Source organism: Peromyscus californicus, unplaced genomic scaffold (genome assembly GCF_007827085.1).
Source record: "Peromyscus californicus insignis strain IS unplaced genomic scaffold, ASM782708v3 Scaffold_5__1_contigs__length_169319896, whole genome shotgun sequence".
Lineage (NCBI taxonomy): Eukaryota > Metazoa > Chordata > Mammalia > Rodentia > Cricetidae > Peromyscus > Peromyscus californicus.
Window position 1 is genome coordinate 34,889,732 of NW_026294573.1, and position 142,788 is coordinate 35,032,519.

At 48.3% G+C, this 142,788-nt stretch overlaps 4 protein-coding genes and 1 long non-coding RNA gene across 7 annotated transcripts; 2 read left to right on the forward strand and 3 right to left on the reverse strand.

Moving 5' to 3' along the window:
• Nucleotides 1-8,878: 8,878 nt before the first annotated feature.
• Ebna1bp2 (EBNA1 binding protein 2) lies at nt 8,879-15,648 on the reverse strand. Its single transcript, XM_052718675.1, has 9 exons — nt 15,472-15,648; nt 15,308-15,391; nt 14,949-15,121; nt 14,281-14,404; nt 13,063-13,152; nt 12,711-12,786; nt 12,384-12,477; nt 9,243-9,405; nt 8,879-9,111 (listed from the first exon to the last, which is right to left on the reverse strand). The coding sequence occupies exons 1-9, from the start codon at nt 15,529-15,531 to the stop codon at nt 9,061-9,063; spliced, it is 915 nt and encodes a 304-aa protein (XP_052574635.1). The 5' UTR covers nt 15,532-15,648; the 3' UTR covers nt 8,879-9,060.
• A 52-nt stretch (nt 15,649-15,700) lies between these two features.
• Cfap57 (cilia and flagella associated protein 57) lies at nt 15,701-90,254 on the forward strand. 3 transcript variants are annotated; one of them, XM_052718670.1, is made up of 23 exons: nt 15,701-15,787; nt 16,141-16,302; nt 23,450-23,766; nt 25,343-25,626; nt 28,559-28,766; nt 34,781-34,933; nt 38,058-38,197; nt 38,916-39,081; nt 39,641-39,754; nt 46,348-46,560; nt 49,645-49,818; nt 53,106-53,267; nt 58,118-58,273; nt 59,566-59,659; nt 60,282-60,472; nt 61,179-61,352; nt 63,012-63,170; nt 65,508-65,651; nt 70,665-70,781; nt 72,824-72,958; nt 73,054-73,197; nt 82,112-82,244; nt 89,903-90,254. In XM_052718670.1, the coding sequence occupies exons 2-23, from the start codon at nt 16,146-16,148 to the stop codon at nt 90,115-90,117; spliced, it is 3,750 nt and encodes a 1,249-aa protein (XP_052574630.1). In that variant the 5' UTR covers nt 15,701-15,787; nt 16,141-16,145; the 3' UTR covers nt 90,118-90,254. The 3 variants fall into 3 exon arrangements, with proteins under 3 accessions (XP_052574630.1, XP_052574631.1, XP_052574632.1); XM_052718671.1 differs by lacking the exons at nt 82,112-82,244; nt 89,903-90,254 and having other exon boundaries at nt 72,824-72,936; nt 73,054-73,191; XM_052718672.1 differs by lacking the exons at nt 58,118-58,273; nt 59,566-59,659; nt 60,282-60,472; ... (6 more) ...; nt 82,112-82,244; nt 89,903-90,254 and adding an exon at nt 53,390-55,689.
• LOC128097861 (uncharacterized) lies at nt 49,652-62,230 on the reverse strand. Its single transcript, XR_008214010.1, has 4 exons — nt 61,639-62,230; nt 55,684-55,876; nt 51,656-52,031; nt 49,652-49,765 (listed from the first exon to the last, which is right to left on the reverse strand). It is a non-coding gene; the product is annotated as an uncharacterized LOC128097861 (long non-coding RNA).
• Nucleotides 90,255-100,854: 10,600 nt separating the features above from the next.
• On the forward strand, nt 100,855-102,612 carry Tmem125 (transmembrane protein 125). Its single transcript, XM_052717963.1, has 2 exons — nt 100,855-100,984; nt 101,223-102,612. The coding sequence occupies exon 2, from the start codon at nt 101,362-101,364 to the stop codon at nt 102,010-102,012; it is 651 nt and encodes a 216-aa protein (XP_052573923.1). The 5' UTR covers nt 100,855-100,984; nt 101,223-101,361; the 3' UTR covers nt 102,013-102,612.
• An 11,041-nt stretch (nt 102,613-113,653) lies between these two features.
• Nucleotides 113,654-116,729, reverse strand: CUNH1orf210 (chromosome unknown C1orf210 homolog). The gene is made up of 3 exons (XM_052717827.1): nt 116,631-116,729; nt 114,561-114,668; nt 113,654-114,454 (listed from the first exon to the last, which is right to left on the reverse strand). Exons 2-3 carry the CDS (start codon nt 114,595-114,597, stop codon nt 114,138-114,140), a joined length of 354 nt encoding a protein of 117 aa, XP_052573787.1. The 5' UTR covers nt 114,598-114,668; nt 116,631-116,729; the 3' UTR covers nt 113,654-114,137.
• Nucleotides 116,730-142,788: the final 26,059 nt, after the last annotated feature.

Consider the following 142,788-nt stretch of genomic DNA (forward strand, 5'->3'; position numbering starts at 1 on the left):
GCCATGAGGCTAAGTTTCTCCAGTTCTCACAACTGCCAGAAAGCCCAGGATCTGGCCCTCTCATCTGTTACACAGCTCATCCTGGTAACAGGCTCTGAGATAAGGCTACTGCATGGAGATATGATGATAAAAGGCTGAGTAAGTCCAGGTTTTACAATAAGCAGGAAGTAAGTGACTTAATGGGATTTTTGCCAGTATTAGACATGGCAGAGATGAACACTAAAATCCAAAGTATGGCCTAGTTGAAAGAGTTCAGGATAGCCTGAGTGGAGTTTGGTCAATGATCAAATCTCCATGACTAACAAGAAGGGCTGTGAAGGAAGGAAGATTGTATGTGGGATGAGGGTGGATAGAAGTCTAAGTTAAGCAATCAGGCAACTTAGAAAAATAGTAGAGAGCACAAGTAATTTAACACAGCATTTCTCCTTTCTCTTCAAGAGTAAAGCCCTGGGTGGAAAGAATACACATGGACGTGTCACATCCTTCACCTTCCTAGACAACTGTGGCAAGCTCATCTCACATGACAGGAAGGACCACTGTGGCTGGCTGCTGGGCCAGCCTTGCTTGAGACCCTTTTGGATTCTGCAGATAATAGACTGTTTGTCCAAGTTGAAAAAGGTCTGAAGTAGTCCGTGCCTGCTCATTATAAACCTGGGGACAATGTCATCAAGGGACACTGGAGACAATCTAAGAAATTATACTCCCCAAAACATTAGATCCAGGTGCTGTGGACATGTAAGATGTGTCTTAGCTGGTTTCAGAATGATGGTTGGGGACAGAAGAAGCTTGAGGAGCCTCGACTTGGGTGGGAACCCTTCACCCTATTCAGGAAGAATATTCCCAACTTCAATATGGGGACATGGGAAGCCATGCTGAGTGGGCATCTCAGCACGTTTCCTTATATTCGCTTAAAATATATTGATTGTGTTTATTGTCACAGTATCATTTCTGTAATATTTGTGTCATTTCTGTGTGACTCCTTCAACAATTCCATTCACCAAACATGTCAAATATCAAGTGTGTGTTGGATGTTATCCTAGGATCCAGATGCAGCTCCTCATCTCCTGGAGCTTGCTTTCTAGTAGACACCAGAAGGAGGAGGGTATCAACAGGTGTGACTTTCAATGTAGGCAATTGGAAGGAGAGTAGGACAGGGTGATCCTAATGTTTGGAAATGCCTTGGTTCCATGAAATGCTGAGCAACGAAGTTCTGCTGCTCTGATGAACCTAGAAGAAATTGCTGTGGGATAATGCTGTTGTACACTGTTTTAATAAAGCACTGATTGGCTAGTAGCCAGGCAGGAAGGATAGGTGGGGCGAGCAGACTAAAGGAATGTTGGGAAGAGAAAGGCTGAGTCAGGAGACGCCAGTCCGCCATCCAGGGAGCAGCTTGCAACAGGCATACAGGTAAAGCCACGGAAAACATGGTGACATATAGATTAACAGAAATGGGCTGGGTTTAAATGTAAGGGCTAGTCAGTGGTAGGCCTGAGCTAATGGCTGAGCAGTTTTAATTCATATAAGCCTCTGTGTGTTTATGTGGGTCTGAGCGGCTATGGAACTGCAGGAGCCCAGGCAGGACCAGAGAAACTTCAACTACAAGAAATAGTGACCTTTTAGGATGGAGACATTAGATTTTTCAGAGCACCAAAAGGCTATTGATTTTTTTTTTTTTTAATTATCAGCAAACAAATTTGTATGGAAAATATGATGCCCTTTTGCCTGTCTGTTTGCTTCTCTAAGAGAAAAAGACTCAGATCATCAATGGGACAGCACAGTAATTCAAACCAAATAACTTTGTCCTCACTGTAAATATATATATATATATATATATATATATATATATATATATATAATTCTGATGATACTCCCACCCCCATAACAAATGCATCCAAAAGTAGAGTAAAACACCATCAATATTTTCAGATTCTTCCTATGTGATATTATAAATCTGAATTATAAAACAAATAGTTTTACATTTTTAACTACAGAACTACATGCAAAGCTTAGAGAAAGGTGAAAATTACTGAACTTTGGATTATACTTGTCCTCGTCACTTTCCTTTGACTTGCCTAAAAAGAAGAAACAGTCAATGATCTCTTCCAGAACCTCAAAACATGCTTCTGAAAACTTTTCTCACCTTGCTGTGAATACTGTCTGCTCAACAGGCTCTGGAATCATTTGGCATGCCTGTGGGGGTTATCTAGATTAGGCTAGCCTCTGCACGTGCCTGTGCGGGACTGTCTAGTTAGCTTCTAGGCATGTCTGTGAATAGTATCTTAACTTGATAGTAATGGGAAGACGCACGCTGATGTGGGCAGCACCCTTCCCAGAAGGAGAAACCAGCTGCACACCAGCATCCATCACTCTGCTTCCTAACTGTGTTTGCAATGTGACCATCTGCCTCGGGCTCCTGGTGCTATGATTTCCCTGCCATGACAAACTGTATCCTTCAACTATCAGCCAAAATTAAACTCTTAAGTTGCTTCTGTCAAGGCTTTTAATTTTTTTTCTTTTTTTTTTTTTATCACAGCAATGAGACAAGTAACTAACACACTAATAGGCAGATCTCATCCTTGGATCTTAATTGTTCTGAGAATACAGGACATGGACTCGCGTACATATATGGTTTGATTAAGGGTCAGCCTTATTCTGTATCACAGAGGCCCCTGTGTGAACAACTGCAGACTGGTACACACCATGGAATCCAGCATGGTGTCCAAGATCCTTATAGCTGCTACACAGAGCCACGCTTCTGTCACCTGAATCACACAGGAAATACTGTACATTGTCCCCAGGTTGGGAAGGAAGAGGCTCATCTTCCTTTTGTTTGCAGTTTCAGCAGACACAAAATCCAAGCATCCACTCTACTTGTTTTCTGTGTCCTTTTTTTGTTGGGCCAACAGAGCCTTTACCCTCCTGGTATCATCAAAGCCACCATCATCCAGAGCAACACCATACTCATATGTCAACATGTCAACAGCATGTCAACAGCAACATGGACAGCAGCAAGGCAGGCCATGGCCAGGTATAATTTGATTTGGAAAGTCAGTTCACATGTACACATTTCATTTTACACGTCAATCAGAGATCCCGCTCTTCCCTCTCCTGCCCCCTCCCCCAGCCTTCCTCCCCAACCGACACCCCCCTTCCCTCCCACAAAAAGGCAAAGCCTCCCAGGGGAGGCACACCCAGTAGAGGCAAGTCCAAGCCCTTCCCCCAGCTTCAAGGCTGCACGAGGTATTCCATCATAGGTAGTGGGATACAAAAAGCCCCCTCATGCACCAGGGATGGATTCTGATTCTACCACCAGGGGTCCCCCCAAGCAAATCAAGCTGCACAATTGTCTCACCATGTAGAGGGCCTAGTCCAGTCCCATGCAGGCTCCACAGCCATTTCATGAGCTCCCACTAGTTTGGTTTGGTCGTCTCTGCAGGTTTCCCCATCATGATCCTGATGCACTTGCTCATAGAATCCCTCTTCTCTCTCCGACTGGACCCCTGGAGCTCTCGGCCTGGTGTTTGGCTGTGGATCTCTGCATCTTGAAATTTGCAGGCACATGGATGGAACTAGAAAGTATCATCCTGAGTGAGGTAACCCAGACTCAGAAGGACAAACATAGTATGTACCCACTCTTAAGTGGATACTAGAAGTAAAGCAAAGGTCAATCAGACTACAACCCACAAATCCAGAGAGGCTAGCTAGCTAACAAGACCCAAAGAGAGATGCATGGATTGCCCTGGGAAGGGGAAATAGATGAGATCTCCATGAGCAAAATGGGGGTGAGGGGTGGGCAATGGAGGGTAGGGGATAGGGGATAAGAACGTAAGAGAAGGGGATGGCCAAGCTGGAACAGGAATGGAGTGGGAAAGCAATGAGAAAGATACCATGATTGAGGGAGATATCATGGGGATAGAGAGAAACCCGGTGCTAGGGAAGTTGCCAGGAATCCCCAAGGATGACCCCAGCTTAGACTACTAGAAATAGTGGAGATGGTGCCTGAACTAAACTGTTTTGCCCCAGTGATCAGATTGGTGAATATCCTGTCATCACAGAGCTTTTCTCCAATGACTGATGGAGGGAGATGCAGAGATCCACATCAATGACTTCTACTTAATATCTTGAATTAAAAACACTGCAAGATGCCGGGCGGTTGTGGCACACGCCTTTAATCCCAGCACTCGGGAGGCAGAGCCAGGCGGATCTCTCTGAGTTCGAGGCCAGCCTGGGCTACCAAGTGAGTTCCAGGAAAAGGCGCAAAGCTACACAGAGAAACCCTGTCTTGAAAAACCAAAAAAAAAAAAAAAAACACTGCAAGGTCCTGTTGGGCATTCAGTCAATTTGCAAAGCATTGCAATCACTTCAGTGCCTAAATAGTGGAGTTGAGGTGTGGTGGTGAATCTTAATTTATGATATAAACTGAGTCTGACTTTTTAGATTATGTGTTTTGATTTCATGTATGTTATGTGCACCATGTGTGTGTGCCTGGTACCTGCAGAGGCCAGAAGGCATCAGATGCCTGGAACTAAAGTTGTGAGCCTCCATGTGGGTGCTGGGTATCGAACCCGGGTCCTCTGGAAGAGCAGCCAGGGCTCTTAACTGCTAAGTATCTCTCCAGCCCACTGAGAATTTTTGTCCTAAGGTTAACCTCTGAATGTGATCATTGTGTTCCTGTAGATCTGTTCCTTTCCACAGAGTCACCATATTTCTATTTTTATCTTTCCCCAAATCACCCAAAATATAGTTTTCATTTTGTACAGTAGTGGCTGAAATAATGAAGTGATTGTAATCCTTGGGAAAGTAATTACAATTATTCTGTGACCCGTTACAAAAATCAGCTAAGGTATTTTTTTTTAACATTGACTGTTAGATACAGGAAAAAATTTGTAAAAACAATATTTAGTAGGCTGTAATGTAAAACAGCACACTATGATCCAAATGTTCATCTTTATAAAGAGAAAAGGTATCTGTCTTACTACAGTTTGTGACACTGAATAAGCTTTTCGGTTTGAACTGAACTCAGGACCCAGCAGGTGATAACCATGAAGCATCTCTTTTCGAAATTACATTTTGTATTGTGTATGTGTGTCCACACATATGGAGGTCAGAGGACAGCCTGAAGGAGTTAGTTCTACCCTTCTGCCATGTGGGTCCCTGGGAATGAATCCAAGACAGCAGGCTTGGCAGCAAGCACCTTTAACCACTGAGCCATCTCATGGCCCAACGCTGCTTTTCTCTGCCTTGGCAAATTGTCTTTCTCCCTCCCATTCTGGATTCCCTTCTGACATCTTAACCATGCTTTCAACATCGTGAATTCTCGGAGGGTCTTAAGTCTGTTGCCACTGTTACTTTCTTTGGAGCATCATCATGCTTGTGTCACGAAGTTCTCTACCACGTGTCTCTGGGTGGATGTCTCCCATCTAGAGCGTCTAGCAATGACATCCCACATCAGTTATTTCTACTGTGACACTGCTGCTTTCTGAGCGGTATACCAGTCTTGGTATTTCATTTCTGTGTGCACATTTGTCTTTGCAGGTCAGTTCTCCTAAAAACTCAAATTACATGTGAGTTTATGACCAGGGACCAGAAGGCAACAGAACCACACAGTGCTGTTCATGTGCCTTTTTAAAATGAGTAACAGACACAAGATCACCAAGCTATGAGTCTTTTAGGCAGTGACCCTGTGGACTGAAGAAATGACAAGCGATTTCTACTTTACAAAACCACTCCCAGCAACACTTAAGTGATGAAAATGTGAAGCATTATCAACCAGCTGCTACTTAACATGTTGATAAGTGAAATTCATCCACACTGCAATTGTGCAGAGCACAAAGTACAACTACTCTGCACTGGGAACTACTTCACTTTCAATGCATATGACAATATTTACACTTCAAGCGATATGGATACTACTGTGCACACTGATCACTTTATTCTGAGGGCTGGGATGAGAGAGGAAATGATAGAAGTCCTATAGAAGATACTGAACTAGTACAATGGACTCTGCTGCCTTTGCTCAACAAAAATAGGGGATAAATCATTTCTAAACCTTTTAAAAGGGTGCAGCATCCATAAATCATCACTGCAAACTTTTTTCCTAAATTTCAGTATGCTCCACACAGAACTCTAAGCTTCTGCTTCTGAGGCTCCCACTGGAATAACTAGGTGATAAACTACTACTAGGCTTCATCAGTATTGTCAACTGTTAATCTCGGGTCTTCTGACAACACACCTGTGTGATGAGAATTTTTAGCTGAAATGAGCTCACCAAAACTACTTACTTGGTTCTAGAAATTCACTAGCCTGTAAAACCAGAACTATCCCACATGCGCACCACTACGCCATAAGAAAACATGAAAAGTTTCTGCTTAATAATACATGTGGTTCTAGTTTTCAGTTTCCTTAAAAACAAATCAGTTTCAGAACCAGAGAGAGGGAAGACAAGCTGGTTACTCCCCTCTTAACACAGAGTGAGGGCCAGCATCCAAAGGGGCCCAAGCACCCACACGCCACAACTGTAGAGCTTCTCAGGAGCATCTCAGCATCTCCAACTCAGATCAGCTCATCAGATATTAGGAAAAGCTGCCTGCTGTGTCTGGACACCATCTGCCCCCAAGGGCTCATGTGCTGAAGGCATATGGTCCTCTCCATGGTGGAATGATGGGGTGACAAGTCCTTTAAGAGTCCTGGAGTAAGGTATCAGGTCCTAGGGGCATTGACATTGGTGGAATTGGTACACATTGTTGTTGTTTTGCTCATTGGGAGGCCCGCCACCTAGCTACCAAATAAATACACACACAGAGGCTTATACTTAATTACAAATGCTCAGCCTTAGCTTGGCTTGTTTCTTATCAGCTTTCCTTAACTTATTCCATCTACCTTTGCCTCTGGGCTTTTCCTGTTCTCTTACTTCTGTAAATCTTACTTTGTGGCTTGCTGTGTAGCTGGGTGGCTGGCCCCTTCAGACTTCCTCCTTCTCTGGCTACTTCTCTTTCTCCTCCCTTTATTTTTTTCTTAAAGCTTTCTCAGGCACTATGGAAATTTGAGCCCCTCATTGGGTGCCAAAATGTTATTGTTTCTGCTCTTTTGGAGGGGCCCATGACTCAGTTCCCAAATAAATCACACACGGAGGCTTATTCTTAATTATAAATGCCCAGCCTCAGCTTGGCTTGTTTCTAGCCAGCTTTAACTTTAATTATCCTGTCTATCTTTTGCCTCTGGGCTTTCCCCTTATTTCTGTAAATCTTACTCTTACTCTGTGGCTTGCTGTGTAGCTGGATGGTTGGCCCCTGGAGTCCTCCTCCTTCTTGTTGTCACATAGTTCTTACAAAAGCCAGTTAAAGAACAATAATGCTGGCCCCAATACCTGTCTTCCTGTAAAATCTCCCGTCATCACGATACCATCAGGCCATGTGGCCCTCATCAGTTTGAGCAGATGTAACTGTCTCCAAAGCTGAGCTAAATAAACTTCTTCTTTATGAAGTACTTGAACTCAGATATTCTGATCAAGGTAGATTACTACACAACCCCAGCAGAGTAATACTAAACAAGGGACTACTTAAGGACTATTGGATATAGAATGGACTGTATTAGGATTCTAACTTGAGAGGTGGGCAATGTTTTGCATGTGAAAGAGAGACAGGATGGAGAGGGCTATAAAAATAGTAAATTCAAGTATCTGCAGCACAGTGGGGCTAACTAATCCACAGTCATGTTATTTTAGGAGCTAGTAGGAATCTCTGGACACAAAGCAGTAAGAATGAGACAAAAACATTAATTACCTTGACTTCATCAACACACTGTACACACATACACTACAGCCATAAATATTAAAGTAACAAATTTGAGCGGGGGAATGATGGTACATGCCTGTGATCCTATCATTTGGGAGGTAAAGGAAGGATCAGTTTGAGGCCAGCTTGGGCTACATGAGACCGTCTCAAAACAAAAAATTGGGAGGCAAATGTACAAGGAAGGAGACAGTTCAGACAGACAGGATAAAGAACTGTAGAAAATATTCTCAAACTTACCATTCCCATCCCGGAAGCTTATGGACACTGCAACTGTGGAAAAGCAGAAGTTCCAAGGATAAGATGGTGGGGAGAAAAGCCTGAATCTGCCAAGCATGGTGGCATATGCCTTTAATCTCAGCACTCGGGAGGCAGCGGCAGGAGGATCTCTGTGAGTTCGAGGCTAGTCTGGTCTATAGAGCAAGTTCCAGGACATCCAGAGCTATGTAGAGAGACCCTTCCTCAAAAATAAATAAATAAATAAATAAATAAATAAATAAATAAATAAATAAATAAATAAAAGCAAAAAAGCAAAGCCCGAATCTTTCCAAGAAGCCTAATCAAAGAATAAACATGGGCTTCCCATATCAGAGGAGCTCTAAGAGGGAAGGATGAGAGAGAATGGAAGAAGCCCCTCACTCCTCATGGCAACAGGAGGCTCCAGGACAAAGGGGTGGGGTCCTCACCGTCTTAAGCAACAATTCACATCAGTCAAACTAAAGGCAGTTTTAGAAATGGGAGATATAAATTTACCTATTTTCTTAAAAAAGAAACTGAAAAAATGGAACACAATAAAAGGCAGAAGACAGGGAACACCAGGCCCAGGAAATAATGTGATGTTCGAAAACAGACCAAGTGATGGTTTATGGCCGACCTCTGCTGCCACAAAGGACAAAAGAAGGTAAGTGGAGAAGGCAAGGTGAGGAAAAGCCAGGGGCTATGCCAGAGGCCATCTGACCCAACAGACCTTCCTCTCCAGGGACTGGCTCTGCCCGCTCGGGGACTGGCTGTGCCAGGACCACGTGGGAGAGAGGAAAAAGTGAGAAGTGTAGGTTCAACGTGCAGCTACCAAAGAAAGGCATTACCAATAATCAGCAATATTCTTTAATATGCAAACTTCTCAATCTTTTAGTCTCTGCTTTTGATCCAAGAGTATCTTTCATAATTTTAATTTAGTAAAAAACTTCTTCAAAAAGAAAGACAAAAGCTCTGAGTGTTCTGTAGTCTGGACATTCCCCTTTTCCTTGGTTCTTTATAAAAACAATGCTGTTCAGCGGGTTTTACTCTTCATTTTCTGTCTTGTTCGTTTTCCTGGCCGCTTCTGCAGACAAAACAAAAATCGTATGTAGTCGCACAGTACTTGGCCTTCTGTGTCAGGGTGAGAAGGAACCAAGAGAACAGATTTGGAGTTGAAAACAGACTGAACTGGCGCCCCCTGGACCCCTCACTTACATTTGCCCCTTTCTTCCCAGGCTTCCTGGGGCCCTTGCCGTGAGCCACCTTGGCTCGGAAGCTGGAGACGTCGTCGTAGCTCTCACGGGTGTTCCACTTGGAGCCTTTCTTCTTTCCACCAAAACCAAACTTCTGGTTTTTGTACCGTCGTTTGGCATTGGGCCTGAAAAAGGTGGGCCCACAGATAACTGCACCGTAAACCTGATGAGCCGTGTGGCCTGGTGACAGGCGCAGGCTCATTTCTGCAAAGTTCTTAGGCACCACTCGCTGTTCCAGGTCTCTTCTTGACCTTACATTTTCACTCTACAGACCACCTGGGTGAACTCATCTATTAAGAAGTAACTCCAGAGGAGGAGAACCCAGAAAAGGCTCCATCAGCACCATCCAGCTTCCTGCTTCCACTGCTGGCATCCATTTGAACTCAATCCTGCTAGTTCAGCCCTAGCTGTCTCTACTTCTCAAGCACAAATCCACAGTTAGTACTCAGATGTAATAAACTTTAAAACTTGTCAAATTCAGCCTAGCCAAACCACCACACCTCCCCTCCTGGGCTTGTTCCAGCTCCCGTGGAAATGCCAGCTTGGGATTGGGGTCTCTACTATCTGCCCAGCACCCTGCTCTTCTGACATCTTCATCAGCCCTCACCCCTTTTCTTCCCTGCACATGGCACTTTTGAGCCATTACCCTTGCCCAGCGGGGCTGCTGTACTGTCCCCTAGTCAAGTCTCCACTTCCCTGACTGCCGTTTATTTATACACACACACACACACACACACACCTGTCACCTTCTCAAAATGGGCGCATGACCTGCTCATAAATAACTGAGCCAAGCCGGTGTCTGTCCCCCTAATGCCACCAGGATGAAGGCTCCCTAACTAACTGCTGGCCTCACAGTGTTCCCAGTGAGGGCAAACACAGGCTGCTCCTCACATGCAGCCCACTGGCTCCCTATGCCTCTCTATGGCTCTGCTGATTCTTTCTTCCTCCAACACTTCTCTCCCACTTTCCTGCTCAGATGTTCACGGCCTTCACATCAGACTCAGGTGGGATGGTCCTCCATCAGGAAGCCATCCCCAGACTGTGCTAAGACTTCAAAATGTGCGCCCACCTGTGCAGAAAGTGAGACTGAAAAGGGGCACAGAGAGCCCCCAACCCCCTTTCAATCTTCATAGCACTGAGGCACACACCACTGCCTCACAGTAAATAAAGCAACAACGAAGGAGGTACTCGAAGCCTCCCTCCTAATGAGTGGCTGGACCTGGACCTGAGTCCTCAGGCTGGACTGCCCACCATCACTCTGAGAGTCAGGGAGTAAAACAGTCATTTGATGCTCTTTTCAAATGATCCAGTGTAAGGAACACATGTAAGGCCTAGGGTGAACAACCCTGGTCAGGAGTGATAAGCAATAGAATGATGTAAGTAAACCACAAATGGAGTAGTGATAAGCTATAAGCTATGTGTAGAAGTAGGGATAAGACTAGAAACCTAGCCAGGAAAGAATATAAAAGATGAAGCCTCAGACCCGACCAACAGAGCTCGTCAGGCCCTCGCGCGAGACGACTCTCCTCTGCCAGAGACGTGAGATCCTGCCCCCAGTGCAGACGTGGCTGACCTGAGGAAGGCTGACCCAAGATCCAGAGGAACAGACGTGGCGAGTCCGGACCTGTATACCCGGAGAGGTACTCCTGCTTCCATTTGGAAGACAGGATGAATATTGCTTGTAATCTTACTGTGTGAATAAATGAGTGTTATACCAAGTCTGAATCAAGAGTGATTATTCCTCCCCCGTAACTGGGGTATGTGCTCGCTACAGTTGGCGTAGTCGGCAGGATTTTGGGCTTAAAGCCTCCTTGACCACTGAGCACTGAGGAATGTAAAATAAGTAATACAAAAGAATTGGCTATTACTCTGGTGGAGTAACAAATTACAGGAAACCAAATAAACTAGCAAGTGACCTCAAAGCCGCTCTGAGAAATCAACTCCTCGAAGTCAACTCTGAGGACCTAAAGAAAATCTGAAGGTCCAAGGAGGAAGAACTGGTAGGAGAGAGAGTATCAGAAGCAGACGGGAAACACCACCCTCCCTAAGGGTGCGGAGTACCGAAAGAATACCGGACACCTTGATGCCAACCCAGACCCCTGGGGAAGAGCGGAAGGTGCTGGGAAAGAGCTAAATGAGGCGCTGGCTGGCCAAAAGGATAGAAAGGATTGCGGATTTGAAATTTGAAAAATTGATAACTGATTCTTTGAATCAGTCTAAACGAATTAGTGACTGGGAGTGGTACCGTAGGAAAAAATTAATTAAATTTTTGTACGGCTTGGTATACCACTTACAATGAATAGATTAATTAAGAAATTTAAGAAGACTAACATCTCCCCAGTGACAGGTAGAGAATACCAAGATGAGGTTGAAGAACAGTGGGGAAAAGTAGCCTCCAAGGTTAAAAATAAGGCCGGCATGAAATCAGTAAATGTAACTAACACATTAACAAATCCGGATGTGGTAGAACAAGAATTAGAGGGATGTAGCAAGGCACAAACTATCGCACTGCTTATGAAAACGGTGCAGGATATTGATAAGGACAGATTAATGGGCAAAAGGCTAGCCTTAAACATAGTGAGGAAGGAACAGGAGCGTAGCGCTACTCCTGGATGGAATGGATGTAACACCGTACCATCATTTCCTGTCTCTACCCAAAGTAAGAGAACTCCTATTAGAAGTACTATATCAGCTCTGAACCCCTTCAGCACTGGAGGAGGTAGTAATCGTCCCAAATTTGAAATGGGAACGAAGTTTGAGGAAATCAGGCCATATACTCCTCAGGAGATCTCAGAATTACGGAAAGATTATGCCCAAAATGGACAGAAAGACGCAGAATATATGTGCCGACTGTGGGAAAAGGGAGCTGACACAGTCATGTTAACTGATCTATTATTCCTCCCCCGTAACTGGGGTATGTGCTCGCTACATCCAGGTACCAACTTCCCCCTTCACACATTCCTGGGGCCACAGGTCCATCCCATAGCATCAAAGTCTCTACCCCTTGAGCAATGGTACTCTCTACTGGAGGCCTTCCCTGGGGAGCTCCCTCACCGGACTGACTGTTAGCCATCACAAGACAAACCAAACTTGAAACCCTTACCCTTTACTCATCTGCTGGCCCTTAGCTCTTGCCTTTGCACCACGTTCAGCAGGCTTCTGATCCCCATCGAGGAAATCCAGCTTATCAGAGAAGCCTGTGAAGGAAGAAGCATTTCCATCAGCACCACTGTGTTTCTAGGATCGTTCAAGACATGGCTGTTATTCCCTAAATGCATCTTAAGAAGCACACCTCATTCCCTACACCATTCCCCAAACTTAAGCCCAGCAGATTAAAAGCAAGATGACCGCAAAGCACTAAATGGCACTATATTCCTTTAGCTCTAAAGTACCCAATACCCGGGCTCCCCTACCTTTAACAGACACTGACCTTTCTGGTATTTCTTGATGGCATTCATCATATGTGCCTTCTCCCGCTGCCTCTTCTGAAGGACCTCAGTCTGCACCTGTGAGACAGACACCTTGTGGTCAGGCATGCATCCCAAACCACGACTCCAAAGACTACCAATCAGAGCACCAGCTGCTGCCTACTATGTTGGGTGGGCCATGGTGTCCCATGGTGCTGAGTGAACCTGTGCTCAGGGAAACCGCCAGACCCACTTCACCAGTAAGACCCAAACCAGTAAGGACCAAACTCACAGGGGGCCAGAACCAGATCACACCACAGCCACCTGCCCTGGCATTCCTGCCTTGTCCTATTGTGTGCAGGTGTTCTTTCTCACCTTCTTCCCATACTTCCGAAGCGCTCGAAGTTGCTTGGCCTTTTCAGATTTCTCCATGGCAGCCTGTTTAGTCTGCAGCTTCTGTCGGATCTAAAAGACAGGATGTTGTCAGCTACTATACGGAGCACACTAGACCAAGGCTCCAGTAGTCCATTAACTCTGAAAGCCGTGGAGCGTGTGTACTTCCCTAGTTTTCCACATGTGGATAATACAGCCCCAAAGTTCAGCCTTTATTCCGGCACCAAAAGTGTCAGTGTGCAGCCAGAGCTTAAAAGTGGCCCTGCCTCTTCAAGTATGCTTGTTCTATTACACAAAGCTGCCTGCTTGTCAGACAAGACCTGTTTCTCCCAAGCCCTGTTTACAGATTAAGGCTAAACTTCAGTGCCCTCTTCTAACGGGCCACCACACATGTCATCACACTCCTGCACACTGATACCTCGCCTCTGCCATCAAGCACACACGTTTTACTGAAAGCGTAGGTAGTCATCAGCATGACTGTCAGGTGTATCTGGGCTTGTCTCTGGGTTAGCTTCTTGGGGTACCACCTGGAATTCTTTAAGATGAAGACTGAGACCAAATGAACCATTTAAATACACCCTGGATTCCATGTCAAAGTCTTTTCCTCCCAAAACTAAATGAAGATCAAGTCCTCCAACCCTAAATTACACTCTATCTGAGCCATACATCAACCTCTTACTTTCTAGAAAGCAGAAGCCCAGAGAAGAAAACCCTGTCTATAAGCAATAATGTTCTTGTTGGCAATGCTGAGCCCAGAACTACAAGACTATTGTGTCTATATACCATGCCACTAACCCTGCCAGGAAGGAAATACACAAGCCTTCTTTACTGCAAGGACACTTCTTCCAGCTCTTCTCTCCCTATTTTATCTAAGTGACTGGCGTGCCTCTGAAGCAAAGACTCTCCTTTAGAAATACTGATTACAGGGGCTGAAAAGTTGGCTCAGCAGTTAAGAGCACGGGCTGTTCTTCCAGAAGACCTGGGTTCAATTCCCAGCCTCCACCTGGCAGGACAACTCCAGTTACAGAGAAGCTGACACTCTGACACCACTGCACATAAAAAAAATAAATTACATATATAAAATACTGATTACAGCCAGCACAAATCCTTTTTAAAGACCACAGGAAATGAGCCAGCTGAATGGACATACTTCAGGGTGAAGCCTTGGCTTTCCAGAGGGAAAACTTGCCTGTCTCTTACCTTTTGCATCTGCTGATCTGACTTGGCCATTTCTGCAAAATAATCAGTGGGTCGCTTGGTGGGGACTTGGAGCTGATGGAGCCGGGGTAGCACAGCCAGCACTGCGGCCTGGGCCTGGCGGTAGCTGAAATTGCAGGACAGAGTGAAATGAGGGGTGGAGAAAGGCCTCCATTTCTTATTGCCTCTCAGGAGTTAACCAGTCTCGGGACTATGGACATCCCACCGGCACTAGCAAGACAAAACAAACAAAAGCTTCGATAAAACTCCACTAATTTCATATGTAACAGAAATCTCACTTCACACTCATTTTTAAGGGGGAAATATTTCTAAAAGCCAATCAGGTGTTTAAAACGATGAGCTTACTAAAGGTACCATTAACACCCAAACTATGAACTCTTTCCCAATCATTACAGAAAGTCCATTCACAACCGTCCCTAGGCAGTCTGTTCTAATGACTGGATGCACCCACACAAACTTTAAATGAGTTATTTGGAATAGCCCTCAAGCAGGGCTCTGGTTAAATATGACCAAGGAGCTAGTCTTTCAAGCAGGAGGAACCCTAGCTCCACTCTGAGGTTCAGGCTAACTCCTCAGAGCCTCTGCGGGTGCAGGCATACTACGTTCCCCTTCCGGTGATTCTCTATCACAGGACCCATAACACAACATACAAACTCATTTCCCTCTGGAAGTCGTCTTCTGGATTAACACCTTTCTTCTGGTCCTTGTTCTGGGGTGTAGGCTGAGGTTCACTGACATCCGGCACTGGACCCAGGGTCACATCGAGCCTTTCAACCCACTCCAGATCCCGTTTGAATTCAGCCAAACACTGCTTCAGACCGTTCTAGGTAAGTCAGACAGGATGCTCATGAGAACCCAGAGTTTGTCTCTCTCAAACCCAAAGTGCTAAGCTCAAATACCAGCACATGAAGCCGACCGCCTGGTCAAGGCGCAGGGTACATCTGTCTCCCAAGTAGCACGGCTCTGTGCACACCCCATTCCAAGGACCCCGACCCCCAAGTGAGCTCACCACATCATTCACCGCCTTCTTCGGCCTCTCTAGGACAACATTGAGGCCTGGCTTCAGGAGTCCGTGGGAAAACGCATCCTGCAACTACAGACCCGGGCGCGTCAGGACCAAAGAGCTAGAGTTCCCGTCCCACGCTTTGCCCCGCGAGCCCCGCTGCCGCCTACCTCCCGGTCTGAGACCAGGGACTCTTCCGATTCCGCGTCTGAGAGCGGAGGGGTATCCATCTCGCGGTCTCCCACTCCCGCGGGGTGAGCCCGTCACTCCACGTGCCCTGAAGACACACCAGCACCAACAACTTCTCCACTCGCTTCAGGCTTTTCGACCCGGGCTTCCGCTTCCGGTTGCAGAGCCGCACTTCCGGTTTCTCGTTGCTATAGGAACTGCTGTGGCGTTTGGGCGTGCCTGAGTTACTCCGGATCTTTAGAAGGAGTACCTGCGGATCCCTGCGTGGTCTGGTAACCCAGAGTCGTGAAGAGAGAGGTGAGAGGTTTCTCTGGGGTCCTTTGAAGAGCCTGGGGTCGTTGAGAAAGCAAGAGAGAAAGGCAAAGCGTGGAAGGAGCCGCGGGGGCGGGGCGACAAGGAGAGGAGCCTGGGGGCGGGGCGACGAGGAGAGGAGTCTGGGGGCGGGGCGATAGAGGGGTGAGGTGAACTCAGAGAGGGGCGGGCCAAAGGCGGAGTTCAGGACTGGGGCGGGGGCGGGGCCGTGGGCGGGGCGGGGCCGTGGGCGGGGCGGGGCCGTGGGCGGGGCCGTGGACGGGGCGGGGCGGGGAGATGCGATGTGCTTCTCCACTCTCACCTGCTTGCTGATCATCTTCAGCAGCATTCTTTGACAGGTACCATGTCCACCGTGGTAGCTCAGGCGCTGCATGTTTTTGGTCTTCGTGCCCACGTGGCCAACAATATCTTCTTCTTCGATGAACAGATCATTATATTTCCTTCAGGAAATCACTGTGTGAAGTACAATCTGGATCAGAAATGGCAAAAATTCATTCCAGGTAAAAAGAAAAAGAAACCCTTCCCATCTTGTCACAAATATTAAAGGCATGTGCTACACAGAACCACACAGTCTTGACGATTAGGGAGGTCTATTTTTGACAGCTGGGATATACATGTAGTTTTTATAAATGTAGACGAAATAAATGTCAATTTGCACTGTTTAATAATAGGTTAACCTGACACAGGTAGTCAAAATGACATGCAAAATAACACTGATTTTAAAAGTATTTCTTCACTGTGACTTCACAGAAGTTACTTTGAAGAGTGTTTTTCTTGTAGTCTCCTGCAGTTGGGTTTGTCCTCACCAGAACCCCTTTTGAGTCTAACAGTTTCAAGAGCGCAGCACCTTCATTGAATCCCTGTACGGTGGACACACTGGAAATCTTATCCTAAGTCACAAATTATCTTCCTTAGAACCTGACCCCTGTTTTTATTTACATTGGTCCAGCCAGCCAGTGATATTCATGACGTTTCCCCCACTTGTTTATTCATTCATAAGCAAATATGAAAGACCACAATCCATATATGTAATCACTAATGAATTACTATTACATAAAGATCTGTGCATGCAGACACCCAGGATCAGCCATTTCCAGTATCTCTCCATTGCTTTCCTCTCAGTACACCCCACCACCACCCCACCACCACCCCACCACCCCGGCCAGCCCATCTTGGGTCATGCATGTACTACATTGGGTCTTGCATTTACCACACTGTGTATACAAAGTATACTTTCGTTTTCACGATTTTCCTATTTTATACAAATGGAATCATAGTCTGTGTGTTCTGTTACTAGCGTCTTTTGTTCAGCTTCTGTGAGTCATGCATTTTGACACATAGAACTGAGTCCATTTTGTTGCATTATAGCATTCCATTCTGGGATTACACACACACACACACACACACACACACACACACACACACACACTTACTCTATAGCCATTCTAGATTTGAGGGGCATGTGGGAAATAACAATTATTTGCTATTAGAAACATACCACCGGGCTGGAGAGATGGCTCAGAGGTTAAGAGCACTGCTTGCTCTTCCAAAGGTCCTGAGTTCAATTCCCAGCAACCACATGGTGGCTCACAACCATCTGTAGTGAGATCTGGTGCCCTCTTCTGGCCTGAAGGGATACATGCAGACAGAACACTGTATACATAATAAATAAATAAATCTAAAAAAAAAAAAAAAAAAAAAAAAAAGAAACATACCACCAAGCCGGGCGGTGGTGGCGCACGCCTTTAATCCCAGCACTCGGGAGGCAGAGGCAGGCGGATCTCTGTGAGTTCGAGGCCAGCCTGGTCTACAGAGCGAGATCCAGGAAAGGCGCAAAGCTACAAAGAGAAACCCTGTCTCGAAAAAACCAAAAAAAAAAAAAAAAAAAAAAAAAAAAAAAAAAAAAAAGAAACATACCACCATTAACTATTCTTGCATTCACACAAGTCTGCAAAGATGTTCCAGGACACACGGCCAGAACTAAAATTACTGAGAAATGTGATCATATTGGTTTATGTTGCTACTAGCAATGCATAAGTGTCCCTATTACCCATCCTCACCAGCTCTTGCTGTTGTTCAACTTCCTAATTTGTGTGTGTGTGAGAGAGAGAGATTCTAGTTATCAAAAAAGGGATCTGTTGTTTTAGCTTGCATGTCTGTATTGCTAATTAAGATGGGTATCTTTTCACATGTTTATGGAATATCCCTGCTTCAATTTATGTTAAATGGCTTTTATCAACTTTTCTATTATTTTTGTGAGTTTCGTTTTGAGGGGTAGCTCTCTTGAGTTATGGACACACTTGTATACTCTGTATGCTAATCATTTGTCAGATGCATGTGTTAGAAATAATTCTCTTCTGCAGTCTGTGCTTTTTCCTCCTCGTGGTATCTTGGGATGGAGAATAATTCTTAGTTTGTTTGTTTGGTTGGTTGGTTGGTTGGTTGGGTTTTTTTTTCAAGACAGAGTTTCTCTGTGTAACAGCCCTGGCTGTGCTGGAACTCACTATGTAGACCAGGCTGGCCTCAAACTCACAGAAATCCACCTGCCTCTGCCTCCCAAGTGCTGGGATTAAAGGCGTGTGCCACCACTGCCCAACAATAATTCTTAGTTTTAATGAAGTAAAAGTTATCAAATGTCTGACAGGGGTGGCGCACACCTTTAATCCCAGCACTCAGGAGACAGAAGCAGAAGAAACTCTGAGTTCAAGACCAGCCTGGTCTACAAGTGAGTTCCAGGACACCCAGAGCTGTTACACAAGGAAACTCTGTCTCAACTCCCCTCCAAAAAAGTTATCAAACACCATGTAAACATTATGGAAGAATAAACCATATTAAGTATAGTTGAGGGGCTGGGGACATAACGAAGTGGGTAAAGCACTTGCCGGGCATGTGTGAGGACCTAAACTTGAACCCACATAAAGCCAGGGGTGATAGCACACATCTGACATCCCATTGCTTCTATGGAAAGATGGGAAATAGACATAGGAGATGCCACAGAAGCCTGTGGGCCAGCTAGCCTGGCATGCACAGCAGTGAACAGCAAAGAGACCCTGCCTCAAACAGGGTGGAAGACCCACACCCCAGGGTGTCCTCTGACCTCCACAAATGTGCCATGGCAAGTGCACGAGCACACACACACACACACACACACACACACACACACACACACACAGGGAGAGGGAGAGAGAGAGAGAGAGAGAGAGAGAGAGAGAGAGAGAGAGAGAGAGAGAGTTGAATTTATTATCTTTTATGTCCAGCATATTTGCTGGACTATCACTAACTCTAGTAACTTTTCTATAGACACATCTACAATAATAATGGTTTCTTTACCTTGTGTCACTATCCTGGGAAGCATCTTGAGAGAGTTGAGTAGAAGCAATGAAAATGCTCCTAGTCGTTATGTTTCTGGTCATAAAGAAATTCTATTCATATCTCCTTATAAAGAAAGATATTTGCTGTGAACAAATGTCAGTGTCCTATATCAGGTTAAATAAATTCTTTTTTCCCAGTTTTCTGGGCTTTTGCCCTCAGTGAACAGATTATGGATTTCCTAGCATGTATTTTCTGTATCTAATATAGAACTTTGTATATGACTTACTAACACTAAAACAACCATCATTTTATATATACAGACAATATTTGAGTATATTTTCTCTCATATTCACTAGGTTCTGCCACTGTTGCTTTGTATAATTCATATAGTCCAGCTGGGATCCTTTCCCATCGACATTTAGTGATGAGACATAGTGCTCAATTCTCCAAGTTTTTGTTAGTTTGAGAATGTTTTATTTCATCTTCATTTAAGAAGCTAGTTTGATGGGGTATAGAATTTTGGGGGTATGGGTTTTATTCCATTGTCTTTTGGCCTCTGCTTTATTATAGTAGCTAAGGAATTAGCCACTGGGATCTTATTTCTGTGGTACACAGTCTTTCCCTAGATGTTTGTAATGTCTTCTTTGTCTATGTGTGAGTGTGTGCACATGCGTGTATGTGTGTGTGTGTGTGTGTGTGTGTGTCCCCGTGTGTGTGTGTGTGTGTGTGTGTGTGTGTGTGTGTGTGTGTGTGTGTCCCACTTCCTGTTTTCCTTTCTCATTCACCTAAGAGTTCTCTGGGATCTCAAACATCTTGAGAGGGGACTGATAACATCAGGTAAGGGGATGCATAAGGCAGGGTGGGGGCAGTCCGGGGTCTGTTTTGGAGTAGGCGAGACTGGTTTCCCCTAAACAGACACAGAAGCACAGTTGTTATACTTGAGCAGCCAGAGTGAGAAAGGGTTGAGAGAAGAGACATGTCTGCTTGACACACAGAGAAGCAACTAAATGGAATGTAAAGGGGCAGTTTGGACTCCCAGGCTTCCGTTAACTCAGAGACCCTACTCCAGTTACAGGGAGGAGCCGTGGAAGAACTAGCAGAAGAAGAACCAAGAAAAGGGGAGAAGAGATGGAGGTATTTCAAGGATAAGTGAATTAACTGGACTGAGCGCAGTATGTCTGACAAACTAAAATCAGTCAAGAAGTCTGGTCATGGGCCACATGGAAGTATTGCCATCAGTGACCATGTCACAACAGTGGTCCTAGAGGACTGTGTTACCTAGTGATGCTGTAGACATCTTGCTTTAGTCCACACTATGATCTTCACCAAACTCACTTAAGGACACCGTTCTCAACATACCTGTTCTTGCACAAGGCATGGCTATGCCAAGCACCTGCTGGTATTCAGTCCCTGGTAAATGAACAAATGAATGAATGAGCAAGAAAGCCATGTTCCCTGCCCTCCACAAGCTCCGTGCTGTAGCAGAGATAAGCGTGTGCTTTCCAGTACTCAGACTTGTATCAATGAGGGGGACAAACGCTTCCCACAGTGCATCCGGGTAGAAAGCACATGTGTAAACACGTTCCCCTTGCCTCCTCCAGACACGAACATGCCCCTAGCTTTAAGCCATTTCCCTCCCATTCTTGCCTCAGTCCCAACCTCTGCCCTCAGCTTCAAAATCTTACTCAGCTTCTACATCCTTTTACCCCAAAATATTCACACTATGGAGTTTATAGTATACATCCAAAATCCATTTTTATTATTTCCTCTTTCCTCCTGTTCTTTCCTTGCTGGATATCCAAACTCATGTTAAAGACATTATTACCAAAGCAATGAGACCCAGGCATAAATATCCCAGAAGCCCAGTAAATATGTATATAAATGTGTAACTTTAATATACAAGTACTATTAGGATTCAGTGCTAAGCTAGCCAGTTATGTCTTTGAGAAATGGGAAGCCATTAAGAGTCATACTTCTTTTTTTTAACGTGTATGTATGTGTGTCTGCATGAGTGTGCATGTGCCTGCAGGCTAGAAGAGTATATCAGATCCCCTGGAGCTGAAGTTACCTGCAGTTTGAGCCTCCCAACTCAGGTACAGGGAATCGAACCCAGTTCTTCTGAAAGAGCAGGACACACTCTCAACAGAGTCTCACTAATTATCCTTTCTCATCATGGGCCCAGGAAAGATTGAAGATTTAAATGTAAATCAATCAAATTATTAAAAACTAGAAACAAATACACATAGTTAAAGTTCAGTGACTCAGAGGGGCCATTTTAAGGAAAAATCAGCAGAGTCTAGCTTGTCCAGCCTGTACTCCACCCCTGGTGTCCCACTTCTCCACAGGGCCCAGAAACCTCAATGTCATTCACTGGATTCTATCGGTTCTACCTGTTAACATTTCCCCAGTCGCCCCTTTTGACGTGTGTACTGTTCCTGCTGCCTTCATATAGCACATTGCCACCATCACCTCTAGCTCTTCGCTTCCCCTCTGACCAGTTTCCCTGCCTCAGGACTGCCATCCACACAGCTGCTGGGGAGATTTTCCTACAGCGCACATCTGACCCTTCCTAAAGGTTCCCAGTGGCTCCTGTTGCCTCCCAACTGCAATCTAAGCCTTGTGCAAGGCTCTCAGTAACCGAGAGCCATGCTCCTCTCCCACACAGCTGTCCCTCCAGGCTCCCTGCAGAAGTTCGGTGTGCGGGGCAATTGTGCTGCAGGACAATACACTCACTCATCCCTCCTTAGCTTGCTGGAAAGTAGCAGCGTGGAGCCCATCACAGAGGGACTCCCATAATCTGCTAGTGCATCTTCCTCTACCCCACTCAACCGCCCTGTCTGGGACCCACATTCACAGTGATTCACCCCTCTGCACAGTGCCGACGGCCCACAATACTTTGAGGCCTCTGAAAAGATTTACTTTGTATTAATAGGAGAAGAAAATGAATACAGCAATAGTGATTATATGATTGCAAATCCAGCCTGGATTCTATTCCTGTCTATGTAAGTGCAACCACCAAATATATGAATATATATGTACATAATATACATATCTATTCAATTCTGTTACACTTATTTATTCATTGTGTGTGTGTGTGTGTGTGTGTGTGTGTGTGTATGTGTGTGTGTGTGTGTGTGTGTTCATGCTTGTACACCTGCTTGCCATGGCATGCATGTGATGGTCAGAAGACAACTTGTAGGAATTTGTTCCTTCCTTCTACCATGTGGGTTCTGGGCATCAAATTTCTGGGCAGGTGCTTGGCATAGCCATGCCTTGTGCAAGAACAGGTATGTTGAGAACGGTGTCCTTAAGTGAGTTTTGTGAAGATCATAGTGTGGACTAAAGCAGCAAGCACTCTTACCCACTGAGCCAGCTTGCTAGCCCTATTTTTAATTTTTTTATTTATAATTATGTGTACATGTATGCACAGGAGGCATGTGCATGTCGGGGGGCGGGGGTGTGTGCCTGTGGAGGCCAGAGGCTTTGGATCCCCCTGGAGCTGGAGTTACAGGTGATTGTGAGCCACCTGATGTGGGTGCTGGGAACCTAACTCCGGTCCTGTAGAAAAGTCACCAGCCCTATTTTTATCATTTTTAATGAAGGAAGAGACCCGTGAAAGCAAAATGCCCAAGGCCCACATAGTAGGGCCTGCTGTGGCCCTATTCTGTCTTCTGGATGAAGTGTCACACTTTAATCCTCACCACAGCTTTCATTTCATCTGTGTGACTGCAAGATGCTGGCAGGGTTTCTGGCTATCGTCTCTAAATTCTAGGAAAAGGGAAGAGAGTATGCATGTCTTCCTGCTTATCAAGGAAGCACAAAGCTTCATCATAGACTTCCGTGTCTGCCTAGCTGCCAGACTGAGCAATTGAGTAGCTAGCATTCAGCCTCTGCGGTAGAGTACCCAATGCTGGATTCTCAAGGTGTGAAGGCCTGCAGGATTGGAGCCTACCCCACCCTTGTCGGCCCATCCCTGGTCACTCCTGACTCCCACACAGTGCTCCAGCAATCCATCTCCTTGGGATTTCCCCCACCATATGCACCCTCTATTACAGCCATTCACTGCTTGAGCTTCTCCTGCCATGTGCAACTTCCTCCATCCTATCTGGTCCTGACTCAGAAAAGACTCCTTGGCATCCTCGCTCACCTAGTGAGGTGCCCATCCCTGTCATTTTCACAATTGCCTGCATACAGTTGAACCAAGAGGTGGCCCAGGACTGATCTTTGCACATCATACACCTTTCTCCTCTGTCGGTGGTGCCCCTTGCTAAGCCTGGTTGGACCTTGATGGAAACTTTGTCTGCCCTCAGTCCCCCCTTTTACCTCCTTTTGCAGGCTCAGACAAGAGTCAGGGCATGCTGGCCTTGTCCATCAGTCCCAATCGGCGATACCTCGCTATCTCCGAGACTGTGCTGGAAAAACCTACCATCACTATTTATGAGCTGTCATCCATCCCTTGCCGGAAGCGCAAAGTCCTGAATAATTTTGACTTCCAAGTTCAAAAGTTTATCAGCATGGCTTTTTCTCCAGACTCTAAATACCTGCTGACCCAGACGTCGCCTCCAGAGTCAAACCTCGTCTATTGGCTATGGGAAAAGCAGAAAGTAATGGCCATTGTTAGATCTGATGTTCAGAACAACCCCATCTACCAGGTACCTCCTGGCATGGCACATGCCTTCCCCATTGTAAAGCAGTAAGCGCCGACTTCTACTTGGCACTTTATACTCATTTCTACCGTGTGTTTTAACACCCGGCTTCACGAGAAGCACATAGGAATATGTGATTATTATTCCATCTTAGAGATGAGGGACTTGAGGCCCTAAGAGGCCAAGTAACTCAGCCAAGACTGCAGAGGTGGTGAGAGGCAGAACCAGCTGTTTTCCAGCTGTCTTCTGTCTTCCTTCGTCTGGCCCAGAACTACTGCCTGGCACAGGCTAGACCCAGCTGCGGTATCTAGAACTTACTCTCCTAGGTTCTGGCCCCTTTGGGCAGCAGGAGGATTTCAGGAACGGCATATAAATTGGTAGATTTGGGTTTTTAATTTTGTTTAGGAGGGGTGTTATGTGGGTTTTAAAACAGGTTATGACTACACAGCTCAGGCTAGCCATGAATTTACGATCTCCCCTGCCTCTGCCTCCCAAGTGCTGGGATTAGAGGTGGATGGGACCATGCTCAGAAAAAAAGGTAGATGTGTAAGGAAGTTACAGTTGTGTGCAGAACAGAATTTTCTATGTGGTTTCAGAACAAAATGAGCCACTCGGAAACAGGTTAGCTGACTGCTTAGGCAGGGAGTCCCAAGATTTTATATTTCTGTCCAGTATCATGTATTCATTTTCATAAGTTCGAGAAGTCTGTACTGTCCATGGTCAGAGATACCAGCTCATCAGAGCTTTAAGCATGCATCATTCGTTTCTCAAAGGTTGATGTGTGAGCCAGGGCACCACCAGCAAAACACTCACATCCCTTCTTAATACAGAGAAGAGTGTTGATTGCCGAATCGCAGAGGCAGGGAGAACCAAAAGGTTGTTTCATCCGGGACATAGTATCCCAGTGATGAGCCCTCCTCAGAGCAGAGAGCACCTCCTCTGTAGTAGATCCAATGAGCACCTACTAGGTGCCCCTCGGCACCTACGCAGAGACTCGGCACAATGTACCACAAGTTGCTCTTTGTCTAGTGAGGACAGCAGGTTAACTGCCCTTAGTGTGTGTTGGATAAGGGCTCCAGCTGCAGGAAATCCATCTGGTGGAAGACCACATCATCCCTCCAGATGTGTGCTTTCCTCCCCCTGGACAGGCCTCCATACACCGGCTCAACCCCATGTCTCTGTTTCCAAATGAACTGCATTCCCTCATGCTGGCACAGAATATAGCTCTGCTCAGACGAGAGAACATGTTAGTGCATGCCTGTAATCACACCACTCGGGAAGTTGAGGTAGGAGGAGTATCTGTTTAAGACCAGCCTGGGCTACATAGTGAGTTCAAGGCCAGCCTGGGCTACAAAAATAAAAAAAAGATTGTTTATTCTACTTTCTTTTTAAAGTGTGTTGACTGATAGTCCATCCAGTAGCTATAGATGTGTATCTTTATCAAATATAAAATTCCATGATTCTATGATACGTAGGAGACATTCTGAACTACCTAAAGTGAGTATTAACTGGTAAAGTGGGAATAATTGCATCAAGAGTCAGCCTGTCTTTTTTTTTTCTTCTGTCCCCTGACATTTTGCAGGTCAGCATCAACCCCCAGGACAATACTCAAGTGTGTGTCACTGGAAATGGGCTATTTAAGCTGCTCCGTTTTTCTGAAGGAACCCTAAAGCAAACCAATTTCCAGAGGGGGGAGTCCCCCAACTACCTGGCCCATGCCTGGGTGTCTGATGACAGGGTCATCGCCGGCACTGACACCGGCAGGCTCTGTCTCTTTGAATCGGGAGATCAGCGCTGGGAGACGAACATAATGGTCAAGGAGCCCACTAGCTCTAAGAGCCTGGATGTCATCCACAAGTCAGAGAGGTAACAGTGCCCTCTGCTGGGCTAGTGCCCACCCTCCTGGTTCTGCCCAAGCTACTTAAAACGAGCTTCTTCCGAAGCCTCTCACAGATTTGGTTCCTAGCACCCACATGGCAGCTCACAATCGTTCCAGGACATCTGGCGCCATCTTCTGGCCTCTGAGGGCACTGTTAGGGTCCATGAGAAGTCCCACAAAAAGCCCATCAGACACATAAGTAATCAATAAGAGCATTTAATTTCTTGAGAATAAAAATTCCAGCATGCTGGGGTAAAGCCGTCTGACAAAATGGCAAAGCGGTGACCCCGAGAGAAGCCCGCAGGCTCCTTTTATGCAGGATTAGGGGAATTCCAGCTGTGGTTAAGTTGACTTTGAAGTGATTGGGTATAGACTCTTACTGGTACAGGAGTCATTTTATGATTGGCTCATGACATCTGGCCAGCAACTGTGGCTACAGTGTCAGGGGTCTGTCTGCTGTGTCCGGGGTCTGTCTGCAGTGTCCGGGGTCTGTCTGCAGTGTCAGGGGTCTGTCTGCAGTGTCATGGGTCTGTCTGCAGTGTCAGGGGTCTGTCTGCTGTGTCAGGGGTCTGTCTACTGTGTCAGGGGTCTGTCTGCAGTGTCCGGGGTCTGTCTGCTGTGTCAGGGGTCTGTCTGCAGTGTCCGGGGTCTGTCTGCAGTGTCAGGGGTCTGTCTGCAGTGTCAGGGGTCTGTCTGCAGTGTCAGGGGTCTGTCTGCAGTGTCAGGGGTCTGTCTGCAGTGTCCGGGGTCTGTCTGCAGTGTTAGGGGTCTGTCTGCTGTGTCAGGGGTCTGTCTTCTGTGTCAGGGGTCTGTTTGACTAAAAATAGCAAGAACAGTTCCTGCTTGTGACTAGGTAGAACCCTAATTGGCTACTAGACTGGACGTACTTCCTGAGGGTCTGATTGAAGCCAGACATGAGTCAGCATAGGATGGTGGGGTGATATGGGGCAGAGGTTTTAGCAAACTAGCCCCTGGGGGAAAAAAACAACTGGTCCTGTTAGAGTGGGTCCTGTTATAAGAGGGGACAGCCACTTCAAGCACCATGTACCCATGCAGCACACTTACATACATACGAGCTAGACCCAAAGACATAAGCTAACAATAGTCTTGTTTAAGCCTCTTTCCACCCTTCCCCTTGAAAACCAGCTACACCCATTTCTTCCTTCTCTTTCAGCATCCATCTCTATTCAAGCACAAACCTGGCCATGATGACCATGGCCTACATACAACTCTTTTTATTTTTATGCCTAGTCTCATTTTATACACAGTTCAGTATGACAAGTCTTCAAAATTTTGTTTTTTTTTTTCAAAAGCATGTTTTCTATGGCTGGCTGCCTAATTTACCAAATTCATGACATAAAGGCCCTCAGAGCCCTTGCGGTGTGCAAGGCGACTTGACAGGCCCTCAGGCGGTGACAGTCGAATGGGAGGTAACCATGAGCAAAGAGGGCTAAGGAAGTGGATTCAGTAGATCTGACAGAAGACTGTCTGGTGGGGGGTACTGGGGAGGGGTGGTTCCATCTGCATTGTGACAGGAGTGTCACCTCTCACACATAGTGGAATTGCTGTGGGATGTGTCAGACACTGTTGACAAAGCCATGGGAGTCCTGTCCTTCACAGTGTCTGTCATCATCACGCCAGCTTTACAGACCAGGGGACGGAGACCTAAGATCTCAGCACTGCTCTCTGACAGGGACCAGAATTCCATTTCCTTCTCTCTGAGCCAAGAGCCCAATCTCCCCGCCACCTGGCACCCTGTGGATTCTTCCTCCTCAGTAACTTCTGGTCCCCCAATTCCCACAACCCCTCCCCATGCCGGTTGGTATGTCTTTATTTTGTGGCTTGAGAATGGCTTCCTAAGGAAGTCTTGATGGAATTATTTCCCCCTTTTGTAATGACTACTTCCATTAGGTAGTTCAGATCATCCCTTATGTGCCGCTACATCTTGAAACTTTGTAACAACATTTTATGAAGACACGTGTCTATGTCCGCTATATGCACAGTATTTTGGTGGGTCCAGGACTCCCAGCACAAAGGCCCCTTAGCCCAGCCCAGCAGCGCTTCCTCTCTCCCCTCCTGAAAAGGAACATCAGCTCTCATCTCTGGGTTCCTTGCATGACCGATGTATTTTCTTGCTTGTGGGCTCAACCGTGCAGTTCTCTCTGTCCGCTTGCTACCCCAACACACAGACGCATGCTCACCGGTTCCCGTTTGCCCTGGAGTGCCTGACCAAGAGCACTTGGCCTCTGCTCGCCTAAGGCAGGTGCACCTCCTCAGTTCCTGCCCTCAGAAAGCCTGTATTGCCTGTAGCTAGGTCTTTGTGGCATGCCTAGCTGCCCCTTAGCAGTCCTTAGCACATGAGCCTGAGACTTGAAGCTTCTGGGGCCAAGGACTGTGCTGATCTTATATACTGTGGTTTCACGGAGCCCTTATAACTCTAAATTAACATTTATGAGCAGGTATAAATATTTATTGTATGACTAAAGAAATAGGAAAAGAGACCTGGGTTCAAATCTCAGCTCTGCCAGGCAGTTATATTATCTTACTATACCCAGTCCCCTGAACCACTTATTTCTAAACTAAGTTGGTAATCCCCATCCTCTGTCTAGCAGACATACTCACTGTGCCGTGTAGAGTTCCCAAGCCAGACAGCAGCATTTGGCTATGGGAAAGGAGATCCGTGGGTGGCATTGTTCACAACCAAAGATATCTCTCAGAAGACAGGGTCTCCTTATGTGGCCTACATACTGAAACTCACTGTATAGACCAGGCTGGCCTTGGACTCACAGAGATCCACCTGCCTGTGTCCTGGAATTAAATTTGTGTGCCGGCCATCTCCCCGCCCCCACCCCCCAGAGCTTAATGCTTCTCCTTAGGATTGTCTCCAAAACAACATCATGTGCTCTCTTCCTTTTCCAGCCTGATCGAATTTCCACCACCAAGCTCCCCAGTCCCCTCCTTCGAACAGATGGTGGCAACCAGTTACCCCCACCACATGTCCATGCCCCAAGTATTTGCCATCGCTGCCTATTCAAAGGGGTTCGCCTGCTCGGCCGGGCCGGGCAGGGTGCTACTCTTTGAGAAGGTGGAAGAGAAGGACTTCTACCGAGAGAGCAGGGAGATCCGGGTAAGGAGGAAGCAAACGGGGTCCTGGAGGGCATTGTTCTGCAGCAGCCATGTTCTGACAGAGCATTTCACCAGGAAGGACTGCAGAGAAGTCCTTCAGTCAGCGAGCCCCGTCCTGAGAAACTCAGGAGCTGGGAAACTGGATTGGGATTTAGAAGTAGCAAGATCTGGATTTAAGTCCTTTGGGGAAATGTGTCAAATTAATGCAGAGAGACTTCCTCCCTGAACTCTGATATCCCATAACCCTTCCATTATTATATCCACGATATTAAGCACACTGGCCAGCACACACATTTATGGAATAAATGATACAGAAATGACCTGAACCAGCAGGTTGTTCTTCAATGACAGAGTCCTGCGGGGGAGGACCAGGAGATGAGAAAATAAAGAGGATAGGAAAGTTGGGATCAGGGGGTCCTTACGCTGATGACTCGTGCAAGCAAGTTTGTTAACAAGAGCGGCATCTTTTATGCAGCTTGCAGGGGGACGTGGGACAGAGTCAACAGAAAACTATTGTACAGTGGGATGAAGTCAGCAGGAAGCTAGTCAAGCAAGAGGGAGATACCATGATAGATGAGGACATCATGGATATCTCAAGTGCATCAAAGATCAAGCACTCAACAGCCTTGGGACTGATGACCACAACCCTTCAAAGGCGGAAGGGTCAAGTTCTCAGGACCCAGAAAACTGGTTTCCCCAAGGCCTGGCCCTAGGTCATTACTGGCCTTGGCTGGCATGTACCTGGTTTTAGACAAATAACTGAGTTATTTTTCCATACATCAGGGTCCCAGGGAAAGTCTCAGACTGTCCTGGTCCTCAACCTAGAAAGCTGTGGAGACAGGCATAGTAAAGCAGGTTGGGGAGGAGCCCAGAAGGCTCCTTGGTGTTTGATGCTACTCTTGAGGGATCTTAGAACATGGAGGACACTTGACAAGAGTACATAACCAGGAACTCCAGGTGGAGACAGCAGCTTCAGCAGGGACACCCTGGCAGCCTCGGGGAGACAATGGTGCATTTAGGCATGCCCTGCTGCCCTGTACAAAGGGGCTCATGACACTTGAAAGGAAAAGAGGGCCACCGTGGCCAGTGAAAGGTAGCAAATGCCGGTCTGGAACATACTTCAGCAGCCCACAAGGATTTGGGGTGGAAAGGACTATGTTTAAGAAAAATTTGATCTGCCCATGATACATGGTGTCAGAAATAACTCTGTGATTTATTGGCTGAAATGAGCTCTTGAACCTCCAAAGCTGTGTTTCTCTGTTTCGAGCATGATATGATAACCCCCATGAGAGGCAGAGGTAAAAGGCATGAGACGGGAGGCTGTGTAGATCCCCACATGCACTGCTGGGTACTCAGTGTTCAAAGAATGGCAGTGGCCACATGGCTGTAGCCAGGAATCAGTGGAGAGCTTTTTGGTTAGTGTAACCCAAAGCTAGTGAGGCCTAAGATCATAGCCGTGGGTAGCAGGGGCAAGGGGAAGAAAGAATGCCCTTGTGAAGACTAATTCTGGGTAGAGGCAGGAGGAGTGTTCTCAATGAGCACCCAGAAATGATGTCCAGGCTTTGAAGTGGGAAGCCTGGGAAAGAGGCCAGAAATAGGGAAACTGGAGAGAGAAGTCACAAGCTGACGCAGTGAGAGTTTACTTAGCCCATAAAGAACTGTCACAGGTATTTATCAAATGTTTACTGAGCCTGGCAGGCTCAGTGTTGGGGGCTGGACACACAGTGTGGTGCACGGGCAGAGGAGGAGGCTGGGGGGGGTGTCAGCACATGAAAAGCCCCAGCTCAGGACTCAACAAGCAGAGAAGCAAAAATGAACAGTGTGTCAGATGAGAACAACACAGGGCAGAAACTCCAGCCAGGAAGACCCAGAAGCTGGAGGGGCTCTGTTCCAGAACCATCTGGGCACTGTCTCTCCAAGGAAGGTGGCATTTGATCCAAAACCAGAGCAAAGTAAAGCAGCTGGGAATGTGAGCTTAGAGACTGGTGGGAAAACCACTGTGCATACAGAGAAAGAATGCTCAGCATGTCCTGACATACACAGCCTACTACCTAGTCCCTAGGACCTTGCTCCTACTGTCTTAAATATCTGGCATTACAATTAGAGACACTATCACTGTGTTCAGTGAAACCCCCCATGTTAGGATAGAATCCCTAAAAGATAAAAATATAGAAAAAATAGGGGCTTGATGGATGGCTCAGTAGACAAAGCTTTTGCTATTTAAGAATAGGACCTGAGTTCAGATCCCCAGCACCCATACAAAAGGCAGGTGCAGTAGTATGCACCTATAACCCCAAAGCAGAGGGAGGAGGCCATATCAGTTGAATCCTGAGAGCTAGCCAATCCAGACAGCCTAGCCAATCAGTGAGCTCTGGGTTCAGTGAGAGACTCTGCCTCCAAAACTACAGTGGAGAGCAATAGAGGAGTGCTGCTTTGAGGACCAGCCTTCTGTGGCTCAGGGATTGAGGGGGAGCCATGGAGTTGGCAGACTGAGGGAGTAAAACTTAACTCTCTGGGGCTGGTAAAAAAAAGGGACACACACACACACACACACACACACACACACACACCCCTTGAGGGTCTTTCTATCATCTCTCTCTCTCATCTCTTTATTTCTTTTCTTACCTCTATCTAGATTTATCCTTTATCATTAATTTTTCTCTTACAGCTATGTATCCCAGCAAAATCTCCCAGGCAATATAAAAATTACAATGTGGTTTACATTCTATTTTTCAAGTGAATGACTATAATGAATACAGGTGAAAAATAACATGCTTTTCATTTCCCTTACATGATCAAACATTTTGTGTATCACAAGTGAAAAACAAATTATTCCCAAGAACCCACATACATTCATGTCCAAGCAATTTGTTATAGAATAACAGAGTGTAAGCAAGCAAGGTGTTTTTCTTAGCCAGTTCTTTTACTGGCAGGCTGCATTTTATGGTTACAAGGAAAGGATCAATCACTTTATTATTTATTTTAAATTGTAATCTTATAAAAATCTTAAAAGAATCACATCTAAACTTTTATGTAGGCAGAAGTTTTCTGTCCCACCAGAAACTCCCAAATACCCAGCAGCTGCTTCCCAAATTACCACACAGAGACTTATATTAATTATAAATGTTCAGCCAGTAGCTTAGGCTTATTACTATTACACTTAAATTAACCCATAATTCTTATCTATGTTTAGCCATGTGGCTTGGTACCTTTCTTCAGTACAACATTCTCATCTTGCTTCCTCTCTGTCTGGCTGACAACCCCTGACTCTGCCTCCTCCTTCCCATCATCCTTAGTTTGGTCACCCCACCTATCATTCCTGCCTGGCTACTGGCCAATCAGTGTTTTATTAAACCAATTTGAGTGACAAATCTTTACAGTGTACAAGATTATTCCACAGCACTTTTATATATGAAAAACAACCAGTCAGCTCTACTTTCAATCCTTAGGGTACATACCCACTCATCAACAATTTTTTTATATCAGGAAGCTGAGGGCAGAAATGGGTACAAGAAATTAGTCATCACTTTTGATCACCAACCCATCCTAGCAAGAAAGGCACATCAGCTAATAATAACCAGGCTGTCCTTGTTCTTGTTTCTAGACTTCAAGGAGTTCCTCACTCAACTATGTGCCTTTCTAAATTTTAAATTGTTCCCTAAGATTTGCTATCTCAAAGCCATTAACAAAAACATCTTAACTTAACCTTAAGTCATTATTTAAAGCTTTGTTTTAGCTGTTATGCACACTGAAAGCTGTGAACACATCTCTCAACATTAAGATGAGAAGAACTTGAGCTAGCCTGGCTTCTAGGACACAGTTGTTTTCCTTAACCATTAACCTAAGCCACAGTCTATATGGCTCCTCAAGAGAAACTCATAAGTCCTAGCTGTGTGACACTTCCTTGTTCTTATTTTCTGTCCTCTGCAGCTCCTGCTTTATTGGGGTGAGGGGAACACCATATCCTGCCTTTACCTTTATTAATTTTCCCACTAAACTAACCTCTGTCACAATCATTTCAATCATCAAAATTCTGTTTACACTGACACTATTACTGTATAAAGTCTTTGTTTCAGTTAAACAGTACAGCTTAGGAGGAAATCATCTTCATAGTAATCCACAGATAAAAATGTCAGTAGAACGGGATATTTCCATGAGATAATCACACTACATTAAAGGCAGTGGGGGGTTCCCCACACACACCCATTCACACCATGTCAGATACCAGAAAAACAAAAAAAAAAAACAAAAAAAAAAACCAGCAGTGGCAAACATGCGAAGACACAGCAGTAGCAAGAGACGTTCCTGAGCCAGAGCCCTCGGGCCTTGCCTAGCCGAGATTCACCCATTGGTGCTTTGCTTTCTGGTGGGCCAATCTCCTGAAATCAGTTGCCATCTACTGCTCCTCTGACGTGGCCACCAGCAGAAGAGGAGAGCCGGTGTCAACTTCTGGCCATCATATCCATGAACACACATTGGTGCACACACATACACAAACACACACACACACACACACACACACACACACACACACACACACCTCACAAGCACACAAAGGAAGAAGGAGAGAGAGAGAGAGAGAGAGAGAGAGAGAGAGAGAGAGAGAGAGAAAAAGGGAGGGAGGGGAAATGATTAAGGAGAATAAAGAAAGCGAAAGAGGTCATTGCTCATTTAACACATATCTATTGTGCACCTACCATGGGGACAGATCCCATGCTTGGTGGCCAAGATGGTGGAGTCAGGTGTGACCCCTTCTCTACAGGAACTTACTGTGTTTGAGAACAGGGCCACACCCATGCATTCACTGTATCCATCCATGTTTGCTTCCACCCATTTATTGCATCCATCATTCCACTGCGTGCCTGCTGCACTCCAGGACCTTATGCACACCCTGGGACACAGTAGTGAAGCAGCTGGGACAGGGTCCTCAGCCCAGAGCTCCCATTCTACTTTGCATGGTGTGATTAAATGTGACAAGATGGGGCCCCAGGTGCTACTGGTACATTTTGGAGATATCTGTCTCCATATCCCAGGGGCTCAGGGAAGGCTTGTTGGTGGAGTGAGCGGTGTGGGACATGTGAAGAAGGGCCAGGCTACATCCAAGCATAGGAAGCCATGCACAAGAACCCAGTGTCCCATGCCCCAGAGACCCACAGAGTATAGAAACACCAAGGAGGTGTGACTGGGCAGAGGCTTCAGTGTTGAGCAGACCCCCCCATTTGTCAGGGAACGACACAGGCTCTAACCCAGTGGTTCTCAACCTTCCTAATGCTGGGACCCTTTACTACAGTCCCTCATGTTGTGGTGACCCCCCAGCCATAAAATTATTTCATTGCTATTTCATAACTATAATTTTGCTACTGTTATGAATTGTTATGTAAATAGCTGAGATTCTATCCCAAGGGGGTCACGACTCACAGTTGAGAACCACTTCTCTAAGAAACTAAGACCTGAGTAGGCTGGCCAGTCAGCACATCTTGTCACTAACAGAAGCTAATATAGAGGGGGAAAGTAAATCTAATTTTATTATGTCTCATTGAGAACAACAGCTCCCCTCCAAGCCTACTGCTGGAGGCAGCAGTGACCCCTTCTTCTCCTGAACCCTTTTACCCACCCCGTATTATAGAGGGGCCACCACATCCCTCCAATGCCCTGAAGTACACACAGATGTGCTGGGTGCCAAGTGAGCCCATGCACTGGGCATCCCACAGGTGAGCAGCTGGAGTGGGTTTAAACAAATGTGCATATCTTAGGGATCTCACATTGGGATGCCTGGCCCACTCATTCCCACGTGTGCGGCTCTCTTACTGTTCAGATGCTAGTTGCTGCAAAATGAATACGTGGTGCTCTTTAAAACTGATGGAAGCAGAGACATGCCAGTCCTCCCTTCTCCAGACCCGAGTAAGATCAGGGAGGTAGCTGGGTCAGGAGTCTGGAACCCTTGTAGCCAGGGACACGCTGACGATTTGGGACCGTGACTGAGAATGGCTGATGGCTGTTTTGTGCCTTGAGCAGATCCCTACGGACCCACAAAGCAATGACCCAAGTCAGTCAGACAAACAGGATGTTCTGTGCCTGTGCTTCAGCCCATCAGAAGAAACCCTGATCGCCAGCACCAGCAAGAACCAACTCTACACCATCACCATGTCTCTGACAGAGATCAGCAAGGTGAGCTTCTTCCAAGGGCATCAGTCCCCATCCAGTCCACACTGGGATGCCCATCAGGGGATGCTCACCATGTGGATAGGGTTTCATGCAAAGCTGTGTGGTTTATGCGCGCTGTTCATACAAGCAAACAGAAAAGCTGAGTGTGCAGAAGCGCTGTGATATCGGGGGATGGGAGTGCAGCCTTGATGTTGCCTATCAAATTCAAACCCCACATACCTGCTGGCAGTAGCACTTTCAAGGAATTTAATCTACTACCATACTTACTCATGGCCCAAAGATTTCTATATAATCTTCGTGGTTGTTTTTTCAATTGTTTTGGAGCTGCAAAGGAAACTACCATAGAACACTCCAGACATCATAACAAAAAAGCACTGTGGAAGATGACGCTCACCCTGTTCGCTGCACACTTCATCTGTAAAGTATCAGTTTAGACCTGTGTTCCCTAGCAGCATGGACTCAAATATACAAAGGGAAGAAAATAGACCACCTATAACCTCAGCTGAGGATTTTAACATATCCTTTTCAGTCATATTTTGGGGGATGTTTTTATTGCTGTTTTTGCTTTTTCTGAGACAGGGACTCAAACAGCCCTGGTAGCTAAGAATGGCCTTGGGTTTCTGGTTTTCCTGCCTCTACCTCTATTGTGCAGGCATCACCTCTCCCGTTCATACCGTGCTGGGGATCGAACTCAGGATTCCATGTATATGCCAGGCAAGCACTCTACCCTCTGAGCTACATCTCTAGCCCAGTGGTGGTTTATAGTAGCCTCATTTTTCAGAGCTGAACAACCAGTAACAACCAATTAGTTATAGTTATAGTTATTCATCACCTCCTAAAGAGAGAGAACAGCCCATACCCTTAGCTGCCATCCTCCACTCTCCCTCCCACCTCAACCCTAAGCAAGTGCTAATCTATTTTATACATCATAGATTTGCTTTTTCTGGATACTTTATATAAACAAAATCAAACAGATATGGACACAGTTGCAAGAGGACCAAGTAGTCAAACCCATGAGCCTATGAGGGACATGTCACATTCAAACCATGAGGTTTGAAAAGAGAAAATATGGGGCTGGAGAGGTGGCTCAGCAGTTAAGAACACTGGCGTTCTTCCAGAGGACCTCGGTTCGATTCCCAGCACCCACATGGCAGCTCGTAACTGCCTGTAACTCCAGTTTGAGGGGATCCAACACCTTCACACAGACATACATACAGACAAAACACAAATGCACATGGAATAAATAAATTAAAAAAAAGAAAAGAGAAAATAGTATGAAATAGTTATCATGGAAATTCAGAACGTAAACACATTGCAGAGCGTAAGCAGACCATACTAAATCCCCACTGGAGGATCCTGGCCGTGGATTCTGAGGGAGACCATGAGCTTGCTGGGCTGGTTCCCTGTCATTCCACGGTTCCTGGGCCGAAAGGGAGAAAAGAATTGCTCCCCTTGTGGGAAAAAAAAAAAAGGTGTGAGTATGTTTAAAAGCTACTAAGAATTAGCTGGTAGAAGAAACACTGTTGCCAAACATACCAAGGGCAGAAGGAGTGGAGAGGCACAGCGCCTCTGTCTCAGACAGGGACGCAGGAGGAAGTGGGTGTGGAGAAAATAAGAGTGGGAGAGTACAAGAGTGGGTGGGAATTGTCATCTCAGCCTTTCTTTGTCTTGGCGTGGGAACAGACCTAGCGTGTGTTCACCTCATTCAGTTTTCCACCCATCACTTCCGTCTATCCTTAGAGAAAATGCCTCTGATGACAGACATTTGTAACACAAATGATCACGTGCTACAGTCTCCTCGGGGAGAAACTGGGCGTTGCTTATTAAGATGCTTAAAAACATTCACAGCATTTAACCAGAATTCCACCCCCAGAAATGTATCCTAAGGTAGTAATACAAAGACTTATGTAAGGACATTCAGTCTATAGTGTACTCTCAAGTAACAAAGTTAGAAGCCACACAAATGTTCCCACAGAATCAGATGGTTAAAGCTACAACACTATACATGTGTTGTCATTAAAATAATAAAATTTTAATGTTTTACTTATTTATATGGGTGTTTTGCCTGAATGTATGTCTTTATACCGTGTGTGTGTGTGTGTGTGTGTGTGTGTGTGTGTGTGTGTGTGTGTGTGTTGCTATAGGAGAACAGAAGAGGGCATCAGATCCCATGGAACTGGAGTTACAGACCATTGCAAGCTACCATGTGGGTGCTGGGCCTCAAACCTAGGCCCTCTGGGAGAACAGCCTGTGATCTTAACCACTGAGCCATCTCTCCAGCCCCTAAAATTATATATACATATATAGATATATGTATATATATGTAATATTTTAGTAACTATTCGAAGATTTCAGAAAGATTTCAACAAATCTTGATCATATTCACACCCCATTTCTCCCCCCAGCTCCTCCCAGATCCCTCCCCTACATCCCCCTTCCTGTCAGTTTTTGTTTGTCTGTCTGTTTTGTTTTGTTTTTCAAGACAGGGTTTCTCTGTGTAGCCCTAGATGGCCCTGGAACTTACTCTGTAGACCAGGCTGGCCTCTAACTCACAGAGATCTGCCTGCCTCTGCCTAGGAGGTGTGAGCCACCACACCCAGACTGTCCCTTTTTTTATTTTAAGAAGAGACTGTCTCGAAGCACACATCATGGTCCTCTGGCTCTTACAGTCTTTTCGCCTCCTTTTCTGTGCTATTCCCTGGACCTTAGGTGTGGAGGTTGTGTTGTAGATGTATAGTTGGAGGTGGGCACACCATGGTCGGTTGTTCTCTGCATTTTGACCATTGTGGGTTTCTGTAATGTTCTCCATTGTCTGCAAAAAGAAGGTTCTTTGACGGCAGGTGAGAGCCACACTTACCTGTGGGTATAAGGGTCAGTATTTAGAATACAGTTAGAGATTATACTGATTCAGAAAAAAAAAGGGGGGGGCAGTAATAGGCTCTCCTCTAGGTTCCATGGCCTCGCCAATATTTTAAAATAACAGTATCTTAGGAAAACCTCATGGAACATTGAAACCATTTGCCTTAGCATGATTTCTGTGTGCACAGGCCGGATACTAATTCACGCTGAAGGACACAGGCAGCCTTCGGCTCACCCTGCTGGATCTCATTTTGTGTGGTTTCTCCAGGGAGAGCCTGCCCACTTCGAGTACCTGCTGTACCCATTGCACTCTGCGTCCATCACTGGCCTAGCTACCTGCATCCGCAAACCCCTCATTGCCACCTGTTCCCTGGATCGCTCCATCCGCGTCTGGAATTATGAGTCAAAGTAAGGAGGGCAAGGCTCTGCTACTACCGTGTGTACAGAATGCCAATCATTAATCCTGTTTATGCAGTGTTTTCATTAGAGAGGTTTCCAATCCAATGACCTAGAAGCTTTCAGCTAGAAAAGCCTTGTTCTAAAAACCAAATTAGTCAGCTGTCTCCCAATCCCACATGGGCTAGAAAATTACTTTCTGGTTTATTAAATGTTTACTATACTCTACTAGACCCTAGGAACACAGAGGTAAGCACTCCACACTAGCTCACCCTCATCCGTTAATGCCTCTGTCCCTCCTGCTCTCCCGTCCCATCCCTTTCTCAGTTCCTCTTGCTGCAGTGATCTCTCCAGACCTTTGACTCCTCCTCTTTTTCCTCTTCACTGTCCCAACCACCTCCAGCCCCTACAATGATAGGATCTCCAAACCCAGACTGCACCCAAAATTCTTCTTTACTCTTGTGTACAAGGGACCGCTGGGAGAAATTACTTAATACTCTTTGTAATTCTTGGACTTGCCACTGGGCTTGTGTGTTCAGTACTAGATGGTAATTTGACCAGTTTTCCTGTTGGCTGTACTCAGTGCTCAGCATTATCTTCAAGCAACCAGAATCCTGAAAACAGTCATTGCAAGCAATAAAATAACTCAGATACACAAAAACAAATAAAATGGGGGGGCTTGAGAGTATTAGAGATTCAGCTCATAACTCAGTAATGTCCTTTCTCACAGCACGCTGGAGCTGTTTAAGGAATACCAAGAAGAGGCCTACACCATCAGCCTTCACCCCTCTGGACACTTCATCGTGGTGGGGTTTGCTGACAAACTCCGTCTTATGAATCTGCTCATTGATGACATCCGTCCTTTCAAAGAATATTCTGTCAGAGGGTGCAGGGAGGTAAAGACCATGGTACCAAAGTCTGTCTTAGGAGGTTTGGAGACATAAAACAGTAGCCAGTGCTCTCTCAACAGACTCATGAGGTGCTCAGTTCTGTCCATGCTTTTCTACACCCACCCAAACAATATGCTGGACCTAAAGCCTTGTGGGATTCCATCTGTGATAGGGCTGGGCATCTTGGTTAAGATTAGAGAAGAAAAGCAATCTCAAGATGAGCATCCCAGCTGGGAGGGTAAAAGTGAAGATGTGAGGGAGCTGGGGAAGCAGTGCCAACAGTGAGATGCAGTTACAGCCCATCAGCTTTCCCTCAGGTGGCTTGAAGAAGCAAGACAGCGATGGTAGAGCATCCAGTCCCCCAGCCTGAAACGGTGCCACTGCAGACACCGTGGGGCCAGTTCTGGGACAGAGCAGTGTAATGACCAGCAGACGAGGCAGCATCAGGGTATTGGCGCCATGAGCTACAGGAGTGTTAATGGTGTCTGGAAGCAGCACTTCCCCACCCAGAGTCCCGGGCTCCACTCAGATGCCCCCCTCTTTCTTGCTCCCTCCCTCCCTGTAGTGTGCCTTTAGCAACGGAGGTCACCTCTTTGCTTCGGTCAACGGAAATGTGATTCACATTTTCACCACCACGAGCCTGGAGAACATCATCAACCTGAAAGGCCACACAGGGAAGGTAAGTCAGTGGCCAGTGGCCAGGGTGACAAGGGCCACTGAGACATGTACTGTGCTAGCCAAAGGGGTCTCCTTTCCTGACAGGGCTCACAAAATACCTGCAAGCTAGCACAGTGGAGACCCTGGCAGCAAAAGTAGCTACCACAGTTAGTTAATCTTTCATTCTATTGGGCATGATAAATTTAATTCAATAGTTATATACATTTCAATTGGCTTTGAAAATTATAAATTTATAAACTCAAGTTCCATTTGCTTTTGGGATACTATCTTACAAGGACTCCAACTTGCAGTAAGGCTCATTAAGGAAGGGAATGGCTCAGTTGCCTCTAACCTACTGGCTATGGGTAGGATAGGACCTCTGTTGGTCTTTTCTGTGTCGAACACACAAGATTGCAAGCCCAGTACCACTTTGAGATGTTTGGCAGCAGTTAATTCACAGCTCACACATGATTGAGCCTGTATGATAATGTGTATTCAGAGACGGGTAATTCCTGGAGGGGCGCTCACCAACCTAAGACAGAGCACCTGTGTGGTAAGGTGACCTGCTGTGGTCCCACGTAACCTAAGTCAGAAGCTCATTTTTTAGTAAAAGGGGGACCTGTAGGGTCCTGGCCCCTGTTTTGGGTAACTGTTGCCTTGCTTGCTGACCTTAACCTTGATATCCCCCTATGCTAATTCCCTGCTGGGTTCCACCCTCCTGAATGCTTAAGGGAAGTTCCTTGTCTGTATATCCTGCATAATGGGCGTTAACAGCTTAGATGCAAGATTGTAAAACATCAGTATCGAATTTCTGCCCTCTGGGGTTCTCCCATTGTGCTGTAAGACCTTTTCCCTCCTTCAATAAACAGCATTCGGCATTAAATAAAAAAATTTAAAAAAAAGACAAATTGCAACTGGTTCGATGAAAGAAAAGTATGTGGGTGTTGAAGAGGTGGGCTCAATATAGGCTGTGATGTTTGCAAAGGCTTGGTCCTGGGGGCAGTGAGTAGGGGTTACCCAGACAGGGCTGGTGGTGATAGCCATTGCATATGAGAATACAATCGCAGCTGGGCGGTGGTAGCTCATGCTTTTAATTCCAGCACTTGGGAGGCAGGGGCAGCTAGATCTCTGTGAGTTCAAGGCCAGCCTGAGCTACAGGGAGAGTTCCAGGATAGGCTCCAAAGCTATCCCTGTCTCAAACAAAACAAAACAAAATAAGAGAATATAAACCCACAGACAGATGGAGTATTAGAGGCACTGAAGAGTTTGTGGGTCCAGGCGGTGGTGGCACACACCTTTAATCCCAGCACTCAGGAGGTAGAGCCAAGCGGATCTCTGTGAGTTCAAGGCCAGCCTGGGCTACAGAGTGAGATCCAAGATAGGCACCAAAACTACACAGAGAAACCCTGTCTTGAAAAAGAAAAAAGAAAAAAAAGTTTGTGGGGATGGAACATGGGTATCAGGTGTCATGACACACAGGTGAACTGAAATTGGAGAGGTTTACAGGGCCCCCGATGCATAGAACCTTTAGATCTTCTAACATTTATCTTTTAGAGATGAGGACAGGATTAAGATGCCAAAAGACAGCTGGGCAGTGGTGGTGCATGCCTTTAATCCCAGCACTTGGGAGGCAGAGCCAGGCAGATCTCTGTGAGTTCGAGGTCAGCCTGGTCTACAGAGTGAGATCCAGGACAGGCACCAAACTACACAGTGAAACCCTGTCTCGAAGGAAAAAAAAAAGATGCTAGAAGACTTAAATGGGACTAGCCATTTTCACCAACAGGAGCCATTGGGTCAGGAGACTGACTACTTACAGGAAAAGCACATGTTAAAGACAGTAGCAGCCAGTCTACAAATGTGGAGAGAGGGGAAGCCAGGGATGAGTCTGTGTTCAACCGAAGTTAGACGTAATGCTGTGAGTTTACAGCTTTTGATGCAGGAAGAGGTAGGCAGATCCAGAAGGAGAGGTGCGAGCAGGTGTTCTATGCATTGAAAGGGAACTTAAGGCCAATTCTATACAGTTTCTTCCCCACAACACATTAAATCATTTTCAAGGCCAGTCTTACCCTTACCAAAGAGCAGACAGTTGGAAAGAAGAAAGGACACTGCAGATCCTTGGTGAACACAGACTGAGAAATCTCAAGACGGCAGAACACGAAAACCTACCAGCATACAGTTGTTACAGATTGTGACCCACGGGCTTTTTCCTGGGAATGCAAGGCTGGTTTGACATGGAAAACCAACCAGTGTGACCCACTGTATTAACAGGAAAACAGCTTCAAAACAAACGCTTTAACCTTAAATGTTGTTAGGCTTAGCTCCAGTGAAATGTTACACCTAGGTCCATTCAGTTCTACCCTTTATTGTAGTGTATGTATTTTATTTATTTTTGTTTAACTTTTTATTGGGTGTGTGGATGTGGGTGTGGCATGAGTGTGGAAATCTGAAGAGGGTCAATTCTCTCCTTCTATCTTGTGAGTCCCTGGGATCAAATTCAAGTTGTCAGAGTTGACTGACAGCACACTTACCCCCTAAGCCATCTACTGGTCCTGTATTTTATTTTTAAAGGTCAATCTCACTGGCCTGTATTTTATTTTTGTTACACATCCTATAATACATTGTGGTGGCTGGGTGGTTGTGTGGTTTTGAGACAGGGTCTCACCATGTAGCCCTGGCTAGCCCGGAACTTGTAGACCAGGCTGGCCCCAGACTCACAGAGATCCACCTCCCTCTGTCTCTGGAGTGCTAGGATTAAAGGTGTGTGCTGCCACACCTGGCTTATAATACACTGTTTGGATCGCTACTCTATGTGACTTTATTGTGTCTTTTCAAATAGCTGAAAGAAACAGATGAGTTTGTAAAAATTTTGTAAATTTTTGTAAAATTTGTAAAAATTTTAATATGAACTTAACATATGTTAGAGAGTAAAGAAAATGTACTCTGCAATCATGCTGTCAATCGGTGGCTTATGAAATTATCACTGTGTTTTCTTTGGTGTGATGTCATGTTGTCGTCAGAGATCAACTACCTCTGGTCTAAAGAACTTCCTTTGGCATTTCTTGAAAGGCAGGTCTTCAGGCAGTCAGTTCTCCAGTTTTGTGTTTATCTGGGGATTCGTTAATGTGTCCTTCATAATTAAAATAGACATTTAGTTTTGCTAGACATAAAGCGATGGTTCTTGTTGTTACTATCAGTGCTTTAAACAGCCTCCCACTGCCTCTGGGTCTCCCTCCGGATTTTCTGACAGAAGCCAAATGGTAATCTTGGGCTGTCGCTAGCGTAGACCAGTTGGCTTTCTCTCAGGTTTTCATGTTGTTGGCTTGCAGGGTTTTGACTGTGGTGTGTCTGGATGTCAATCTCTTTGTGCTTCTCCTACTTGAAATGTACTATAGTCCTTGGATGCGTGCATTCATGTTTTTCAGCAAGTTTTGACTGCTTTCAGAATTACACACTTATTTGTAACTTTTTCCCGATGCTCTTCTCTCTCCTCCTGGTACTCTCGACCCACATTTGCTGGTGTACGTGATGGTTGTCCATGGCTCTCTTGGTCTCTGTTAGATTTTCTTAAACATCTCTGTTTTTTCAGATTGCGTGATGGCTTTTGATCTGCCTTCACGGTCCCCTGCTCAGATCTTCCGTGGAGCCCCTCTAGTGACATTTTCACTTTGGCAGTTACACTTTTCAACCCTGGGGTATCCATTAGAGTTTCTAAAAATGCTCTCTCTCCCTTTTGTATTGCTAACTTGATGAGACGCATCATCGCTTCTTTTAATTCCGCAAGTGTGGCTTCTGTACTCCTATGGATGTGTTTACATCATCTTTGTCTGCTGGTCCGGGCACCTTCCAGGACACTTCCTTTGCCTCCGTGCTCACTCCTGTCATCTTCTTTTTGGGGCACAGTATTTTTGAGGGCTTTGTTGGTTTGCTTCTTGTGTGTTTCCTAGATTCTTATTGGCTGGCTATTTTAGGCACCATACTGCAGCAATTCTGGATATATATTCCCGAGAGCTGGTGGTAGGCGGGTAAGTTGGTAGGATGATTGACTGCTTATTTGCTCAGTGGAGGAACTAATTTTGTAAAGCCTTTTTCCTATGCAGTGGGCAGCCTTTAGTGTCCATACTTAGATTTTTTTTCTTATCTTTTTTCTTCTTTTTCGATTTTAGCCTTCAGTTTTCCAGTGGATGGCCTAAGGTACTTACTAATTATAGATTTCCCATAAGTCCACTTAGATTCCCCATAAGCCCATGTAGATTTCCGACTTAGCTGCTTGGATTTTGAGCCTTTACTCCTAGGTTTGTGTGGGGCTTGGAAGCTGCTTTAGGCCATTAGGGTTTTTGCTCCATGGTCTGCAAAGATGGGCAGTTTGGATGTGCCCTCTCTGGTTTTGCCTGACAAGGCACAGCCTTAGTCAGGAACATAGTCTTCCATGCTGCCCAAGAGTGAGTACCATTTTACATGTTAAGCCTGGGTTCTTGGAAGGCTTGAGTCAAAGGTACTCACTATTGAGTGTGTGGCCAGATGTTGTATGGAAGCCTATTGTACCAAAGAGACTTCTCCCTGAGTCAGTGGGTCTTCAGGTAGCTTAGAAAATGCTTTTCTAGCCAGGCGGTGGTGGCGCACGCCTTTAATCCCAGCACTCGGGAGGTAGAGCCAGGCGGATCTCTGTGAGTTCGAGGCCAGCCTGGGCTACCAAGTGAGTTCCAGGAAAGGCGCAAAGCTACACAGAGAAACCCCGTCTCGAAAAACCAAAAAAAAAAAAAAAAAAAAAAAAAAAAAAGAAAATGCTTTTCTGCCAGGCCATTGTGGCGCATGCCTTTAATCCCAGCACTTGGGAGGCAGAGCCAGGCAGATCTCTGTGAGTTCGAGGCCAGCCTTGGCTACCAAGTGAGTTCCAGGAAAGGTGAAAAGCTACACAGAGAAACCCTGTCTTGAAAAAAAAAAAAATGCTTTTGTGTTTCCCACATCCTGCTCCCATCGCTGCCTAATGGATACACCCTGCCACAGGCACACAGCCTTGTAGCCCCCGGTGACCATCGCTTTCCCACGATCTCTCTACTGAAATTCAGCCGCTCTGCTGGTTTTTTTCTTATGTCATAGTTACCAGCCTCCTCTTTGATCTCTCACCAAGATCTCCACTGTTTCAGATGCTCCCGTAAGCACAGAGGTCTCCAGATGCTGTTGTAAAGTCAGTCAGTCCCTGGCTGCCACAGAGTCCTCTGTCTTAGTGACTGCATTTCCCTGATGCAAAGCCCTTACACCACCATGCGCTGAACCTGCTTTCCCAGCAATGGCACCCCTACTTTGAGTGGAAGCTGCAGGGTAGGGGCAGGGTGACAGGAACCCCTGATCTTCACCTCGCCCTCATAGTGAGGAATCTCCACCAATAAGCGCACTGGGGCGTCGGCAGTCAGGTACCGTTACTCTTGGCCTGTCTGCACGTGGAGTGGAGCTGCTCCCTGTGAGACTGGCTGAGGGAAGGGAACCAGCTATCATGGCCATGCCTGCCTCAAGCCTCTGCATCCTGGGGTAACAAATGTCAGCCATCTTTCCTTCCCAGAGTGAAACCGTACTGAAGAGCAGAGGTGGCACGTCACCTCGGCAGCTGCTGCCCGGAGTCCACAGCAGTGGCTTTTCAGGTGGTACAGACACCACAGGGTCCTCTTACAGAGACTGGGGAGATGCTCTTGGATGAATGTTTCCCCATTGTCCCATGCCCTTCAAACAAGTTTCCGGGGACTTTGGTGCTCATGTGCATGTATGGTTGGTTGGTTGGTTTTGAAATGGGTTCTCTGACTAGCCTGTAACTCACCTAGTAGGTTAGGCTAGCCGGCGAGCACCAAGGATCCATCTGTCTCTGTCTCCTGGTCGCTGAGGTCAAAGAGTGGACCATTATGCCTGGCTTTTTTTTTCCAATGTAGGTCCTGGGAGTCAAACTCAGGTGCTCATGCTAGCCAGGTGAGCCCTTCACCAACTGACTTGTGCCTCCAGCCCTAAGTGGTTGTTCTGATTATTTTTACCAGTTAACTTAGGTCACTGGGGAAACTGGCTGATACCCTTACTCTAGAAGTCTCTCCTAGAAGTCTCAGGGCTATTGGTTGCAGTTTCCTGTGAATATTTCAAAACTTAGCGGGTTCTCAAAGGGGGCCAGAGAGATAGCTTAGCAGTTATGAGCACTTGTTGCTCTTACAGAAGACCCAGGTTCATTTCCCAACACCCATGTGGTGGCTCACAACCATCCATAACTCCAGCTAGTTCCAGGGGATCTGACATCCTCTTCTGACCTCTGCAGATACTTGTAACCACACCAAACCATGCATTCACAAAAGATAAAGTTACATTAGAAAACTAATACAAGTCAGTCTTCATTCATAAAGTGAAAAGGGAGTGAGAGTATATTGTGTCAGCATTTTACAACATTTACATCTTAGAAAACAGAATGTTAATGTGGCTAAGAAGCCATTTTTGTGCTTACAGACAGACCTCTACCAGGCACAGACATTCTGCCTTAGTGTAGTGGAGCCCCCAGGTTTATCTCCTCCGAGTGTGCATGTGAATGTGTGTGTACACGCGTATGTGTACACTCTTCTCACCCAGTTGTGTCTGTATCCCTTGCAGATTCGTTCACTTGTGTGGAACTTAGACGACAGCAAACTGATTTCTGCCGGGACAGATGGCGCTGTGTATGAATGGAACCTGTCCACAGGGAAGAGAGAGACGGAATGTGTGCTCAAGTCCTGTAGCTACAACTCCATCACTGTCTCCCCTGACGGCAAAGTTATCTTTGCTGTTGGATCAGACCAGACTCTCAAGGAGATCTCGGATTCTTTGGTGAGTCCACCCTCCCCATCTCTGGCTGCTCCACAGTGTTGCCAAAGACAGGCTCCATGGTAGAAGGAGTTGAGAGAGGACCCTCCTGCATGGAGCAGTGCCCTCTGTGGGGTCAGCTCAGTTTGTCACCCCTTGATCCTCCTGAATGGCTCAGCTGTGGGTCCCCTTGCCCTTTCTGTTTTGCTTGCTCCTGTAACTTCCCATTTACCCACACCACAGAAATCGGCAGCATCTCTAAAACACGCTGAGGTCACCAAGATGGCTCACCTGGTAAAGGCACATGCCACATGTGCCACCAAGCCTGACAACCTGAAGGGACCCTTGGGATCCCCATGGTGGAAAAGGGAGAGCCGATTCCCACAGGTTGTCCTCTGGTCTACACAGGCCACCACCACCATCACACACACCACTACCATTACCACTACACAGACCACCACCACACACACACACACCACTACACAGACCACCACCACACACACACACACCACCACCACCACACACACCATGACCACCACCACCACACACACCATGACCACCACCATTACACACACCATGACCACCACCATTACACAGACCACCACCACACACACACACACACCACTACACAGACCACCACCACACACACACACACACCACTACACAGACCACCACCACCACACACACCACCACACACCACTACTATCACCACACACACCACTACACAGACCACCACCACCACACACACACACACCACTACACAGACCACCACCACACACACACACAACACCACCACCACACACACCATGACCACCACCACCACACACACCATGACCACCACCATTACACACACCATGACCACCACCACCACACACACCATGACCACCACCATTACACACACCACTACCATCACTACCACACACACCACCGCCATCATACACACACACAACTACACAGACTACCACCACTACCACACACACCACACACACACACACACACACACACACACACACACCACTACACACACCACCACCACACATACCACCACCACCACACACACACACCACTACACAGACCACCACCACACACACACACACACACCACTACACAGACCACCACCACCACCACACACACCACCACACACCACTACTATCACCACACACACCACTACACAGACCACCACCACCACACACACACACACCACTACACAGACCACCACCACACACACACACAACACCACCACCACACACACCATGACCACCACCACCACACACACACCACCACCACCACCACACACATCATGACCACCACCACCACCACGACACACACCACCACCATTACACACACCACCACCACACACACCACTACACAGACCACCACCCTTGAGCTCTTGCCCTTGTTCTGCACTTAACTAAGTCACTGCTGTGGTTAGCTGCCATCACCCAGGCTTGTCCCTGTGCTCTTTCAAAATCTCTAACCTGCATGTTTTTATATTACCACCTTTGGCTCCTGGACATATGGGCGGAAAGAAGAGCTCAATGTGGACCCTTTACAGATGTGGCTTGTGTCCTTCTCTGGCCCAGTGACAGCTGATCTCTGGCTTCTTAGGTTTTCTGCAGCTTCTTTCATGGGCTGGCACCTTGGGTGTGGGAGGAAGCTCATGGCTACCACAGCAGCAAATGAATCTGAGACAGGTTTGGAATATGGCTTAGTTAACACAGAGTGACTCTCCTTTGTACTGCCAGGTACCTGATCCTAGTATTTAAGCAGCTTGTACAAAGCTGGACCAGAATAATGTTTCCCCAGGGCAAGGCTATGGCCCCTCCCCTCAACATCCCTAGTAGCTGGCACACTGCCTGACCCCGCCCCCCCACACACACACATACACACACACATAATCATTAAAAATGTGTGGATAGGTGAGCAGGTGGGTGAATAAGCAGCCATGAGTGGAGGAATAAATGGGTTCCCTGAGAGCATAGTTTGGACATTAATAAATGCCTCCTGGATAAATGTATGACTGCCATCGTATTCACACTCTGAGGTGTGTGGACAACATTGCAGTCAAGAGCTAAAAGTGGAGTCGGGCTGCCACTGACCACACTTAGGAGTTGAGGCAAGTTACTTCCAGCCTCCATGACTCATCTTCTGTTGACTTAAATGTAAGGGTAACATCCTCAGGGGTTTGGGGAGACCAGATGAGTTACGGCAGAGAAAGGGTATAAGACAGTGTTTGTACATGGCGCCGTGGGAAGATTTCTGGCCGTTCCGTTTGTATTGTTTCTAACGCCCACAACTGGTTATTAGTCAAGAAACCAAAGCTACAGAGACAGCTCCGTGGGTAAGGGCACCTTTTGTACAAGCGTGAAGACTTGAGTTGAGGTCCCAGCACCCAGGTGGGGCTATGTGTACCCGTACCCCCAGGGCTGGGCAGGGGGGGCAAGACAGAGAGAAAAGGGTCATCGGGGCTTGCTGGCCATCTGTCCAGCTCCAGGGTCAGCGAAGAGACCCTGTCTCAAAGGAATATACAACAGAGAGTGATAGACCAGGATCCTGATGTCATGTTGGCCTCCATGTACTCACACTAGTGTGAACACACACACACACACACACACACACACACACACACACACACACATACACACACACCACATAAGACTTGGGAACTCCAAGTGGACACAGTTGCACATGCCTTTAATCCCAGCACTTGGGAGGCAGAAGCGGATGGGTCTCTGTGAAGCCAGCCTGGTCTACCTAAAAGTTTCAGGCTACCTAAGGCTACACAGTGAGATCCTGTCTCAAAAACATAAAATGATAATAAAAATTAGGAACTCTGAACTGGGGAGGTAGCTCAGTGGTGGAGAGCCTGCCTCCCCTGTGTGAGGCCTGGGTTTCAATCCCAGTACCACAGTGATGACAATGAGAAGGGACAGGAGGAGAAGGAACCAAGAAGTAGTTGGTTTGGGCCTTTTATGTGCTGAACATTATATCAAATACATAAGGAATAGGAAAAAAAAAGTTAGTAGAATTCCCACCCCAAAGATGACACTGAGACACTGGGGGACATAGCTCAGCCCCTCCCACTGAACAGACCTGCCTGTGTTCCAGATCCTTCGAGAGATATCAGCATTTGACGTCATCTATACGGCCCTCACCCTCTCACATTCCGGGCGCATGATGTTTGTGGGCACTTCAGTGGGAACGATCCGTGCCATGAAGTACCCCCTGCCTTTGCAGAAAGAATTCAATGAGTATCAGGCTCATGCTGGTCCCATCACCAAGGTGAGAGGTGCCTCCCCACCAAGTCCCAGCCCAGGCTCTGCCTCATAGACTTTCCTACCCTGTCAATTTCTCAGTGTTGCTTGTTTCTCCTCTCTCTCTCTCTCTCTCTCTCTCTCTCTGTGTGTGTGTGTGTGTGTGTGTGTGTGTGTGTGTGTGTGTATTTATTCGTCTGTCGCCCATTCACTAGGCACCCGTCAGCTGGATATTAGTAACCATGTTGAAACTACTAGGAATTTATCCTAGGAAGTAATGGGTCACACCTAAAGATCATTTGACACGAAATTACACCCAATAATAGACCCTTGGATGGGTGCTGTAGGTCGCCATCATATTTCCCAGCTGCAGTGAGTTTTACCTACTAATGACCCTCAGGTGCCCACTGCTCCCAGACAAAAGGGAGTCATACCCCGCCAAGAGATTAGAACCAACTCTGAGAACATGAAGACTACTCCTAGGAAAAATAACATAGGCATGCTTTGTAAATAGTCCTATTCCCTTTTCTTTAAAATAGTCCTATTCCCTTTTCTTGTGAAGTAATATCTATGTTTAATAGCTAAATGGTTCAAATCATAATGGAGGAAAAGAAAAAGGTGCTAAAATAAGAAAGCAGCCTGTGTCTAGTGGCAGATGAGTGGCTAAGCAAATGTGTTCCACGCATACAATGGAGTAATAGTCTTGAAAGGGAAGGGAACTCAGCACTATGCTACAACATGCATGAGTTTTAAGAAAACTGAACTACATAAAACATGCTAATTCCAAATAGGCAAATACAGCATCATTCCACCCACTGTGGGAACAGGACTCTGGCCCCTCCAGGGTGTTTTCAGTTTTTCTGGACTATGGTCTTTATGACACATGGTTGTAGGACCCCAAGCTAGAGCTAGAGAAGACAGTGATCTGGCATCTGCAGGATATCCACTGCTGCGTGAAGACTATTCCATTAGGATTTAGTCCTAGGGCATTGGTTCTGCTGCCCATAGCGTTTGTCAGTTCTGAGGCCTTTGGGTTCTTTCCACAGTACACTATTGCTCACTGACAAGGGGTTCGAGCGTGTGGAATGGTGAATTGGGGTTATGTCCATCTGTGACTCACCCAAACTGACCAATAAAACCTTGATTCATACTTTTAAAGAGAAGATATCAAAAGTGATAGAAAGTAGAATGATGCTTGTCATTCTATACCCCTCTGGGCTGGAAGCAAAAAGGGGAATTACTGTTTAATTTGTGCAGTCTTAGGTTTGTTTGGGTTTTTGTTTGTTTATTTTATTTTGTTTTAGAGACAGGGTTTCTCTGTGTGGCCCTGGCTGTCCTGGAAGTCATTCTGTAGACTAGGCTGGCCTCAGACTCACAGAGATCCACCTGCCTCTGCCTCCCAAGTGCTGGGAGTAAAGGCATGAGCCATCAACGCCCAGCTGCAGACCATAGTTTTAGTTTTAAAGAACAAAAAATTATGGTTAGATGGTGGTGATAACTCCACAGCTTCACAAATGTGTCATCATAAACTATACACCAAAAAATGGCTAGGGTGCTAAATTTTATAGTGTATATATTTTGCCATAACAAAAAGTGAATGAAAAAGAGCTCTCTGGCATGAAAAAATGGGTGCCAATAAATCAGAGCTAATAGAAAAGTAAAAGTCACTCACAGGGGGGAGGGGGGGGTGATTACACAGGCCCCTGAAAACCAGGTCCTGAGAAAATTTATGCCTCCTTTATCTGAAATTGGATGACATGAAAGATTTTTAATTATGTCCTGATTCAGTGTCTTGCTTTTCTATTGCTGTGATAAAATCCCATGACCAAGGCAACTTCTAAACAAAAGTATTTAATGTGACTTACGGTTTTAAAGAGTTGGAGTCCATGATGGCAGCATGAAGGAGCAACCGAGACTCACGCCGTGATCCATAACCACGAGGCAGAGAACAGTGATGGGAAATGCATGAGCCTTCTGAAACCTCAAAACCTGTTCCCAGTAACACACCTCCTCTACTAAAATCACACCTCCTCATCCTTCCCAAATAGGTCCACCAACTGGGACCATTCTCATTCAATCGAGCACACTTACCTGTAGGTACTGTACACATTAGAGAAGGATTTTTCATTATAAAATGACACATGTCTGTACTGAGCCTGGGCATTGTGTCCAAAGTGAAGTGTGATGATATAGTCCATCTTCCCTTCAGATCCACTGAATTTTGTGGTAAAATCATTTTTACTGTAGAAGCAATACATGTTTATGAAAGTCAGGCCTTAATAGTAGCATCATCGTTCATACTCTGACACCATCTCCCCTCATGTATATTATACATGTATCTGGAATAAAGATCATGCTATATGGTCACTTTTTCACAACCTGCCTCTTAAAACTTGAACATCATTGTAAGAATTTTTCTATATGATTGAATGTTCCTCAAAAGCAATGCTTTTTAGAGGCTGGAGAGATGGCTCAGTGGTAAAGAGCATGTGTTGCTCTTATAGAATCCAGATGAACATTGACATAGCTCCCCTCTTGTAGACCTTTGACCTTCCTTACTTTATGGCTGTGCCTGAAAGAGGCTAGCCCTCAGTCAAACACAGCAGAAAATTGGGAATTAAAAAAAAAAAAAAAAAAAGAAATCAGTCTTCTCCAGGGGAGTCAAGAAACCAGCTCAGCTTTCAAAGACTCTTGTAGGCAGCAACAATACCAGAAACCCAAAGCCCAGGAAAATAAGATCACTAAAATCAAATTCACTGAGGTAGGAGAACGATTGCTCTGTTCCCAAACTCAATTAGGGACTACCTCAGATAAGGGACAAATTACAGGTAGGACGAGACAAAAGCAACCTATAGTCACAATGATAGATCCATGGTTGCCCATGGTTACTTCTGCTCCATTAGCATAGTGAGAACCATACTGAAGCAGAGACTGAAAACGATAGTGTGACATGTGACATCCAGAAGCACGATGAAGAAGAGCAAAGGCTCAACTGAGTCCCCCCCTCTACACACAGTGGCCCCCGAATCCATCCCTGGCTACATATGATAGATGCCATAAGAGCTTCACATTTTGATTCTTTGCCTTTGAGTGAGCTGGGGATTTTCTCTCCCCAGACACTGACTCCTTCATATTCCCTCATCAACGAAGAAATCTGTTCATGCACCAAGGTGCTTCTGTCTAATTCTCCTGGTAAAGAGCACGCATGCCCAGGGGAGTGGGCAGGGCTGCGTGGCCCAAAGCCTGTGCGGTAGCCAGCTCCATCCCGGGCATCCACGACCCCAGAAAACTTCTCCATGCTCTTTTCCTCCACAGATGCTGCTCACCTTTGATGACCAGTTCCTACTGACTGTTGCTGAGGACGGCTGCCTATTCACCTGGAGGGTCTTTGATAAGGAAGGCCGGGGAATCAAAAGAGAGAGGGAGGTGGGCTTTGCTGAAGAGGTGCTCGTGACTAAAACAGACATGGAAGAGAAGGTAAGAACCAGGTCTAATTGGGGGTGGGGAGGACAAAGAATTCCTTAGCAGACTACATTCAGAGGGCTCGGGCCAGCATCTGATGTCCTCTGAAGGACTGGCTCCACCCATGTCTGGTGCAGACAGTCGCAGCTCCCTTCTTGGCTCCATCCATGCTGGCAAGTCAACCTGCTTGCAACTGCCCTGACACTGCCTGTCTTTCTACGCCGTGATCACCCTGACTTATACTGTGCTCAAGGCCCGTGACCCTGCTTTCTTCCGGCTGTGGTGTAAGAATGGGAACCGTGGCGAGGGACTTTAAAGATAACCAGTACACATTCATAAGATTAAACTACCACATGCCCAAGTTGGAGCTTGTGGTGATATTGTGTTTGTGCTCAAACAAATAAAGCTTGCCTGGAAGACCAGAGTGCAGAGCTAGCCACTAGAGACCAGGCAGTGGTGGCTCACACCTTTAATCCCAGCACTTGGGAGGAGGAACAGGAAGTGACACGGCTGGGTGGAAAGAGGAAGTGATAAGGTGGGGTGGAGACAGGAGCTCGGCCCTTTCAGGCTGAGGATTCCTAGAGGCAAGAAGTCTTTCCAGTGGCTGGCTACTCTGCTTCTCTTATCTTTCAGCTTTCACCCTGATTTCTGACTCCGGGTTTTTATTATTAAGACCAATTAGAAATTGTGCTACAGTAGCTGTGAACTGTAATGATTTCCAGTGCATTGAACCTTCATTTTAAAACACGTGACCTGGGAGAAGATGGCTCAGTCAGGCAAGCTAAAGACCTGAGGTTGGATCCCCAGCACAGAGCTGGGCACAGAGGCAGGCCTGCATATATAACCCCAGAGCTAGGGTGGAAGAGACCAGAGGACCCAAAGCTCATTGGCAGGACAACCTGACTGAACTGATGAGCCCCAGGTCCAACGAGAGACCTTGTCTCAGAACACAAACTCAAGAGCAACTGATGAAGACACCTAGTGTCAGCCTCTGGACTACACACACACACACACACACACACACACACACACACACACACACACACCATGAGCATGCATGAACATTCATAAGTGTATGCACACAAATGGGCACAGTAGCTTACATCTGTAATCCAATCACAAAGGTGGCTAAGACAGGAGGATTATGAGCTTGAGGACAGCCTGGGCTACATAGGAAGGAAGGAGGGAAGGAAGGAAGGAAGGAAGGAAGGAAGGAAGGAAGGAAGGAAGGAAGGGACGGAGGGAGGGAGGGAGGGAGGGAAGGATGGACAGAAGGAAGGAGCATTTGCCATGGAGCAGGTACCATGCTGGTGGCATATGTCTCATAGAAACCTCTGAGGGCTGGAAAGATGGCTCAGAGGTTAAGAACACTGGCTGTTCTTCCAGAGGTCCTGAGTTCAATTCCCAGCAACCACATGGTGGCTCACAATCATCTGTAGTGAGATCTGGCGCCCTCTTCTGGCCTGCAGTCATACATGCTGTATACATAATAAATAAATGAATCTTGAAAAAAAAAGAAAGAAACCTCTGAATACCTCTGTGAAAAAGACACTGTTCTCCCCCATGACTCAAGGGTTATGGATCAACCTCATTCAAAGAGGTTTAGTGCTGGATCCAAACTCACTGTACTAGTAAATAGTAGGACCAGAATTTATCTGATGATGGCTCTCAGTCACTATACCAAGGGAACCTCCCTCCTGTTGGTACAGTAAGTTCAACACAGTAAATGTTTTGCTGAAATCTGAGTGTATAGCCCTGGGCACAGCTCATGAATGAAGCTGAATGTCTGGCTCTCAGAGAATCCCAGAGCTACACAGCCATTACCGCTCAAAAAAAAAAAAAAAAAATCTGAGTAGCTGAGTGCACTCCCTGTGGTTGGCTAGGCCCTGGGCATGAGTGTTTGGTTGTGAGCCTAGCCTTTAATGGCTGAGCCATCTCTCCAGCCCAGCATGAGTGTTTGGAAAAGTCAGACAGGGATGCTGTGATCAGGGGGCTCACAGTCAGGGGAGAAGAGACAACAGGCTGCCAGAACAGTGCGGCAGAGGCCCGGCAGGATGGAGGGCCCTGCTGTTTCTTGGACAGCCCTTCCAGAACACCCTGGAACCTTCTCTATGTAAAGCAAAGGAGAAGGAAGGAGGGAGGGAGAGCCTAGCCTCCCTGTAGCAGACAAACATATCTGCTCTGTCTTCGTTTCTTCTCATTCTTCCCAGAGGGCAGAGAAGGCAGACAGGAGGTGCAGGGACAGTCTCCAAGTCTGACAGTGTCTGGGCTGACTCTGACCCTGCCCCCTGACCACAGTGGAAACATCGTGTGTGTGTGTGTGTGTGTGTGTGTGCGCGCGCGCGCGCATGTGTCCCACTTCCTGAGCCTCCCTCCCCCCTCACGCCCATCAGGATGAATCTCTGCAAACCTCTTCCTGGCCCTCTCCTACCTGTCTCTCTATGTCCCTGAAATGACATTCCACATTCTCCCCGGTTCCAGCTCCCTGTCGTTCTGTTCGGTGACATTCCAAGTAACTGTCTCTCAACCAGGGATTTCCTCACTCACTCGGTCATTTAGATGCACATGAATATCCATGTGCTGGCCACAGAAGCAACTGCCGTGTGCCTGAAAGGCCACTGTCGCTGAAACGACAGAGATAAAAGACACAGAGGGGTCCCTCGGCCTGCAGCCTGGGAGGAAAGCCAGGGAACAGGGAAAGGAATGCTGCCATGGGAACGCAGGGAAAGGACCCCAGCCCAGCCCAGGTTGTGTCAGAGGAAGCAAGCCCCGTACAGCACCTTCCAGAACAAAAGAGGTAGCCCTCTGGGAAGATGTGTCTAACAGCTGTGAGTAGCATGTGTTGCTGAGAAAGCTGGAAAGAATGAGAGAGACCACAGAGGCCTTTTGCACGTCTTAGACTGGAAACTGCTGGGAAAAACCACAGGTAGACCTTACGTCAGGAAGTATCATGACAAGATTCCCACCCTGGAAAGATACTCTGTAGCATGGTAGGAACAGAATATGGAAGGCCAGTGAACAAGCACCTGAAACATCCCACATCAAAAACTGGACCATTTGCAACAATGTCTCACTAGTTCAACACAGGCCTTGGGGCCACTGATTCATCTGCTGAGCATTTACCCATGTTGACAGTATTGTTGCTAGGCTCTGGCGAGAGGATCATGAAGCCAGACAGGCCAAACCCAAGGCTTTGGTACAGCCAGTCACCTGGGGGTCTTCCAGCATGACCCTCTCTCACCACCACAGAGCCAGACAGGCACCACATTTTCTAGAATCTCTTTCTATAGTCTTTCCATTCCTCCATGCTTCCCTCGCCCACCTCAGCTCAAGGCCCTTCCACCTCTCATCGGAACTCTGCAGTCACATTCCAGCTAGTCACCTCACCTCTAATGTATTCTGTGCTGCGCACCGTCATCAAAAAGTCCTCATAACCCCAAAGGCAGCTTAAGGAGGCTAGATGATGCTCTTCCGGGGCCCTCTAGTGCCACATCCATTCATTGTACTTGACCTATAACACTCCAATGGTCTCTAAGCTCAGACTCCTCTCCCTCTACCTCCCATTGGTACCAAACCACATGAGGACCCTGAGTGGGCATCCCTCCTCGCTGTACCTCCCACATGCCAAGTCCATACCAGGTGCCAGTTAGGAGTACAGAAACAAATGTCACATGTTCCTTGCTGTCGTGGAAATAAGGGAAACGGAGCAGCAAAGACAAGGTGGGGGTGTGTGGGATGTAGTCAAGGTGAGCAAGAAGAAATCATCTGTGTCCTCTCCTGGTCTTCAGTATTGGCTCTTCAGGAAATGAGGGGTTTGCATATTTCAGGACTTTCAGGAAACTTCCATTGTAATGGAAAAAAACACACTAGCGACTAGGCTTTGGAGCCCAGGAGAACTGGGACTTGTATTAAAGTAATAGTGATAACACCAGCAGAGGCGTGAAAGACCTGAGTAGGGACAGTGGCCACGTCATTGGGCATTCAGTCACAGCTTGTAATTACGTGTTTATTTGGCTGCTTCAGTAGGCTGTGGGTTTCACAGGGACAGTCATCAAGTATCTTTTGGGTTTGGGGTGTAGCCCAATGTAGAACTCTTAACGTGAGGCCCTGGGTTTGACTTGAAGTACCACACACAAAGAAGGAGGGTATCTTGATTACCAACTATGTTTTAGCCCTGTTCTTGGGCTACATTGGAGAACAAAACCAACAAAGGCATCAGCTGTGGGGAGCTTAAATTTCTAATGAAAGAAAAAGACAACGGAATAAAGAAAATAATGAGCAAATCATTTAATAATTACCAAGTGCTGGTATCTGAAGAAATAATTTAAGATAGAGCATAAGATGGGGTTAAGAAGGGAAGTCAACCCCATGGGAGGCCTTACCTTCTTGTAGGAGGGAATAGGGGGTGCGTTGGGGGGAAGGCTGGAGGGGCGGGAGAAGGGAGGATGGAGATCTGTGATTGATATGTAAAATGAATAAAAAATGTCTTAATAAAAGAATAAAAAGGGGGAATCAATAATTCCATGCTGAAAATGGGGACCAGAGGGTAGCAGGATTAAATAGAGGGTCCAAGTAGGCCTCACCAAACAGGTAACATTTATGCTAATTTGAAAGACACATGAGAGCTATTGGCACACAGTGGGACCACTGAGCACATATTATAAAGATAGAGGAAGAGTCTCATGTGTATGTCCTCACGTCTTCTGTATATCTTGTAAGGGAAATGGTGACAAGTTCTAACAGGCCCTGACAACATTTGAAGCAAGGTAGAGTAGCAGGTCCCAGGCCAAGGTCCCAGGTTTAGGTATTCTGACCCCACCCCCCACTGTGAGCAAAACTCTTAATTTGGCTTCCTCCTCCCAAAGGCCCAGATAATGTTGGAGCTGAAGACACGTGTGGAAGAATTGAAAATGGAGAATGAGTATCAGCTGCGGCTGAAGGACATGAACTACTCAGAGAAGATCAAGGAGCTGACAGACAAGTTCATCCAGGAGATGGAGTCCTTAAAGACCAAGAACCAGGTGTGCTGGAGAGCCAGAACCCGCAGCCTCGGCAACAAGCACTTCCCATGTTGCTGAGTGTGGGGCCAGCTGCATGGTCTAAAGGCATCCATACTGTTCAGCTGTAACGCCCAGCTGCTGGGGGAGATGTATGGGACACGTGGTCAACAGACAGAATTTGAAGCTTTCCATAGCGAATGGTACTGCCAGGTAAAACAGGTGCCTGGGGAAGAAGTAGCAGTATGATTACCCCACAACGCTGATGTTCTAGATAACTCAAGTTTTGTTTCTAATACACTTTGGGAATTCCCAGATTCTCTACGGTGAGAATTAGTTATTTTTGTGACCAGGGAAAACTCATTTTTTAAAAATGAAGTAACAAGAGTGTGAGAGAGGGACTAGCAGGTGTGTTGATTTCTAGATTGTCAAAAATAAAATCTGTCTTAACAGTTTGTAGTTAGACTTGGCCCCAGAATTTGTAAGCCTGTCTTTATACTATGCCAAGTCTGCCAGCCCCCCTCATCTACAACCCCCCATCTTTTGGCTCAAGGAGTGGTTGTACTGGTAACCTATCTTCATGGGTCTGTTTGGTTGAAAAGCCCTTGGCTGTTCAATTTATTCATCCATTTATTTATAATTCATTCAGCCAGGCATCAAGTGTTAGTTCCATGCTGTTCATAAGCCAAACACAAAGCCAGGCCCCAGGATGGTACCCTCAGCCTGCCAGGAGCTGGCTGGCTGAGATCAGTACGTACATGTAGGCATCCTGAACTGACAGCAATGTGCCAGCAGTATACAACTGGGGCTGTTGTTGGGGGCTTTCTGGTTGGTTGGTTGGTTGGTTGGTTGGTTTGCTTTGCTTTTTGAGACAGGGTCTCACTATGTAGCTCTGGCTGGCCTGGAACTGTATAGACCAGGCTGGCTTCGAATTCACAGAGATCTGCTTGCTTCTGCCTAAGTGCTGGGATTAAAGGTGTGCACCACCACACCCAGCTATCAGCAGTAGATGATTGGAATGAATCCCTGATTTTTCTCCTTAAAAATCTACTTGATCCGTGTCCAAACCAAAAGCCTTTGCTGACAAATCCATTTTACCACGTGTGCATAAAGAGAAAAGCATAGACGTTTCAGAGCCAAATAGGATGTGGATAAAAGATGCCCATGTGGTCATGGCTCAGCAGAACAATGTCTGGTACAAAGCAAGGGTTTGCGAAAAATTTATGAATGAAGATGTTACCAGTAAAAGCAGCTCTTGTCCTATTGGTGCCTTTGACAAATGTGTAGAAATGAGAAAAGGTGACTCTTTGTTTCAGGTTTTAAAAACAGAGAAAGAAAAACAGGACGTTCATCACCGAGAACACATAGAAGAGCTCCTGGACAAACAGAGCCGGGAGCTGCAAGACCTGGGTGAGCCACAAAGGGGAGCCACATGGCTGAGGCACAGGCAGCTTAGGACCGACCGTCTGAAAGATGCCCCTCCCCCCCCCCCCCCCCCCCCGACACGTGGCTCAGGGAACGTGGCTCTGGGCTCTGTCTACGAATGCACTACTTTATTGAAACTCACCACGGTTTTTCCTTCTGTGAATTTGCCCATTCCTCAAAATACAAACGTGCCAGTGGCAGGTTCAGGTTTGGAGCCTGACAGAGCTCCAGTCTCAGCACCGGCTTGCTGTGTGTTCTGGGGTATCACCTAGCCTTACCAAGGCTCAGCTTGGTCATCTATAAAATGGAATTATAAAACCTGTATTGCATACTCGGGTCATTTTCCTGACCCTGAAACCTCAAATGCCTCCTGCCAGGACCTTCATAGAAATGATTTTTCTGTCTGGAGTTGGGTGCAGGGAGCTTGGCCACCTGGTAAGATAGAAGCAGGGCAGTCACAGGAGTTAGGCAGGCTTGAACCTTGGATCTGGTGGAGGTGAGCTCCAGCTGGCAAGGGAGGAGCAGGAAAGCACTCGGGGGTCATACGTGCTCCAAAGGCTGGTGCAGCCTGCCCGCACAGCATGCAGACCCGCCTGTCTCTCTCCAGAGTGTTGCAACAACCAGAAGCTGCTCCTAGAATATGAGAAGTATCAGGAGCTGCAGCTCAAGTCCCAGAGGATGCAGGAGGAGTACGAAAAACAGCTCCGAGACAACGATGAGACAAAGAGCCAGGCCCTGGAGGAGCTGACTGAGTTCTACGAGGCCAAACTCCAGGAGAAAACTAGCCTTCTAGAAGAGGTGATCCCGGGGAGCCAAGCTCTGCCTCCCTTTCTGAGAAAAAGGGCAGCATGGATTGGCTTGGGGGTGGGGAGGTAATTAGAACCACTCATTTGTTAAGCCATTTGCCCGGCAACTGCTGTGTGCCACAGGCACTGTGCCCTGGGAGTCCAGTGTGGGCGCAGCAGACAAGGTTTCTACCCTCAAGGCGTTCTCATCTGGGGGGGTGGGGTGTAACCAAATTTACAAATACAGTTCAGTGGTCCAAACTCTCTAAAACTGTCTGGGCCGGGCGGTGGTGGTGCATGCCTTTAATCCCAGCACTTAGGCGGCAGAGGCAGGTAGACCTCTGAGTTCAAGGCCAGCCTGGTCTACAGAGTGAGTTCCAGGATAGCCAAAGCTACACAGAGAAACCCTGTTTTGAAAAAAAAAAAAAGGGGGGGGGTGAGGGGCGTCTGAAGCCTGAGTGCCGTGTGAAAAGCAGGGGTACAACAGGGCACACAGGATATGGGGTACTGGTAAGAGGTAGAGAAGGTGGTGGACCCTGAGGCCTGACCTGGTCAGGAGAGAAGGAAGACAGGAAGGAAGTGGCTTCCATTTCTGTAATTTGATTTCTCTTCCTTTCCACAAGAAAGACTCCTGTGCTCTGGGTGTCCCAGGCTCTCTTAGCCCAGCACCTCCAGCCCCTTCTCCCAGCACGCTCTTTCTCTCCCTCCCTCTGAGCCAGGCACAGGAAGACGTTCGACAGCAGCTTCGCGAGTTTGAGGAAACCAAGAAGCAGATTGAAGAAGATGAAGACAGAGAGATCCAAGACATCAAAACCAAGTACGAGAGAAAGCTTCGGGACGAGAAGGAATCCAACCTTCGGCTCAAGGGAGAGACGGGCATCATGAGGAAGAAGGTGGGGCTGCCCTTCGGTGACTCGGGTGGGCCCTGGGAGCATCCCCGAGGAGGCTGGGAGCAAGGGGCAAGTAGTCAGAGCTCCCACCTCCAGGGCAAAGGGGCTCCACCCTCAGAAAGGACCACAGCTGGCTTCCCTCCTCCTTAGGGGAGCAATCGGCAGGAGACAGGATCTTACTGTGTATCCCAGACTGGCTTAGATCTCACTGTCGAACCCAGCACTCAAACACCTGATCCTCCTGCCTCTTCCTCCCAGGTGCTAGGATTTCAGGAATGTACCACCGTACCTGACTCCTTCCTTTCCTTTCATGGGCTCCCTGTGCACAGGATGCTCTGACTTTTCCTTTCTGGACCAGTAGGATCTGCTGGAAGTGGAAATACGGTCTGAGGATGAGACAGGCAGCGATTCAGCCTGGAGACATCTTGGCTCAGGCAGCTCCTGCTCAGACTCCTCCTAAGAAGAGGGGGAGTATAAGGAGGTGTAAGGCAGGGGTGGGAGGTGTAAGATGCTTTGTTTGCAAGGTGAGGCAGCTACTTAGTTCTCTGATGGCTCAGAGAGAGAGGATGGGATTCACAGATCCTTGTGGAATTGCTTCATTTCTTCTGAGATGGTTAGCCACAGAGAAGCTAAGTTCAGAGCGAGCCCATTGGGAATCAAAGCTTCCCATTAGAAATCGCAATGTTAGTGACTCCCGGGATAATCAGGCTCTGCCTTCTTGGACATGGCTACAGTACCTCATCTCTGTGACCTTAACCAACTCTCAAGGTCAGTGTAGTCTGGAAGAATCTGAGTCCATCTAGAAAGCTTCTTTCTAAAGCATTTTGGATTGCTCTGTCCTGCAGGGACTAGACTTAGGCATCCTTATGCTGGATACTCCCATCATTCATTTGACCTGGAAAAATACTGAACTGTCCCAAATTCTCCCAAAACTCCCTCTCTGAAACAGACAAATAAGACTGGCATAATAGCCCATGTCCGTAATCCCAGTACTTAGGAGCTAAGGCAGGAGGGTTGCGAGTTCACAGCCAGTCTGACTACATAAAAAGAACTTGTTTCCTTAAAGTCGGAGGGAAACAGCTCAGGCAATGGTGGTGCATGCCTCATTAGGGAGGTGGAGGTCCACTCAGGTGGACCTCTGAGTTGGAGGCTAGCCTGGTCTACAAAGAGAGTACCAGGACAGCCAAGGCTACACAGAGAAAATGTGTCTCAGTAAAAAGAAAAAAGAAAGGAAGGAAGGAAGGAAGGAAGGAAGGAAGGAAGGAAGGAAGGAAGGAAGGAAGGAAGGAAGGACGAAAGAAAGACAGAGGAAAGTTGAATGCCAAGTTGTGAGAAGGAAAGTGTGTGGCGGAGCTAGGAGGGAAGGAAGACAGAGTACTGAGGGTGAATATGACCACAGTACGTTGTGTGCAGGGATGAAATGTTCAAGTATGGACAAAATCTATTTCTCGATTTACAAAAAGGCTGCTTCCTCTGCCCCCCCCCCCAAAAAAAAAGTAAAATAACAGCAATAACAAAATCCACTCGCCAAAGCCCATGGATGTTGAGTGATGAGGGTTCTTAGCTCCCTGGAGGAGGGCCAGCCCCATCCACAGTTGAGGTGGGGGATGGGAATCAACTCGAAGACCCCAGGATCTCCACTGTTACTGTCCACATCTTCAGTTCAGCAGCCTGCAAAAGGAAATCGAAGAGCGCACCAATGACATCGAGATCCTGAAGGCGGAGCAGATGAAGCTGCAGGGTGTCATCAAGTCCCTGGAGAAGGACATCCAGGGCCTCAAGAGAGAGATCCAGGAGAGGGATGAGACCATTCAAGACAAGGTAAGGGCTACGCTCTGCTCTCCCCAGACACTGCCCAGAGAGACCTGGACAGAGCTGGAAGGGTCCTGGCTTCTCAGAGATCATTTGCTTGATTTGGTGGAGGAAGAACGGTCTATGAAGTGCCCACTGTGTGTTTGGCATGGAGCTAATCCATGCCAACACATCACACTCAGTTCTACCAGCAACCTCATGGCATGAGCAACCCAGGGTTGTGTCTCGTGAAGCCAAGTGCCAAAAGGCTGAGTTTACTGCCCAAGGTCTCACAGTTTGTAGGGGGTAGACCTCAGGTAAGAACCTGAGCCACCTGGCTTCCAGATTCCTGCTCTCCACTGGTCCAGGCATCCTAGGATGGCCCACTTTATGGGCCGAGGGTAATTCACCTGCCACACTGCCCATAGTGTATTGCTATTGCTGGTCAGAAGGGGACCCCCATAGGGTTGGTCCTATAACTATTGGGTAACCCAGGAAGATGGAAATGCCTTTTGTGCAGAATATTCAGCTAACAGGCACATATATTTTCTGTGGGCACACCACCTCAACATCCAGGATTTGCTATCCTTCTGAGCAAACCCAGATCCCCTGCACACCTCTCTATCCACTCTGCATCTTTTGCCTCACCAGACAGAATTCTCCTGAGACTGAACTTGGGTTTCAGTGGTAGATAAGTAGGTTCCGGCACAGGCCCCTCTGTTGACCAGGTACTGTGCCTTGGGCAACTTCTTAAAGCCATCCTGTTCTCTCCTGGGGCATGGGAACTCGTAAAGATTGGGTGAGGTAGTGCCTGCATACTGTTTCTGAACAGGAAGGAAGTCTTGTATAAGGTGTGGGCTCTGGAGAAGGGACAGAGCCCTCTTCAGATTCTCAAGGGGGGGGACTTGAAAGAAAGAAACCAAGTGCTCTGAATGCAGAAACTCATAACCCCTCTTAGTCCAGCAGCCTCCCCAGTTCCCACCCAGGACCGCAGCAGTCCAACTGACAGGGTGCAAGTGTAGTTAGGACATTCTCCCACTGAAAAGCCTTCAGTAGCTTCCCCTGGCCCACAGCAGAGGTCTACAAAGCATTAGATAGTAGATACTTCAGGCTTTCCAGGCCGCATGGTCTCTGTCTCAACTAATCAGCTCTGGGTATCACATGTGAGACCACCCAGATACAAAATAGACACCAATGTACTAGGCCATGTTCCAACTGAAATGGCCAAAACCAGGCAGCGGTCAAGTTTGGCTCCTAGGCTGAGCTTGGCAATTCCTAGCCTCGGGGATGACTTCTGAACTCTGGAAGCCAGCAGGCCAAAGCCTTGCCTTTCTCCCCTCCCCCTCCAGCCTCCTGTCTAACTCCCCTGGAACCAGCACATCACATGAAGTGGTTGCTCTCTGCTGCTGCAGTACAAACGCCACGATGCCCATGTCCCTTTCCCTTCCGCCACACATCACATTTTGGGGTTGTGTTTGTTTATCTGCCCCCACCAGTCAGTGGTTTTATTATTATTATTATTATTGGGGGTTGTTTTGTTGCCTTAAGGATGGGGAGTGGATCATTCTCAGAGCTGTAACAGGAAAATGTCATCCAGTCCAGGTTTGCTTAATGGACCCACGCTCCGGTGACAATCTTAAAACCCAGTGATCCAAACAAACAGCTGTGATGCTGTCCTCTTGGGGGCAGGAATTGGACAAGGTTCAACAGGATGGCTGGTCTCTGACCCCGATGTTTGGAAACTCAGCTGGGAAAACTGGGGGTGCCTCCAACAGCTACAGGCTGGAAGATGATTGCCCACCGTGGCTGCTTCTTCCACATGCCCCGCTCCATCCCCTGTGGCAGGGATGGTAAGGGGCGGGGGTGAGGGGGCTCATCTGAGTCTTTCAGCCACAGAGCCCTGAATGTGCTCTCCCTATCCAGAGGGCTCAGGGTGCTTAAACCTCTTACATAGCAGCTAGCCTCCACCACAGCAAGTGTCCCAGGGGAGCCAGGCGGGGAGCTGTCTGTCTGTTTGACCTAGCCTTGGCAGCCACACAACATTCCTTCCATTGCATTTTTTGGGTTACCAAAGCAAGTCATAAGTCCTGTGAGTTACAAGAGAGGGGAACTAATTCTACATGCTGCAGAGTCACACCAAGGCCATAATGCAGAAGAACTTAGACACCATCCTCCACAACCTACACAAGAGTGAGTGAGTGTGTGAGTTCTGTGGAGTCGGTGCTACGGCCTGTACCGACCTCTGTACCCCCCGGCCAGAAGTCTGTGTCTCCTGCACAGACTCTGTGTTTTCTAACCTAGAGGGGTTCCATGTGACAGCGTCTTGTGCCCCTACTCACTTCTCCTTCTCTCTCATCTCACTTCCAGGAGAAGCGAATTTATGATCTGAAGAAGAAGAACCAAGAGCTGGAGAAGTTCAAGTTTGTCCTCGACTACAAAATAAAGGAGCTGAAGAAGCAGATAGAGCCTCGGGAGAATGAGATCAAAGTGATGAAGGAGCAGATCCAGGAGGTGAGGGCCCGCGCTCACACACCCCGCCCTTCAGACCTCTGTCCCCTCTAACCCTGTGACTTCCAGCTTCCCAAAGCCAGTTAGATGGGAATATAGCTTGTGTTAGTTGGGCTGTGTCAGGGCACGGGGTGTGGCGTAGTCTCACTGTAGGGACAAATGGGAGATGCAGAACATTTGGCCACTAGGGGGCGGTGTGTACTCAGCCAAAAGCTGCTCTTGCTCCCAAGCAAGCTCCATGCTGGGGCCCTAGGCTAGGGTCTGGTGTTTGGACCTCCGACGGAGGCTCTTAAATCTGTTCTGGGGAACAAACAGTATAACGGTGGAGAGGAGAGCCATTGGAAGTCAGGCTGGCTGCACACGGATTTCTAGAGTCCAGTGGCCCAGATGTGTGCCTTTTACAGCCCTGGTCTCCTGCACATTTTCTCATGACATTCTCTTTACCCACCAGACTCCTGCTGGGTACAGACGAGCTAGAATTTGGAGGCCATGATGACCTAAACTTGAATTGTTGATATCTTCCGCCAAAATTACTCTTGACTTTTTCTCTCTCCCCTTCTATTCAGTTTGTTTCTCAGTCAAAAGGAAATGTAAAAGTCTTTCCTGACTCTTCCTCTCAACCCCCATGTCCAAAAGCCAATTCTTCTTCCCTGCAGCGATCACCCTGGTCCACGCCTCCACCGTCGCTTTAAATGGGAAGAAGAAAAAGGAAATACAACTTGGTTTTCGTTTTACTTAAGTGGTAGGGTGAGCTTGCCGCAGCACCTCATGTAGCAGGCAGAGAACAGCTTGCAAGAGTCGGTTTTCTCCATCCACCCTGTGGGTTTCAGAGCTGGAACCCAAGTCCCCAGGCGTAGCATGTGCCTTTGCCTGCTGAGGCGTCTCACCAGCCCCCTCCACCATTTCTTATCCGGACATGGCTCAGGCTACAGCCTGGCCTCCACACAGAGTGAAGTCCTCAATGGTGTCCCATCCCACTAGAAGACGATCCAAAGGCTCTGCACCTCTCTCTAGCCGCATCTCATGCTTTCCTCCCCTGCTCCAGTACCAGCTTCCTGTGAGCACCTAAAAGCCAAGCCCTCCCATTTTAGGATCTCAGTGGTAGGGTCGCCGCTGCCTGGAAGACCGTCCCCTGGACCATCACATGACCAGCTTTTCATTTTCCCTGTCTCAGAGCGGCTGTGGCCTCTTCAAAGATGCCTTCCCTGGCCAAGAAGGGCCCCCCTCTCCTTGCGCTTTCTCTAGATGCTTGTGCTGGAGGAGTGCACATCTTTACCTGTCTAGGTGTCTGTAGGCCGTGGTGACAATGGTGTGTGCAGCAAAGACACCAAGCAGAGGCCCGGAAATGGGGGTCTAGAGGGGATGGTATTGACTTTCCCCATGCTGTCTGCAGGTGCTCTCTCCACCCACAGATGACCACAGAGCTGCCTTCTTGGGACCTCCTGCCATACACTGGTGACTTCAGGGCCAAGGAATGGCAACTGTCTTTGTCCTTTCCGTAGTAAAATATCTCAGCCTGGGGAATTTGCAACAACAGAAATTTTTCTCACTGTCCTGGAGGCTGAAAGTCCAGGATCCGGCCATCAGCAGGTTGTGTGGGGGAGGGTCTGTGTCTCATAGACAGTGACTTCTGTGTGTCCGCACTGTGGAAGGCCAAAGGGAGAGTGGCTGGCTCCTTCAGACCTCTTTCATAAGGGCATCTGTGAGGGCTCTGTCCTACAATCTCCCTATCAACACCCCCGTGGGATCATTCACCGTCCCTAGCAGTGATGGGGGCTGAGCATGACCTTGACTCTAAGTGGAGAACATACTTGTTTAGGAAATGAATAGGGCAGGGACCCCCCTAGATTATCCTTCCCCACACACCCTATGCCCACTCCTTATGCCAATATCTCAGGGATGTAGTCTGGACCTGGCTCCTTGCAGGAACCTTTAACTGTGGGCCTTTCCTTTGGGGATTGGTGACACATTCAGAAATACCCACTGCAGATCTCTGGCTCACTTCTCCTACAGGAAGGAAGGTTCGGGCCCTAGGCTTGTATACAGAGAGCTCTGTGAATGAGCATTAGCCAATCTTGACGGAGCTACCCCTCTCCATATACACATCCCCAGCTTCTCTCGGTGAATGAGCATTACCCAACCTTGATGGAGCTACCCCTCTTCATATACACGTCCCCAGCTTCTCTCTGTGGAGAAAAAGAATCTCTTCCAGGGTTCCCGTGGTTTTTGTTTCAACTCGTTGATTCGTTCTTGTAGTGTGGGATTTCTCAGAACTACCTGTGTTCCGGAGTGCTGGTTCTCCACCTGGGGGGGGGGGGGGGGGGCTGGAGAGGGCTTCAGCACTGTCTTTTATCTCTGCTCTCTCTGTGCCAGAAGCACCGCCCCCCAACCCCCGGTTGTTATGATCCAAAGCATCTCAGACACTGTCAGATGCCCGCTGGGGGACAGAACGCTTCTCCATTCTCCCACCCCTCCCCGCTGAGGATTGTCACAACCAATAACATGGAAAAGTGGATGGAATGTTCGTGCTGGGAAAGAGAAGTTTGTTCCCACACCCCGGGCTCGGCTCCTGGTTTTCCAGCTGGACACTCACACTTTACATATTTGACAGTTTATATTTATATCCTTGAAGTCACGTGAGGCTCTGCCTGTGGAGGAAACGGAAGGGCAAAGAATGCCGTCCCAGGTCGCTTCCCCCCTAACCCAGTCTGTCACTGCTGGCTTAGGAGTGAAAAGAGGTACAGTGGGGCTGTGCCACTCAGACATGACCTTCGGGGGGCCATGTCCCTGTCTTAGGACATTGTCTTCCTTCCCTGGAGCCCAGTACAGCCACCTAGCTAGTCTCCTGGGCTTAGTTTTCTCTCTTCTGATAGAACCAACCTCTATGCTGGGCCCCCACCCCACCCCACCTCACCCCACCCCACCCCCCACCAGTTGCTCGCGCTGATCCTGGTGAGGTTCTTCAGTGACCCCAGCGTGGTGGACCCCTCAGCCTGCCCCCAGTGCTGTGCCATCTTGCAGTCATCTGGACCAGTGCCAGCCTGCAGAAATGCACCAGGCTACCCACCCACTGCTCCTCTGTAGGCAGGCTGCTGGCTGCTGGCTGCCTGCTAGTCTCTTTCCTACTTTGTCCCCCAATACTCTCTCCACACCAGTGGCTCTCGACCTTCCTAATGCCGCCACCCTTTAATCCAGTTCCTCAGGTCGTAGTGACTCCAACCGTAAAATTATTTCATTGCTACTTCATGACTGTAATTTTGCTACTGTTACAAATCATAATGTAAATATCTGGATATTGCATACCTGATATGTATGGACATCTGATATGTAACCCCTAAGGGGTCAAGACCCACAAGTTGAGAAACACTGCTCTATAACATTGAGCTGAAGTGCCCCTTCCCAGGGTAGGCACATACTCAAGTGCCTAGTGTACACAGGGCACTTTCTGCCCAGAGCATCTTCTGCCTCAATCACAGATAACATTTGATCCATTACATAGCCACCTCTGGCTCAGTTCTCTCATCCCTGTAGACTGAGACTTCTAGGACCCAGAAACTACCTCCACGCCAGTTCTGTATTTCTAGCCTCCCACAGCGCTCGTTGCTTTCTAAAAAAGAATTATTTAATTGTGTATGTTCTGTGTGAGGGTTTTTTGCCCTGAATGTATACATGTGCACCACATGTGTGCCTGGCTCCCACAGAGGCCAGAAAGAAGGGTCAGGTCCCCTGGAACTGGAGTTACAGACAGCTGTGGGCCACCATGTGGGCGCTGGGAACCGAACCCAGGTCCTCTGCCAGAGCAGCCAGTGCTCTTAACCCCTGAGCGGCCTTCCTAGCCTGCTGACAGTGCTGCTCATTCTAGCTTTGGCTGTGCGAAGCCCCATCCTTGTGTGTCCTCTACAAGGAGGCTCTCTGCAGCCTTTCATGCCTCTGCCAGAGGTGGGTAGTTCCCACCCCCACCCCACACCTCACTCTTACCCTCTTTGCCCAGCACAGGTACCTGCCCTTCCCTCCTTCATCAGATGGTCACAGAGTCCACCCGGATGCCAGGCATTGCCTCGAAGGGCTATTCTCATAAAACGCCTCCTATGCTAAGGAGGCATTCCTCTGTGTCCAAGAACATGGAGGTAGCTTCTTACAAGTTTCCCAGACTTTAAAATGTGATGATAGAACCTGGGATAGATTTGGGGGGGGCATCCCACCTACCTACACACAAAACAACAAACATCCCATCCCCTAAAAACAGTCAGTGAGCCTCCATAGTCCTACCACGAGTACTAGTGCCGTCAGATTGGGGTGGCCATCAAACCTCACCCCTTGCTTTGAGTGGGAACTGGCTTTCTCCACAGACACTCTCATCTGAACCAGCTGTGTGCCTTGGGTATGACAGATCCAACCAGGGAGAGCAATCCTTCAGATGCTCGCTGGGGTCTCCCGCCATCCTTTTGAAGAGGGGGCGGCCCTAGGTTGTACTTTTTTGACCCTTTAATGATCAGACTGGGTGTCTTCTCAGCTCTTCCCTGTTTCATGCCCTAGATTGAAAGATGCCTGTACGCCACTCTGGTCCCTCTGGTCTCTGTTTTAGAAGCAAGCCCCACCTTTTGTTTCCCTGAGGGTCGAGCTCCATTCATGTTACCTTCCACATTGGGTGAAGGACATATTTCTCTGGAGGGACCTGCCTTGAGCAGGAGTTGAGAAACCAGAATTTAGACTGACTGACTGAGAAAGAATTTAAGAAAAGTGGAATCTGCGAGGTTGGGGAAAAGGGAGGTAGCTAGGAGGAAAACTTCACAGCCTGGCCGCAGACACCGAGGACCCCGGTGGACGCGACATCAGTCAAGAGAGGTGCTTTTAGGATGGTAGGCGGTACGGAAAGAGATTTCATTCAAGAGGACAGAGTTGGGAACTAGAGAAGAAATACTGTGTCGGGAATTCCCAGTGAGAGAGGACTGCTCTCAAACGCAGTTTCCATCCCTGACTTCCTGGTTCTTGCCTCCATCCCCTGGTTCGCTATAGATGGAAGCCGAGTTGGAGCGTTTCCATAAGCAGAACACGCAACTGGAGCTGAACATCACGGAGCTGTTTCAGAAACTGAGAGCCACGGATCAGGAGATGCGCAAAGAGCAGCAGAAGGTGCGAGGATTTCAGAGTCTGGCACCTGCCTGCAACGGGCAGCTGGTTCCTCGAGACAGAGCCAGCCATTGCTAAGAAACACATCCCGTTTTAACTCACGCGCTTGCCCACGGACCTGTCTGCTTCCAGGCCCTAACAAATTTGCATGTCCAAATTCAACTGCGACTATAAAACAACTTGGGTGTAGGGATGAGAGGGTGAGGATGCTGGTCTTATAGCAGTGGTTCTCAACCTGTGGGTCGTGAACCCCTTTCACATGGGATCACGTATCAGACATTTGTGTTACAATTCATAACAGTAGCAAAATTACAGTTATGAAGTAGCAATGAAAATAATCTTAGGACTGGGGGGTCACCACAACTTGAGGAACTGTATTAAAGGGTGACAGCATTCGGAAAGTTGAGAACCTCTGTCTTATAGGAACACCCTTAGCTTTGGGTTTGTTGGACCTGGGGAAGAACACAATTTTAAAAAGGTCATTTGTACTTAATGGAGTGGTTAAATACTTTGACCACCCCAAAACTGTTGCTGTTAGGAGAACCTTAGAGACCATCCATTCCAGTCATGTTTACTTGCTCTGTGTGTGTGTGTGTGTGTGTGTGTGTGTGTGTGTGTGTGTGTGTGTGCATGCCCACACACACACAAATGCCCATGCGCAGAGGTCAGAGGAGGAAGTCAGGTACCCTGCTCTATCACTCTCCACCTCATCTCGTTGAGACAGAATCTGTCACTCAGCCTGGAGCTTGTCATTTTCTTTAGCTCCACTAGCTGACCAGGGACCTTAGCAATCCTCCTGTCTCCACTTCACAGTGCTGGGGTTTTAGGCTCGTGGGATGCTGGGTCTAAACCCAGGTCTTCATATTTGTTCAACAGGCATTCTTACTCACCGAGCCATCTCTCCAGCCCCTGTGTGTCTTGAGACAGTATCTCACTCTGTAGCCCAGGCTGGCCTCAGAACACTTATCCTGTGATAAAGGTGCCTGCTACACATCTGGCCCGTTCCAGTCTTCTTATGTTGTAAATCAGCACAGCAAGGGCTGAGAAATGAGGAGGAAAAGAAACTTCACCCCGTACTCATAGCTAGTTGTCCGCTCAGAGGCAGCCTGGGAAACCCAGGTCCTCCGGCCCCCGGCTAGGATACAACTGTGTACTCTTCCCACAGGCCACCTGAAGCGTTTTCCAAATCAGACTGAGCTTTCCCATCCTCCTCCACGGCAACACTGGCAGTGCACAAAAGCTGCAGAGCTGTACATGGGAAGAGGGCGTGGCCCTGCTCTGGGCTAGCCAGAAGGGCTGATAAGGGAATTGTAGCCTGTGCATAAAATATATAGATAGAAAATTATATACAGAGAAGTTGCATATATATGCATATATATGTGAATATATACATTCGTGTGTGTGTGTGTGTGTGTGTGTGTGTGTGTGTGTGTGTGTGTGTATAAAGTGGATAAAGGGCTATGGGAGTGGAGAGAAGGGAGACACCCCCTTGGGTAAGGGTAGAGAAGGTGGCTGTCAAGGAAAGCATGGCTGAAGATGGGCAGCTAGTCCAGTGTACAGCAATCTGTAGGGGTTCCTCATCCATTCACAGCAGTGCTCCTGACTGTCAAGGGAATAAATGCTGGGTGGGGTCCTAAGGGGCATGGGGTGGCCCTGGGTAAGGATCTGTAGGAGGGAGTGGTACATCTTTCGTGGCTTTGAAGGAAAGTGTAGCCACATGAGCTTCCTTTCATCTTGTAAGCCTGAGGCCGTTAATGGAATCCAGAGCAATAGGGATGCCCTGTGTGTGTGGTCTCAGCCCTGTCTTCTTGGCAGCTGTTCAGGCAGGGTATCCGACCTAGGCAAGTGCACAAGAGTTTCAGAACTGCTCCCTTTGGGCTGACTGCCCACCTCGGTTTCTGTGCCGGGGTGGTCCCCAACAGTCAGGTGTCAGTCCCGGATGGGGATACTCCGGTCCCCTTCCGTGTCATCAGCCTCTTCCTGAAGCCCCTGCCCCTCCACGTGGAGTGCACCCTGCAGCCCCAGGAGTAAATATCTGATTACAGGAGAGGGACCTGGAAGCACTGGTCCGGCGGTTTAAGACAGACCTTCACAACTGCGTGGCGTACATCCAGGAGCCCCGGCTGCTGAAGGAGAAGATCCGCTGTCTCTTTGAGAAGTACGTGCAGCGGGCAGACATGGTGAGCTCCGAGTGCCCCGCCCTTCCCCACCCGCCGTGCTGCCCTGCCCTGTCCTTCACATCTCCCTCCTTCGCTGAGTCTCCCCCACCCACCAGGTGGAAATCGCAGGGCTGAACACAGACTTGCAGCAGGAGTATGCCCGCCAGCGGGAGCACCTGGAGAGGAACCTCGCCACTCTCAAGAAGAAGGTGGTCAAGGAGGGCGAGCTGCATCGCACCGACTACGTCCGCATCATGCAGGTACTGGACACATCTCCCCGATGCCTGAGACCACCCATCATCCAGGCTCCCCAGACATCCAGGAACCCACAGCTTTCTTATGGCTCCTCTTGTCTGACTCCCCAGAGCTCATCCCGGCTGTCATTATGGCCCAGGGCCCACCAAGGAGCCCAACTGGGCATCGCCATGCCCACTCGTGGCCCTGTTGCCTCTGCCTGTTCCTTTTGCCATCTCATCCCGATGCCTAACAAGCTGGTGTCCTCCCTCTCCTCAGTTACCCGTGATCCATCCAGGCCACAGCTCTCCTGACTCCTGCGCCCCCTTCTCTCCTCCAGCTCTGGAGACACCTGACTTTGCTGCCTTTTATCTGGTTCTTCCCACCTACTGGGATGGATCTGGCCGGTCTCCACCTGCCTCATCTCCCTTTCTGGTGCCTCAGGTCTTACCCTTATCTCTTGGTCCAGACTGAACCACACCCACAGAGTTGGCAATGATCGTGTTTAATGAGCTCCCCACACCCAGCTCCCAGGATCCTTCAGCAGAGGGCTCAGGGAGCCAGGCCCCATTCCTGCCCCCACTCTTGCACGCACTCTGTTGGAACCGCCCACTGAGATGCTTTTGCCAGATCTCTGGGTGTCAGTATCATCTGAGGCAACTGATATGAAGTTATATCAAAAGAGAACATCGGAATCACACAGGGCACATACTTTTCTGGTTACATTTCTTTAATGTCCTGATTGAAGTACTGGAATGGGAACAGGGTGCAGTTTGGATTGAAACCAGATACCAGGTTGGAAAGTCGCACACGACGAGGAGGGCACACAGGAATTCAGGCCAAGCCAAGGCACCGCTGGTCCTTGCCATTCACCTTCTCTCCACTCTTTCAAACCGTTTCTATTCTGGACCGTGAAAGCTTCCAGAGACCCAGAAAGAGGAGTGGATGTGATTGGTAGACCTCTTGGTGCCAGCAACCGCACACAGCCTTGCTAAGGGCCTGGGGTACCCAGAACACGGACTTCGAGCACAGGAAGCTAGGCAGTGAGACCAGGGTGACAGTATTTGTCGCCTGGTGGCATGGCTGATCCCTGCCACGGCAGCACAGGCCTGAGGTCCTCCCAGGGCTGGTCCCTCCCTCCAACACAGAAGTCCAAAACAACAAGTCAGTCCCAGGAAGGGAGGAAGGGGAGACCACAAGCTTGCTACAGGGCATAAATTCCTTCATAAGGCTGCTAGGGCAGACACCATGCTCCTTCCCCTCCCCCATCCCCTAGAGTGCTGGACCAGGGTAGGAGTGGGCAGCAGAAGAGATTCAAGCAATGCCCCTGTGAGCTAGATCTTCTGTCTTAAACAGCATTGAAACTTGTGTGTTAGCAGCACATGGTGGCGCACATCTTTAATCCCGGAGTTCTGGAGGCAGAGACAGGTAGATCTCTAAGTTTGAGGCCAGCCTGGTCTATGGAGCCAGTTCTAGGGCATTCAGGGCTACACAGGGGAACTCTGTCTCAGGGGAGGGGCGGGGGGGGGGGAGGAAGAAGAAGAAACCTGTGTGCTGTGACTTCTATGGATCTAGAAAAGACTGAGACAGCATCAGGGGACAGGAAGGGAGCCTGGGGTTAGGGCTCTGCATCCCACCAGCACCACCACATGCACACACAGAGACTTCTCACAGGTTTTATTGGGGCTCTGGGTAAGACTCGGCTTGGAAAAGTTAGGAAGGTCTTATTTCCCCAAGGGCTATGGATCAAATCCAATATTTTGTGCATACCGAGTAGCATTCTATCACTGAGCTACATGCCCAGCCCAGAAGAAAAAGACTGTTCTTTTTAAAGAACTACTGTCCTGAGTGCTAAAAAACTGTTTTCTTCTTTGATCCTGAGACTGAACAGGAGGGCTAGGCCAGAGCTGCAGGAGGTTGCAGGGCCTAGGCAGGCAAAGCCTAGCTAGGAACTATGTTCTCACCCAGGGTGTGGGAGGTGAATGGACACAGTATCCGAGCAGACCCCGGCAACAGTGCTTCGCTGCTCTTTGGCCAGGAGACTGTGGGCCTCCAGAGACCACTCTGTTTATCTGTAACATGGGGCAAAAGACACCAACCCTGGTGCTACTGTAGGCTTGGCCAGGACAAACAGCAGCCACCTGCCTGGTGCAGAATTAGGGCTCAGAAAATACCATTTCTTTTTCTTTCTCCCAGCAAAGAAATTATTCAAGAGCTACGGTGGAAATAAATGAATGAGTCTAAAAGTCCATCTTGCATGCGCCAGAGAAGCCTGTAGCCTGGGGGTGGGAAAGGGGAGCACAACTAATTCCAGACACACAAAACACACACACACACACACACACACACACACACACACACACACACACACACATATACACACATACATACACACATGCACACACACATACACACATATACATACACACATGCACACACACATACACACATATACACACACATGCATACATACACACATATACACACACATGCATACATACACACAGATACACACACATGCACACACATACACACATATTCACACATACACACACACACATACACACATATTCACACATACACACACACACACACACACACACACACACACACACACACACACACACACGTGGTGGCTAGGAGCCCTGAATGCCTCAGTACATGGTAGTTTGTAGCTGCTAGAACTCCTGTGTGGCTACCAGGGCCCCGGTACTTTATTCCAAAATGGCGAAGGAAAGCCAGGGTAGGCACAGTGGCTGAGCAACTCATTGGAAAACAACTGAGGGGAAAAAATGGGGCCAGCATCTCATTTGTATATCCAGATAGGAGCCCAGGGCCTCCACACACTGTTCCCTGGCATGCTTATGCAAATATAGAAATGAGTTGCTAAGCAGTACAAACACCTCGGACACACATTTTATTCACCCCCTTCACATTTTTCAAGGTCTTACACAACAAGCTGTGTGTCAGCTGTGGAGGATTCCAAGATAGACAATGCATTCCTGCCCTCAGAGAGCCTGGGGAGCATGGACCATTGCATTTATCCTGTGGTGTGGGCCTGCAGAGGAAACATGCTCCTTAAAGACTCAAAGGAGTGAGGTCATTGGAGTTTGGCCTCAGGGGTGTGGAAGGTGACTGGGGATCAGCTGGGAGAAGGGCCTTCCTTCCAGGGAGAGACAACAGCTTGAGAAAAAGCAGAGGAAGAGGTAGGGTTGAGAGTGGGGACTCAGGAATCCACAGCCCACACTTCTGCAGGGCATCCGAAAGCAGAGGGAGTCCACCTGAACAGCAGCGCTTAGCCTTGGGGCATGTTGGAAAGGGCCCTCTGCCCTTGCCAAGAACTGTGAGGTTCCTCCTCTACACAGGTCAGAGAGCTTGCGTCTCAGATACACTTGCCTTTGTCTCCAAAAGGTGGACTCGGTTGGCGGAGTATTCAGAAGACAGAGGCAGTGACAAGGGACCCTGTAGACGGCTGTCGGGTTAGGGGTAAAAAAGGAAGAGCTTGGAGAGGGGGGTGTGGAGATGCCAAAGGCATTTCAGAGCAGAAATGAGAATTGAAATGCCGGGTCAGGCACAGGAGGAAAGTAGGGAAAGCAGGGGAGACAACAGGCTGTTATCTGTGCTGTTAGATGATCCTGCTAACACATAGGAGACTTCCAAGATCTCTGTGGCCAGCTTCTCCCACACTGAGGCAGCAGCCTACCCTTAACGGCGTTGACTCAGAGCAGCCAGTAGGGGGAGCTATGGGCATTCCTTTCCCCTTCTCGGCTTACCATCAAGATCAGAAAGTTCAGCCAGGGCATCATCATTCTGTTCCAAGGACCTAAGGCAGCCCTTGTTACCTTGTCATAAAGACCTTAGTGTCTGCAGACTGCTCTGGGATTCTCCAGACTTAGACCTGGTCAGATCGTTTCAGTGGCCTGGTAGCTGGCTGGGGAAGGTCTGGAAGACTGGAAGGGGTTTTGTAGACCCTCTTAGCCAGGATGCCAGGAGGAAGAGACGGCTTAGCAAGCTTGTTGAGTGCACTTTTCTTTCTTTTCTTTTTTTTATTTACAAAGTCACACACAGTTGACCTCACTGTGACCTTTGGGTTTCTCAGAACATAGACTACCTTAGAAAACAGTTTTTAAAGACCTCAGCTTGTCATTGACCATCGTTCTATCTGAGCTCCTGGAACAAGAGTGGCATAAGAAGGAGGTGAGAGGTGAGTGTGGAAGGCAGTAGACATGTGGGAGCCGGGCACTGTGGAGGTGGCCACAGGAGCACTCAAACCGCCATATCACTGTCCTAATGACGCCAGACCCCAATGAATCCGAGAATACATTCCCCATAGGGATACTGAAGGGTGAGATGAGGTGATGCGTGCAGACCGTGCAGGGATGCAGCCAAGATGATGCACGCAGCCAAATCTCACAGTTTTTCTTCTTTTTCTTTCTTTTGATTCATTCATTCATTTATTTATTTTGTGTATATGAGTGCTCTATCTGCATATATGCCTTTATGCCAGAAGAGGGCATCAGATCCCATTCTAGGTGGTTGTGAGCCACCATGTGGGTGCTGGGAATTGAACTCAGGACCTCGGGAAGAGCAGCCGCTGCTCTTAGCGGCTGAGCCGTCTCTCCAGCCCCGTTACTATTATTCTTAGCAGTATTTTTTATCATCAAAGCTTTAGAGCCTTCCCTTCTACTTGCTCCCTCAGGGTTCCTGGCTAAGAAAAGTCGTCTCCACTCCGTCTCCCCGCCTCTCAGACTTAGGCTCGTGCTTCCGACTCTCATGACATCTCTGCATTACAGCCAAGAGAAGCTTCCATGTTTAGCACAATGACATGTTCATAGATAGCTATCAGGAGCTGTGACCCTGGGGGTCAGGGGTGAATGAAGGATTGAACAAGCAGATGCATGGTGCTGGGCTACATTTGATTTCTGGCCTCAGTCACTCTCCAGTAAAGATGGCATGGTGCAGGGCTGCGAAGATGGCTCAGTGATTAAGAGCATTTGCTCCTCTTCCAAAGGACCCGGGTTCAATTCCCAGCACCCACATGGCAGCTCACAGCTGTCTGTAACTCCAGTTCCAGGAGATCCAGTTCCAGGGAATCCAGTGCCCTCCTTTGGCTTCCTCAGGCACCAAGCATGCATGTGGTGCATAGATATATACAGAGAAAAAAGACCCATATACATAAATAAAATTAAAATGAAGGGGGAGATGATGGAGTCATACTCTGGGGGCTCATTGTGGAGGTGTCAAAGACCAGCAGTAGGTCAAAGACCGACATTCATACCAAAGGGTACCAGGATCCAGGGACCCCAGTCATAGGGTTGGGGCTGGCGAGGGGGTAGGGAGAATGCAGGGCTGTGCTGGAGTCATCCCGTAGTAGAGCAAGCTGCTGACAGCTGAGACAAATCATAAACCAGCTCAGGCAAAACTGATGGGACTCGGTGGCAAAATGGTTGGAAGTGCTGGGAGAGGACCCTGAGAGGACTGGAAAGGGCTACCTATGTCTCTAGTCTTGTCTGGTTATAAGTCTTCCTTAATAGAATGAGGCAAAAGTGGAGCTAAACAAAGCCAGCTAAGAAGGGTAGAGAAAGTGCCTTCTGGCCCCCAGGCCTGTGAGTGCATGCTGGAGTTCTTCGTGGCTCTTAAAGCCCCTCCCCTCTGTTTCCATGTCCACCACCTGCTTCTCCAGCCCACAAGCATTCACATGCAAAGCAATGCCCTGGGTCTTAGTGTCCAATAAAAATGTATTGAAGCAATCACAGTGTGCTATAAAGCTGGCATGGGGAAGCTCCAGGGGAGACTGGCAGGGAATTTTACTAGACAGCATCTGGAAAGGAAATATGGGTGACCCATCTCCAGAGCCAGGGTTGGTTGAAAAAAATAAAGAATTAGATGGAGAAAGCCCGCCAACTCAGAAAAACAGGCACGGAGCCTGGCCTGGAGAGCAAAGCCCTGCAGCAAGCGCTGGTCATCGCTTCCAGCATGGAGGGAAATTTGAAAGTGAGGAGTGCCGAAATGTAGTGGTATGCTGAAATTCTAAAGATCTAGATCTGTGCTTAGACTAAGAGTCTCTGGGGGCTATCTTTTGATTTGGGGTATCTCTAGAGGTATATCGGTGAGGAAGCTTGAGATCCTCCAGCTCTAGCCCCACCCCCACCACTCCTGATGTAACTCCACCCAGAGGCGCTCCAGTGTTTCCAAACAGCGCCATCCTGCCTGGGCTTGGCCTGTAGACAGGCACAGCCAGTTAGAAAAGCGGAGACTTGGCCTGGGGAAATGGCTCAGTAGGTGAGGCTCAGTAGGTTACACAAGTGTGCAGACCTCAAGTTCAAATCCCCAGCACCCATGTACAAAGCTGGTGTGTGACTGTGTGTGTCTGTAACCTCAGTGCTGTGAGAAGAGGCAGGAGGATAGCTGGGGGTTGCTGCCCACTAGCCCAGCTCGAGGCCCAGTGAGAGACTGTCAGCGGGGCACCTGATGTCCTTCTCTGGCTTCCACACACACACACATACAGGCATGTACATACATGTACAACAACACACACACACACACACACACACACACACGAAAAGAGAAACAGACTCTCAGGAACTGCACCAGCCCCGCTGAGCCAGCAGTTCCATTTAACAATGTAGGGGTGATTTATTTGCAAGCATGTGTGAAACTATGTGTGAGCCAAGCTGAACACTGAGGCGTGGACTCTGAGAGCAAAGTGGCCGGTCACTCTGCACTTGTGGGCATGGGGACTCCTCCCTAGTGACAACTGAGGACGCTTGTGTTAAGTATGAAGTGGAAGGCAGAGACTTGAGGTGCAGGAAAAGGAGAAAAGAGAAACTGTCCCCCTGATTATCGCCAATGCCATACTTCTGTACCCTTGTCCTATTGTTCAATTCTCTGGAACATTCCTTACCCTCTTACTTGCTAACTCTTCAGCCTCAGCCCTGGGGTCAACTCCTAAGAGCCCACCTGTCATTCAGACAAGATTAAGTGTCTTCCCTGTGTTCCTTACTCCTCCATGCCAGCAAGCCAGAGCCACACAAATATGTTCCTACCCTAACTAAACTGTAAAGTCAAGAGCAGGGAGCAGATCCCACTTTCTATGTACCCCAGGAACAACTCAGTGGCTGGCCCATGACAGATACTGTCCTAGTGAGGGTTACTGGTTTTTGAGGTTTTTTTTTTTTTTATTAAGAAAAAATTTTCATTTATTTTATACACCAATCAAATATCCCACTCTTCCTTCCTCCCACCCCTCCAGCCTCCCCCTCCCAACCCATTCCCCACTTCCCCCCCACAAGAAGGCAAGGTCTCCCATGGGGAGGCACATCCAGTAGAGGCAAGTCCAAGCCCTTCCCCCTGCCTCAAGGCTGCGTGAGGTGTCCCATCATAGGTAGTAGGCTCCAAAAAGCCCCCTCATTGCACCAGGGATGGATTCTGATCCTACCGCCAGCCCTCCCCTCCACCCCAAGCAGATCAAGCTACACAACTATCTTGCCATGCAGAGGGCCTAGTCCAGTTCCATGCAGGCTCCACAGCCATTGATCCAACTTTCACGAGTTCCCACTAGTTTGGTTTGGTCGTCTCTGCAGGTTTCCCCATCATGGTCTTGATACACTTGCTCATACAATCGTGAGAGTTACTGTTGCTGTGATGAAACACCATGACCAAAAAGCAAGTTAGGGAGGTTTGTTTGGCTTATACTTCCACGTCACTCACTGTTCATCATTGAAGGAAGACAGGATGGGAACTCAAACAGGGCAGGAACCTGGAGGCAGGAGCTCACGTACAGGCTGTGGAGTGCTGTTTCCTGGCTTGCTCACCATCGTTTGCTCAACCTGCTTTCTTGTAGCACCCAGGGCCACCAGCTCAGAGATGGCACCACCCACAATGGGCTGGAGATGGCACCACCCACAATGGGCTGGGCCCTCCCACATCAATCACCAGTTAAGAAAATGACCTACAGTCAGATCTTATGGAAGTATTTTCTCAATTGAGGTTCCCCTTCCAATGACTCTACCCTGCGTCAAGTTGATATAAAACTAGCCAGCCCGGGTTCCCAGTACAGACTTATTAAATAGATGAATATTGGTCAAACATAAATAAGTCAATCTCCAGGAAATATAGCAGATGTTAACAAGCTGCTTACTATTCTGTGTTGCTCACTAATAGCATGGCACTGAGGACAAGTGTCTTTTGCTGCGTATAAGGACTTAATAGATGTTCTAGCCGGGTGTTGGTGGTGCAACTCTTTAATCCCAGCACTTGAAAGGCAGAGGCAGGCAGATCTCTGTGAGTTTAAGGGTAGCCTGGTCTACAAAAAGAGTTCCAGGACAGCCAGGGCTGTTACAGAGAGAAACTTTGTCTCTGCGGGTGGGGTTGGGGAGGAAGAACCACAGATGTCCTTCAGTTTCAACAAATAAACGCAGGTGTGAGAAGAGGCTCACACAGCACTTAAGCATGCTAGATCGAGTGCTGCTGAGACTAACATCCTGGCTCTGTTATTTGCTGTGCAGTTCAGGCCACTTACACAACCTCTCTGATGCCTCAGTTTATTTTTCTGTAAAATTGTGATTATAGGGCTTGGGGGTATAGTTCAGTGGTGGAGCACATGCTTAGCATTCCTAAGACTGTAGGTTCAATTTCCAGAACCATCACCATGTGGTAGTAATCAAATCTATAAGGATTACCTGTGCTTAAGCACATTAAAGTATGTTCAAAGCGCCTAACAAAGCATTGGTATGGATGTTTGAAAGAAAACAGCTGGGTAGAAAAGGTGCTGAGTCCACAGAAATCGAGTTAGCTGGGACCTTGAAAGGGACTCACTGCGGATGCAGGATCCAGAGATGAACTTAGGTCCCGGTTCCTGGTTCTCAAGCCCAGGAGGGCACACCCTGCCCCCACCGAGCACCTGTGCATCACACTCACTGCCTTCTCTCTTTTCTAAAGGAAAATGTCTCTCTGATCAAGGAGATTAATGAGCTCCGCAGAGAGCTGAAGTTAACCCGCTCCCAAATCTATGACCTCGAATCAGCCCTGAAACTGTCCAAGAAAGCGCGACCGCAAGAAGTCTCAGAAACAGGTAATGCCACTGGGATTGGGGCGCTGAGACGAAGGCCCACTGGTGGCCATGAACAGGTCTCCCTTTGGCTTCTTTCAATATCAGGTCACATCCACCCGTGGCTTTTCAGAGCCTCTCCGTGGCACACACCACCTCTCTAGAGGATCTGTGAGGACCTGCCCACACCCATGCTCTCACTCATAGGGCCACAGGCTCCTGTCTCAAATCCTCAGGGTTAGCTATAATTCAGAACTCAGAATCTTGCGGAGTTTAGAAAGAACATGCTGTATATTATGTAATATCCCCACGGGGTCTAGGGCAGTGCCCTGAACTCAAACACATTAGTATTCTGCAGTGACATGTGAATATTCAAACCGAGCTTCAGGAATTTAAAACAGTGTTCCATTTTTAAATCTTTTTTTTCCCCCTACATTTTAGAATTGTGGGTAAGGGACCTGTACAATTAAAATGAAGACAAAAAGATGAGGAACTATTTAAAGGGAGAGGGAAATTACATAAGGAATGTTCGATAAGTTGTGACCGCGATGACACGTTAACTGGCCTCTGACCATCTGGTAGCCAAGGCAAAAAGGGAGGTAGCATGATAGTGAATCCCCACACTTCGGAGACTGAGACAGGAGCATTGCCAGGAGCTCAAGGTCAGCCTGGGCTACAGTGCCAGACACTGTCTCAAAACAAAAGGGAGTGTAGTTTACATAATTCTCTCACTGTATGGCAGAAAGAAGGAGGTTGGCTGGTTTGCTTTTTTCCTGGGGAAACAAACTTTTTCCTGGCACTAGACTCCATGAGAAAGGTATCCCACGGCTCTCCAAGAAAGGAAGGCTGACGAAAAGTCTCCAGTCTCCACAGGCTTTCAGGCAGTAAAGATATATTCCCGAAGTCATCTTTGTACCTGATCATCAGGACAAACCAGGAATGGAAGGCATCTCTGTGAAGAGTAACCCAGTGAAGCAGACACGCCTCATGTTCTGGTGGTTACTAGTCAGGGATAAAGACCCAATGAGTTGAAGCATCCCGGAGCAAATGCCTTCCGATTGCGGATGCCCCAGGAACTCTCCGCTGCTTTTGCAATCTGTGTAATAGCCCTGTGCTGCGAGACTACATGAGGTCTGTGATGAACTACACGGATGGTTGTGGTGCCTTGTCCCCATGGCCATCTTAGTGTAAGGGTACTGTCCAACGTTCTCACAAAGTTGAGATCGCCTAGTGACGCTCAGTTCCTGGACCACGTGTATTCTTGTCGTTAATCATCATGTATATATATGTATGTATACAATTGTATTGCATTGTGGTCCCTTTAAGTTAGTATAACAGTTGGGACCAGAGTAAATCCTCTGAGTGGTACCCAAAGTCGCCCTCTTCAGCCCTCAACACGGACATGAGAACACAGCATACTCCCTAAAGCGGGAACTACCAATTTCTGAAAGCCGAGGCTACCTTCTTTTGGGGGCATAAAGCTCAGATATGCCTGTGAACAACTGCAAAACTTCTCTTTAAAATGTTGCAAACTTGGCCTGGTGCGGTGGTGACACACACCTTTAATTCCAGCACTCAGGAGGCAGAGGCAGGCAGATCTCTGTGAGTTCGAGGCCAGCCTGGTCTACAGAGGGAGTTCCAGGACAGCCAGGGCTACACAGAGATACCCTGTCTCAAACACAACAAACACCACGAACGTCGCTGTGCCTAAGGGCACACACCTGTAATCCCAGCACTCGAAGGGGCAGAAGCAGAAGGGTTAACTCCACTGAGAGGTGAGCGCAGACAGGAAGACAAGAAGATCCCTGGGAACTGCTGGCTACCAGCCTAGCTAAAGAACAACCATCTCCAGGTTCAGCGAGAGCTTTCTCAAGGGACTAGGTGGAACTCCATTAGAGGAAGACACCGGGTGTCCTTCCTGTGGCCTCTACATGTGCACACCCGTGCAAACACCACAGAAAGAAAGGGGGGGTGGGGGCAGCAGGAGAAAGGATTAAAGAGAAGAGCGGGGAGGGAAGTGGGGAGAAAATACTACAGATTCGCCAAAGCATCCTGAAAACTCTTTAGTTGGGACACCCCCCACCCCCCCACCCTCCCACCCCCCACTCCCCACACCCCCACAGGCAGCTCTTTATATCATTAATATGGAGATTTCCAGACATATAAAAGGTTGAGAGCAAAATCTGGTGAATTTGCACGAATCCATTTCCCAACTCCAGGAATCGTCAATTCCTGCCGCTCTTGTATCTTCAGTATCTGCCCCCTGCACACCCCAACCCAACACTCACACCATGAACTGTTGGAAAGCACACCAATCATAGCCTTCATCTACTATAGCTTTATTAAGGAACATTCACTTGTGACAGCTGGTGACAAGTAACACCAGTTGTTGACCTCGATTGTGCAAAACCTAAGTCTGACCTTGGATTTTGAAATGTGCGCCCGTCCCCTTCCCAAGACAAGTCAGAGCAAAATACACATTCTTCCAGTTGCTTAGGGCGTCAGCTGGTTCGGCTGGTGTTTTAAATCCTTTGAACAAGAGAGCTTGTTCTTACCTAACCACTACCTTAGTTTTAACAACATTTATATTGTTTTCAAATTTGCAAGACAATTGGCTAACAGATCTAGCAGATAGGCTGCTCGTCTGTCAATTGCTAGACCCGCATCACTAGAACTTACAACTAAAGGTAGCTATTAAAAACCAGGTAAAGCCGGGCGGTGGTGGCGCATGCCTTTAATCCCAGCACTCGGGAGGCAGAGCCAGGCGGATCTCTGTGAGTTCGAGGCCAGCCTGGGCTACCAAGTGAGTCCCAGGAAAGGCGCAAAGCTACACAGAGAAACCCTGTCTCGAAAAAACCAAAAAAAAAAAAAAAAAAAAAAAAACCAGGTAAAAATGACATAAATGGGCTGTGAATGGAGAGGACACAAAAGGAAGTAAGGGACAATTGGAAAGCTGGGATGAGTGTCCCTGACTTCATAGGCCCAGGAAACTAAACCCTAAACTGAAAATGAAGACCACAGAAAAAAAAAACCAACATATGCTGAACTATCCAAACAGCAGACTACAGGATAAAACCAACAGACTATGAAAAGTCAGACTGTTAAAATGGACCCACAAGATGGTCAAAGGACTGACCTGAGCTGGATCTTCAGGACCCAAATGATGGAAGGAGAGAAATGACCTCTGACCTCTATTGTGTGTGGTGGCATGCATGGAAACACACACACACACACACACACACACACACACACACACACACACACGGAGTGGAGGAAGCCCTGAGTAAGTGAAGTCCTGAATGAATATGTGTGGTGGATATGGACATGGACATGTCATAGACCATGTCAAGGGCTGTGTCCATGTGGACAGAACCCCAAAGCCTCAGCCCCATGGGAAATGGCAAAACCTTCCCTCCTGGTGCAAGTGCAAGTGTTAACAGTGCGTGCAAAGAAGGAATGTCCTCCGTAGTTTTCTTCTCCTCATCCCCACCCGGATATTCACGGCCCGGAGACTGCTCCTTGCTGAGCTGTAGCTAATAATTCAGCCTCTCTGTTCAACTGCAGAGTAAACACACCGAGCTTCTGGGGTGACTGTGGCTTGCTTCTTCGGCAGAGAGCCCAGTCCCCACCCCATCCTGGCTTTTCTTTGTCTGTCTGTCCTTTCTTCAGTCCTTGCCACCCCAACCAGACCAAGTCACTGACACTGTGCAAGGACTCAACATGCACACACATGAAATAGATGAGCAAAAAAAAAAAAAGAAACGATTGAGAAGATGCAGGAGTAGGGATGTGTCCTACACAGCTTTCATTAAAGACTGTTTAAATAGTCAAAAAAAAAAAAAAAAGAAATAGATGAGCAAAATATAACAAAAAGATTTAATGCTTTATGTTTAAGGAAATAGAAAGAGGAATTTTATTATTATTATCATCATCATCATTATTGTTGAGTTTTTTGAGACAGGGTTTCTCTGGGTAGCCCTGGCTGTCTTGGTACTCGCTCTATAGACCAAGCTGACCTCAAACTCAGAGATCCACCTGCCTCTGCCTCCCGAATGCTGGGTTAAAGGCATGCACCACCACCACCCAGCAATTTTTTTTTTTATAAGCGAGAGTCTTCTGAAATTTTACAGACAAATTATATTTAAAAACCACAAATAACTAGTAGAACTGAGAACTATAATTATTATAATTCGAAACTCAATGAATAAATGGAGCCATATGGTAGACACACCCATCTGAAGAGAGAAACCTGTCCAGAGGGACAGACGAGAAGTACTGAGAGCCAGGGATGGAAGGGAGTAAGTCGTCACTAAGTGGAGTCTCTAGAAGATGGGTGTTACAAGGAGCAACAGAGTATTTCAGAACCAATGAAAGATGGCGACCATCTGCTCCAGGAATCCTAATGGTTCCCGAAAGGATAATTAACAGCAAACCTACGTCAGAACCACAGAACACCAAAGACAAGGGGTTAATGCAGTCAGGGAGAAGAGCAAGGGCTGAGACACAGGAGTAACAGTGCCAGGTAACATGTGACTTCTCAATGGCAACAGTGAGAACCAGAAATGGTGACACAGTCCTTTCAGAGTACTGAAGCTTGGTGGCTATCCCCCAGATATATATCACCAGGGAAACAAAGGCAAAATGTAGACTCTGAGCCCCCAGTAATGACATAACACAGGGAACATGATAGATAGCTGAACTGTGGATCCAAAGAGTAATCAGAAGAGCTGAAATACTGGGCGGAAGCATCAAAGCCAGCGGGTCTGGAACCAAACCATCCTATGTCTCTGGTTGTTTCACAATAGGAGAACCATTTTGTGTGTCTGTGACTTCGGGTGAACATGCACCACAGAGTAGTACATGTAGACGTCAGGGTGAGAGGACAACTCAATTCATAGTTCTCACCTTCTTTGTGTGAGACAGGGAGACTTGCTCCCCCACCTCCCCACCCCCCGACACTGTGTGTGCCAGGCTAGCTCTCAGGGACTCTCCTGTCTCTAGTCCCATCTCTCTGTAGTTCTGAGATCATACACACACACACACACTCACTCTCTCTCTCTCTCTCTCTCTCTCTCTCTCTCTCTCTCTCTCTCTCTCTCTCTCTCTCTACCATATCGTGCTTCATGTGGGTTCTGGCGATTCTAACTCAGCCATCCCTGCTTTGCATCCTTTGTTATATAAGCTCATTAAACTTTTTAGAAACTAGAGGGGTGATAGAAAGGAGGCCTGAGGAAAAAGAAGGAGAAAACCTTCCAAACCAATAAAGGGAAAATAGACCAAATTTGAAAAAAAAAATGAAAGAAAAGAAACATGAAACAGAGTCTAGAAAGGAGGTGGGAGGAAGTCCCACTGTATCCCTGACCACTTTCTTAATTTCCATCCTTTCAAGTCAGATTTGGGATGAGAATGTAGCTCAGTGGTGAATCTCTACCGTATGTGTGTGGCTCCTGGGTTCAGTCTGTGACACTGAAGATAACAATGGCGGCGACAATAATAAGTTAATTGTTTAAATAAATTTATCTGTCTATGGAAGGAAGCCTCTGAGCAGCAGAAAGGGACACTGACCAGGTCTGGAAGGCGACAGGTTCTGAGACTGGGGATGTGAGAAGAGGGACAAGGGTAGATGGAGCCTCATGGCGAGAGCTGACTTCTCAATAGCTGTGACAGGAGAGGCAGGGGTTTATATCCCAAAGAAGGGGGCCCCTGTAGGACTGAACCACAATATGGCAAACAGGCAATTTGCTGTCAGAGAGAATGGAAAGAGACCAGTGCGGGTGCGGGGAAGAAACAGGAAAAGCACAAACCAGGCCCTAGAGATACTCACAAGCCAGAGTGGGAGACAGAGCAAGAAATGTAACAGAAGCCCCACATGGTGTCCACTGGGTCGTCTTCCACATGGTCCTCACCTAGAAACATTCATGGGACAATATGACCCAAGCTAGGCATGTTTCAGAAGGTGACTACTCTGGGTCAGCCTCCAACTGTGGGTCTAGTGACCCTTCCTTGCCTCTGTGAAGAGCCTGCCACTGCCCGCCTCTGAGGTCCAGTGACCTCATTCAGTGATTAAACATCCTGGAGGGCCTTAAAGTTACAGTTTGGAGCAAGATTCTTAGAACACATAGAGGGCATTGTGGAAAGGATGTGCTTATGTGGCCAGTCCTGTGGTGGCCAGAAGAGAATCTCAGTGCTGGATCTCTCAAGCAGACACCAAGAGCCGCCAGGACTATGGTTTCACAGGCACCTCCATCCCCCCGGAAGCCAGATGGTGACTGGTTATGTAGCTGTACGTGAAGGCTACTGGGAGGAACCTGGAGACAGGAGCTGATATAGAGGTCATGCCTCTGAGGGCAGTAGTTACCAGAAACAACCAGTATCAGGAAGACGAAGAGTTGATACCTAGGGAGAAAAAACACTAAGAGATGAGGAGCCTTGAGACCGCAGAAAAGGAAGTCTAGACATAAAGGCAGAAGGAGACGGGACCAGACCTAGGAAGGGCAAGATCAACCAATTGCTCTCTTTTTTTTTTTTTTAAAGATTTATTTATTTATTATGTATACAGTGTTTTTGTTTTGTGTGCATGTATGTATGTACACCAGAAGAGGGCACCAGATCTCACTACAGAAGGTTGTGAGCCACCATGTGGTTGCTGGGAATTGAACTCAGGACCTCTGGAAGAACAGCCAGTGCTCTTAACCTCTGAGCCATCTCTCCAGCCCTCAACCAATTGCTCTTTAAATGCGGACCCCATCACACCAATCAGAGGCCAAGATGAGGCTTGACCACTGGCTACCGCTGACTGGCTCCTTGAGGAAACTGTCTCTCCTTTCATCTCCAACATCTGTTCTGTTCTAGTCTTTCCCTCAGAGCTACAAGAAAGGGCTGGCAGCAGGAAGGGGGACGGGCAGTACCATTTGTTAAGACTGATGGAGAGGGGGTGGAGGTCAGAGTTCAGATGTGCTGCTGTGGGGAATGGAAAGTTTGCAGGCGATAAACAATCAGCTGGAGCCGAAGTGTTGAGCCTTACGTGATACTTTTCTCAGTAGCACGTAGCAGGCCAGACATAGATGGGGAGACCCTGAAGGGTTGGGCTATCTCAGGTGTGGGCTGGGCCCAATAGATGAAATGGAAGAACAAACCAATTAGAAGGCTGGGGGTGGGGGTGTCAAGAAAATGGAGGGGGAAAAACTCACGGTGCTCCAAGTGGCCAGAGAAGAATGTGAGTTTAGGAGCCCATCTTGTGGGTAGAAAGTCTCCGCTTGGATGGAAATACTGTACCAACAATGAGTCTGCGGTCAGAGACTGGTGCACTGGCATGGGAGAGGGACAGCAGAGAGGACCTGGGTAGTGAAGAAAGGGCCTGAGATAAGCCGTAGACTCTGTAGACGCCCAGGATGGTGGCAAACCCCAGAAGAGGGAATATGGCAAAATCCAAGGTGCAGGAAGCATTAGCAGGTGGCCACACAAAGGGAGGAGAGGAATCTGTATCCAGAAGCACCATCTTTACCAGAGAACTGGTGGCTTGGATTCCAGCATCGTCCCCAGGGGAACTGCACTTGGCCTCGGTGAGGCCATGGGCATGGGCAGGTCAGACTTACCACGTGGACGCAGTCTGTTTATTTCTCCCATTGTGGATGCTCCGTGGGTGTTTGGAGGCCACAGTGATCCTGCTTTGTCCCTTACAGCGGTCAGCAAGGACATAGCCGTCGTCACTCCGACTCTGAGGCTGAATGAACAGGAGGAAACCGGGAGAATCATTGAAATGCAGCGCCTGGAAATCCGCCGCCTCCGAGACCAGATCCAAGAGCAGGAGCAGGTCCCCGGCTTCCACACCATAGCTGGAGTTCGGCTCCCTTCCCTTATCGACTCAGATGTAGATTTTGAAATGCACACCAAGTGACCTCTGGTGAGCTATTTCCAGCCACAGCCTGAAGCACCATGTGTCTGTCACCAAGCCAGACTTCTACCTGAGTCCCATCAACCTCTTTCAACCTGGAGAGTTGGGGGCAGGGTCAGAATAAAGGTGTCTGCTCATGACCCCGTCCAACTTCTGCTTCGGGTGGGAGCACACGGGAAGGGGAGAGGGGAGCCTGAGGACTGGGGACTGTTGTTTGTCCTGTGTGGGAACTGGGCAGCCTGCACTTCAGAGATGGGCGAGACCTGGGGCCAGCTTCTCGCCACGGGCCTGAGCTGAGACAGGGCCACCTGCTCACATCTCAAGTAGCTCACCTGTTGCCTTCATCTCGCCCAGCCAAGTCAGGACCAAATAGGGTCTCCTCCGGTTTCTTCTTCCTTTTGAAATGTAACGAGGGGCGTCCTGCCCTTCTTTCTCTTGCCTTCACATCCGTGTTCGGTGTGACCTTAACTGGTTCCTCCATTTCCGGGGATACTTCACACTTTTCTCTCTAGTAATGCCTCCAGATCCCATCCCAGGAGCCTAGCCACATGTAGGTACCAGGAAAGAGACTCCTTTTATGCAATAATGAGTGAAGGCATGTGACTCAAATGTCCCCGACTTCTGCTTGCAGAGAACAGTTATCTATATAGGTATTTAAGCCCACAGTCACTCCTGGCCTCTAGTGGGCCCCTCCGGCTGCATGAAGCCTGCCATCTCCCAGGCTCCTCAGTTTCCCCAGGCTGCTTTGCCAACACTGTAGACACTGTTCCTGGTTGTTTTCAGAGCCAGACCAGAAACGCTGCTGTCCTCGTTCCCAGCTGGAAGGTACACGGCCAAGCCTGTAAAGGACTCCAGGGCATGCTCTGGGGGGCTCTGTCTCTACTGGTCACTTTCCCACCAGCCAGTTCCTCCACACCAGTGTGGCAGCCATCCTGTCCCTTGCCCACTGGAATCCTCTGCAAATCAAGCTTGCTGACCCAGACTAAGACCTTGTCCTCACCTTTGCAGGACAGAGTGGTTTGACGTGACACAGGGATAGAGCAGGGACAGGGGTCAGCAGGGCCAGATCCTGCCTGACCTTGAAGACACATGAAGGAGGGTGACCAGAGTCCAGAAGTCAGTGCCCGGCGGCTGGAGTCACTGCCCTCGGCTTCCCAGGCCCATTCCATGCTGCTCTATTTCCAGTTTCCCTAACAGGCCAGTCTTCCTGGATCTCCATATTTCTGCACTCAACTTCCTCTGCCTGAAATGCTGTTGTCCCCATGACAGTTTCCAATCTGAGCTTCAATGTCACTTCCTCAGAAAGTCAGCCCTTGCCCTCTCCTGCCACCTAAGTCACACCTGCCATACTGTTTTCTTTCATAACCCTCCCTAGGCCTCAGATGTCTAGTTGTCACGTCCGCCTCTCCTGCCGAGTGAATTCCATGAGAGCTGCCTTCCCTGGATCTAAAGCTCGCTTGGGTGTGATGTGTGGCATCGACGGAGAGGATCCAATAGTAGAAGCAGGTGGCCTGCTTAGGGAGAAGTTGTAGGTGTACGAGTGTGAGAGTCTGGTCGCTTGGCCCAGGAAGATGGCTGAGGGAAGGGAAAGGAACGAACTCTTCGGCCTTCAGGACTGGCGGGAGTTAGCCAAGGGAGAGGAAGCATGGCCTGGACAGGAGGAAAATACAGAGGAAAGTGATGCTCTGGCAACCAGAAGCAAATTCACTGAGGTTGGTATTCCAATGACAAGCACATCACCAGGAAATGTCCTAAATAAGACATCACCTTTCCTCCGACAAGACAGTTTGAGAGTGGCTGGCACAGCGTCACACAGCTGGGACCATGATTGGGACCTGCTGCCCAGGGGCCTCCAAAGCCTATGTGTTCATATATTGTGCCTGTAAAAACCCACAGGCCAGGTGGTTGGAGGGTATTGGAATGTGACTCCCAGAGAATCTTAACAAGAAGGAAAGGGCCGGGAAATGCCCCAGAGGAGCTAACGTGTGCAGAAGCTGTATGTGGCTGCTGCCCAGAGGACGAAGAGAAAGAAGACAGAGCAGCAGCTGAGGCTGAGGAAGACCCCAGCTAGTGCCTGAGCCAGTGCCTCGTTTTCTCAGCTGCAGGGGGATGAACATAGCGTCAGAGTCTGAGGCTAAAGACTCATTCTTCTTAGCTCTCTACCCCCTGCCTTCCATGCTCCTATACCTACTTGCTGGGTGGCCCTGGTCCTCTGGCTGCTACATCTCAGACCTCCCTCCACTTTGCCTGTCTTGACTTCACAGGGAGGCAGAAGGTCCTCCTTCATGCCGATCACCCTCTCCTCGAGGTCTCTTCTACTGGCTGACCCCTCCCTGGGAGACTAAACCTTGCAGGCATCCCCATCCCCCACAGCAGCTGGAGAGGCCGAGCCAGTCACCCACTGGCACATGAACTCAGCTCTTGCTCTTCTGATTGCAGTTCCATCATTGAGCTCTGGGGACTTATTCCACGAGTATGACAGCTAGTGGCTTGGGGAGAAGCTTGTCATCCGATGTAAGAGACCAGAATTATTCTTTTTCTCTATGCCTTGGGTAGCCGGTGTGCACCCCCAGTCCCCCAACTCTTCTAGAATCTCAGCATCAGTTATAGCCAGTGTAAGCTGCTCAGACGTGCCTTCTCTGCCACCCTGTCCTCTTAACACAAAAGACTCCACCCCACAGCCTGCGCTGGCGTCAGTGCCCACCTTCCTCCACGGCTTCCGCAAAGCATGGCCAACCATTGTGCATCAGCCATTACTCAGCAGCTGTTGCCAAGAGGTACTGAGGGGCACAGGCAGGCGCGGGAATAGCTGTATGACCAGGTAGCAGCTCGGTACAATTATTGCTCTGGATTCAGAAAGGAAAGAGAACTGACATCTCAGAATCAGGAGTGGGGCTCATCCTCCCTGAGCTCCCCAAGACCATCAAAGACTCAAGAGAGTGGTTATGCCTTATGCCTGAAGGGCAGCCACGAGTGGATCCCCAGTGGGAGGCATATTTATAAGGACATAACCTTGTCACATACCAGGCAGCAGGAGGGGCCAGCATTACTGATTATCTGCTGTGGCTGGCAGGTTTACGAGAACTGGTATTTATTGCTCACCTATTAAGTGTCACATGGTAGAACAGGGAGGGGCATCAAGAGTGAACAAGAATGTCCTAGGCAGAGGCTGGGTGGTGGTGACGCACACCTTTAATCCCAGCACTCGGGAGGCAGAGGCAGGCGGATCTCTGTGAGTTCGAGGCCCACCTGGTCTACAAAACAAGTTCCAGGACAGCCAGGGCTACACAGAGAAACGCTGTCTCAAAAAAACAAACAAACAAATGTCCTAGGGACATACTGAGTGCATTAATGTAGTAGTGTTAAAATTGGGTCTATGAGTTCTAGCAGAAGGCTACAGGTGAACTTCTTTGGCTACAACTCCAGACAGCTTAAGCAAAGAGAGGGGGAGTTTGTTTTCTGGCCCTGCCAGGGTCTCACAGGTTTACTTTTGGCAGAGAAGCACCCAAGCCTCAAGAAGGACCTGAGCCAGGGCCCGGGACACAGCTGGAGCCTATCTCCCTCTCTCATCCAGGACCCTCTGTGCAAACAGGAATCCCGACACAACCTCAACTGGCAGAAAGGCTTTTAAACTGCTCCTCGGAGGCCCCAAGCAGAAATGAAATCTCCAGTCCATTTTTTAAAGGTTTATCAGCTGTGTGCGTGTGTGCGCGTGTGCGTGTGCGTGTGCGTGCGCACACCTGCACATGGTAAGTGTAGGTGCCTATGGAGTCCGGAAGACCACATCAGATCCTCTGAAACTGGAGTTGCAGGCATTTGTGAGCCTTTTTTTTTTCCAGAAAAATCCCCTGAGACAAACTATGACCATCTTCATGAGTTCAGCTGTGCCCACTTGCTTGACCCAACAGCTGGGTTCCTTGACTGTTGACCTTCCCTGTGGTGCCAGAGGATCATAGGACCCTCACTGAGGATCCAGCTGCACCTCCCAACAAGGTATATACCATTTTGGCCTAATAAGATGGACTCGGGGTGGGGGGGGTTACTGTATATGGGTGGAAGGACTAGGGAGAACAGTTTCACCTGTGCATTCATGGGGGGGTTATCATCGTTCTGGCTGCAGACTTTCCAGTGTGGCTGCTTTAGGGCCACCCCCACCCCAACCCAGGACCTCCAGTGCTCCATAAGGAAGCCTAATAAACCCATGGTTCCCCAGAGTGAACTTTGATGGAATTGTACCTCAGCTTGTCACGGAGACCTTCAGAGAGAGGTAGACATTGTTTACTTCTCCCTCAGGGAAGGAATTTTAGCAATCGAGCTGCTTGACATGTGTCCTGGGAACCGAACACAGGTCCTCTGCAAGAATAGTGTGTGCTTTTGACCACCGAGCCATCCCCTCAGCTCCTCTAGCTCAATCTTAAATTGCTCAAAGGGAGACTTTGGGGCCTAGCCTGAGTCTAGGACTTACCTCTATTCAATCAACTGTAGGCACAGGGGTAAGTCATGAGAGATAATCCTAGTTCCTAGAGCTCTTACCTGGAGAGAGGATGAGCATCATAAGGTGGGACCTGTGCCCCCCAAAATATGTCTGCCTAGAGGAATGGTCAGTCACCACGCAGAGGTATGGGTCCACTGATGCCCTATAGCTACCCTGTGCTGTGTGTCCTTTTTTCTCCTAGCCTTTCCTCCCGGATGACAGGAACATTAGCTCCCTGCACAATACCTGGTTCACAGAAGGGGTCCAATCATTTTCTGCTGAATGAGTGGATCCTGTCATTTAATTTCCCCTCATAACTATTCACTAAGTCTTGTTACTTTACAAAGGAAAAGACACAGACCCACCAAGCATGTCTGGTTAGATTTTTGGTGTTTTTGTTTTTTCTTTTTGGTCAACATGACACAAGCTAGAGTCATTTGAGAAGCAGGAACCTCAGTTGAGAAAACGTCCCCACCGATTGGCCCATAGGCAAGTCAGTAAAGCATTTCTTGATTGATGATGGTAGAGGGCCCAGCACTCTGTGAGTGGTTCCATGCCTGGACAGTGGCCCTAAGTGTTAATTGCAGGCAGGCTAAGCAAGCCATAGGAAGCAAGCCAGTAAGCAGCACTCCTCCGTGGCCTCTGCATCAGCTCCTGCCTCCAGGTTCCTGCCTTGACTACCTTCAGTGATGGACTGTGATGTGGAAGAGTAAGCGAAATAAACCGTTCCTCCCCAAACTGCGTCTGGCGTTTTAACATAGCATAGAAACCTAGAAGGGAAACCAACAATAATGGGGGGGGTGGTAAGGGGAAGGACAGGGGAGTACAGGAAATAATGGGATGAGAAATGCTGGGGGAGATGGTGATTTTAGACAGGGTGGCCAGGGAACTCTTCTGAGATGGGGTTGTACAGGACGATCCTCAGAGCCCAACTTCTTTGGGAGTTCAGGTGAGCCACTTGGAAAATATCAACCCAGCTGGGCTTGTTCACCATTTACAGCTCCTCATAGGGGAGCAGAGAGAGTTACAGGGCCCTCACCTGAGTATCAGCCACTCCACACCAACTCTGGTATGTGTGCATCTCTGTCCTAATTACATGTGGCCTTCGGGAAGGGCAAAGTACATAGGCCGAGGAAGACTACTGAAGGAGATGTTGTGGGGTATCCACCAGAGAAGATTGCTCAGACAAGGGTTTAAGCCAATAGAAAGTCTTTATTAGCTGGCCACTGACTACACTGGGTGTTCGGGATCCCAGTGTAGCCCCGAGCTTTGCTCAGGGTGAGCTTTTAAGCACAAAAACCATGTTCTGGGTTGACCTACTTCAGTTAACAAGAACAGTCAGAAGCAGAACTCAGAAGCCAAAAAGGAAGGTTAGGACACTTAGAGACTTTCCCAGAACGATGGACTTTGGTGGATTAGGTCTTTGTTTTCATTTTGGCTGCTGTCTACATGCTGAGTTTTACAGACTGAATGGTACTTCCATCATGGAGTCAGTTGTGCTAAGATCTGGGGACCTATTACAGGGGACCCCATCTATGTTGCTGTAGGAAAGGCATCATCCCTGCTGGGTAAAGATGTTCCAGTGCGGCCTTTTGGTGGAAGCACCCACATTTTAGTAACTAACCCCTTACCTATGCTCTGGAAGTAACCCCAATAAACTTATTGGTTCCTGGAGTGAACTTTGTTGGAATCGAATCATTGGGACCTCAGGAGAAGGCGCAGTCATAGCTTACATCTCCCCCGGGAACAGATTTTAACAGCCAAAGGTGACATTTGAGCTCATTCCTGAAGGGAAGGAGGGAGCCACCAATGCACACAGGTTCTGAGGCAGGGGGATGACATCCAAGAAGACCTTAAAGATCCTGGAAGGACCCAGTCTGCCCACGGGAGGGACTCAAGCAGGCAGTGACATTACCATAACAGGCTCACTCAGCCTTTGGCTGAGCACAGGGGAAGGTGGGACCTTCACAGAGGCAGGGACATAGGCCTTCAACTCATCTGTTCTTCCCCTGTACTCCCCCCTCAGATCTACACCTTCCCCTGAATGCCCACTGCCACCTCTACCTCCTGACCTGCCATTTCTGGCCCCTGTGAACTGCTCCCACAACCTCTGCTTTAGGAACAGAATTCAACACCAACTTTGAGCCATTGACTCCCCCATCTCCACCGGCCAGTGTTTGAACTGAGGAAGCTTTGGGCTGTTTCCTCCTCTACAGACTCCAAAAGGGAAAGCAAAGAGGAAGGAGATGCTCAGGGATTCCTTGCACCAGCTCTGTCTAGGACAGCTGGACATCGGGCCAGCATGAGACTGGACTTTCCTAGGGACCAGGATATTCCAGTTGTTCAGAGCAAATCCAGGCTGGCAAGCTCTGCTCTCCCCCGCCTGTTTCTTATAAAGGGGTCATATTTACAAAGCTTCGCAAAGTGGCAGGATTAACACCCACAATGTCATACAATGTCCCCCATTTTCAGCCTGCCCTGCAGCAGTCAGCCAGCCCTAAATTTTTCTTCAGGGGAAAGCTAGCCAGAGTTGTGCTCCCCAGTGAAGACACAGCCCCAGGCAGAGGTGGTTCCTGGGTACTTGGTGTGTAGCTAATTTGAACTGAGATACACTTTGTATGTATAATAAAAGACTTTCTCCAAAGCGAGTTCCAGGAAAGGCGCAAAGCTACACAGAGAAACCCTGTCTCGAAAAACCAAAAAAAAAAAAAAAAAAAAAAGACTTTCAAAGAGCACATTAATACCTTCCATAATAAAATATATTTTAGAATTCAAATACACGTATTTTTGCAGCACTGGGGATGGAACCTAGGGATGAGCAACCACTGGGTTATGTCCACAGCCCAGCAAATACGTTCATTTTTTTTCTAGATTTATTTATTTATTATGTACACAGTGTTCTGTCTGCAGTCCAGAAGAGGGGAACTGATCTCATTTCAGATGGTTGTGAGCCACCATGTGATTGCTGGGAACTGAACTCAGGACCTCTGGAAGAGCCGCCAGTGCTCTTAACCACTGAGTCATCTCTCCAGCCCCAAATACGTTCATCTTAATGTGTTAATTTTACCTGTGTCTTTTGAAACGGGCTATCAGAAAGGCTCAAATCACATAAATAACCTCATACATATACACACAAAGCACGCTGTTCTGGAGTTATGAGGCTGCGGGTTCTGCACAGGACAAAACGAAGAGGAAGCCAGGCCAGGCAGTTATTCTGCAAACAGGTCATGGGAAGAGATAACTTGGATTTCCTTTTGGTTTCGGTTTGTCTGTTTGTTTGTTTGTTTGTCTTGAGTTTTTTTTTATTTCATACACATCAAAAGAAGAGAGAACATACTGACGTATATTTAGAGTAGAGAGGACACATGTGACAGTCCACACACCCTCCAGCCAGCCACCCTCTGGCAACTTGCGGCAGGGTATTTGAGAACCAGATTTGCCAATTAGAAGCAGAGCCTGAACCATGTCCCTGTTCCACTTCAGAACACTTTGTGGATATCCTGCATTGTCCAGATGCATCCCTGAGGCATTCAAGGCCCATACAGCCTGGGCCCAACTTGTCTTTCTTGTTTCCTCCCAAATACTCAAGGCTCAAATTAGGCACCTGTTGGGACACACCCACCTTGGTTTTTCAAGACAAGTTTTTCTCTGTGTAGCTCTGGCTGTCCTGGAACTCACTCTGTAGACCAGGCTGGCCTCGAACTCAGATCTGCCTGCCACTACCCCTTGGCAGGTTTTTTGGTTTTGTTTTTTAAATTTTGTTTTATTTGCATTGGTGTTTTGCCTGCATGTATGTCTGTGTAAAGGTGTCAGGTCCCCTGGAACTGGAGTTACAGACGGTTGTGGGCCACCATGTGGGTGCTGGGACTTGAACCCGGGTTCTCACCAGTTCACACTATTATTTCGCCAACTACTCAACAAACGTTTATCGATCACCCTGCATGTACAGGCTACGGAGTGCTGGCTGCTGAGATCACGGTCGTCAGTAATCTGGTCGCTATCCCTGAACTGGCTGGGGATACACATCTGGGGGGTGGGGAGGGTGGAGGTGAAAGCTAACTGAGGGGCAATTAAGAACAAGGAAGAGCAATTGTGGATGACTGTGGGGGAAGCACAGGCCGGGAGTGCAGCGGAAGCAGCCAGGTCAAATGGAGGCGGACAGAGGACAGTCCGTAGAACTGAAGGACACCCTGGCTGGAGGGCAAGGGCTTCCTGTGCCTTGAAAGGGATGTGGAACTTATCCAAGAAGTGTTTACTCTGGGAGCGCCAGCTGTCCACCTGAAAGGTTTCTCCCCACCCATGGGGCAGGCTGACCCTGCCACCCACTTGTGGCCTCAAGTAAAAGAAACCAAGGTCTTCTTTGGGGGAGCTCAAGATGGAGATACTGGAGCAGAGTTTGGGGTATCACTGATGTAGGACTATGGTGCTGAGGCTGACTTTGAGGCAAAGCTGAATTTTGAGGGGCTAGACTCAAGGACAGAAGTCAAGACTGGGGCTGAGGGGGTACAGTTGGGATTTAGAACTCAAGTCCAGAATCCGCTGGAGTGAGGAGATGGAGCTGAGGTTTCAGGTCAGGTGTGGTGCTTCCCTCGGGCTATACTCCTGCCTCAGCCTCTCAGAGTGCAAAGTTTACTGGACAGGCCTGGACTGTGATTACGTGCAGGCTTGGAGGTAGGTATTCAGGGAGGGGCTAAAGATAAAGTGCGGTTGGATTTGGGGGAGGTGGGTTGGAGCTCAGACCGGGGCAGAGGGACAGCATTCTTTCCTCCTGCTGACCGCGTCTGCATATTGTGTTCCAGACCCAACAGCAGCAGACAAGGGCCCCTCCCTTTCCAGGAATGTCTCAGCCCCACAGAAGGCGCCGGGCCACGTCAGCCAATTGGCTCTGGCCCTGCCCTGGAAACAGCACCTGTTAATCCCCCTCCTTCCAGCTCACCTGGATGCAGGTTAGGCAGGTGAAGCGTCTCCCCGGAAACGGAGCTTGAGCGCCCCACCTGCTGGGCCCTGCCTGCCCAAATCGGATCCAGCACAGCCCAGGCTTCTCGTGAGTGCCCCCACACCTCCCCAACCGCTCCACCCCCACCTGTCCACTGGTTCTACTACTGGGAACCTCCACCCACCTTGGGGTCGTTCCCGGGTAGGCCTGTGCCAGCACCTTCAGGCCAGCAAGCCACAGTGCTGGGAAACGATGGGACCGACTCCTCCCATGGCCCCTCCCCCACCACCCGTGGGGGCGTGGGCATCTACCACGCCCACTTTGCGTGCTGAGCAACCCCTGCAGAGGACCGAGGGGTAGTGGAAGACAGCTCCGTCTCTTTGGAGTAAAATCCCGTTCTCGGCTGTGTGGTCCATGTGGTCTCCAAGACTTAGGCCCCTCTGATTCACCCCGAGAATCTCTTACCCCTTTGCCCCATGGAAAATCTGAAAGGAAGATGTCAGATGGCTCTCCCCCTCCCCAGAATAAACCCCTCTCTCCTCACTTTTCAGATAAGGGCTCTAAGACGTGAACTGGGCCTTCCCTGTCCCACTCAAGCCCCTGCTGGACTCGCAGCTGGCTCCTACAGGATCGGCCTCTCCTGCTGCAGGAAGCTGGGCTCCTGGCCGGCAGCGCGAGCTTTATTTTTACCTGGTGTGAGTCATGCTGCCTGTCCTCTAGGGAACAGGTTAAATGAGTAACACTGTTAGATCCCTCCCCACATTCCCACGGTGGGAAGGACTAGGCTGAGGTTCAAATCCAGAGCCCTCCTTTGCTGCCTTGGAGAACATGTGGAGGGTATAGCCCGGGTAGACCAGTGCGGAGCAATCAGGTCAGTGAGGGAGGAGGAAGCAGGTTCTGGGCGAGAACTGAGGACAGACTGGATAGAGACACGCTTAGAGGCAAGAGGCAGCCCCCGAGGGCATCGGATTGGAACAGCAGAGGGAGTTGAGGAGCCCTGGGTGGGCTCAGGGATGGTTGTATCATCTTGAGGAAGCAACACAGGAGAAACAGGTTAGGGTAAGATGAGGAACTCGGGTTGGGCCCTGTTGCATCAGAGATGACTTTGGCCCAGCAGGAAGATCAGCACTGGAGAGAGATGTCTGGAGCCTGCCTCTTGATTGCCAGACCGAGATGGAGTCGGATTAGAGGAAGAAGTGTGTTAGGGGTCAGGTGCTAACCCACAGAGAAGGAAGGATACAGCCCTAGGAGAGAAAGGTCAGGGTCAGCCTGCTGGTTCCAGAAGGGTTAAGTCACCAGCCTCCCCTCCTCACAACTCCTCCCATCCAGGACCCAGCAGTGACAGCTGAGGCCATGTGAGTGTCGGATCCTGAATGAGGCTTTATCTCTGTCAGTCCCATCATCCACTGTGGCACCAGCTCCCTCCGACAGCCTGGATGGAGACAGCCAGAACTAGAGAGGTCAGGGGCTGGGCAAGGGGATTCCTTGAAGGGGAGGGGGAACTCCGTGATGGAGTGAACTCTGCGGGGGTCAGGGGCGGTGCTTTCCCAAGGTGCAGTGCTGGGGCTGCCGCCTTCAGGAGCAGGTCCTGTGGACCCTGGGGAAGATCCTCGGGGCTCTTCCCTAAGACATCCAGGTGAGACTGTGAGTAAGGGCCAGACGGGTGGGAGATAGCATGTGGTCCTTCCCGTCCTGCAGGTGATGGTAACCATAGCCCGGACTAAGAGGAGGAGACTGGGCCTCTAGCCGCCAACCAGGGGATGGAGACACCAGGCCACGATAAACATCCTTGGAGCTCTAACACTGATCTTCTAACCTGACCTTGCCTGACCAAGCCATGCCCCAACAAGCCTCAGTGGACGGGGGGCTGCCCCCAGATGTCCTGGCAGAGCAGGTGGAGCTCTGGTGGTCCCAGCAGCCCCGGCGCTCCTTGCTCTGTTTCTCCGTGGCCGTGGGCCTTGTGGCTGGCTGTGGGGCAGGCGGTGTGGCACTGCTGTCCTCCACCAGCAGCCGCTCTGGCGAATGGCGACTAGCTGTGGGCACTGTGCTCTGCCTGCTGGCCCTGCTGGTTCTGGTGAAGCAGCTGATGAGCTCGGCCGTGCAGGATATGAACTGTATACGCCAGGCCCAGCACGTGGCCCTGCTGCGCAGCGGCGGAGGGGCCGATGCTGTTGTGGTGTTGCTCAGTGGCTTTGTGCTGCTGGTCACGGGCCTGACCTTGGCTGGGCTGGCTGCTGCCCCGGCTCCGGCTCGGCCACTGGCTGCCATGCTGTCTGTGGGCATTACCCTGGCTTCCTTAGGCTCAGTCTTGTTGCTGGGTTTGCTGCTGTATCAGGTGGGTGTGAGTGGACACTGCCCCCCGATCTGTACAGCGGCACCCTCCACCCAAAATGGCCACAGCAGTAACAGCAGCATCTTTAGCATCTCAGGACAGTTGTCCTCTGGCCAGCGTCACGAGACCACCTCCAGCATTGCCAGCCTCATCTGACAGAGATGGAACCCTTCTTCCCATGCCCCGACTCACAGTGTCCCCAGAACTCGTGATGTGCACAGGTGCGTGCATATAGGTGTGCCCCCCTGCCGTGGGATTGCCTAGTATGTGATTAGGAGCTCATGGGTACCCACACATCCACACCATGAGAAGGTGAGTGATGGATGCCTCCTTGGGACTGAATGCTTGTGTCTGGGGACTGTCGTGCTCTCTGCCTGGTTCTGGGGTCTCTAGGCACGTCTGGAATTCCTGAAGATTTGACCTGTGTTTCTAAGACCCTACAACTCCAGCCTTGCCCTATGACATCACCCAGGGTCTCCACACAAGTGACCATTGCAAACCCATGAATAGACCAGTGATTGTTCTTCAGAGAGAGTGACTTTTGGCAAAGCACAGGGAAATGGCTCCCTGATGAGATGGACCTGGACCGGAAATGCCTTTGAGCTTATAGCCTCGCAGCCGGGGCCTGGGTGAGGTGGCTTAGCCTCTCTTGCCTCAGTTCTTAGAACAGTGTTGCCGTTGATTTGTTGGGATTAAATGCTATCCTCAGTGAGATGACTGGACTCCTGGCAAATGTGCAATAAAAAGGTGACTGCAGCTGTCTTCACCTCACCGGCTCACCTCAGAGACCCTCGCTCCCCACCCCCACAGCCCACTGAGTTCAGGCTATGGTGCCATGATGTTGTCTTTAACCAGACCTGGGGCTTCTTTTCTCATGCGAGAAGGGGGAAGTTCGGCCCAGAGAATTCCACAGGTTTGGGAAGACCCAGAGAGAGTGGGGGAACCCAGTCCTTCACATTTGTTCCCTTGCTAATTCAAAGGGAGATTTAGCCACCGGTATTGGTGACTGTTTCTCTAGAAATGTGCTCCCTGCCCTATATAGTCTGCCTTTTGTGGATTCCCTGAGGGATGGCTTGGAGGGTATGTCTTCCTCCCCTACCTGGGAAACAAGGACAGCCTGCAATCCGTGTGGTGGCTGTACCAGTGGCCCGCTTCTGGGTTCCAGGCACGGAAGAGGTGTTCAAACCCTCCTCAGGCAGTAAGTTACTGCCTGCTTGGAGTCACTGTGGAAGGGATCTCTCTTCCTGTGGTATGCATTTCCAGGTAACAGGAACATAGTCTACTGCTTTTACCACTTCCTGCTACACAAAGTGCAGATTATGTGAAGACACCAGAGACCTGCCTCCTAAAAGATGCTGAGGCAGGAGAAACTTCAAGGATGAAAAGTGATGCTATAAAGCAGCATTTCTCAACCTGTGGGTCGCAGCCCATTTGGGGTCGAGCGAACTTGTCACAGGGGTCACATATCAGATATGCTGCATGTCAAATATTTACGTTAGGATTTATAACAGTAGCAAAATTATGGTTATGAAATAGCAAAGAAATAACTTTGTGGTGTGGGGGGGGTCACCACAACGTGAGGAACTATATTAAAGGGGTATAGCATTAGGAAGGTTGAGTACTGCTGCTATAAAGGATTTACTAATAAACTCGCTTGGGAAATATTAAGTTACACAAAGTAGAATTTCGCTAAAGGAGCACTGCCTCCAATGTGAAGCTAAGTAGTACAATTTGAAGATAAGTAGTACTTTAACCAGGCTTGTTAGAAACTGTAAGAAAGAAAATTCTGTATCACACTTGAAGTTTAGGTTTGCTAAGAAGTTTCTGCTAATATTTATTCACCAAGATTGACCTACAATTAGGCTCCATTCCCGTAATAGAAGGAGACAACCTTGATTTACAGCCAGCCGTTAGACCCATCCCCGCAAAGAACGCACCTCTTAGGGGTATGTCTTCCTCCCCTACCTGGGAAACAAAGACAGCTCACGTGGGCAAGGCAGGCCACAACCACCATTAAGTCCTGGTCTGCCATTGAGCCCCTGTCCCCTATCAGGAGAGGCATACTTCTGCCAAGTGGACAAGATGGAACTCATAATGACTTTTAACAGTGGAGCTGCAGGTCTGATGGGGAAAGTTGCTTTTGGCAGACAGGGCAAACATGTCTCCTGGAGAGATGCAGGGCTGGAGGACAAGGGGAAGGGGGCTGCAAACTGAGAGAAGGGCAAGGTGGGCGGAGCCAGGGGAGGAAGACAGCACATGTCCCAGAATGCCAGAACAACGGAAACCCATCTTCTGGATGTTCCATGGAGCTTCATCCCTGTGCACATTCAAAATGGGATCACTGCCGTCTACCTTGGGGGTTTCTACATCTATCTGGTCTGAAGGTGCCACCAACCACTCGGCATCCCAGTTAGAGCCCTCATCGTGGTCCCAGACATTGGAGGCACTTTCATTGTCTCCTCCCCAAGACCAGTAACAATCCATCTCCTCTGAGCCCCTCATAGACATCCGCCTGACAACACACACCTCCACACTCTTCAGAAGGGACCTCTTTGTGTTTGTCCTGGTTGTGTAGCTTTATCCACACTCCTCAAGTCCACACAACACAGACACACACATGAGCTAAAGTGACCCTCATACAACTAAAATGAAATAAAAATCTACCTTAAAATCTTTACCTCAAAATTTTTCCTAATGCCACGTGTCTTGTTCTCCCTGCCTCCTGGACCAGCCACACCCAACTATTTCCATACACTTTCAACATTCCCTCATTCATCCCAGCGTTTGTCCTGTGTTCCATCCTCATCCTTGAAGACCCCATTCTCTGGGAAGCCACGTTCTCTAGGGAGCCCTCCCTGACCCTGTCCCTTAAATTGGTGACTTGCTCTTTTTTGAAGCCCAAAGCATCCTCAGCTGCAGATGCTAACCCAGAGCTCATGATGTGCCTGAAGAGACTCAGTCAGGGTCAAGCTCCTCCTTGCAGAGTGTTTTGGTTTTTGGTTGTCTACTGATCCCTGTTCCCAATGTGGACCTAACGTGCAGCCTAATGCGCAGCAGGTGCTTTTGTTGAGACTGAAGCACTGCGGCTTGGGCAGATGGCAATGTATGCACAAGGACAGCGAGACCCACCCTTAGCCAGGAAGGGAAGTAAGGCCAGGGCACACCTGGCTTGGAGTCCTTCCCTCCTGAGGCCTTCAACTCTCTCCCTGAGAAATCTTCACTCTTTCTGGGTTCCCAAGAGATGCAGTCCCAGGCCAGCTCCTGGGAGGCAAGGGACCACAGGACATCCTTCCACCTGGAATAAGCGAGGGGTCCCTTTTCCTGCTGGCTGAGACAGGCCTCATCTCTTTTCAATATTTCTTTTAAGAAATTGAAGGAGGGTTGGGGATTTAGCTCAGTGGTAGTGGTAGAGCGCTTGCCTAGCCTGGGTTCGGTCCTCAGCTCCGGCGGGGGCGGGGGGGGGGCAGGGGGTGGGGGGAAGAAAAAAGAAATTGAAGGAGTTCAGAAACACAGAAGCTTGGAAAACAGGAAGGGGACACACAGCTTAGACATCTCACTGAGCATGTGGCAATGGTGTCAGCCTCCCAGGGAAGGCTGTGAGGGAGAGAATACAGCACGTGTCCCAGATGGCCCGCTCCATAAGGCTGTAGAGGTCGGCCATCCACCCACCCGACCGTAATGTGAGGCAGGTAATGCAGCCAGCTAGCAGTACATCTACCGCCTCCAGCACTAAAGCAGGCCTGCAGTCCGTCCTTGCCTGTCACTGCCTTGTTTCAAACATTTCACTCAGCCTCTGCTAAGCCCACATCACCATCGGCAGCCCGCTAGCCTCTCTGCTCTCCAAAGCTATCTCTTCTTGAAGACACTCCGAACTGTCTTCACCTCCCTTGAGTTCTGGTTGAGACTCTGCGGTCCACTCTCACCCTTTGTCAGGTTCCTCCACCCCTGCTTTCAGCAAAGCCTCCTCCGCAGATGAACCCACCCTCCCTCTGCCTTCGCTGCCCCTACCTCCTACCCCACCCAACACCCTGCAGTGAACAGTCCTCAGAGAAATCTGCCCCGATGCACCTCCCACCCCAGTCTCCACAGCTGACTCAGCCCCCTGCCACTACACAAACACACTACAAGAGATTAGGGGAGGCATCCGCTCTTCCTCCCTGTTGAGAGCCGGGGAGGAATTTAGACTTTGTCCTCAAGACACTGAAAAACATGAAAAGATTTTAATCAGGGGGACTGTGGCTCAAGTTGTTAGCCGGCTTGCTCCTCTGTGGAGGTGGAGATTAGCCTCAGGAGGAAAAGAAGAAATGGGTAAACATCCCAGAAATGCTGAGTTGAGGACGCAGCTGACCCTGAGGGGCGAGGGTTGGGAAGAGGAGCGCAGACAGGAAAGCAAAGGGCCTTAGCAATTTAGAGACAGCAGAGAGGGTGTCTGAGGCTGAAGAAAGGTGAGAACAACGAAGGCCAGAGAGGGGGGTGCCAGGCGAGGGCTTCAGGGGTCTCTTAACAGGTGGGCCACTTCCATTTTTTTCTTTCTTTCTTTCTTTCTTTCTTTCTTTCTTTCTTTCTTTCTTTCTTTCTCTCTCTCTCTCTCTCTCTCTCTCTCTCTCTCTCTCTCTCTCTCTCTTTCTTTCTTTCTTTCTTTCTTTCTTTCTTTTTGGTTTTTCGAGACAGGGTTTCTCTGTGTAGCTTTGGTGCCTTTCCTGGAATTCACTTGGTAGCCCAGGCTGGCCTCGAACTCACAGAGATCTGCCTGCCTCTGCCTCCCAAGTGCTGGGATTAAAGGCGTGCGCCACTACCACCCGGCATGGGCCACTTTCTTATGACTGAGAGGAAGCTAGGGAAGGGTTGTTTCAAGTTTGGTAGTATGCATATATGTGTGCTTTGCATCCGTGTGTGAATGGATGCATGTGTACATGTGTACACGTGAATGTGGGGATATTAGGTTGACATTGGGTGCCTTCCTCCATCTCTCTGCACCTTATAAATTGAGGAAGGGTCTACCCCTGAGCCTGGAGGTTGCTGTTTTTGCTAATCTGGTCAGCAGCTTGACTTGGAGACTCCCTGCCTCCACTGAGCCCGGGAGATCCAAACTCTAGTGCTTAGCCTTGCATGGCAAACACTTTCCGCTGAAGCCGTCTCCCAGGCTGTAGTGAGGATTTTAAATGAAGAAATGGCCTGGTCAGAACTGTGTGTTCAGGTGAGCACATGTCTGCAGATAGTGGATTGCAAGGGGCAGAAGTGGAGCCAGGGAACTAGTTGAGAAATCAAGGCACAGTCCAGATGTAAGGTACTGGGACTTAGGGGCTGCTCAGATAAAGCTCCAGGATGCAAGGGATGCTGGGAAAGTAGGACCCACAGAGGAGCCCAGATGGGAGAGATGTGGTTGACTAAGCAGTGATCACCTCAAGATGGAAGGTAGAAGTCAGCCTTGGAGCAGGCAAGGCTGGCAGCCCCAAGGTGCAAGGTGGATGGGGGGGGGGGTGTTGCTACTCATTTTGGTAAAGATAAAGAAGAATGTGGTGATGAAGGTAAGTTTGTGGGTTTGAAGCAGAAAACTGAGGGAGTCCCTGACCAATGGCCATTCTCCCTGCAAGGTGGAGGCCGTTTTAAAGGGTTGCTATGGAGGAGGGAGGGACTGACCATCAATCCAAAATAGGATATAAAGAACAACAGACCCTCCAGCTGGGCCAGCTCAGAGACCCTAAAGCAGGATGTAAAGACTACACGGTGTTGGTCTCTCCAGCCTGAGGGACTTCCTTGCCAACAGAGCATGCCCAGGATGCTATTACCTTTTCACCTAGTAAATTTTTCAACGCTTAAATCCCTCTACATAGTTTGCATTTCATACATCTTTTTAGAATAGAATAGACTGAATTCTGGGTAAAATGGGCTTCTGAGAAAAATACACCCATTCCCTAGAAGTTCCAGGCCTGGGAGGCCTCATCAGGCATGGCTGGACCAGGCTGCAGGCATGGGGAGGGGTTGTTGGCTGGGGGCTGGAGTTTCACTGGGACATTCGATGGTGAGATGATGGACAGGGAAACTGCTGTGCTGGGGAGAGGTCGACATGATGGATCTCAAAGTCCAAACCTGGGCACAAAGAGAGCCAAAGGGAGTTGGGGTGGGGCGGGGAGATGCAGAGGCAGGCAGATCTCTGGAAGTTCAAGGCCCTCTTGATCTACATAGCAAGTTCCAGGCCAGTCAAGGCTTCATAGTAAGACCCTGTTGTCTCGGATAGATAGATAGATAGATAGATAGATAGATAGATAGATAGATAGATAGATAGTAGATAGATAGATAGATAGATAGATAGATAGATAGATAGATAGACAGACAGACAGATAGATAATAAATAAATAAATAAATATCCAAACTGGCCTTGAGCAAAACACCGGCAGCAGGTGAGGTAGAGAAAGAAAGGCGATACCCTCCCTCCTGAGGCTGTAGTCAAGCTCTACATCCTCATGCACATTTCCTAGACATCTGGACACTGTGAGAATGTTCTCTAGAAACTGCCCCTTCTGGTCTAGTCACATCCTATGCAAGACCCCAGACTGCCTGGTCGCCCTAGAGGAGCTCCCTTCAGGCACCAGGAAGCCTCCACACACACCCTCAGGCTCAGTGCCCTGGATGTCATCCTGGAAGTCGCCCCTGGTGAGGCTTGCCAGTTTTCCTATGCCATCCTGTTCTCCCAACCTGGAGCTTATACCCTGAATCTCCTGGGCCTACATGCTCTGGCCAAGTGTGGAAGGCAGTCAGCTCAGGCCAGGTAGGGATGCCCCCGCCAAGAGTATTCTTCTCTGAGTCTGTGTTATTCCTACTTCCAGGTGAGATTATGGGTCCTGGCATCGGTTGCTGGGTGCAGCCAGCAAGTAGCAGCTAAGATGTTTGAGCCTTAGCCTGTAGGGTTGTCTGTCCAGCAGAGCTGCTGGGAGAAGTACAATACTGATGCTGTTCTTGCTGTTCATTTTAATGTTTTTACAGCATTGGAGGTTTTCATCCAAATCCTTTGCTGTCCTCACCAGATCTTCTGAGTCCTTCCTAGGAAGCCGCCTTTCAAATCTCCAACAAGAAGTGAATGACAAGGGAAGAGACTTAGCAAGCTCCTCCCCCAGAATGAACGCTGGCTACCTATTGTAGGGAACTATTGTGGAGTGCCAATCATCAGGGACCTAGTTAGCACTTACTCTCAGCTTTACATATAGAATTCAGTCTCACCAACAATATGAAGTGAATACCATTACAATATCCATTTTACTGAGAATTGGAACAGAGAGGTTCAATAACTTGCCCAAGGTCACACAGCATCTCAGTGTCAGAACTGGAATTTGAATTAACCTGTGCTCTCAAATCACTGCTAGGATGCTGGTAAGAAGGGCTTGTGTGTGTGTGTGTGTGTGTGTGTGTGTGTGTGTGTGTTTATGCATGCATGGGTGCACACGTGTGCTCCTTTGTGCGGGGAACAGAGATCAGTCTCAAGCGTCCTCAAGAGTCATTCACCATGAGTTTTGGGACAGTGTCTCCATTGGCCTGATGTTTGCCAAATGGGATAGGTTGGTTGGACAGCGATTCCCAGGGGTCCACCTGTCTCCGCCTCTCCCATCCTGGGATTACAAGCGTGTGCCACCACGCCCAGCTTTTTATGTTTTCTGAGATGCAGACTTAAACATGAGGTCTTGGTGTTTGTGCTCTTGGTGTTAAGCTCTACTGAATAAGCTTTCTCCCCAGCCTGGGAGTTTCTTAAACTTCTCCCCGGCGGCTTTCACAACCCCTCCCTCACGCAGCATAAGAGACACGGTTATGCCTTTGAAGGCAGCCAAGAAGCTAGGTTCTCCTCCAGAACCAGGTCTCAACTGGAGGCTCTTGGGCATGGCAAGTAGTGGCCATTGGTGAGGAGTGGGCAGTGGCAAGCTGGGGGCAGGACCTGAAGCCAGAAGAGGCCGGATGAGAAAGAGGGGGTCAAGTTAACGGTATGATTCTCTCTGTGGTTCAGTACCTTTGTCCCTCAGAGCCTATGACCCAGGTCAAGTACCCCCCACCCCCACCCCGTGCCTGGAACCAAGCATGCGGAACACAGGAACAGACTGCCCCCAAAGAATCCAATGAGGCCCTAGGACAGGGTCCAGGGTTCTGAGACTTCAGGGTCTTGCTCAGCCAGGCCTGGCATCCAACAGCAAGTCTGGGAGGAAGCCAGCCTTGTGGAACTTGAGTGCTTCGGGCAGGAAAAACAACTGCTAATTTTGAACCAGGCACTTACCACCTCCTGGGTCCTCACAAATTCCAACCCATGTCCTGAAGCATATGTAAGGATGTGGGCAGTTGACCTACTCTCAGGCCCAGAACCACACTCAGGGCAGGGCCTCCTCAGTGGAGGCTGAGGGGAGGGGAGGAGGTCAAACCTTGTTTACAGCATGTTAGAGGCCGGGATGTGTCCATAGCCCCTTAGGCCCACTCTTCAGGAGAGCTCCTTCAGGGTCTCAGGCTGTGGAAGCCTGTGTTCTTCCCAAGTCTTCGAGAGTCAAAGCATCTCTGAACTCGAGAACAGCTGACGACTCAGACCCCCAAGAGCCAGACTTCTCCTTACCTCCTCCCCACCTCCAGGCAACCCTACAACGTGCCCGCCAGACACTCCTCCCTCAGCTTCTCCTCTCCATCGCCCTCTCCCACAATTTCATACATTGCTACTCTCTAGGACCACATGGCTGACGCCTCCAAACCCGAGTCCCCAGGCTGCACGGCGCTCAGGTGAACCCTCTGTCCTGGGTATTCCCCCTGGAAATCATGGCCATTCCCCCAACCTGCTTTCCTGTTGCTGTAGCCAGATGCCAAGCCAGAAACCAGGGCAGCTCCCCAGATTCAGTGTCAGCGACTTCAGTCAACTCTGCCCCTTCCTGTTCCTGGAGTGAGTCTGTGCCGGGCCCTAAGTCTCATCAACCACCGGTCTCTCGTCCCGCTCCCTCTCTGCTCTGCAACCACAATGGCTTAAGTTATTTCTTTATTACCAGTTTGTCCGTGTATGTGCTTGTACACAGCACTCGTAGGGAGGTCAGAGGACAACTCTGTGGAGTTGGTTCTCTCCTTCCATCTTTACGTGGGTTCCAGGGTTTGAACTCAGGTCATCATCGGGTTTGCGTCCTACTTGCATGAGTCAAGTGCCTTGAACAGCTGTCTCACTAGGCTTCCAAGGGCTTGTCTATCATAATTCTATCATTTTGAAGAAGAAAAAAAAAAAAGACACAGATGAGCCTCAGCTGTTCTAAACTGGAGCGCCCCGCCCCCCTTTCTGAGGTCCTAACTAGTATTGTCCACTAAAACAAGAAATCCATGGGAGTCTGCTTAAGGAGTATTAGGGAATTTATTAAGTTATAAATTGAAGAAATACACTCACAAATACAGAACCGAGTAGGCAGCTGAAGTCGTCCGTTGATCTGACCAGGAGCGAATCCACCTGGCGGTTGAATCACACCAGGAAGAAGGGAGCTGGGACCTTGTGAACCCTCTTCCCTTCCTTTTAAGAAGTCGAGTACACTGGCAAGAAGCACCGCCTCCTTCAGGCCATATAGCCCAAGGTCATGGGCGGAGCAAATGCCACTACAGTCCACTCCAGCTTCAGGCTGATTAGGGACTCTCAGACACTGTGGCCCATCTGAAATCCCTGCCTTTCTCAAGCCCCTCCCTGCATCAGCCACTTCCTCCACCCCCATTTCCTTCTCTGAGGACTTTCCCTTCAAAGGCTGACACTGGGTGGACACAGGCAGGGGAGCTACCTGACTTGTGAGGATGGCCCCTTGTCTGGGACAAACAGACAACACCTCCCCACACCCAATCTCACGTGTGCTACAGGACCCTGCCCCTTGCATCCCCCAAGTCTTAGCTGATTAGATCAGTGGTGAATTCATGACCAAGTTGGACCAGTGTCTTGCCTGATTCCTTGGAACTTAGACTCCTCAAGGTTTTGGAAGTTCGAGGAGAGTCACATCAATGTCCCTCTAAATGACAGAGCATTACAGATACAATGCCAGCCACCAGCCACAAGGCTAGGACAACCTGCTTCCTGCCTCCTAAATCAGTTGTCCCTTTGTTTCTATGCCAGGTACTGCTTATAATGAAAGAAGCTTAATTCAAACTCCCCCCACTGAAGCTCCTTCCCTCTCAAGCTCCCCGCCTCTCAAGTTCCTCCCCTCTCAAGCTCCCCCGCCTCAAGGCGGCCTGTATGAGCCATCCTTCCCTCCCAGTCACTTTGTTTTGTTTTGTTTGTTTTGTTTTGGTTACAGATGTGCCACTGCGTGTGTGTGTGTGTGTGTGTGTGTGTGTGTGTGTGTGTGTGTGTGTGTGTGTGTACAGGTCAGGGGACTGCTCTTTGGAGTCAGTTTTTCCGTTAGACCAGTGGTTCTCAAGATGCAGGTCACTACCCCTTGGCATCATATATCAGGTATCTACATTACAATTCGTAACAGCAACAAAATAACAGTTATGAGATAGCAACAAAATAAATTTATGGTCAGGGTACATACAGCATGAAGAACTGGGTCACAGCATTAGGGAGGTTGAGAACCACTGCACGGGACCTGTACAAGGCTCACACTCAGGCTGCCAGGCTCACACAGCAAACACTTCCCATTCTGGACCGACTTGTGAGCCTCACAGTTTTCTTCTTTCTTTCTTTCTTTTTCTTTTTTCTTTTTCTTTTTTTTTTTTTTCTTTTTTGGTTTCTCGAGACGACGTCTTTCTACATTAGCCCTGGCTGTCCTGGAACTCACTGTGAAGACCAGGCTGGCCTCAAAGTCAGAGATCCAGCTGCCTTCACTCCCAAATTCTGGGATTAAAGGCATGCACCACCACACCCGGCCTTCCCATCACTAAGATTCTTGATGAACTCCTCCACATTTGCCTCCATTTCCATACCTTTCTACATTCACTCCTCAGTCGTTCAACAAATGCCACTGTCTCTTGGAACCTTGTACCACAGAACCAAAATCCATATACACAAGCACCTCATACAAAATGGTACAATATTCACATATAACCCATGCATATTCTTCCATCTACTTTAAATCATCTCTGAAGTATTTCTCATTCTTAAATTTTGTTTTGTTTTGTTTTGTTTTTTAGACAGGGTTTCTCTGTGCAGCCCTGTCTATCCTAGAACTCTCTGTAGACCGTGCTGGCCTCTAACTCCAAGATCGGCCTACTTCTGCCTTCCAAATGCTAGGATTAAAGGCGTGTACCACCATTGCTGGCTTTAATTTTAATTTTGGGTGTATGGGATGTTTTACCTGCGCAAGTCTGTGCACCCCCAGTGCATGTAATTCTAGAAGAGGCCAGAAGCAGGTGTTGAATCCCCTGGAATCGGAGTTACACACGGCTGTGAGCTGCCATGTGAGTGCTGAGCACTGAACCTGGATCCTCTGGAGGAGCAGTAAGTAGTCTTAACCCCCGAGCCGTCTCTCCAGCTCCACTTTGACTCTTAATAGAATGCGCCTTCACATCGCTCCATCTTCATGGACTTGCACAAAACAGCGGTGCATGGCAAATTTAATCCCAGCACTAGGGAGGCAGAGGCAGGTGGAACTCTGTGAGTTTAAGGCCAGCGGGGTCTACAGAGTGACCAGGACCGCCAGGGCTATAAAGAGAAACCCCGTCTTGGGGGGCAAGCAGATCATTTTGGTAAAATAAACTGTGACCAGAGAGATACTCATTGGAGGTACCCTGGAGGAGAGGGAGTCTGGGCAGTGTCTTCCAGCTATGAGCAATGTGTTTAGGATCAGAGAAAATGTAAAAGGAACGACTTCTTACGTTAATCCAAAATGAAAATAGGTTTATTAATTCCTGTGAAAAAACATGACATATTAAAACCAAGTCACATACTTTATTTTGGTAAGAAAATTTTTTTCAGTAAGAAATTTGGCACGGCCTTCTGCTGGGGCATGTGTGAAATCCTGGGACTTGTAGGTCAGGGCTGCCATCGTGATGAAGGGCAAAAGCAGCCCAGGCAGGGGGTGACTACGGTAAAAACTAGGGGGGGGCAAGGAAAGGAAATCAAGAGGCCTGCTCCCGGGGCCTTTCCCCACATTCATGCACTGTCAGGGTTTATCCTGGGACGGCAGGGAGCCACGCGAAGAGTTACTGAGAAACAGAATTGTCACTTTGGCGACTAGTAATGGAAAACAGAGTCCTGGTCAAGCTTTACGTACTAGCCACTTCTGACCCTGAGGCTTGAGGCATCACTGTCTTTCAAGTGCCGGGCATGGAGGGAAGTGGGGAGTGTCCAAAGATGGGGCTCACAGAGCGAAGTGGTCCCGGCTGCCTGCTGTGTCCATCTCACCGGCCCCAGGCTGAATGTAATTGTCCTCGATGAAGCCGTCATCATCTTCATCTTCACCCACCTGTGGGTGGTTCCCGCTCCTCGTTCCCGACAGTGGGCGATGCTGATAGCTGGCACGGTACTTGCGGCAGAGGTGGCACTTGGCAGCAAGCGCGATGAGTATGGAGAGGACCACCGCCCCCAGCACAACCCCCACCAGCACGGGCCACGCCCGGCCCCCGGTGCCCAGTCCAGGGGCCATTGCTGATGTGGTGTTATACACTGAGAACTCGGCTGCACGGAAAGAGACAGTGTTACAAAAGGTCCCCAGATGGGGCTCCCCGGGGGAAACTCAGGGGACCCGATCCATTCTCAACCACCATGCCTCTCTACCACTCACTTTGGTTTGCTTCTGTCATGGAGAGGCCTGACGACATTGGTGAGCCTCGGCCTCTGTCAGAAAACGCCAGGGACACCCCAGGCGCCAGGCAGCCCTGGGGCACAAGTCCTGAAACATACAGAGGTGCAGGGGTCAGGGTTAGATGGAGGGTGCTGAGGACAGGACCGTTGCCCACTCCACTGGTCCATGGAAGAGAACAGAAGCTGCCAGGAAATGAATTCAGCTCTAAAAGGGGCTGACACAGGGGGTCCTAATGCCTTTAGTAAGCACACCTTAGGATCTAGGCACTGTGCTCACAAAATCCCACTACATAAGTATGAACACTATCCCTGCCTTATTAATGACAGCACAGAGGCCCCCGAATGGAAAATGACTCAACCGAGGCCCCAGAGTTTGAACTCAGCTCTCTGACACCAGAGCGTAGTCTGGCATGTTGCTTGGCAAGTGGATAGGAGTCAGGACAGAAGCAGCTGGACAGCAATTGTGCGGAGCTATCCAGCTCTGGAGTAGACCCCAGGAACCGACGGTCATCCTCAGACAGTCAGGGCACCCTGCCTCTCCGCTCCTGTGTCAGGATCCTCCCCTACCATACACCCCTGTCCTTCCAGTGCCCTGTTCACTCACCCCTACCCACAGGGGTCCCACACTCTGCCACCACAGTGGGGCTTATACTAGGGAGCGACTGCAGGCGACCACCTGAGTAGGAAAAGCCCACAATGAGGGTCATGGCGCTCAGGGCTGGGAAACCCTGGGGGAGGAGCATCTGAGCCAAGGGAGTAGCTGGAGAAGATCACATGTATAGGATTAGGCTTGGACACCTCTGAAGGAGGTCAACAGTATATAGAGAGACACACGTGACCCTGAAGCATGGCCAGGGAAAGGAGAGCAAGACAGCTGAGGCTGGGCAGTGTCCGCGGGAGGATGGCAAGAGTCAGAGGTGTCCCTGGGCAGAGTGGCCAGGCAAGGGACTGAAGCACCCAGCTTAGGGGTGTATTCAGCCACACTCACTCCTCTGTGTGATACCCCAAAGGATGCCCTCACTCGTGATGTACCATCTCTTTTTCCAGTGACTCAGCCCTCCTTCCCACCCTCCGCCACAGCCGTGTCCAAGCTACCCACACTTTGTCCTTGTAGCCGCAGTCCCCCTGCCAAGATCTCCTAACAGGTGTGTAACCACCTCCAATCCACTTCCCAGAGCCAGCTCTGAGCCTATCACCTGAGGAAACTCCTTCACTGCTCCCCATAGGCCAAATATGTCCTGTTCTTGGTTGGGGGACTCAAAATCCATCATGGGGCCCTCAGGCCACAGAGCCCCACCCTACACACACACACACACACACACACACACACACACACACACACACACACACACACACACCTCATCTACCCCTCAGCTCTCTGAGTTTTCATCCTTCATCGCCAAATCAGTCCTCCCTGCAGGTGAGGTTACTCCAGGGTCCATAGGTGACCTCTGCCTCCTCAGCATCCAGTCAGAACTGGCCACCACCAGCCACACACTTCCCTGAGGCAGAGGACTCCGGTAGACTGGTTGGGGGCAGGGAGAAGCTGGGAGAATCTGGGCTTTGGCGCACAGCTTGTAAAGTGAATGGAGGCGGTGGGGAGAGAAGTGCCTGGACGGGAGAAGGGCAAGCCTCAGGAAGGAGACATACCTACTTCATTCATTCATTCGCAAGCAATCTTAGGTTGCCTCTGTGGACCTCTCCCTGGGCACTCAGTACTCAAGAAACAGGAGTCTGTTACACCTTGCAGTGAGTTCAGTGAGGCTTTTCAAATGTTTTACACCTGCTCCCTTCCTCCCCCGCCCTGCTCTGGAAATACTTTCCAAAGATACACACGAAGTCACTTTCCAAATGAACTCACAGCCCAACCCCCTCCAACTGTCACTTCTCAACCCACAACACAACAATACACAGCCCTCCTGATCTGCACAGACACACACGCCCCCAACTGGATCTAGTTTCTCTGCTGCGCACAGGAGCCCTTGTGGATCAGAAGAGACCAGAGGACCCGTTCCCACACCCCCAAGGTCTCCCCCCTCTCGGCTCCCACCTTCAGACACTGTGCACAGCCCGTGGAGGTGGCTTCCGGCTGGGACTGCTGAACCTGGACAGGTGGGCGGGCCAGAGCAGAAGCTTGACTCTCCTGGAACTGTAGCGGGGTGGGCGGGGCGGAAGTGCAGGTGAAGGCAAGGCGGGGCAGCAACCGGGATTTGCAGCGCCCTCAGCAGGAGAGACTCATCAGACACCTCATCAAGTACTGAGGGACAGCAGGCTTGCTCCCTCCTCCAATATTGGGGATTAGCGCAACTGGAGTGCAGAAGGGTCCAGCCTGCCCCTTCAGAGACAGACCTCAGCAGGCACCGCTACCAGCCCTGATAAACAAATGGATTTCTAGTGCCGGTACAAAGTCCAAAGTTGAAGCTGGGAGTTTTACAGGCCTGCGAAGGCAATGAGCCAGATGAGACTATGGGGCGAGAGCAATGAGCTGTCTTCCCAGGCAGAGCCTGAGGGACCAAGCATGTTCCAAACTTCCCTGCAAAGTGCTAACACATGATGTGTGTATATGTGTGTGTGTGTGTGTGTCTACACTCAAGTACCTGCACAGGGGGTCCAAAACTTCATCTGGGTCCCATGGTTCCCTTGACCCCACCTCCCTTTTCCTTTGATCCTTCGGACTGGTGCCCCATTGTCCTTCAAGATACAGCTCTATCTTGTCACTTCTATGCTGTCCAGCACAGCCTAGGACACTCCTGGTATCGGGGCTTCTCGGGATCTTGGGCTTATTTCTGCTTAGGCTGTCTCCTCTATCTACCTGGATGTTCTCCCAGGGTGGAAGACAGCCTCTGAGGTTCTCTGGGCTTTTTGTACTCAGCATAATATCTGGAGCTGGACAGGATCAATAGATAATTTAAGGAGAAAGGACTGCCTGTGCAACTGATGCTCGGGACTGAGTGGACCAGGATCCAGGACCAGTGGGGCACAGCTGGAGAGAGGGCTTCCCAGAGGCACTGCAATGTAGATGATAAAGTTCTGAGATGTCCTCAGTTTACTGGCAAAGGGCTGAGCTGGAAGGAAGGACAGCAGGTGTGGGAAGGGTTAATGAGTTACAGGCTACAGGCCTACAAGAGCAAACACGTCTGCTTTACCTTCCGGAATATGTGTTAAGACATCGAGGGGCAGACATCCTGCTTGTAGCCCTGGTTTATCCAGATACAATGGTTACTTCTCCATGCAGGCAATCTGCCTATCCCAAAGCCTTTCCCAGTTGTGGGTAATATCCCTCCCCTCTTACCTAGAGCCAGTGTGGATTCAATGCCTTAAATTAAATGCCTGTCCTTTTTGTTGTTGTTGTTGTTGTTGTTTGGTTTTGCTTTTTGACACAGGGTTTCTCTGTGTAACAGTCCTGGCTGTCCTGGAACTCATTCTGTAGACCAGGTCTTGAACTCATAGAGATCAGCCTGCTTCTGCCTCCCAAGTGCTGGGATAAAAGGCAAGCTCCATAGCTTGGCTTTAAATGCCTGTCTTAATCTTCATTATGAAGTACTGTGGCTTTTTAGCTCACATAGGCTTTTCATTTCCCCTGCCCATCCCCACCCCAACTGCTACCTAGCATGGCTGGTAGGGGGTATGGCAACTTGTCATAAGTCCTTTGGGGCTAGCATCTGCAACAGATCCCTCAGCTGTTTCCTTTCCAAGATATCTTGGTCTCAGAATGTTTTTGTTGCTGTTGTTTTGTTTTGGGATATGCCTGTATGTTTAATTTTATTTTGAGACAGGGTCTCTCTGTGTGACCTAGGCTGCTCATTATGAGTGGAGGCTGGTCTTGAACTCACAGAGATCCACCTGTTTCTGCTTCCTAAGCATTGGGGTTAAAGGCATGTGCCACCACACTCAGCCTGTCTCCAGAGTTTTCATTTTGTTTTGCTTTGTTTTAGCAGGGGCATGGTGAAACTGTCTGAAATGTAGAAGTCTGTATGCAGGGCCTAGAGTGTCTTAGGCTGGAGTCCCAGGAATAGCCCTTTGCCGTGTTACTCTTCCCTTATCACCCTGCCCCTTCCCACTCAACACTGTGCTCCAGCTCTGCTCACCTTCCAATGCCCAGACCTGCAGTGAACCCTCTTCCCACGCTCTGCACACTGTGACCCTGGCTTCCCCACCGACACTTCCAACTCCTGCCCCACATCTATCTCCAGCTTCTCCCCAGAAAATTATTCCTCTTAGGCTCTTCGCTTCGAGGGTCCCAGCTTGGGAACGCTTTAGACCGAACTCCCCTGCCACTCCCTAATCTGGGTGATGCGTCCTCTTCTCCCCTCTGTAGAAAAATTGCTAAACAGTCTTATTAAATAAAAACAAAAAACAAAACCGGGAGCCAGGTATTGGGGTAAATTCTGAAAGATCAGAGAAGCAGAACAAGCCACAGTTAACCTCACCTCACCAACTTCTCAGCCGATCCTGTTTCCTCAAACTGGAAGCCTCTGAGTCCTCATCCGAATGGATCTCAGCTGAACTGCTGCTAAAAGCCTAAAAGCTTAAAAGACTCTAGTTCCTGGTCCTCATACCTTATATATCTTTCTACTTCCTGCCATCGCTTTCTGGGATTAAAGGCATGTGTCTTTCCCAAGCAAGACATGAGATCTCAAGTGCTGGGATTAAAGGTATGTGTCACCATGCCTGGCTGTTTCCAGTGTGGCCTTGAACTCACAGAGATCCGGATGGATTTCTGCCTCCCAAGTGATAGGATTAAAGGCATGTGTGCCATCATTTTCTGGCCTCTATGTCTGTCTAGTGGTTGTTCTGTTCTCTGACCCCAGGTAAGCTTATTAGGGTGCACAATAAACTGGGGGACACAATATCACCACACCCCTCTACTGCCTTGGCCCTTTGCTCCCACAACCCAGTGCTGTGGTTTCTTTCTGGAAACTTTCAGTGAGCTCTGAGCTGTGATATGGTATCTTATTATCTTATTATTATCTTGTTATCATCATATCCCCAATATCTGTAATGATAACGATGAATATTTCTGAAATCAATTAATGAACTGGGACCTGACAGGTGAGGAGCCTGGGAGAAAGATGGGTGTGGGCAGGGATTGGGGTGCAGGCTGAGGAAAAGCAGGAATCCCATGAAAGGGGGAGACAACATGGAAAGCCTGAGATGAGGAATGAAGAAGGAAATAGTTGTCATCATAGGTGGGACAAGGAGGCACCAGGAAAAGTGGGTTGTATTTTATTTTTGAAAAAAAAAAAAAAAGAAGTCATTCACTGACACCTAATCAACACCAACCGTGTTCCAGGCACCATGTGTGTTTGTTTATTTGTTTGTTGTTGTTGTTGTTGTTGTTTGCTGCCCCATCCCAATCGCTTGTTTTTAAATGGAGATATTTCTGTAACATAACCAACCCAGTTCTCAGGGCCTCAGTGGTCAGCCGTTCACAAGCATGGAATTGCGCAGCCTTGGAGATCACAATGCTGTGCAGCGCTTATGGTCATCGTGGGACTTTTCTCACACCAAAGGACATCTTTACCTAGCAAGCAGCTGCTCTTCCTGTCCCCTGCCCCAGGTTCCCGTAGACCCCGATCTTTCCGCTTCTGTGGATTTGCCTTTTCTGGATAGTTTGTATAGATGTAATAATATCTGTGACACATACATTTATTTACTTTATTTAGACAGGGTCTCACTATGCAGCCCTAGCTGGCCTAGAACTCACTATATGTAGTCCAGGCTGACCTCAAACTCACCGAGATCCACCTGCCTCTGCCTCCCGAGTGCTGGAATAAAAGGTGCATGCTACCACCACACCTAGCTCTGTGCCAACTTTTGAAAGGGCTAGTTCGTTTGGTTCTCATAACCATCCTATGAGGCAGATGTTAATCATCCCCTGACCAAATGAAGACAATGAGACTCTGAGAAGAGAACTGACAGGAGGTCCTGGCAGACGAAATAAGCAAGTGGTCCACATCAGTCCTTTATTCCAAGAATATTTATTGAATGCACACCACAGAGGCACAGCCACCCAATCAGCAAAATACACAGCAACCCCACTGGCTCTTCAGCCAGGAGCTCTGATGCAGTACAACCTTCCGTAGACAGCCTGGCAAGCATGGAGGAAGCTCTGCAAGCTACCACCATCATATTTTCACAGCAGTGATGGACAACAGACCAGCAAAGAAATTAGATTATTTCAGATAATGGTGAGTGCTATGAGGGAAGTAAACCAGGGGCTGGAGAGATGGCTCAGTGGTTAAGAACACCTGTGCTTGCAGAGGCCTTGGGTTCAACTCCCAGCAATCATGCGGTAACTCACGACCATCCATAACTCCAGTTCCAGGGGATCTGACACCTCTTCTGACCTCCACAGGACCAGGGATGCACCTAGTACACAGGCATACATGCAGGCAAAACACCGTACATGTAAAGTAAATACTTAAAAATAAAGAAAAGAGCTTCATGCAACAGCTTCATGGGAGCATGGCAGGAGGCCATGACTTCAGAAAGTCAGGAAGAGTTGACTCACTGTGACAGTTACTTTACTGTTGCTGTGACCAGAACCCTGTAACTCAAACTGCTAAACAGTTTTATTAATAAAAACAAAACAAAACAAAACAAAAAAAAAAAAAAAAAACCGGGAGCCAGGTATTTGGGTGAAAACTGAGAGATCAGAGGAACAGAACAAGCCAAGCCACAAGTTCTTACTGCTAGGAAATCCTCAGCCCAAGAGAGCTACTTCCTGTATACTCACACCTATATACCTTTCTGTGCCCTGCCATCTTACTTCCTCTCTCTCTGCCCAGCTACATCACTTCCTCTTTCCACCCACCTCTATCACTTCCTGTCTGTCTGTACAGACCTCTATGGTTAACTAGTGCTGGGATTAAAGGCTTGTGTGCTACCCTGCCTGGCTCTGTTCCCAGTGTGGCCTTGAACTCACAGAGATCCAGATGAATCTCTGCCTCCCCGAATGCTAGGATTAAAGGCGTGTGCTACTACTGCCTGACCTCTCTATATAATATAGTGGCTGCCTTTATCCTCTGATCTCTAGGCAAGCTTTATTTGTTAGAACACAAATAAAATATCACCACAGAACCCCGACAGAAACAACTCAGAGGAGGAAGGACTTCCTTTGGCTCACTGTTTCAGATGGTTTCAGTGGATCCTGGTTGGGGAGGATATGCCAGTAGTTCAAGTCATGATGGGGGTGGGGTAGGGTGGTGGAGGTTGTTCATATCAAGGTGGACCCAGGAGCAGACATTAAAGTAGGAAGTGGGCAGCAATGACGCACCCTCAAGGACCTGCCTTAGAAACCTTCCTCCAGGTAAACTCCACCTCCCGAGCTTTGGAGAACTCTCTAACTAACACCAGCAGTTGGGGACCAAGCATTCAAAACATGAGCCTAGGAGAGAGATTTCACATCCAAACCATAATGTTCCACCCTAGTCCCTAAAGGCCTATGGTGTAAAATCATATGATGTAAAATTCAGTTCGACTTCAAGTGTCTACACAATCTTAACATTTCCAACATTATTCTAAAGTCTTTCTGGAATCTCTACTGAGACTCAAAGTAATCTCTTAGCTGTGAGTTCCCTGTAAAGTAGAAGAGAAGGTTATGAATTTCCAATGTACAGTGGTATGAAGTAAACATTCCATTTCAAAAATTGAGGAATGCTTGTATAAGACCAAAGGGCAGGATCAAAGCCAGGCCAGTAAGGCAAACATTGAACTCTATAGCTCCATGTCCAACATCCAGGGACATGGCATCATGACGTGAGCTCCAACAGACCTAGATAGTACTGTGTCCGTGGCTTTTGCTGTGTATAGCACATTGGCCTCTCTCTTGGTCTGGTTCCATTTGGTACCTACACCTCTCCTCAGCAGACACCCACATTCCTGGCATCTCCGACATCCTAGTGTCTCTACTATGACTTGGAACTCACTATCACAGGTTCATAGAGAGGTTGTAGGGACTCCAACTCCTACACATTGCCTGATGTCACAGGCTCTTCTCTGAAACCTTTAGGGATGATTGCAAACTCCATAACACAGCACTACGTGGATGATACCAAATTTGCTGCCAGTCTGAGCAGTCCCCATGCCCCATTGGACCGTGGTTGCAACAGAGTATCTGGGTGGGCAAGCCTGGAAAAACACTTCTTTAGATGGACCCGTTAGAGTGGAGCACATGGTGGCACTGTATTTTCAAAGGAAAGGTAGGGTTTCACCAGTTCCTGAAAGGTCCCCAAGGCATCTTTGTTCCTATGCATTCACAGCTCTCTCTCTCTCTCTCTCTCTCTCTCTCTCTCTCTCTCTCTCCAGGGTCTCTCTCTCTCTAACCCTGGCTATCCTGGGACTTGCTATGTAGAGCAGGCACAGAGATCCTTTTGCCTCTGCCCCTACAACTGGGATTAAAGGTGTGCAACACCATACCTGGCCACAGCTTCTCTTTAATGGTGCTGATCTCTCTAATAATAATAAGAGGAAGCTTCCTTACCCACAACTCTAAATAAGTTCTTTTTTCTGGGGTGGGGACAAAGTACAAGTTTTCACTCCCTACCCACCCTCTGCTATTTGTTCCCAGTTCTCACTGTAAACTAAAATCAGTCAGCAATAACCATGCTACAGCCTGAATGCTTTGCCACCTTGAAATGTTCTCTGCCAAATTAACTAGTTCATTATTTATGAACTCAGTCTCACTCATTTTTCCAGAATACAGGGAAAAACACAAACAAATCCTTTACCAGAATGTAGCAGGAAAGGGTGAGATAAATTAGTTAATAACATAGCACATGCAAATCATTCAGTAATTCTTCTTTTTTTTTTAAATTCTTTCTTTTTTTTAATTTATTTATTATGTATGCAGAGGGCACCAGATCGAATTATAGATGGTTGTGAGCCACCATGTGGTTGCTGGGAATTGAACTCAGGACCTCTGGAAGAGTAGCCAGTGCTCTCAACCTCTGAGCCATCTCTCCAGCCCAGTAATTCTTCTTATAAATGGCTTCAAATGTTTAGAAAATTACCTGACATGAATTTGTATGGTATTTACTAAGTTAAAATAATATCTAATCATTTGTAACTGATACAGAACCTATTCCCAACATCTTGATTCAAATGCTCTTGAAAAATCTCATAAAAGTTGTGCATTGAAAGAATACGATTCAATAATTTTTTTAATTCACGGTAGAGTTTTTGTCCGCATCTGAAATTTCATGAGTACAAGCCTTTATTGTCCACACTGCCGCCAGGATTCCAGCTTCTGAAACCCCACCAAATTCCTTCCAAATTCCTTCCCAAAACCAGTTCCAAAGGCCTTAAAGCCACATAGTTAGATTTAAGGAGAGTGGTGCTCCCACTTCTGATACAAATTTTTAAAACGTTTAACAACAATTATTACATTGTGTTTATTTATTTAGTTTTAAATTTGTGCACATGGGCACACACGCGTGCAACAGCAAGCCTGTGAAAGTCAGGGGGCAACCTGATAGAGTCAGCTCCCTCCCTCCACCATGTGGGTGCTGAGGATCAAACTCAGTTCATCAGGCTTGGTAGCAGGTCCCTTTACCCGGCGAGCCATCTTGCTGGCCCACAATTTCTAATTTTTTAAAATTAATTACTTTTCTACCACTGTGACCACTTTATCTGACAAACACAACTTCAAGAGGGGAGGGCTGGTTGGGCCTTGCAGTTTGAGAGGGTTTCCGTCCATGATGGCAGGGAAGGCGTGGCTCAGGAGACAGTTCATGGCAGCTGACCAATGCAGCAGAGGCTGTTTACAACATAGGCCAACAAGTAGAGAGCACGACAGGAAGTGGGCGGGGATAACACACTCTCCAGAACCAGTAACCCAGGGGCCTCCCAGTTAGGCCCCACCTCCTCAAAGTTTTGAGAACTCCCCCAAATATTATCACCAGCTGGGGAGCAAGCATTCAAAACACGAGACTGTGGGAGACATTTCGGGTTCAAACCATAACACTCACTGTAGAGGGAAGGTTGGATAAAATGAGACCATGATCGTGTCAGTATCTGGGGGAAGAAAAAGCAGCCATGGTGGGTACTGAGCAGCAGAGAGTGTGGCTGGCTAGCTCAAGCAACAGGAAGGATGCTGCTGGATGGAGTTGACAAGGAAGGGGAGAAAAATGAGTGTCACTGCCCCAGAGACACATGGTCTACTCCTCCTGAAGGGACCCATTCACTGCAGTTTGGGCCTGAGGAGGCCAGGGTAGAAACAGGGAGGCCAGCTAGAAAGCTGATGCGAGCATTTAAGCAAGAGTAGATATGGCGGGAGGTGGTGGCGCACGCCTTTAATCCCAGCACTCGGGAGGCAGAACCAGGCAGATCTCTGTGAGTTTGAGGCCAGCCTGGGCAACAGAGTGAGTTCCAGGAAAGGCGCAAAGCTACACAGAGAAACCCTGTCTCGAAAAACCAAAAAAGAAAAAAAAAAAAAAAAGTAGATATGGCCTCGTGGAAGCCAGGAGGAAGTAAAGAAATCTTCAGATTATGGATATAACTTGATGGCGAAGTCAATAAGATTTGCCTATTGGATTTTGGATTTGACAAAATAACAGAAATAAAGAATTTCATCCTGAAGATTAAAGGTACCGTTTACCCAAAGCAGGAAGACTGTGGTGGACAGGATAAGGAGAACCTGTCCTCACAGGACCCTTGGTCTGGGGCACAGTGGATGCCTGACAGACATCCCAGTATCACATACGGTATGCAGAGCACAAACTCGTCTGGATGTAGCAGTTCTGAACATGTATGATTGAGAACCAACAAAACATGGAACCAGCAAAAACGTCTTATGTCTGGGCGAGATAGCCAAGGAGCAGGCGAGAGAGAAAACCCTAAAGTGTGCCAAGAGTAGAGGTCAAGACAGGAGGAGAAGCAGGCCAGAAGACTGTGGAGCTAGCGAGTGGCTGGTGGGGTAAGAGGCACACCTGTGACAAGGGTGTCCCAGCCAGAGAACTGAGCATTTTCAGGGCCAGGGTTTGGTTAGCTCTGTAAAATGCTGCAAATAAGTCAACTAGGTTAATGGGCTGCAAGTGGGAGTCTCGGAACACCTTGACCAGAGCTGCTTTTCTGGTGTGTTGGGAACAAAAGCCTGATTGGAGGGTTCAAGTGCAGGCAAACAGTACACCAGAGACTACTACTTCGGGAAATTCTACTGTCCAGGAGCAGAGAAACAGCAGACGTGGGGAAGGGGCCGACGATGGAGGAAAAGCTGTTGCTTTCTAAGGCGAAGAGCTGTGGGACCATGTGTGTTTGCTGATCAGGACAGCTCAGGAGAGACAGACGGGAAGGAACTTGATGATAGGGAGGGGGGGGGTGGATATCCCTGAGGAGTCACCTGAGAAGGCGGAGTCAGGTGCACAGAACTGGCTTTGGAAAGAGTCCCTCTGAGTCACAAGAAGAAGGTGACCTGTATAGGTAAATACACCAGGGCTGAGGTGCAGCTACAGGAGGTGCAGCTCTCTTTGCTGGTGTCTGTTTTTCCAGCGCAATAGGAAGCATTGTGAAGGAAGGGTGGGGAGGAGAGACTGAACTGGAGGAGAGAAGGAAGGGTGGGAATGGGTCATCCCAGGGAAGGGAGAGAGAACAGGCTCACTGTGTGATCGGTGTGGTGTTGCTGTTTGTGCTGTTTCCCTCATTGCTATGACTGACTCTACCTGACAAAAGAAGAATTAATTGGGGGAGGGGTCACAGTTTAAAGAAAGGGACGCTGTCCATCCTGGTAGGAACGCATGGTGGTGGGAGCATGAAAGCCAATGGTTATACTGTGTTCTGGTCACACAGTCCACAGCCATGCAGCAGAGAGGTGAAATCTAGTGTTCTACTTGCCGTCTCCCTTTTCCCAGAATTCTTAGTCCCGAACTCAAGCCTGACCAACCCACCCCAGTTTAACCTCCCTAGGCTCACAAAACGTGCCTAGCCTAGTGTTCTCACCCAGTGACTCTAATCCAGTCAAGTTGACGGTGAAGGTTACCATGGGCTGATTGCGTTTTGTTCTCCCACCATTCCAAGAGCAGGTGGGGAGAAGATGAAGAAAGGGCCTGAGCCGGGGCTGGGGATCTGCCAGGCAAGGGTGACAAAATGAGAAAGGGGCAAAGGTACTGGCTGCAGCAGGGGAATGACTATGGTGGACAGAGGGAGGAGGGTGGGGAAAACGGAAAAGGCGGTGAGATCCTTACACTTCAAGGCCAGTCACTGGCGTACGAGAGGAGTTATGTGGAAGACAGGAAGAGGTGGGTGGATGGTAACACCCAGAAATTAGGGTTACTCTGGGGATGCAATTATTGATTGCACTGACAGTCCCTAGGCTACAAACCATGATTCGGTCCTGAGGCGGGGCCCGCAGAACAATGGTGCTTTCACTCTTATCTGAAGCATGTAGTTAACCTTCTGAACCGTGGGTCTAAGGAGAGCCTTCTAAAAGCACCCCTAATCAATAACACCTGCAGTTCATACCCAGGCTTCTGGCTCTCTGTGCAGTCCTTTTCCAGTTACATCCCAGCTACTTCCCTCGGCACCGATGAGTTAGACATCCTATCGTCCCATGGTGTTCAATTCCACACAGTCATTTTGAGTGGCAGATAGCAATTGCTTCTTTTCCAAGGCATGATCATATTTCCCAAAGGAAGTTCAGAGTGCTCTCCAAGCTCAGCATGGATGCTGAGCACGCAAAAGATGAGAAGTCCTGCATCCTACTTAACACTGGCTCCCTTCTCCTTAGACCTGACCCCTCCTTGCAGCAGCCATGACTTCTTATCTGGGAGTCATAGGCCTGGAGTATCTGGACAGGCCCTTGCTTGTTTCTGGGTTTGTTGTTGTGGTTTTGTTTTGGGGGTTGTTTTTTGTTTTTTGGGGTTTTTGTTTTGTTTTGTTTTGTTTTGTTTTTTGTTTTTTTGGAAGCAGGGTCCCATGCAGGCTGGCCTCAAATTCACTATGTAGCCAAGGCTGACCTTGAATTTCTGATCCTCCTGCCTCCACCAACCAAGTGCTGGGAATACAGGTTTGAACCACCTTGCCCCGCTGGCAGGGTGCTTTAAGGAGGTGGTAAAAGCAAAATAGTGAACATGTATGTCCCGCCAGAGGCATACACATCAGCCTGGCACCGGCAGCCGATGCTCAGGGTTAACCTGTTGGATGAATGCATGGCTAGGATTCCACAGGGCTCACATGCTGGCTCCAGGTCAAAACAAAACAAAACAAAACTGGTACTCACAGTTTCCACTCTATTTGTAGGGATCTCTGATCTGCTTTTAAGTAATGCTGCTTTGGAACGGTGGATGAAGCTGTCGGAAGGCAGGTATCTGCTTCCATGCGTCCAGTCACATCCAGCCTTCCTGGGACTTGGGAACAACTTTAAGATGACACAGGGTTTTCTGAGGAGGCTGGCCTTTCCTCACTCCTATTCTGATCTGCCCTGGCCAACATTCCGTGCATGTCCCAGCATTCACAGTGTTGCTGAAGTTCCACTGAGGACTGAGCTTAAAGCTGAGCGAAAATGAGGCCCCTACCATGTCAGACAGCACTTGGGAAGATGAGGCAGGGGGATCTCTGAGAGTTCCAGGTCAACCAGCCAGGGTACTATCGCTTGTCTTAAAAGAAGAAAGCAAGCCAGAAGCCCTCTGACTGGATTATCACTAAGAAATCAAAGCCTGTGGTAACTGAAAGGATCTTTCCCCAGTGAAGCCCCCAAGAGACCCAAGTCCAGAGCAACATTTCAAGACCACAGCTTTTGGAACTTTCTTCCTCTCTCAAAGCCCAAGATCCTTTTGTTCCAGGAAGCTCTAAGGAAGGGTTGGCTAAGCCTCGGAAGTCCCCAGCCACACAACCCTGAAACTCCAGTAAAATGATCTCATGGAGTTACCACATCAGATTCATCACCCAGGTTCATGAGACAATTCCATCCAGAGTTACTGGCTCCGCCTCACCTCCTCTGACGTGGGAAGAGAACTGAACAGCACAGATGGTATTAGTGACCTGTTTCGATGCTACAAAATGCCCCGACACAAGCAGCTTAAGGAAGGAGGGCCTCTTGGCTTACATTTCTGGGGAGTTCTGTCCCTCCTGGCAGGGAAGAGGAGGTGGCTGATCACATTGTATCCAGTCAGAAAACAGAGCATAATGTACGCTTACACACAGTTCATTCTCCTCTTTATTCAGTCCAGGACCCCCAGCCTAGGGAATAGTGCCACCCAGAGTTAATGTGGGTCTTCACAGATAAACTCAGAGATTTGTTTCCATGGTGATTGATAAATGAGATTCACCAAAAACCTTTAACGTGCACAGTGCAACCGTATAGCATTTATTTCTCTCTTTCTCTTTCCTTCCTTTCTTCCTTCCTTCCTTCCTTCCTTCCTTCCTTCCTTTCTTTCTTTCTTTCTTCCTTTTTGGTTTTTCAAGACAGGGTTCTCTATGTAGCTTTGCACCTTTCCTGAAACTCACTCTGTAGTCCAGGCTAGCCTCAAACTCACAGAGACCCACCTGGCTCTGCCTCCCGAGTGCTGGGATTAAAGGCGTGCGCCGCCGCCGCTGCCACTGCCGCCAGCGGCTGCCACTGCCTGGCTGGTATAGCATTTCTTGACATCACTGCTCCCCCTTGACTAGTTAGGCCTAGTGAAAGCAGAAGAATTCAGCCGTCCTGACAGGAACCGCCCCCTACATCCCTGAGGGAAGAACCCATATAGAGGGCCACATTTGGTAAACCAGCTAGTCATAGCTGCCAGCATATCACCCCGCCCCAAGCCCCGCCTCCCCGGCTCCTGAGCGGTTGGACCAGTTATGTCTGCCGCATTCTTGCAATCATGGCGAGCCCATTAGGAAAGGAGGGAAGTGAATGTCTACCTGAAGCCCCACTAGTATTGGGACAGCTCATAGGCAGAAATCCTCTGGTGGCAGGCGCCACTTACACCTGGAAGGAGGTGGTGTCCCCAGGAGCGCAGGAAGCCCGTGCTGTATCAGGTTGCAACCACACGCACAGGAGGTTGCAGACTTTGAGCAAGTGTCCCTTCTGCAGGATAGGAGCAAAGGCCAGATGGCAGACAAAGCATCGTTGTGCCTGCAGGGAAAGGGGAGCAAGGCAAGGGTAGACCTGGGGAGCTGCCTCCAAAGCGCTCGTTATCTCCCTGCACCACCGCCGTGAACCCCAGTGGTCTTGCTGCTACCTCTTGCCGTAAACCAACATATCAAGATCAAGTAAGAGTGAATGACCAGAAAGCACCCCAGCATACAGATTCTGCAAGGGACCCGGTGTGGGCCTGGTGGCAGTATTCCCTCACCAAATGTGCTTTGCATGCTAAGTAGGCTTGCTGTTGTTTGAGATAAAAGGACAATAGGTCACTTGTGTCATGTGCCATGGGGTGCTATTGCTTCCAAGTTTTCAGAGTGACCTGGTATAACTTAGAGGCAGGATGCCCTTCAAGTTCTTGCCAGTCCGTCTCTCTCGGTCTGCCTTTTGCCTTCTTGGGGGCCTCACTCCGCCCTACCAGAGCTGAATTCATTGTTTTGTTGTTGTTGTTGTTTTAAGACTAAAATTTCCCATGCTTTCTGGGTTTATAGGAATTGGTCTTCTGAAATCATTATGAGCTGAGGTGGGGGGTGACCTGTGCAGAAGGTAGTAGCCTTCCTGTGAATGCTGGCAGACTTCTAACCCGCTTCCTGTGGACAGAGCAGCATCTAACAGGCCTACTGCACAGTTACTTATACTCTTAGCCGTCGATTTAAGCACTGGGGTCAAAGCTGTTTCACTACATATAAACTGAGGACCATCTGCTTCCTCATCTGAGAAATAAAAAAATGAACCCCACCTCAGGTGACCGAGAGTCCTCGAGGTGTAAACTCCACCTCTTCCAGCATCACTGGAGTTTTAAGGCACGAGTCTGAGCTTTGGCAGTCCCAATAAGCTAGACACACACACACACACACACACACACACACACACACACACACCAGTCCCTAACACTCTAATTAAGGAGATAATAGTAAAAGCAGGGGAAGTTTTATCCTAGGAGGCCACACTGAAAAGACAGAGAAAGGAGTCCTGTGTGGGGGCGCCGACAGGAGGGTTAGGTCTGAACAGAGGAAAGAGGTGCCTAGAATGCAGGAGTCTGGTCAAGGTGTGGTCTGACATTGTCATCATCTCAGCTCCAGTCTGTCCTCCAAGGTGGTGGAGTAAGCTGTCAGAACTGTGTGAGTTCTGGGGCCCAGTGAAGCAGGTCAGGGAGTAAATGCATCTGCCCTGCGAGCCTGACAACCTGAGTTCCATCCCCAGAGCCCACGGTGGAAGGAGAGAACCGACCCCCAAAATTGACCCTCTGACCTACACACATGTGCCATGCCGCCCCCGCCCCCCCCCACTGATAATAATAAATTAAATACACGTTTTCAATTTTTATGTTAATTTTATGTGTATTGGGGTTTTACCTGCACGTACATGTCTGTGCACCACATGCACACCTGGTGCCTTCCGAGGCCAGAAGAAGGTTTTGGATCCCCTGGAACTGGGGTTATAGACAGTTGTGAGCTGCCATGTGGATGCTGGGAATCGAACCACTTTTCTCTGAAAGAAAAGTCAGTGCTCTTAACCACTGAGCTAACTCTCTAACCCCAATTAAAAAGAGAAAAAAAATTAAGATGTGTGAAGTCTCTGGGAGACAAGGTCCTCCTCTGGCTTCTACCACGGCTTTAGCCTTCCTCTCCCACTAGCATGGGATTCCGAGAGGAAAATTTAGTAGACAGGTAGCCAAAGGGAGGAGAAAATCTCTTTGGAATGCCTCCTATCCTGCCAGGAGGTCATGCTGACCCTGTAAACACCCAGGACCTGTTAGCTGTGGCACCCAAGGTCTGTTGGTCTTCTAGCATCAGACTGTTTGTATTACTGGGTAAACTTTATTCCAACTAAGGTCAATAAAAGCATATTATGCTTTATATTGGGCTGATATAATCCCAGCTCTCGGGCAGGCAAGTCAGGAAGATCCAAAGTTTGAGGCCAGCCGGGTGCACTTACGGAGATTCTGTCCCAAAGAGCTCAAAGGCTAAGGATGAAGCTCCAACATGGAGTGTGTGCTTCCTAGGCACAAGCCTCAGGTTTAACCCCCAGCACTGTGAATTGGTTCTGACAGGCAAACTGGTAGAATCCTGTTGTGGGTGTTGATTTCAGCCTCCAGCCTCAGAAGACTCCCAGAGCCAAACAGCCTTTGTCAAGCACTTTGTAGAATAGGGACTTCATTCAATGCCTTGTTGAATTAACTAGGGCTTCCTTCAAATGAAGGCTTGTTTTTAGCTTGCTTGCTTTCTCCCCCCGCCCCACCCAAGGAAAAACACACAATGGATTCAAGTAGTCTAAGTCCTCATCACAGTTTGTCACAAACACCTGCCTCATCTTTTCAGACCAGAATGAACACACACACACACACACACACACACACACACACACACACACACACACACATTCAGTCCACACTCACTCCCTTGCTAACCTCAGGACACAGCCTCAGCCTGGTGTCCCAAGAACATTTGCTAGCAAACTTCCTCTCTCTATAGTTATTTCCTGGAAGACAAACAAAACTCATTTTCCAATGGTGTTATATTTTCAGTTGCTTCTTGAGGTTAAGGGAAAATCTCGCTGTTACTAATTATTAACCAAAAAACAAAAGAACTTGGGAATTACTTTCTTTTTTTTCCTCATCTCACAAGAATGTTTTCCCCTTTCTTTGCTGATCAACAATGAAAAGTACTTTATTTTTATAAAGTAGATTGTTCAGGCCAAAACAGCACTTAAGCATCTGGTTAACATGTTGCTAATTGTAACCGTAAAGTTAATTTCATAAAGTTGTTTAGGCAACATTTACCTGGCTTTTCAAAATGCGTTTGTGGGCCAGGCATTGGTGGCCTTTAATCCTAGCACTCGGGAGGCAGAGGCAGATGGATCCCTGTGAATTCAAAGCCAGTCTGGTCTACATATCAAGTTCCAGGACAGCTAGAGCTGTATGAAGAAACCCTGTCTCAAAAAGCAATTGTGGGACTGGGGATGTAGCATGGAGATAGAGCACTACACAGTATGCATGAAGTACTGGGTTCATTCCCAGCACAGCCTCCTTCCCTACACCAAACACACACACCAGTTGTGGCCATTAGTACACACATACAGAATTTTGTTTTTGTTTTTGAGACAGGATTTCTCTGTACAGGCCAGGCTGTCCTGGAACTTGCTCTGTAGACCAGGCTGGCCTCAAACTCATAGATCCACCTGCCTCTGCCTCTGAGTGCTGGGATTAAAGATGTGTGCCACCACCTCCAGGCCAGAGAGAGAGTGTGAGTTAATGTAAGGATGGGCTATTCAGAAACATCACCTTTGGGTTTGTACATCACAAACAAATATCTTAAATACCTTTCAAAATAGTCTAGAAGCTGATACACAAGGTCATGCTTTAGAAGAAAGTAAGAATGTGATTGGACAGAGGGGGGAAAAGACCCAGGGGAGCTATCCATGTCCTTTAAAATCACAGGGCAGAAGAGAGCAGCGTTCAGCTTCCCATATGGACTTTACAGAGTCAGTGCACCTCAGCTTCTCCCAGAAGTGGAGACGTGACACTTGCTCCATTTCTTATTCAAATGAATTGCACAGATGCCAGGCAGGTTTGCCTAGGCGGAGTCTCCACTAACACAGAAGAGAACCAATCTGGCCCAGTTCAGAAGAGGCATCGCTGTCAATCTTGCTTTGTTTTGGGGTGCTCAGGATGGGACCCAGGCTTTCACCCCATCTGAGCTCATGTGAGCCGCATCCACAAGCCCTTGGATGCCAATTTGGGATGGTAATTTGGAGAGAACCATTCTTTCTCCCTGACAGTTTCTAGCCCAAAATTCAATAGTCTTTTTCTTCTGCATAATTTGCATCACAACTTCACCCAAAGGGCTCTCGGTTCAACCACTAGGAAAACTGGGTGGCTTTTCTACATGGAAAATATTCCCTTGTATGCTTACAAGCAGGTTAAGGTCCTAAGGACAGTCCAAGAAGGTACACAATGGACTGGAGAGACGGCTCAGAGGTTAAGCGCTCTTGTTACTCTTCCATGGGGCCAGAGTTCAGTTCCCAGCACCCACATCTGGTGGCTCCAGCTACAAGGGATCTGACACTCTCATCTGACTCCATGGTCACCTGCACACACATAACACACACACACACACACACACACACACACACACACACACACACACACGAATTTTAAAAATTAAAACAATTCTAAAGACAACAACAAGAAGAAGGCTCACAAAAGACCATGTTGCATCACTCAGTGCATGTTCACAGAGATGAGTGGAATTCTGGCTTTGGGTGTCCTGTAGCTAGAGTTTTCCTGCCTGGCCCACAGTCAGGACGGATCTCTCTCACCTGCCAGTCCCACAGCCGCTCAGACCCAACCAATTAAATACAGAGACTTATATTGCTTACAAACTGTATGGCTGTGGCAGGCTTCTTATTAACTGTTCTTATATCTTAAATTAATTCATTTCTATAAATCTATACCTTGCCACGTGGCTCGTGGCTTACCGGCATCTTCACATGCTGTTTGTCATCATGGCGGCTGGCAGTGTCTCTCTGCCTCAGCCTTCCACTTCCCAGCTTTATTCTCCTCCTTGTCCCGCCTACACTTCCTGCCTAGCCAATGGCCAATCAGTGATTTATTTATTGACCAATCAGCAACACACTTGACATACAGACCATCCCACAGCACTTCCCCTTTTCTTTTCCTTTTCTTTTTTTTTCCAAAACGAAAGGTTTTAACCTTAACAAAGTAAAATTATATATAATTTGGGAATTTGGGCATAACAAATGCAACACATCTCTACATAATTAAACAAATATTCTGCAACAATTTGTAGTAAATTGAAGATTGGCAAATTGTAAATTTTACTTAGAAAGATCCACCCAACCTAAAGTCATAAGAGAATTGACCCATGTTTTCTTCTAGCTCTTTGGCCAGATTTACTTTTATATGTTTAAATTTCCAACACACTTGGGCTTTATCTTGCTAGGTGATATAGACTTTTTTTTTTCTTTTTAGAGAGTTGCCAGGGTGCATGACACCTTTGTTAAAAGGTCTGGTTTTCCTGTCTGGTTGAGGATGCAGCGCATGCCTTTAATCCCAGCACTCAGGAGGCAGAAGCAGGCAGATCTCTGAGTTTGAGGCCAGTCTGGTCTACAGAGTGAGTTCCAGGACAGCCAGGGCTACACAGAGAAACCCTGTCTCAAAACAAACAAACAAAAAACTTTCAAATTTATATTGCCCAGGCTGACCTTCAGCTTTTTCCACAGCTCAGAAAGGTTTTGAATTTATGAAGCTCAGTCTCCCGAGTATTGGGACTGTATGTGGGTCTGTGCCACCAAGCCTCACTCTAGCAATTGTCTAATAGTATCTTAGTATCAGGAATTTGGAAGGTCTCAGATGGTTCGTTCAGTGCCACTCTCAGATGGCCATTGTCAGAGAACAACTCAGAGTTAAACAGTATTGGGAGGTGCTAGAGCAGGGACTGGCCAAGCATCTCTCTCTTTCTCTCTCTCTCTCTCTCTCTCTCTCTCTCTCTCTCTCTCTCTCTCTCTCTCTCTCTCTCACTCTTTCTCTCTCTCTCTCTGGGCTTTCTCACAGCATGGTGGCTTCCGACTGTTTATTTACACAGCAGTTTCAGGTTACAGTGGAGGGCTTCCATGAATGAAGATGCCTTACCTTTTCTGACATATCATGCTGTCTACATTGATGTGTGTGTGTGTGTGTGTGTGTGTGTGTGTGTACATGTTTGTGTTTTGTGTGTGTGCACATGTTCATGCAGGGGCACAGGAAGGCTAGAGCTGACATCATGTATCTTTCTTAGAAGCTTCCCACCTTATTTCTTAAGTGCCTTTTGAGATTGTCACTGATTTTTTAAAAAAGGATTTATTTATTTTATCTTATGTGTATATACATTTTGCTTGCATGTGCACCACATTCATGCCTGGTGCTCTCGAAGGCCAGAAGAAGGAATAGGATCCTCTGGAGCTAGAGTTACAGGTGATTGTGAGCCACCGTGTGGGTGCTGGGAACCTCAACCCCAAGTTGCCTGCAAGAACAGTAAGGACTCAACTACTGAGCCATCTCTCCAGCCCTTTCATCTTATTTTTTGAGGCAGGATCTCTCACCGAACCTGGTGCCTACCGATTTGGCTAGGCTATGGCCAGTGGGCACCAGAGTTCTGCCTGTTTCCACCTCCTCAGTGCTGGAATCACAGACACGCCTTCCCAAGGCTTCCCACGGGTGATGGAGAGCCTAACTCAGGTCCCCATGCCTTTGTAGCAAGTGCTTTACCAGATAAGCCTTCTCCTAGCCACTGTTTACATTCTTCTGACTATAAGTGAGTCATAATCGCATCCAAACCCAAGGAGAGACATGACTCCACATGTCAGTGGGACAAAGGTCAAGATTATGTTGTAAAAGGAACATTTGTCAGGCAAGTAAGATCTGCTGCATCTTAATTTCTGATAGTGATGGAACACATTATATACTGCTCTCTCAGAGTTTTCTGGCTAATCTTTTTCTTCTTTTTTTTTTCTATTTTAAAAGATCATGTGTATATGTGTGCTGTCTATGTGAGTGTGTGTGCATGTGACTACAGGTGCCCATGGAGGCCAAAGAAGGGCGCTGGACACCCTGGAACTGGAGTTACTAGTTCACAACAACCCAACAAGTGTGCTGGGAACCAAACTCTAAACCACCTGCCTCCCAAGCCCAGAAGAACATGCATCCAACCTCTAAGCCATCTCTCCCCTTCCTGGCTAATCTCCTCTGGAGAAACTTGACTTTTAAGTAGCCTTTCTCAAAAGGTGATGCTTTTTAAGGAGACCTGCTGATATTACATGCCAACCTTTTCTTATTTTCATAAGGCATAATTAGTTCTAAGTTCCAGGGGTTGGACCTGAAGCCACACACATGGTCCAGGCTTCCTCTTTCTTCCACTGGTCCTCTACTCCAACCTCTGTGTGGGGCTGATTCCAGGACTATGACAGGAGCACACTAGATGACTCTGGAGTGCCTTGTTACTAAAGAATGAGCAAACAATAGCAAACTCTACATTTGTGTGAGAATATCAAAAGGACAGAGGAGCCACCTGAAAGAGCACCCAAAGGCTAACACCAGAAGAATCTGAGTGATAAACTAAATCACATAGTGATGGACTGGAGTCCAAAATACGAAATAAATACCTGTGAGTTCACAGTGCTGTAAATAAACGATATCTTGAGTGCTTGAGTAGATAGAAACAATCCCGAGACTGGGGAGGTGCTTGCACAGGCAAAGATGCTTGCCGCTAAGCTTGACGACCTGAGTTTCACCCCCAGGACCCACACGGACGGAGGACGGAACTGGCTCTTGAAAAGTTACCATCTGAGGGCTGGAGAGATGGCTCAGTGGTTAAGAGCACTGACTGCTCTTCCAGAGGTCCTGAGTTCAATTCCCAGCAACCACATGGTGGCTCACACCCACCTGTATTGAGATCTGGTGCCCTCTTCTGGCCTGCAGGGACATATGCAGACAGAACACTGTATGTATAATAAATAAATAAATCTTAAAAAAAAAACAACCCTACACCCATGGGCCTTGGCATGCTCTCTCTCATGTAAGTGTGTGTGTTTGTGCACACACATGCTGATAAATAAATTAATAATTAAAGAATTCTGGCCAGGCGGTGGTGGCGCACGCCTTTAATCCCAGCACTTGGGAGGCAGAGCCAGGCGGATCTCTGTGAGTCTGAGGCCAGCCTGAGCTACAGAGTGAGTTCCAGGAAAGGCGCAAAGCTACACAGAGAAACCCTGTCTCGAAAAACAAAAACAAAAACAAAAACAAAAAAAACCAAACTGGGTTGGGGATTTAGCTCAGTGGTAGAGTGCTTGCCTAGCAAGCACAAGGCCCTGGGTTTAGTCCTCAGCTCCGGGGTGGTGGTGGTGAGGGGGTGTGTGTGGGGGGGAAGAATCCTAAATAATTTATGTAAATACTTCAGCCTCCAGGAGGAAATGCACGAATTCCCACTCCTTGAGTAAGTACAGTACGGTGGGGAAGAAGAAATGCTATTTTACAGGAGAAAATACCCGACAAACACTACCTCAACCAAGAGATCAAAGTCAGTGACGAGCACTGTGTTGATACTGTGCGCCTCTGATACGACGTGACCACTTCACTCCCAGAAACTCAAAGATCCTGTCTAAACATGACCAAAATAACCAGGAAAATTCCAGTAGAGGGACATCCTATAAAATATTAGAGCAGTGCTCCTTAAACTTGCCAAGGTCACCTGAGCAAGGAAATCCTGAGGAACTTAGAGCTAAGAGGAGCCCAAAGGAACATGACTGATAAATGCAGTGGAGTTCTGTGGAAAGAGACACAGGGAAGACAGATGAACTCCGAATTAAACGATGGTCTTTAATAATGGCCTGCCAACAGTGGTGCCTAAGTTTCGGGAAATGTGCCATATTAATATTAGGTGAAACCGATAGGATACCTGCATGTAGGATAGATGGGACTATTTTTGAAATAAATCATTTTCCTTTTTGAAAAGTTTTTTTTTTTTCAGGACAGGGTTTCTCTGTGAAACAGACATCCTGGAACTCACTCTGACCTCAAACTCATAGAGATCCACCTGCCTCTGCCTCCCAAGTGCTAGGATTAAAGGTGTGCACCACCACCGCCCAGCCTGAAAAGTTTTTTTTGTGCATATGTGTGTGAGCCTGCATGAGTATATGTGCACCATGTATGTGCAGGAGCCTGCATAGGCCAGAAGAGGGCATTGGGTATCCTAGAATTGGAGTTACAAGCAGTTGTGAGCCACTCTATGGGTGCTGGGAACTGAACCCAGGTCCTCTGAAAGAGCAGTAAGTAGTCTTACCATTCAGTCATCTCTCTCACCCCAAATAAAATCTTTTTTTTCTTTTTTTTTTCTTTTTTTGGTTTTTTGAGACAGGGTTTCTCCGTGTAGCTTTGCGCCTTTCCTGGAACTCACTTGGTAGCCCAGGCTGGCCTCGAACTCACAGAGATCTGCCTGGCTCTGCCTCCGGAGTGCTGGGATTAAAGGTATGCGCCACCACCGCTCGGCTATAAAATCTTTTCTTAATATGCTATTTCTTCCAGCTAAGAATGAAATTCACAGAAGCTGGTAGGTTGTGGCCATTAGGAGTGCCAGCCATTGCTACTTTTCATTGGGCTCATTGCTCTGGGACTGAGGAAACCCAGCCAGGAACTATCAGCCTCATCCTGGACATCTCCACAGGTATAAGAATGAAGGCCAGATTCACCCGAGAGACCCTCTCTCCCCTCCATCTGACATACAAACTCAATAGGCCTTTGCCAACCATCCCTCATCCCTCATCCCTCATCCCTCATCCCTCATCCCTCATCCCTCCAGCATGAGCTCCTCCCCAGCCACAGTGTGTTCTTCTGGTCCTCCTTCTTCCCAGTTACAAGTTGCTGAGAAAGGAGTGTAGAGATGACCAGATCGAAGGTGGAGGATGGTCTAACATGAAGAAAAGTAGACCCAGACCCAAATAAACAAGCATATGACAGATGTCCCATGATCTAAGCCTTCCAAGTACTCTGGGATCCAGGACAGAAAACAGTCACATACAACAAAGAAAGCCAAAACTACAACCAGCATTTCTGGAATGTCTGTCTTTCCTATCACCACCTAAAATTTGAAATCAGTCCATAGGAAGACATAACTCCATCCCGAGGGTTGAAGGATCTCACTGTGTTGCTATGGACACTAGTACATGTCAGGAGGGCCTGTTGGAATTGCCCATGCATCTCTTCACTCTATGCCATAAGCTCTATGTAAAAACAGAGATGTCATCTCTATGATCTTTGATTCCACTTGCCCTACATCACAGACACGTTCACAACACAATAGAGACTCTCCAAAAGCAATTTAAATCTCAACTGTGACTTCAGTCATCTACCCCACAATCCTCTGACTATAACTCTGTGAGACAAAAGCCACTCAAAATGTCATCTTCGGTCCTGCTCCAGTCTGGGAACTTACAAAGATGGGCTGAGAATAAGCTCCAAGAAGCTTATGTAAAGATTTGGCTCTGTTGCAACATTCAAATGCATGGTCATCATAATTATACAAATCATGATCAGCAAAATGCATACACAGCAAATGTTTAGACCAGACCAGATATTTAAGAATTCAAATCTGGCCAGGTGGTGGTGGCACACGCCTTTAATCCCAGCACTCGGGAGGCAGAGCCAGGCGAATCTCTGTGAGTTCGAGGCCAGCCTGGGCTACAGAGTGAGTTCAGGGACAGGCTCCAAAGCTACACAAAGAAACGCTGTCTCGAAAAACAAAACAAAAAAAAAAAACAAAAAAAAAAAGAATTCAAATCTGGCTGGACGTGGTGGTGGCACATACCTTTAATCCCAGCACTTGCAAGGCAGAAGCAGGTGGATCTCTGTGAGTTCAAGCCTGGCCTGTTTTACAGAGTGAGTTCTAAGACAGCCAGAATGACACAGAGAAACCCTGTCTCCAAAGTTCAGGGGAGCAGAGGGGGGTTCAAATGAGTAGGTATTCATTCTCTAAAGCCCCCTCCCACTCTCAGGAGTTCTTCCTGGCTTTTTCTTAATAACTATGTTTGTTCTACTTATAAATAAATCAATCAATCAATCAATCAATCACAGGGCTAAAGAGAAGGTTTTTTCACAACCCAGAATCAAAATCAGTCACAGTGTTACTGGAGAGATGATTCCATGATTAAGAGTACCAGTTGCTCTTCTAGAGGATTCAGGTTCAATTCCCAGCTCCCACGTGGCCGTTCATGTCTATCTGTTAACTACCATTTCAGGGGATCTGAGGCCTCTTCTGGCATTATGGCATAAAGTAAAATTTTTTAAATTTAAGAAGAAAGGAATCACAGGAGACGGCTAGAGAGAGAAGGCTTGGTGGCTAGCACTTATTGCACAGCATGAGGAACCTTTGATCTACCCACAGTGCCCACATGAGTCCAGTGTACCTACACATGTACTTGTAACCCAAGCACCGTGAGAGATGGAGGAGACAGGAGCATGACTGGGGCTTGCTGGCCACCAGCCCATCTCTAGATTCAGTGAGAGACTCTGTCTCAATAAGGTGGGGAGTGATATAGCAGGACACCTCATATCCTCTGGTCTCTGGCTCGCGTGTATACCAGCATGCGTGCGCGCACGCACGCGCACACACACACACACACACACACACACACACACACACACACACACACACACATAGATAATAAAAGAATTCACACAAGAAGTAATATGTGGCAGAAACTGCCTATTCAGGATGCATGGTAGGACCACAGCTTGGTCAGTGTAAACTGAGAACCTGTGTTAAACTGTTCAACCTTCAGAGGGTGTTTCTTGCTTCCCCATTACCCACTCATGGAGAAAAAAAAGTCTCCAAGATGAATACTTCAAAGTGCTGGCTTCCACCACCCCACTCTGGTCTCTCCAGCTAGAACCTTCACAGACAGTCACGCCACTAGTCTCTACCTGGAAAAAGTCCACTTCTATTTCAGGCTGCCAAGCCGTACTGGATCCTGGAGGAGGAGGCACATCTCTTCCTGAAATTGTGGAAACAAATTCATCTTCAAGGAAGACCTAGTCCCTGTAAGGAGAGTGTGCCAAAAACCCCACGTCAGTGCTCAGCCAGGAAGCCCGGCTGCCCTGGGTCCCTGCAACCCAGAAAAGCCCATACATCTTCACAATGACATCAAAACCCCCCAAAAGTGTCTCTGTGCCCACAGCTTTCGGAATTTCCGCAGTGGGAAAGAACAGCTTTATTGGAAGTGAATTATCTGCCTGGTGTGGAGGTGACCATGCCTTGCTGTTGGGAAATGATGTTTGGTTTTGCTCTCTCAGTAGTTTACCTTGCTAGGGTTATGGAGTTAACCCGACAATATGTAGAATGTCTGTTTATATTCACATTATTTTGGGCCTCTAATTTTCCAGGGGCTGAAAATGTAAGCTATGCCTTGCGGTTTCAATATTCCTATTGTAACAGCAGATGTATTCACAACCCACTCAACATTTGTTTGTGGGATGGTATTTCACTCGGCACTTGCTGTTTGTAAACTGATGGTATTTAAGTTACTTTCAACATATGTAAAAATGTGCTCACACTTACAGGGCACTGTTTTATAATGCAAATGCTTGTGTACAAGCTCTGCAACATTTGCCTTTTGTTGATGTACAGACAATTACGACCGTGGTTTTTTTCCAGTTGAAAATGGGGAGGACAAAGAGCCTGGAGCTTGGCATGTGCTTATGTCACAATTTCTCAAACTTGCCCATTCAGAAAAGACATTTTCAAGAACTAAGTGTTCTCAGGGCTGGAGAGATGGTTCGGTGGTTAAGAGCACTGGTTGCCCTTCCGGAGGACCTGAGTTTGATCGCCAGCACCCACATAATGGCCTCAACCGTCTATGACTCCAATGCGAGGGGCATCTGACCCCCTCTTCTGGCCTCCACAGGCACTGCACACACATGGTGCACAGACATACATGCAGGTAAAACACCCATACACATAAAATAAAAATAATAATTTAAAAAGAAAAGTGTTCTCCATACTTCTCTCCACAATGACATCCAAACTCCTAAAAGTTTCTCCAAAAGTAAGGGCAAGTTCCATAAAAGCATCCTGAGCCAACATTCTGCTGGACAAATGCATACTCCAATTGCTAGCTCATCCCAGATTCAAAGGTAGGCTGGAGTTTAAACCATCAACTAGGGGCTAGAGAGATGGCTCAGTGGTTAAGAGCACTGACTGCTCTTCCAAAGGACCTGTGTTCAATTCCCAGCACCCACATAGCAGCTCACAACTGTCTGTAATTCCAGTTCCAGGGGATCTGACACCCTTACACAGACACGCAGGCAGGCAAAACACCAGTGCATATAAAGTAAAAATAAATAAACCATTTAAAAAAATTTTTTAAAAAGGCATCAACCATTTCTCCCCTCTCCCAGTCTGTCCAGAAAATCTTCCCAGCCTCAGGCCTAGCAAAAGCTTTGGGTGCCTTCCTCGATTCTTTCTCACTCTATTCTAGGAGTCAAGCCAATCCAGGACTCTTTCAGACACCTTCAGAAGAGGGCTAACCAGAGAAACAAACCTCCCAGGAACCCAGCTTCCCCCAGAAAAGTGGTTTTGCACTGGCTGGATCAGAA

Coding starts and splice junctions, on each gene's coding strand:
- Ebna1bp2 (XM_052718675.1), bottom strand. CDS start 15,531: ATGGATACCCCTCCGCTCTCAGACGCGGAATCGGAAGAGTCCCTGGTC. Junction 15,122..15,307: donor AGAAGGCGGTGAATGATGTG/GTGAGCTCACTT, acceptor TGACTTACCTAG/AACGGTCTGAAGCAGTGTTT. Junction 12,478..12,710: donor CATCAAGAAATACCAGAAAG/GTCAGTGTCTGT, acceptor CTTCCTTCACAG/GCTTCTCTGATAAGCTGGAT.
- Cfap57 (XM_052718670.1), top strand. CDS start 16,146: ATGTCCACCGTGGTAGCTCAGGCGCTGCATGTTTTTGGTCTTCGTGCC. Junction 39,755..46,347: donor TGAAAGGCCACACAGGGAAG/GTAAGTCAGTGG, acceptor TATCCCTTGCAG/ATTCGTTCACTTGTGTGGAA. Junction 70,782..72,823: donor TGCGCAAAGAGCAGCAGAAG/GTGCGAGGATTT, acceptor ATCTGATTACAG/GAGAGGGACCTGGAAGCACT.
- Tmem125 (XM_052717963.1), top strand. CDS start 101,362: ATGCCCCAACAAGCCTCAGTGGACGGGGGGCTGCCCCCAGATGTCCTG.
- CUNH1orf210 (XM_052717827.1), bottom strand. CDS start 114,597: ATGTCGTCAGGCCTCTCCATGACAGAAGCAAACCAAA. Junction 114,455..114,560: donor CATGACAGAAGCAAACCAAA/GTGAGTGGTAGA, acceptor CTTTCCGTGCAG/CCGAGTTCTCAGTGTATAAC.